Raw genomic sequence first — 144179 nt, forward strand, 5'->3', positions numbered from 1 at the left:
CTTGTGTATATTTCCGGAATCTTAAAGTAAGCATTACTCTCGATATCATTGGAAAGCAAGCGTTCTGAATATATACGGTGATAATGAAGATATTACATTTCATCTTCCTGACACGATTAAACCATTCTCCAAAATAGCAAACACGGTTTGTTAACTGAAAACCATACAAGTTCCAATGTCCTATTTGTAACAGGTATCTTGAACAACATACTACCAAAATCAAGTGCTTCAAATGAAACATACCACCACAAACACAAGAAGACCAATGAAGACGATTACATTTTATCACACTCGGGAATGAATTACAGCATTCAACATGTTGGCTTGGCTCACACCGAACAGCAAGGTAAAAAGGGTCTTAAAAAAGACCAGTGTATAACCATTCATACAGGAAAATCAACGATCTAATCTATAACGAAAAAATGAAAAACACTTATGAAGCACATCGAAAAACGACAATCACGGTACCAGATACCTGACTTAGGACAGGTGCAAACAAATGCAGTGTGTTTACACGTTTTAATAGGCACCAACCTTTACCTTTATCAACTTGAAACAATAGTTTAATATCACAACGTAGGAAGACACACTTTAAAATATCAACTGAAATGGCTTTACTCAATCAAATGACATTTAACCAAACTAGTGAAGATACACTGAACGAATAAATTTGTTCTATGACTCAATGTAAATACAAAATAAAACAATGGGTTTAGAGTCGAACAATATCAGAAAGACACTCATGACCTTGAACAAAATTCAGGACTGATAACGGACAGAAAAACGGACCGAGAGAGAGACAGTCTTTTTCAGCTTTACAGGAAGGGTATTAATAATAGCGCGACAGTCTTTTTTAGCTTTACAGGAAGGGTATTAATAATAGCGCGACAGTCTTTTTTAGCTTTACAGGAAGGGTATTAATAATAGCGCGACAGTCTTTTTTAGCTTTACAGGAAGGGTATTAATAATAGCGCCCAATTTAGGGAGGGGGGGGGGGGATAAATAGTCTGTTTTCCGAACATGCCATATTACAGAACAACACAGTATTTAGAGGTAAACATGTCGAAAATGAATGATGATTGCGTGGCGGAAAAAAAAGACTTATCGTCGTGTCATATGTTTTCGTATGTCATATGTTTTCGTATCAACCACATTTCGTCGGTTTCGACTGCATACGCGTACATTGTGGCATGTTTTTCTGTTTCTATATTTAGAACAACAACACCACTACAACTTGATATATTTAAAACATATTCAACGTCGCTTTTTAAAGACGTTAGAACAAATTAAATAAAACTGACCTATTTAGCCATTTTTATTTAATGTCAAAAATACGCATCACTAGAATAGTTGTGGAAAAAAATTCTGAAGGGTTAAAATAAAGTCCAGATATGTTTTTTGCAAGTCAGACACCGGATCTTCAAGACATATGACTGTCATGTGTTTTTTTAGCCGTTTTAATTACAAACCATCGAGTTAAAATTAGCAGGGTTCTTATATAAAATGGTTGTTCAAAATCCAACTATTCAATATTTCATTGACAATTTTTTTTTATACATCCTTGATACATGAAGATGAAAACAGTCTTAACTTTTTATATTTAATCATAAATTTTGAAAACTGCATTTTATTTTAGAAAAAATAATGTATTTTGTACAAACCAGGTGCCAATCTGAAAATTAATCAAAATCTAAAAATTTCATCACACGAAACACCAACCTTACACTATTTACTAGTAATTTTTAGTACTGAAAAGTATTTAATAACTTTTTTTATGATTCAAGCGATCACCAGAACCACGACTTTAGAAAAAAATTATTTCCGGATTTTGTAGTCATTTCCTGTCCGTGTACTGATCCAATTTTGATTTCATACGAAAACATATGACGCCGTTTTTTTGACATACAAAAATCGCAAAGTAATCGGAAACAGTAAAAAATCGTAGAAATCATTGACAAAAAAACTAGATACCTAAAATCAATCTACAGGACATGCTTTTTAAATCTGAGTAAACACCTAAATAAAAACTCAACAGTAAAAACCGTAAGCAGTGAAAATTGTTATTAGTACGAAAACACATTACACGATGATAGTAAGTAGTAAAAATAAAGAATAACATCCTCCTTCCCCAATGGGTATCAAATGGTCATCCTCTTACTTTTGGCACATATTCATTACCTTATTGGACCTGGTTTACTAGATGCTCGATGCATGCTCTTAAGAGCCTCTTGTTTTAAACATGTTCACAATTCACACACGATTGCTAGCTGATAAATTCATATACATACCAGGATTGAAATTTTGTATTTGAGCCAGACGAACGTTTCGTCTACATAAGACTCATCAATGACGCTCATCAATGACGCCAGAATAAAAAAAAAAGCCTCGGTTATCTGACAGGCATCCGTGTAACAATATCCGATTGTAATGTTTAACTGAGGTATGGTTGATAGATATAGTAAAGATATGTCATGTTTTCACCATCTGCAGAAAAGGAATTCACTTGTAGAGACTTATGCAAGCATACGCCAAACTACCATTTATGGTAAACCCTAATGTCAGATATATACATCAAAAGATGCAAAAAAGACCAAGTAAAGTATCTGAAAAACCTGACATATAAACAAAATTTATTCAAGACGAAGTGTAAAGACAGGTTGACAAATGTTAAATCTAGATGGCCTTTTATAAACATGATCAGTCCATATATATACATATGAAAAGTAAGCTTAAATTAAATTAAACGTTGCTTTAAACACGTTACACTAGCTTTTAACGCTGTAAAATAGCAGGTAACGAGTTAAAGATTCATTTGACGCGTTTAAGTTGCATTTAACGCGTTAATGTTGCATTTAACGCGTTAAAGTTGCATTTAACGCGTTAAAGTTGCATTTAACGCGTTAAAGTTGCATTAAACGCGTTAAAGATGCATTTAACGCGTTAAAGTTGCTTTTAACGCGTTAAAGTTGCATTTAACGCGTAAAAGTTGCATTTAACGCGTTAAAGTTGCATTTAACGCGTTAAAGTTGCATTAAACGCGTTAAAGATGCATTTAACGCGTTAAAGTTGCTTTTAACGCGTTAAAGTTGCATTTAACGCGTTAAAGTTGCATTTAACGCGTAAAAGTTGCATTTAACGCGTTAAAGTTGCATTTAACGCGTTAAAGTTGCTTTTAACGCGTTAAAGTTGCATTTAACGCGTTAAAGTTGCTTTTAACGCGTAAAAGTTGTATTTAACGCGTTAAAGTTGCATTTAACGCGTTAAAGTTGCATTTAACGCGTTAAAGTTGCATTTAACGCGTTAAAGTTGCATTTAACGCGTTAAAGTTGCATTTAACGCGTTAAAGTTGCATTTAACGCATTAAAGTTGCATTTAACGAGTAAAAGTTGCATTAACCTTCTTTTAACGCGTTAAACCCTCTTTTAACACGTTAACCCTTCATTTAACGCGTTAATTCTTATTTTTACGCGATAAGTAATTTATGACGATTATATTAAAAATGTGCTGAAAATCAATAAACTTTATCGCGTTAATTGACAAAGTTATGACACATGTGGCCATTTCATTTAGTAAGTTTCGAGTAAAATCTGACGTCTTAAATCGTTGTTATGGCGAAAGATGAAAGTATTTTCGGTAATTTTTTGTAGTTTTGTGCTTAACGCGTTAAATAATTAAATAACGCGTTAAAAAATATTTAAACGCGTTAAAACTGTATTTATCGTGTTAAATGTGATTTTATCGCGTTAAATGTTAACGCGTTACTTTATCGGGTTTTTGACATAAACGGCCTTTCATATATGTTTTTCGTTCATCATTTTGTTAATAAATTAGGTCGTTTGTTTTCTTGTCTGAATTCTTTTTATTTGTCATTTCGGGGACTTTTAAAGTTGTCTATGCAGTATGGGTTTTGCTCATTGTTAGAGGTCGAACAGTGACTTATAGTTTTTAACTACTGTGTTATTTGGTCTCTTGGGGATAATTGTCTCTTTACGAATCATATCACATCTTCTTATTTCTATATACAATTATTGGCATAAGGAAAACATAAAAAAAATCAAAAAATATGTTTATACAATCACATTTATACAACATACAGTCAACACAATGCTTACACGAGGGTCTGGTGGGGTGCATAGTTAGACAATATATGTATAGTGTCTTGAAATATGAAATTTATTTGTATGAGGCTTAGAAACGGGAAAATGCGAGGTTCTACCGAGTATTTTCCCCGTTTCGTGTCGAATACAAATAAACTTCATATTTCAAGACACTATACGTATATTGTTTTTATACTGAAATCGATAAAAAAATAAAAAAAATATGAAAAATATGAAAAAAAAAGTGTTTGGAATTTCCCCCTTGGGGTACCATTTTGGGGGTATTTCCCTATGAGCGTAGTCTAGGCGGTAAGCATTGACAATTTAAGGAATTAGAAAGGGAAAATGAATTTAATTAATAACATTTGATAAACATGGTATATAAATTACCAATTTGAAGACATAACAGGTTTAAATTCATGAAAGTTTGACCATTGTTACTACACGTTGTCATGGTTGTGACGTGACGTTGTAAGTAGGCGGGGCTTATAGGTTAGTTGAGGTCATTGACGTATAAAGCTAACGTTTATACGTATAGCTTTATCTGTATAGTAAAATAGCTGATTGCAGTATAAAATAGATTAATAGACAAAAAAATGCAGAACAAAGGCCAAAACATATAAAGAAAAGACGAAAAAGGCAAAAAAGAATTAAGATAACAGAATGGTGTGCTGAAACATAACGAATAGAGAACAAATGGCAAAAAAAAAAAAAAATAAGAATAAAGAAAATAGCTAAACAAATAAAAGAAATCAGAAATGAGGACCCCATCCCGACCCTCAATGTCAAACAAAAAAAAATCATACAAACAAGATTCAGTTTTACAAATCATTCATTAACTATTCAAGTGTTCACATACAAACACAAATAAAAATGAAACGTATACAACTTCATTCACAACAATCATGCAACCATACAAACACACACACACACACACACACACACACAAAAACACACAAAACCGTACATTCATGCATATATACAAAAATAATATATAATGTATGAAATTCGCAGCCAAATGAAATAAAGACCTTATCCTTATAATGAATTTGTATCATGATCAATGACTATAAATTTTATATACTTACCTTTATCCAAAAATCACAGTGAAACCATTATAAAAGCCAAAGTAAATGTTATAAAAATAGAAAAAAAATACACAATATATGTTATAAAACTACCCGTATTGTCAAATTAATTAATCACAGTTAAGCTTAGAATTGTCATATAAAGTCATTTGTTCTCGATCATTGATGTCTGTATGTTACTGACGATTTATTTGCAGATGAAACACAAACGGTCTGGTTATACTTGGATGGAATAAAAAGTGGTGTAGCAAAAAGGTCATTACATGATGATGATGCGGCTTGCTTCATTCGAGATGCCGCTTGAGATTTTTTATTACCGCTATTTTGGCGTTTTGCAGCTGGTTGGTTAGTGCATGTTGTTGAAGCCTTTCTTTTGCGGTTTTCGGTGACTACCGCTGTTGGTACAGTTGCCAATGGCGTGGACGTAAATACTGTTACTTCCCTTGTTAATCGTCTATTCTCATAGGCAGAGCAAACGACAAAACACTGATGCATACTGTCCCAGATGTTGCTGAAATTCACCTCACAGTCTGATTTTGATCGAACAAGTGGAGTGGAAGGATCTGCTTTCTGCTTTGTTGACAAGAAGTTCAGTTTGACGTTTGACCTTTGAAGTAGCGAGTTTGTAGAAATCGGAATCTGATTAAAGGCGTTTTGTCGATGAACTGGTAAAAATGGTGTATGACATGGCGTCTTGGTGTTGGAAATCGGTTTCTTGTGAAGCATTGGATGGGTCTTCTCGATAAGGTTGACGAGAATTTCAGAGCAATCGTTTAATTTCAAGGTTCTTGTTTTGGCAGGCTGACTTTGAAAATCAGTTTTACTGAAACTAATTTTGCTTTTCCAGTCGTCGTTGGCAGCCATTTTGTCTACGACATCAAGAACAGAATCTCCTTGCATCAACTGAGCAGCAATATCTGCTATATCGCTATCTATTCCAGAAGCGAGATTTAGCTTCGAAATATCGGACTTCCGGTTATGTTCTCTGATTTCCTGTGCAGACCGGTAATATGATTCTTCTTTCCAGTAAAGGTCCTCTTGATTTGATTGGTCGTCCTCGAGGGAGACATCTTTGCAATGAGAGGCAAGATATTCTGAATAGTCGGTGTATGAAGTGCAGCAGCCAGTATACGTTGGCATCTGAAATTAAAAATGTCTCTTATTGTTGGTGCTTTTTTATGTGAAATAAACTTCTTCAGAACACTTTGATATTTATAAAATTCCGAAGCACCTGAGTGCAACCGGTTTTTTGTGGTGTCGTTTTGCCTAATCTTCTTTTCTGGACTATTGTTTGACCTTTCGTTAGGTTATTTGCCTTGTTTTGCCAATGTGGCTTTTTTCTTTCGATTGATGACTTTGGTATCAACCTACCCTTATTAACTTTTAACCGTTATTTTTAAAAGGAGACGGATTTGTAAAAGCAAATAGCTTGTTTCTGAATCCTTAATATTATTTCATTATTGTATAATATCGTTTAATGTTGATTTATCTGAATAAATATTGTTTAAACTAACTTATTTTCAAGTTCTATATGTCTAAGAATTATAAACTACGAATGTTGAACATTATATAATTTTAATACACAGATTCTGGTCACAATTTCATCTTCAGTATACATTATACTACTATATATATTGGGGCCTATATATTACGCTTTTGATAAAAATTATGACTGAATACAATAGGAACAGCAAAAAAAAATCACTATATTGAAACAAATGGAAAATCATGTCCGACTCCGTAATAAGAGGTTTTGTATGAGATTTTGGATTGGATGCCCTTCATTTCTGTATACTTTAGGCCAATTTTCTATTCTTTTTTTTATTTCCCTATATAAAACCTCAAATCTCCAAAGTTGCGTAAAAGAGGGTCAGGATTGGATAACAGAAAAGAGGGCATAAAAATATAATGAATGGAGAAAAAATATGCCGAAAAATAAAGAATAGAGAATATTGGGCAAATGTGCAGAATAGAGGACAAAAATAATAAAGAATGGAGAAAAAAATAGGCAAAATTAAAAAGAATAGAGAATAAATAGCCAAATAAAAATCAAGATAAGAGAGTCGTGGTCTCAAAATTAAAGAACAAAGAAACAAAATAACATCTGACCGTCATAGCAGCCAAGAAAAACACTTTATTTGAGGCTCGAACATATAGATTAGAATGGGCAATATCCAGTCTATGTTTTTGCGATATTTTTTTATTCAAAGTAAATGACATTTCTATTCAAATACCTGCATTCTCCTTTCAAAAGTTTCTCTCCAATTTTGGATATTGAAGAAGCCTGGAGCAACATTGTCACTAGTCTGAAACAAAAATATCTTGTTTGTAATGCTATGTGTAGACCGTAAAAAGATGGATTTTTAAAAATTTATATTTTGAATCGTTGACAGAAACTAAATGGTCGTTTTATACATGTGTAAAAATGTAACAAAGAAGTCGCGGTTCCAGGAAATTAAAAATTGGGAACCGGTCGTCAAAAATCAGGAAAACACATTTTTTTGCCAAGAGTATCGGGTTTACTACCTCACGAATGGACACCTTTTGGAGGTATACAAAAAGAGGAAACAACTTGTTCAAAGTTTACTGGTTCTTCACAATTTTATTACATATACTTTTACATATACATATAAGCAAAATTTTACCTACCTCGTTAGTATTTGATTGTTGACCATGAGAAGTATTGGGAAGTTTCTTGAAATCAGCATCCTAAAAAAATAAGTGAATCAATCAACATGCTAACAAAGTTACATAAAATGACTGTTTCGATACCACTTTTGTCTATTGTTATTAATGTAGCCTTTTTTTTTGGCCATATATAGATGCACAAACCTTCGTCTTTTTGTCTCTGGTATAAATATTGGCTGTATAGCCAATCATATCAATTTTTTTTTATGTTTGTAAGTGTGTTTTTTTTCAAAACAAATAGGAAGTACCGTTTCAAATGAGGTAAGAAAGTTTACAGTTTTTACATAGTGGTGAAAGCCTCAAATTGTTTTTAGGATAAAGAACAGCAATTAAGCGACATTGTAATTGCTTTGAATTTAATTAAGTTGGGTGAAAGATTTTTTTATCATAATTGTACCCTTATGCATATGCGATGTACAGACAGTTTATTTTTTTAAACAAAGATCCTTACCAAAGCTTTATGGATGTCTTTCACAGGCTCTCCCGCCCCACCAGCGAATCTAACTGAATCTTGATGTTTTATTGTCCCTTTCAGCCATTCTACCGGTGTTGGTTTATCAGAAGAGGAATCTTGGACTTTTCGTAACGGACCAAATCTTGGTCTCTTTTCTTTGTTCTGAAACAAAAAGACAGAATTATGCGATAAATAAATAGTCTTAGAGTCATTGTTATTGAAATATATGATAATGTAGCTTTATTGGAGCATGGTAAAAATGTAGCATGTCCAACTAGATTGTGAAGTTGGTGGGTTTTCGAATCCATCTGGGACAATTAAAGACTTTAAAATTGTCCATCAAACACGCGACATGAAAGAATAAAAGACTTCTCGGTTTAAAGTTAGAATGATGTGTCGAGGCAAGATGACATGTCTTCCTGTATAGACAGTAACTCGTTTTGTGCTGTCAAATTAAAATTCCGACTTAAAATGTCGATTTAGTACACTGCAGAGTTGATATTTATGTAAGATTAAAACATGCATTTAATTTGCCACTGGACGTTCAGCAGCCATTTATCATGCTACTTTGGGAAACTTAACACAAATGTTTTGATTTGTTCATATAAGGAAACCATATTTTATTTGGGTAACCCACTATGATAAAGATAAATTTAGCGAGGTGCTATATACTGTAGTCGTCCTATGTCCCCCTTGGGACGAAGTGGATTAGGTCAAGTAAGTCATATGTTAAAGCTATAATTGGACGATGGGCGAGGCAGATATCACTCAAACAGGTCTACAAATCAAATTTAAGTAATTTGTCAATAAAATGTTTCTTTTTCTAATTTCAAGCTATATACTTACTTGCAAAACTTCCCAATCTTTATAAGTCCAGAAATCTGCAAGCTTTTGCAACATTTTCAAGGTTTAGAAGAAATATTTAGCAGTGAAAATTTGGAGCGACTTTATGCACGATCTTTTAGCGTAACTATGTAGCTACGGGTGGACAATAGTTGTGACGTTCCCGGTATTCGACGTTATTTCAACGGTACCAACGTACGAACGGGAGTACGATTTTTATTATTATTATTATTTTTGCACCTAGTTCCTATGTATATTCATTTTGTTTACCAGGCTTTTTGATTTGCTTTATATATTTATAAGAAGTGTTGGTAAAATAAGATTTACAGCAGTTGTAAGTTATATACAGTTTCTTGTCAGATATATAAAAAATCAAGAGCAAAATAAAAAAGAAAAAATAAATTTCATTCTAATATGACGTGCTTCTTTCGCTTTGTAAACAACACCGTGATAAAATTCTCGATATATCTATACTTAGCGCAGACTCCAAGATGTACACAAATGGCTGTTTAAATATGCCTCCCACGTAAATCCACATGTATCGTTACCTATGTGTAAACGGTTGTGGATTTCGTTGTATTAACAGTTACAATTGAATAAAACCCTACAGAACATTTATTCTGATTCTGACGCATAACAAAAAGAATTTACACATTAGAGAACGGAAAAATGGACAAAAACAAAATAAATTAAAATTCCGCGAAATTCCAGTAATGATTTTGGCGCATTAACGTCATTTCAAAACATGACGTCATACGTATGAAAACGTCAAAGCTGTAGGTTTTTCTATTGCGTTTACCTTCTAAACTCGGATACAATTGCATTAAAATAAATTATTGAGGTAGGTGTTGCTTGTTTTCTGTTCTATTGCATTATTCGCACATTTACTGATTTCAGCAAGTCAACATGGCGGATCCTTGGTTACAACATGTCAACAGTGAATTTGACGGTAGCTTACGATAAAAAATGTAAATTTAAAATTGCAAATGTTGGGTTTACTGAGAAGTAACAAAAGGAATCACATTTTTTTTCTAGCGGTTAGTTAAGAAATCATTCATGCAGGTTTATTAAATTTGTTTTACATTTATCGAACAGTGGGTAAAATAGAACAGCCACACACACGGTGTATACCCATCATCGCTTCAGTTTTTTAATGATCGTATTTGTCCTATTAGAATCGAAATAATTCATGGAAGCCATAGATTTGTTGTAAATTTACACATGGCCTGGGCCGTGATATTCGTTAATTTTATCCCTCGCTAACGCTCAGGATAAAATTCGAATATCACGGCCCAGGCCATGTGTAAATTTCCAACAAATCTATGGCTTCCATGAATTATTTCTTAAATATACCTTATGTAATTTGCCCCTAGTCTCGTCGAGCAGGAGCAAATCCTGGATATTCTGTTAGTAAAAATCCTCTTGTCCATATTGACTTTGTCCATGAACATGGATCACGATAAGAATTTAACGTTGAGATTCAGGGTGTACGTTACAGATGTGATTTTATTCCTTCTACTTGCTTTAACATACTTTCCCAGGCTTTTTGGAATGGCCAGGAGACTTGTGATCAGTCATGTGGACTGTAGAACTGTTGCCTTGGAGATTGGATTATTAACCTAATACTCGGTACAAATTGGAAAGGTTGGATAAATCACTTTATAAAGTTTTAAATTCTGGTTAATAGATATAGGAAGGTGTGGTATGAGTGCAATGAAACAACTCTCCATTCAAATAACACATTATCAAAGTAAACCATTATACGTCAAGGTACGGCTTACCACACGAAGCATTGGCTCACACCGAACATCAAACTATAAAAGGCCCCAAAAATTACAAGTGTAAATCAAAAACCATTCAAACGGGAATAAACAACGGTCTAATCTGTATACAAAAACTATTACAGTTAAACTTTCAACACTTTTTTCGAGGCAATATACATTTTCTTTAGAGAGTATCATCTATTTCAGACGAACGTGAGGTACATGTAAAAGAAAATGCTATCTTCTTTTCATCGCTCAGAAAATAAATGTTCAATGTGTCCATGGGACACAGATGATGCTCCCGCTTGCATATCAAATAAAACTATAAAGGGACATTTATAACTGCAGAACGATAAAAGTGACGCTACCCTAATTTGTACTTGATCTGAGTTTTATGGTAATAGGTATTGTGTATGAGTCTCATTTGGTTGAAGCTAACTAAAGTTAGTGAACAGAAACGAAAATTTCAGCAATTTTCTATTTGTAAACCACCACCAAAATTCAAACTTGATCTGTACTTTGCGGTTATAAGCATTGTGTATGAGGTTCAAACTAAAGTTAGAGAATGGAAAAGAAAAATTATAGAATATTAATGGGGCATGATTCAAGAACAGTAGAAGTGACACCACCCAATTTCATACTTGATCTGTATTATGTGGTAATTAGCATTGTGTTTAAGTGTCAAACCATTTGGCTGAGGCAAACTAAAGTTAGAGAATGGAAACCAAAATGGGACATACAGACGGAAGGACGGACGCACGTACAGACGGACAAGGGTAAAACTTAATGCTCCCCCGCTACTGCAGTGGCTAACAGCTTTGAGAAGAAGGAGTTTTTCCTTTTAAAAAGGTACATAGCTCTTATAACGGTTATAGTGATGCCTCCAAACTCCATACTTGATCTGTGTTTTGTGTTAATAAGCGTTGTGTATAAGTTTCATAACATTTGGTTGAGGCAAACTTATATTTAGAGAACAGAAACCAACAATGGGACATACAGACGGACGGACGGATAAACTGTTAAACTTTATGCTTCCTCCGCTACTGCAGAGGTCTACAGCTTTGAGAAGAAGAAGTTAACTAAAGATCTCTATATTTATAGCTAACAGTTGATATAACTGTAAACTTTTCTCTTTTGAATAATTCATTGTGACTTGCACTCATACCACATCTTCTTTTTTTATATTAGCCATAGACACATTTATCTTAAAAATTATACTTTTAAAAATCTTCAGCATGATAAGTTGCATGAATTTTATCTTTCCCATGCTATAATAAAAACTATCTTAGTGTGTACTTTAAAACACACAGGCATTTTTTTTAAACAACAAAACTATGAAAATTCCAAGAAGGGCACCCAAAGGTTAGATAGAAGTATTGAATATCAATAATGGGAAACTTGCGTGTCTCTGCAGAGGTTTCATATTACATGGCACCATATAAAATTACCAGAAAATGTAAGAATGAACAACACAATTTTAAAACCTGAACTGACACTCAAAGAAACTATGAGGTAAGAATAAAATTTTGGAAATTTATAAAATAATTATACAATTAATGGTAGTAGTCATCAATAGATATAAGAAGATGTGGTATGAGTGCCCAGGAGACCAATAGATATAAAAAGATGTGATATGAGTGCCAAGGGGACAACTCTCCATCCAAGTCACAATTTGTAAAAGTAAACCATGATAGGTCAATATACGACCTTCACCACGAAGCCTTGTCTCACACATAGCAGCAATCTATAAAGGGCCCCAAAAATGACTAATGTAAAACCATTTAAACTGGAAAACCAACGGTCTAATGTATAAAAAAAAACCCGAGAAACGAGAAACACTTATGAACCACATCGACACACGACATGCAGCCACTAACATCATGTTCCTGAATTAGGACAGACGCAAACAAATGCAGCGGAATCAAATGTTTTAATAGGTATCAACCTTCACCCTTACCTGAAACAATAGGTCCATGGACACAGTTATCGTCCTTTGGTTATATAGTCAAATATAGTCCTCAGTGTTAACAGCGTATAACCTGCATTTTTTTGGTAACACTTTCCAAATATATTTCTTGATATTTAATGCATGAAATATTAAGTTAGGGGATGAAATTACATGTTAAAAAAATGTGGGTGCTGAATTTTTGTTAAGTAGTGATTTGGTCCAGTTAAAAAAGGTCAAACATTAGAACGTCTGAAGCACAGGCACTTGTCTCAGAAAAAAATTCCTATATACCTTTGTGTTATATTAAGGTATATAGGAGAGAAATAAAATTGAGACAAGTGCCTGTGGACTGAAGCTGTCAAACTGAATTTTATATCCCCTTAACACAGAACTGTCAATATTTTGAGTTAGAACTGGTAAACGTATCTATAATTTTTATATTATTTCATTTTGTCCCATTAGTACTACACTACACTGTAAAAATCTTTTTGAGATAGAGCAGGTGCGATTTGAATTTATTGTCTTAAAGAAATGCACTACGAAATAACTGTGTTCTCCGGCCAATTGTATAACACCACAACATAGAAATGTACGTTGTTTCCCTTTATTCATGTCAATTATGAATACTTCATATTCCTTTAAATTATTTCATGCGATTGTTAGATAGCGAGTTTGGCAGTTATTATTTTCCTTGTCCTTAAATTATTATAAATTATAATGTACTTTATAAATATAATCATAATGTCATGACTGTGTCATTTTTAACCCTGAGAGTGCAGATTTAGTTAAAGTTATTTCGAAATAACTCGATTTGAGTTAGACTTATTTCTACGTCCTCATATTGAAGGGTATTCTAAACTGTTTCATTTTCTTATTTGACCATTCAAATTGAAACAAGCAAATTTGCTAAAAATATTATATTGCAGATGAAATATTTTCAAGGCTTAAAGGGGCACTTGCTGCCAAATTTATGTTCACCGATTTGACTCAAATTCTCATATTTTATTTATAACAATGTAAAACATTTTTCCAAACTGTCAAAAGTAAAAAATAAACAATTTACAGGACATGTCCTCAAAAAGATGTAGCTTCGTTTCGTGTGAATTTTACCAAGACGCCATCTAATTAACTATCGAGTTGACCTTCTATGACCATACAAGTAATGTAAACACTTGTATTTTGGTCCATCTGATGAGTTAAGCCTTTTTCAACTGATTTTTATAGTTCGTTCTTATGTTGTACTGTTATACCACTGTCCCAGGTTAGGGGGAGGGTTGGGATCCCGCTAACATGTTTAACCCCGCCACATTATTTATGTATGTGCCTGTCCCAAGTCAGGAGCCTGTAATTCAGTGGTTGTCGTTTGTTCATGTGTTACATATTTGTTTTTCGTTCATTATTTTTACATAAATAAGGCCGTTAGTTTTCTCGTTTGAATTGTTTTACATTGTCTTATCGGGGCCTTTCATAGCTGACTATGCGGTATGGGCTTTGCTCATTGTTGAAGGCCGTACTGTGACCTATAGTTGTTAATGTCTGTGTCATTTTGGTTTTTTGTGGATAGTTGTCTCATTGGCAGTCATACCACATCTTCTTTTTTTTATATAAACATATATATTAATATACCTGGGATCCGCTAACATGTTTAACCCCGCCACATTATTTATGAATGTGCCTGTCCCAAGTCAGGATCGAGCCTGTAATTCAGTGGTTGTCCTTTGTTTATGTGTAACATATTTTTTCGTTCATTTTATATATAAATAAGGCCGTTGGTTTTCCCGTTTGAATTTGTTTTACATTGTCATATCGGGGCCTTTTATAGCTGACTATGCGGTATGGGCTTTGCTCATTGTTGAAGGCCGTACGGTGACCTATAGTTGTTAATGTCTGTGTCATTTTTGTCTATTGTGGACAGTTGTCTCATTTACAATCATACCACATCTTCTTTTTTATAAACAAATTAAGATTGTTCATAAAACTTTTTTCTCAAGTCTAGTAGTTATCGAATTTGGTTACTTTATTAGAAACTTGTTTATATCATGAATACAGAGCTGACTCATTTTTAACGTAACATTTTAACGTAAAATAAAGTTGTCTTTTTTTGTTTTCAGTCTACTCAAAATAATTGCATGGATAGGCCTTTTGGCAATGGTCATTGCACACAAACAATGTTCTAAAAATGCCAACCTTTGGAAAAGTATCCAATATCAATTAAAGTTGGTTGAGAGTTCTGATTGTAGATGTGACTGTGGATCAAAGGACCTAAGTAAGTAAATATATGTCTACCACAATGCAATCAACACATGTAAAATGTTCATCCATATTTTCTCTACCTTTTCCCAAATAAAAGAAATGACAAGACAATGCCATTAGTTATATACCATTATTACTAAGTACAGAGTCAATTGTACAAAGACCATACTATCAAATTAAAAATAAAATTCTTTGATGTAAACATTTGAATTTTGAATTTTCATCTCAGAAATAAGGATCAATTTCCATGAACATTCTCACAAAACAATTATTATATTTTATTTTTCAGACTATAACAAAATGGTTGGATTTCTAGCTAAGAGTTCCAAAGCACTACACAATTTAAAAGGAGTAGTGGTCTTTGATTCAGTTGTCACTAATACTGGCAGTGCATATGATCCTTCAAACGGACATTTTGTTGCCCCATATGAAGGTCTATATTACTTTTCCTGGACAATACTAGCTTATAAAGGCACTAACTTCGTTACAGAAATTATACACAATGGCAAAGTAATTTTAGGCAACCATGCAGAAGCTGCCGCCATATCAGAGCAGATGTCAGCTACGAATAGTCTTGTATTGCAACTGGCATCAAAGGATAAAGTGTATATTAAAACTCAAGGAACAGGAACATCCATGTATGGTGGTATATGGTCTTCTTTTACTGGTTTCAAAATCTAACAATTTTAAACACATGTTGAATAGATATACACATGCTAACTTGTATTTCTTTTATGGTTAATTTCACATACAAATAAACCATGTAAACAGAATATAACAATATGGAGATATGATATTACTGAAAATGAAAACAATTCATTAGAGTCAGTGCAGAGGCGGATCCAAAAAGGGGGATGTCCAACCCCCCTTTTTGGACGATCAATGCATTTGATTGGGGACATGTAGTTGGAACCTCCCATTTGTCCTATGTTAGGTACCCCCCTTTTCAAATGGCTTGATGCGACCCCGAGAGTACAAAGTGACATTGATGTAAGCATATATAAACCACCTTATGACCTTTCGAAATGAGCAAACCAAATAACATATACACAAAATTATTCAAACAGGAAAACCAACAGCCTGATTTATGACAAAGCAACAGTGAGATAGTGGCCGAATGTGTTCATAGGGACACAGATGATGCAAACGCTATCATATCATGTTATAAGAGAACATTTTCATCCTCTCTGTGGAGACACTCCACTTCCTGGCTGGTGCATTGTCGGGCAGGCAGGTTCTTCCTCACACTGAAGGTTGCCCAGACAGGAACTCAAAATCTTATTTTGTATACTGAGTGTTTCTCAAGGACCAAAACTGTTTTAATTGTTTTTAATAAAATTATGTTATAAGAGAACATTTTCATCCTCTCTGTGGAGACACTCCACTTCCTGGCTGGTGCATTGTCGGGCAGGCAGGTTCTTCCTCACACTGAAGGTTGCCCAGACAGGAACTCAAAATCTTATTTTGTATACTGAGTGTTTCTCAAGGACCAAAACTGTTTTAATTGTTTTTAATAAAATTATTATTCTAACATATCTTCCTGCTTTAAGCCAGTGTGACTTGCAAGGATTATGTTTGGTTAACACACAGATATCCCTTATGTAAAATTTGGTTTAGTTGTTTTTTGAGCTGGTGTACTATGCTCAAATATGTGGGTTGCTGTCTTGATTTTAATTGAGATTTGCTCTGTCAGGACAGTTTACTTGAACTAATTATTGAACTTCAGGACTTCTCATCAATACACACAGAAAATAATTTACCTAAATTTCAGCTGTAAAATACAGGTTGATGCATGTGATCGTTAAACTTTTCTTTTCATCAATGGAAGGCTAACATTATAAAACTTTGCTCTTTGGGATAGGTAAATGAATATAACTAAAAATATTTAGTATGCCTGCCATTGGTGACCTACATTGTTTTGTTCACTGACACTATACATTTATAAAAGAAGTTTTTGCATACCACTGGACAACAAAATAATAAACAACCACCTTATTAAACTACAGGAAATATGTACACCTACGAGATTTCAGAAAAGATTTTAGAGACTACAAGAAAATTACAATATAAGACAATTATACAGACTGACTGCATACAACAAGTTTGTATAAAATCATGTTATAAGAGAACGGAAGAGAAAATTTTAGCTATTTTTCCATTTGTAAAGGGGCATATCAACCATAAAACAGTAAAAATGATGCCAACAACGTGAATTCATGCTTGATCTGTGTTTTGCGGAAATAAGCATTGCGTATGAGTTTCATAACATTTGGTTGAAGCAACTTTTTCCTTTACTAAAGGGGCATTACTTTTAAAAGTGATGCCACCAAAATTCAAACTCAGTGGTAATCAGCATTGTGTATAAGTTTCATGACATGTGGTTGAAGCAAGTAACAACTATAGAATTAAAATGAAAAAATCAGCAATTTTTTCCGTTTGTAAAGGGGTATTAATTACTCTAGAAAGGCAAAATTGACATCACCAAAATTGATAATTGTTTTGTGTTTTGGGTAATGAGCATTGTGTATAAGTTTCATATCATTTGGTTGAGACAAACTCAAGTTAGAGAACGGAAACGAAAATTTTAGCAATGTTTCCATTTGAAAAGGGTCATAACTCTAGAATAGTAAAAGTGACGCCATCACAATTCAAACTCGACCTGTGTGTTGTGGTAATACGCATTGTGTATAAATTTAATAACATTTGGTTGAGGCAAACTTAAGTTAGAGAATGTAAACCAATTTTGGGACACGTACATACGTCTGTAAAGAATGTCAATTGTCTTTTGAAAAAACACGTTCCAATAACTAAATACATGTCGAGCAATTAGGAGTGTATGCATGCATAGTATGTCTATTTAGAAAACAGTTATAACTTTTAATATTGTGGTTCAAAAAAGTTATACAGTGTACCTTTCTATCAGGGTACGATTTCGATTGATACGTGGCAAAACAGAGACGTGTTAGAAACTTGTTTTAGCTGTGCCAGTAACTGTGTTAGCAATGCCATCAGACAAACACTTCGGATGCAACTGATTTATAAAGTGTTTTACATGTATATATTTTTATTCACATTGGATTGTACAGATTGCTTATGTGTCTATTATTTTCTGGTAATCTGACATAATTTTATTTTATTTTGTAAACTATCAAATATTGGAATGAACAAGTGAATCTGATTTTAAAATGCTGTTCCTTTTTTACCAATTAAAAACCTGTTTCTATCTGTAAGTTTTGAAATGTGAATAGAAAGTTGAAACCACCCGTCAAGGGCAATAACTGTCTAATTGTGCTAACGATCTTTTGATTTTAACAGGTTCTCTCCATGCTTTTTGTAAGTTCTATTACAAGCGAAAAAAAGTTTTTTTTCAGGAACTTTAACTTCTTTCAAGCGATAGTTATTGATAATGGGCCTTGTATAGCTGACTATGCGGTATGGGCTTTGCTCATTGTTGAAGGCCGTACGGTGACTTATAGTTGTTAATGTCTGTGTCATTTTGGTCTCTTGTGGACAGTTGTCTCATTGGCAATCATACCACATCTTCTTTTTATGTATACAAAAGTGTTTGCGTTTACAGGTTTTCTCGATAGATTTGTCTTACAAAAACTCGGGTGGGTAAAATAATCTTTCAAAGGTAATAACTCCTGCAGATTATTTACAAGTTTTGTCATTTGTTGATATAATTTTGTTCAACATTTTTGATTGTTACAGTTTCTCTCTATATCTTATGGTCTCTACCAAATAATGCAAATAGCTAACATGTATTTCAAGGTCAACAATTCGATTAGGTCTTAATTGACTATTTTAGCCATGGATACTCTATTATTCTGTTTGTATAAAATCAAAGTTTTGCTCTAATGTAAGCCGTTTCTCTAAAGAGCACAAACTTAACAAAACATAAATAGGAAATTCTTTAAAGGGCAATAACCTCTATACAGTACATGTATAAATTGACGATTTCTGTCATGTTGATTAAATAATTTGAAGATGAAGTAATGTTAGCTGTTTTCGGTTTCATTCTATCATAGTTTCTGCAAATCGCAAAGATTGGTAAAAATGGTATTACCAGGACATATTTCGTATAAATCATAAATTCACAAATGTAGCCATGTTAACTTATTTGTAGATCTTATTGTGACGAACATTTATTTGTTCTCATTACAGTTTGTTTTTTTACTTATAACGTCTAACAAAAAAGCAGAAAAAAGTAAATAAAATTGTCTTTCAAGGACATTTATAACTCCTATAAGAGAGACATATATATTCAAATATATGTGTAAAAGTCTGCCTATAAGGAGTAACTTGATGATATACGCTTATTTTTAGTTTTTATTGTGCTGAACATTTTTGCTGTTTGGTTTCTCATAATCATCAGTTTTTAGAGAAGAGAAAGAAAAGACAATTCCTATAAGGGGTCAATTCGGTCATGATGACTTATCTAGAGATCTTATTGTGCGAATTAGTTTTTCTCCTTCATAGTTATTGCAAAACAAGTCCATTACTCCTAGAAGGGGTCAATTGACAAGTTGGAAATCTTGACTGGTATCAATGTTCTAAAAACTATGCAGTTTTATTCTATCGATAAAAGTTATCAAGACAATGAACAGACAATATCAGGGGCAATATCTCCAAAATGGGGCCGTTTATAGCTTGCAGCTCTGTGTTGAAAGACAGTACTTTGACCTATAATGGTTTACTTTTACAAATTGTGACTTTGACGGAGAGTTGTCTCATTGGCACTCATACCACATCCTCTTATATCTATTGTCCAATTTTCCTTAAAATGTAATAGAAATTGTTTTTAGCAAAATGAGTTTCCTCAGGAATATTGAAAATATTTGGGCAAGTTAAGTCTCGGAAGATTCTATGACTAATGACAATGGGCATCTTATGATGGCAAGAGACCAAACAGACCATGGTTCTTTCTGAAACTTCACAGACTAAGTATTTTTATGATACTTTGTGTCCAGCTCATGAGCCGATCCATTTCCAAATCATATTTGGAGTTTGTTCTATAATGCTGTGCCGTAAATACTTTCCGTGGTAAGTGGAAAGGTTCGAAGCAGACTGTCATGTTTAACCCTGCCACATTCTGTCACGTATCCCAAAATCATGAGCCTGTAATTGTGTGGATTTCTGCTTTGTATCGATTTGTCAAGTTAAGCCCTTTACAACTGATTTTTTTTATATTTTGTTCTTATATGTTTTATGGTTGAACCACTAAATCAGGTTAGTGGCCAAGGGTTTGGCACTAGCAAACTAATCTTATCTCTCTACTTTATGTGTGTGTCTGTCCCAAGTCAGGAGCCTATAACAACTCTCTACTTTATCATGTTTATGTGTGTGTCTCTCCCAAGTCAGGAGCCTATAATACCTCTCTACTTTATGTATGTGTCTCTCCCAAGTCAGGAGTCTATAATACCTCTCTACTTTATGTGTGTGTCTCTCCCAAGTCAGGAGCCTATAATACCTCTCTACTTTATGTATGTGTCTCTCCCAAGTCAGGAGCCTATAATACCTCTCTACTTTATGTGTGTGTCTCTCCCAAGTCAGGAGCCTATAATACCTCTCTACTTTATGTATGTGTCTCTCCCAAGTCAGGAGCCTATAATACCTCTCTACTTTATGTGTGTGTCTCTCCCAAGTCAGGAGCCTATAATACCTCTCTACTTTATGTATGTGCCTGTCCCAAGTCAGGAGCCTATAATACCTCTCTACTTTATGTATGAGCCTGTCCCAAGTCAGGAGCCTATAATTCAGTGGTTGTCCTTGGTTTATGTTTTGTCATACTCCATGTGTTATAAAATAGGCTGTTAGTTTTGTTCAATTGTCTTGATTATATATTAAATTTAATGTCAGTGCCCATCATAGCAGACTAAAGGGTACGACTTATTCTCATTGTAAAAGGTATACCGGGGTAATTGCCTATGAATGTTTACATCTACTTCATTTGAACTTTGTTGGATAGTAGTCTCATTGGGTCAATGACCAGGGATTCATACCACCAAAGTGTAAGAAAAACAAGTGAATCTGTGAGCCACTAATCAAATATGATACCCCTTCCTGCTAAAAGCATAAAGTAAACATTACTTTGTTGAGTGATGAATCTAATCATGCATCACACAGTAAAGCTGTCAGAGCCCGACTCATATAAACCCCGAAACAAAATCCTTGTTATATACGTGTAAATTGGACGAGAAATATTCATGGGATGGCTGGACAAACAGGAGGAACAGACAGAGGTAAAATTGTATACCCTCACTTTTTTAAAGAAGGGGCATAAAAAAACAAACAAATATACCATATAATACTTTTTTACATTGAAACTTGAACAACTAAAAAAAATACAACTAGGAAACTGAAAAATTGATACAGTTACTGAATACTTATTTCCTTGCATAAATATATAAGCTTTTTAATTCATTTTTTGATTACATTCCTGATGTAATATATATTTCATAAATGCAACAGATACCATTGTACCTGAAAATATTATCTTTCCAAATCCATGTGCTTTCTGAAAGTGACAACAGTCTATTCAGTTGTATAATTTGCTCTCTGAAAGTGACAACATGTGGCAACAGTCCATTCTGTAGTATAATGTGCTCTCTGAAAGTGACAACATGTGGCAACAGTCTATTCTGTAGTATAATGTGCTCTCTGAAAGTGACAACATGTGGCAACAGTATATTCTGTAGTATAATGTGCTCTCTGAAAGTGACAACATGTGGCAAAAGTCTATTCTGAAGTATAATGTGCTTTCTGAAAGTGACAACATGTGGCAACAGTCTATTCTGTAGTATAATGTGCTTTCTGAAAGTGACAACATGTGGCAACAGTCTATTCTGTAGTATAATGTGCTTTCTGAAAGTGACAACATGTGGCAACAGTCTATTCTGTAGTATAATGTGCTTTCTGAAAGTGACAACATGTGGCAACAGTCTATTCTGTAGTATAATGTGCTCTCTGAAAGTGACAACATGTGGCAACAGTCTATTCTGTAGTATAATGTGCTCTCTGAAAGTGACAACATGTGGCTAGTCTATTCTGTAGTATAATGTGCTTTCTGAAAGTGACAACATGTGGCAACAGTCTATTCTGTAGTATAATGTGCTCTCTGAAAGTGACAACATGTGGCTAGTCTATTCTGTAGTATAATGTGCTTTCTGAAAGTGACAACATGTGGCAACAGTCTATTCTGTAGTATAATGTGCTCTCTGAAAGTGACAACATGTGGCAAAAGTCTATTCTGAAGTATAATGTGCTTTCTGAAAGTGACAACATGTGGCAACAGTCTATTCTGTAGTATAATGTGCTTTCTGAAAGTGACAACATGTGGCAACAGTCTATTCTGTAGTATAATGTGCTTTCTGAAAGTGACAACATGTGGCAAGTCTATTCTGTAGTATAATGTGCTTTCTGAAAGTGACAACATGTGGCAACAGTCTATTCTGTAGTATAATGTGCTTTCTGAAAGTGACAACATGTGGCAACAGTCTATTCTGTAGTATAATGTGCTTTCTGAAAGTGACAACATGTGGCAACAGTCTATTCTGTAGTATAATGTGCTTTCTGAAAGTGACAACATGTGGCAACAGTCTATTCTGTAGTATAATGTGCTCTCTGAAAGTGACAACATGTGGCAACAGTCTATTCTGTAGTATAATGTGCTCTCTGAAAGTGACAACATGTGGCAACAGTCTATTCTGTAGTATAATGTGCTCTCTGAAAGTGACAACATGTGGCAATGGTCTATTCTGTAGTATAATGTGCTCTCTGAAAGTGACAACATGTGGCAATGGTCTATTCTGTAGTATAATGTGCTCTCTGAAAGTGACAACATGTGGCAATGGTCTATTCTGTAGTATAATGTGCTCTCTGAAAGTGACAACATGTGGCAATGGTCTATTCTGTAGTATAATGTGCTCTCTGAAAGTGACAACATGTGGCAATGGTCTATTCTGTAGTATAATGTGCTCTCTGAAAGTGACAACATGTGGCAATGGTCTATTCTGTAGTATAATGTGCTCTCTGAAAGTGACAACATGTGGCAATGGTCTATTCTGTAGTATAATGTGCTCTCTGAAAGTGACAACATGTGGCAATGGTCTATTCTGTAGTATAATGTGCTCTCTGAAAGTGACAACATGTGGCAATGGTCTATTCTGTAGTATAATGTGCTCTCTGAAAGTGACAACATGTGGCAATGGTCTATTCTGTAGTATAATGTGCTCTCTGAAAGTGACAACATGTGGCAATGGTCTATTCTGTAGTATAATGTGCTCTCTGAAAGTGACAACATGTGGCAACAGTCTATTCTGTAGTATAATGTGCTCTCTGAAAGTGACAACATGTGGCAACAGTCTATTCTGTAGTATAATGTGCTCTCTGAAAGTGACAACATGTGGCAATGGTCTATTCTGTAGTATAAAACAACATTCATTCCAATCATACAATCAAAACACACTAATATCAGATTACTATTGTACATGTTTTATGAAAAAGTTACAAACCAATATACTGCTCTTTTGAAATGTTTAAATTATCTGAATATATTTTGGCAACTTAGTATATCATGTATATTAATTTCTTTTCTCATCTTTTTAAATCAAAGGCTTTGATAGTTAACTAATTTTGAAGTTATAATCAAGGACTCCAAGTGGTATACAGGGAGATAACTCTGTAAGAATCAACTGCATGTTAAATCATGTTCTATTGTTTAAGGAAATATTAAGCTTTCCACACTAGATCAGATTACCACAGAAAAATTCATACAGAAAAGATGACTACCAATTGTACTGAACAAGCTGGTCAGCCATTTACTTTAGGCTGCAGTTGCTCTTGTCACAAAAAAATGATCAAAATTTATGTTTGTCTAATTGTTATATATTCAATGATTTTTTCCAGTAAAATTTGTGGTTCAAATTTTTAGAAATTTAAATATTTTTGTCTAAGGGTCAAGGTAACCATATTATGAATATTAAATGAGCCCAATTAATTCTAGTAAAGGTGTTAAGTACCACCTAAATGCATATCCTACAACTTATTGGTCATTATTTTGGAACATGAAGACTACTAATCTGGTGTTCCAGTGAGTATTTGAAGAAAATGTTTGCCATCAATTTATTCCATACATGCATGTAAATTAGATGAGGAATATTTGCCCAATAATTATATGGTTCCATCTCCGATATGAATATGAAACCTGCATACTAAATACCAGCAATGAGTTTCAAAAAGTGACAACAGAAATTAATTCCAAGCATTTTTGTGAAACTTATTCCAGCCAGGCTGAAAAAAAAATTAACCACCACAAACTTTAAGTTGGACATCAGAAACCAAAACTATACTCAAAATTGGTGGACCTGCTTGAATTTCTAAAGTTGGCTAGTTAGAGTGTGCATATGGTGTATAAATCAAGGTACATGTATGTTGTGTCAAAAAAATCAACCTACAATAATTTATTAACATTCATTGAATTGTAAAAAATAAATAACAGTTAAAAAAGATTTCTTACACCTAGACAAAAATCTAGAAATTATCTCCCCTTTTCTTCTGCAAGAATTAATTGTAGACATGGTAGAGGAAATCCTTTAACAAAGATTCAGAATCAGAGTTAACTTCTTTGATTAAATTTTTTCTTCAATAGAAAATTATTCTCATTACATAAATACAAAACATGTACACAATGGTATATGCACAGCTTTCTGATTGATACATGTATCATATGTATTAGAAAGGATTATATACACTACAATACAAATCCTTAGTATTAATACAAAATCATGGAATAACTGAGTTATAAAAAGTCACATGGACCTCTAGAATCCTTGTCTCCTTACACTTGGAAAATATAGTATCAATTCAGTTTTCCATGATTTAACTGGTGATCAATATATCCATTGCAGCTAAATATATAAGTATTGTGACAATATAAACACAAGATAATCATTTATATAGTTGTTGAAAACCATGTCCAGTCAGGTCAAATAAATTAATTAATACTGTAAATTCAGAAATTATTGCGTGCATCTATTTATATTGTGATTTTAATTTTTACAATTTTGGGAAAAGTCATGCTTTATTCAGTTAAAATATTACAAAATGTGAGTTTTAATTATTGCGTTTACAAACCTTGCAATAATTTCTGAATTTACAGTACATGAACAACATGTCAATAATACACACAAAAACTATTAACTAAATAAATTTTAACATTTTTAGATTAGGTCAAATCTTACATCTATATATATATATCTAAAGGAATCCAACAAAGGAATTCAGCATCCTAATTTTCTTTTCAGGTACTTTTGGCACAGGATCAATCGCTCTTTTCAACCCTTGATTTACAGTTGAAGTTTCAGCAACTCTTTTGGTGATCAACACTTTCTTTTCATCCTTCCCAGAAATTTTATTCCCGTTTTGGACCTTTGGCATATTTTCTTTATTCTTGACATTCCCATTATTGTCATTTCCTGGTGTTTTATTCCCATTTTGGTTGTTTGGCAATTTTGTTTTGTTTATGACATTCCCATTATTGTCATTTCCTGGTGTTTTATTCCCATTTTGGTTAACGTTGTTTGGCAAATTTTCTTTGTTTATGACATTCCCATTATTATCATTTCCTGGTGTTTTATTCCCATTTTGGTTGTTTGGTACATTTTCTTTGTTTTCGTTATTCCCATTCCCGTTATTTCCCGATGTTTCAGCCTGATTTTCAACTTCTGTCGCAACCGAATTGCCATAATCTTCATCCTCATCCTCATCCCCGCCGTAAAAAGCTTTACAAATATCAATCCATTCTTCAAGAGATTCAACTGCCTTTTGCTGATCATCCTCGCTTATAGACCTGTAGCCGTCCATTAAATCCTCAATATCAACACCTATCACTTTACCTCTATTATTCTTGTAAAATTCTTCAAAGTCATCTCCCCAAAAACAGTCAAAATGGAACCATTGGGTCCAAGGCCAAGTATCATGAACTACACCAATTCTAAGGTCACCTATGAAAAGAAAAAATTTGTTATATCAACTAATGAAAGTTATTTTAGTTTGATTTATTCAGATTGGTCCACTTCATCTTTCAAGTCAAAGTATGAAAAAAAGTATAAATGTGAAACTGAGAATTTTTCCAAGTTTATAGATCAAAATCATGAAAATAGGTAATAATTGAAAAAAAGAGGTTTTCAAGAGCCTGTGTCGCTCACCTGTATTTACTGATGCTTTGGAAATCATGTAAAATAAGGTGAACATCATAATTATAAGTATTAGATATCTAAGATAATAAAAAAACTGCAAAAGACTTTAAATTTCAAAAAAAAAATTACTAACTCAGGGGCAGCAACCACACAACAGAGTGTTTGGATTCGTCTGAAAATTTCAGGGCAAATAAATCTAAATCTGATAATTTTGGTCATGCCTACTTATTTGTAGATCTTACTTTGCCTAACATTATTGCTGTTTACAGTTTATTTCTATCTATAATTATATTCAAGATAACCAAAAACTGCAAAATTTCCTTAAAATTGCCAATTTTACTAGTCTTAAAATTTCAGGGCGGATAGATCTTCACCTAATGAACATTTTTATCCCTTTGACAGATTTGCTCTAAATGCTTTAGTTTCAGAGATATAAGTCAAACACTGCATTTTACCCCTTAGGCCTATATGTTCTATTTTTAAGCCATGTCGGCCATGTTGGTTGGCAGGCGGGGTCATCGGACACACTATATAAACTAAATACCCTAGTGATAATTGTGGCAAAGTTTGGTTAAATTAGGGCCATCAGATTCAGAGAAAAAGATTTTTGTAAAAGTTAACAGAAGACAGACGATGGACGACAGTGATAAAGATCTATGCTTACCTAACCTTTTGTTGCAAAAAAAGAAGTGCACCAAACATCATTTTCTCTTCACTAATCCTTTTTTTTGTCATATTAACCCAAAAATCAGGTAAAGATAAAAGTTAAATCCCAGAAATATTTGGCTCCTCAGAGGTGTGCATCCTTAGACATGTCCCCCTTTATTATATTTCTATTATTATGATTATCGTTTAAAAAAAATTGTGTTCCAGGTGGAAAATATCCATATTGCTGAGTTTTATTCGCCAGTTTTGAATACAGTTCTTTTCCCTTATAAATGTATATACATGTGTATGTTCAATGTTTTAAAAAACTCAATGATTCAAATCATGTTAAGTCTTATGTTTTGTCTTGTAGTCATACAAATTAAACTGTAATTATTCTGTAATTATTCTGCCCTAGTATGGGCACTGTGATTAGTAAATAAAATAATTTGTATGCATTTTTTTCAAAATTTGTTTTCACATATTTTTTTCAACCTATTTGCACCTCCATTGATTATTAAAATCTGCACCCCCTGTTTTATATGGCTAAAATTACTGAGAACAAATGGAGAAAGGGCCATCTTTAATTTACGGTACAGTATATAGTGTCAATGAGTGTTCATTGAATTATGCATACTTTGAAATTTTCACTCTCACAGTTACCGTTAATGAGGTTGTTGGTTTAAAATTTTTCAACCAATAACATGGTCCCAATTTTATGTGACAGCGACTACAGGACTGTAACTGTTTATAGTACTAATGAATAAGGTATTAATCATGTAATTAAATGATGAGGGTTTTCTCAAGATTTCAAGTTGTTGAGCCAAAGGTACAGGCAGTTCCAGGGAGGAAAAATTTTGATGATTATATAGGGAATCCCTGAAACATGACTTGAGTGCCAACGACCCCCTCATAAAAAGTTCTGGATCCGCCACTGAAACTTTGAAAGGCCAATCAATAGGTTTATATCATACAGGCTCTTAGTCACCAGTGTACTCATGTAGCAGTTACAAATTCTGATATGTTGATTTTAGGAGACATTCCTAGACATATACATGATATATGTTCTCCTGGGTTAATACCCCCCCCCCACTTTTTTTTTTTATATAAATGACTATCCACGCCTGGCCTGCAATTTTTTAAAAGAAGAATCGAATATGACCTAACTGTTTGTGTGGGTTGGCCGAAACGACATGTGCCTGTGGTCAAACTGGTTGTGTGACCGAAAGGCGAAACGTCTCTCAAGACATGATATTAGAGAACTGCTATAATCTTTTAGTTATAAAAAGTACCTTCAGCTATTTTATCACAACCTAATAACCATTTACACTGCGATCTACTTGATCGGGCATACTCTATCTTCAACAAATGTGGTTTTCTATTGACATGCATCATATGCATAAACCAAAATGCAGCCATGGTGTCAAAATATTATCTGCAGAAGATGTGAAACAGATGGTTGGCGGGAAATGTGCTAACCTCCCCTGAAAAAAAACCCAAGTGTGTTCGAGTTCGAGTTAGAAATTGAGTCCAAGTAAATGTTTGAAACAAGTTTGTTTTAGAGTTTAGATCTACAGTTTGCTATATTATATTGTATATAAAATTATTTTTTTCAAAACATATTTTGGGGTCATTTCATTTTTTGTTTGATTTTTATCAATTTGGTACCAGAAGCAGAATTATCACAGGTTTAATTGTTTATTTGGTTCTATTTTTATTGTGGATAATTTAATTTTTTTCACAAGATAAACACAAATATAATTTTCTATTAAGAAGAAGGAGAAGGAGAAGGACAAAAGAAGAAGAAGAAGAAGAAGAAGAAGAAGAAGAAGAAGAAGAAGAAGAAGAAGAAGAAGAAGAAGAAGAAGAAGAAGAAGAAGAAGAAGAAGAAGAAGAAGAAGAAGAAGAAGAAGAAGAAGAAGAAGAAGAAGAAGAAGAAGAAGAAGAAGAAGAAGAAGAAGAAGAAGAAGAAGAAGAAGAAGAAGAAAGAAGAAGAAGAAGAAGAAGAAGAAGACACAGGCACACCTCTAGAAAGTAACAAAAAAGAATACTGTGAGTAGGCTGAATATATCTAGCTGAACTGCAGGAGGCACCAAGGGACGGTGCTATATGGCATGGTGGGTGCATATTAAAATGTGTATCGGGACATTAATGATATGGTAAGATATATTGTAACTAAGAAGTTGCACATAACTGAGGTATGTTTTGTCACATGATTTTATAGAACTGAGCATGCCCAGTTTTACAATTGTCTGTTGAACTGGACATGCATTGTTTTACAATTTTCATATGATCTGTACATTATGCACAATTCTTCAGGAAATTGTACAAACGAGCAGTTCATATATATATATGCACGTAAAACAATGAAGTTTATTATTATGGAATTCGCAGTTTAACCAAAGTTTGTTGAACTGGGCATGCATTGGTTTACAATTTTCATATGATCTATATACATCATGCACAATTCCCCAGGAAATTGTACAAGTGAGGACAGTATCCGACAATCGATTGATTCGACATATTTTATTTTGTAGTATGATTATCTTGTCAACTGTACTCGATGGGAGTGAGCAGTTCATACATGCATATAAAACAAGGAAGCCTAGATCATAAAACAATTGTTAAACTGCGCAGTTTTACCAAAGTTTATTGAACTGAGCATGCAATGAATCTTTTTGAATTATTGAATCTAGACATTCACGATTTACTATACCCACTGCAGCATGGTTTTAGATCAAAAGCTGTGAAACACAACTTTTAACTTTTACACAGCAACTACTTGATTACATGGCAAACGGTAAACAAACTGACGTAGCTGTCATGGATTTTTCAAAAGCGTTTGATAAGGTGGACCACCAAAGACTTATCCTAAAACTGAAACGCATGGGAATAAATAACAAAACAACAAATTGGATAGAGGCATAGTTATCACATAGATCCCAAAAAGTGGTGGTTGACAGTCGCACATCAAATAGTTGTCCTGTATTGTCGCAGGCGTCCCCCAAGGCTCTGTTCTCGGGCCATGTCTGTTCTTAATTTACATCAATGACATGCCAGACAACCTCAAAAGTAATGTTCGCCTCTTTGCAGATGACACTATTGTGTATCTAACAATTTCATCATTAGATGACTGTCACACCCTTCAATCAGACCTACATAAACTGGAACAATGGGAGCAAGAATGGCTTATGTCCTTTAACCCAGACAAATGTGAAATCATCCACATAACAAGAAAACATAAACCTATCACCTATAAATACACATTACATAATCATATTCTAAAATCAACAAACAAAGCAAAATATCTTGGCGTTTCCATCACAAAAGACCTGACATGGAACTCTCATATAAAAGACATCACAAACAAAGCAAACGCATCACTGAGATTTATTAAAAGAAATGTAAAAACAAACAGCATAAAAACAAAACAACTGGCTTACAAAACATACGTAAGACCAAAAATAGAATACTGTAGTGTCGTCTGGGACCCGTGGCAGAAACAACAAATACATAAAATTGAAATGGTACAGAGAAGAGCTGCCAGGTATACACTCAACCAATACAGCTATCAAAGCAGTGTAACAGCCATGCTTGAACATCTAAGATGGCCAACATTACAACAAAGAAGAAATCTTGCATCCGTCACCATGCTATATAAAATCAAACACCAATTAGTCTCCATCCCAGTAAATACATACCTAATACCATCTAAGGAACATAAATTTATACAGCCATTCTCTCCCACAAGCTATCATTTATATTCATTTTTTCCTAGAACAATAAGGTTGTGGAATTCCCTACCATACCAAGTAGCCTGTAGCCCAGACTTAGAAGCTTTTAAGTCTGGTGCAAAACCACATATGTACTGCTAAACCAAACCATGTTTTTATCTATATACAAAAAATTAAAAAAAAAAATGTTTTTTTGAAATTAATGTAAATATGTTTAGTTAATTTGTTTCCCTAGTATGTGCCTTCTTGTAATCTTCAACATATTGAAGTTAAGAAGTATTATGTAGATGTAGATGTAGATGTTTTACAACTTTCATATGATCTGTACATCATGCACAATTCCCCTGGAAATTGTAATAGTGAGCAGTTCATACATGCATATTTAACAATGACGCCTAGATCATCAAACAATTGTAAAACTGTGCATTTGTTTATAACTATAATTATGGAATGCACAGTTTTACCAAAGTTTGTTGAAATGGGCCATGCACAGCCATCTGGAAATCTGCAAATACTTCCCGACAAGGGTTAGAATCCCGACTCAAAATCGAAACAGGTCATTTTATTATTTCCTTCGTCATTTTTTGGTACATTTACATGAAGCCGACTCTACGTGGCTGAAATTATTCACGGGTGTGGAATCTTTTCCGAGTGCATTTTTTAATATACTATAATCGGTTATGCGTAGCGCCGTCGTTTGTTTGAAGTTTCAATGATCATTTTCATTTAAAAAAAGAATGTAAAACTGTGCACTTGAAATTAGGCCATGCGTAATCATGTAAGAAGTTGTAAAACTGTGCACTTGAATTTAAGCCATGAAATCATGCAAGAAGTTGTAAAACTGTGCACTTGAATTAAAGTCAGGCATAATCATGCACGAAGTTGTAAAACTGTGCACTTGAATTAAAGCCATGCATAATCATGCAAGAAGTTGTAAAATAATGCATTTGCAATTATTTTGCCGTGTTTGCTAAAATTAATCTTGTAAAACGATGCATGCAGCATTTTGCTAATAGTGCTCGGAACTTATAAAACTGGCTGAATTGTGCATGCCAGATTAATCCGATCTTTGTCTTTTTGGACATGCCCAGTTCTACAATTATCTGTACCCATTCATAAGTTCTACAATTATCTGTACCCATTCATATCTGCATAACTGGTATATATATATGTCATCCTCGTGCCTGGTGCAGAGGAGTCAGTACTATTTAAAGTGACACAACTGCAAGAGGCACCAAGGGACAATGCTAATTGACATGCCAAAGTGCACATATTACGAAAAAGATAAAATATTACCAGTTTAATAAAAAATATCACAAACAGAAAGGTAATAGAACTTATACGATGGGTCCTATACCCCACCATGCTCACCTCGTGCCTAGTGCAGAAAGCCTGATTTAAATATTTATCTTTCGAGTTATATATTTTGTCTTCATCAACTAACTCACAGACAGATATTAATATATCAAGATTCTCTACATTAAGAAGCCATATCAGTTTTTGGATAGGAATCAAATGCATAAAGTTTGGGCATAGTGAGTTAATAGTGGAATTTAAACAATTTCTCTTATCTTGAGATGATGTGCACGAGAATAAGGCCATAAAAAAGAATAGGTTTGTTTGCCCGAACCCTACCTACCCAGAAAAAATCTGCCTACTCAAATTCTTTAATTTGTCCTGATTTGAAGAAGTTTTTTTTTTAATCAGATAGGCATGAAGATTAATAAACACCTGATACTTCAATTTCTTTTTTTGAAAAAAAAAAGAAAATGCCTACCTACCTACCCACTGTCTCAACCTTTGGGTAGGGTTTGGGCAAATCAAAATATTTTTTTTAATTGTGGCCTAAAAAATGGTTATCATCATAAACTTCATTTGAGGTGCACCTGAGACATATCCTGTCTTGTCGGAGAGTACCCTGATAGCGACCTTGTTCAATTCTTAGTCTGTGAGAAGAAATACGCAATCGAGTGAAATTTCTCCTCTGCTCAGGCGATTGTAATATAGTAAGATATCTTTCAAGACCAAAATGAGTCTTAAAAGTGCTATAGCTACAAAGCTTCCCATCAGCACAATTGTGCATTTGGTTTCTCCACTGTATTGCATAGTGCTGATACAAAAACTTTTTAATTTAAATTTTGAATCTAAAGTTGCTTGCAAAGGTTAGACTGTCAACCCCATTAATTTTTTTTTTGCAAATAGTTTAATGATCCATACCAAGAGGGAATTTTTGATTTAGATAATAGCTTTGACTCTAAATATGCATCTTATAGTAAGGGAAAGGATGAACCCAAATTATCAAGCCTGTGCCAGTATCTGATCATAGATTTGGTAATATCAAAATGTAAAGGAAATCTCCCAAGTTGAGAGTGGCAAGGTTAGTTGCTCTTTTCCCCACACCTAGTAATAATTTACAAAATTTCATATGTAATCTTATTGAAAGAAGTTTAGGATAGGCTTCATCAACTGTAGAAGTCTTAGATTTTTTTTTTGGAGGGATTAAAAAAGCCCTAAATTTCCGAACTATATCAGCAACAATCGATTAAGAGCTCTACATAGCTCATGTTTACCTTGTTGAATTGTACATGCAGATCATGCCCGACCGTAAATTAAATTTACTTACTAACAACCGTGCATTGAATCATTTAAATTATGTGAATTACAGGCTCCTGACTTGCGATAGGCACATCACAGAATGTTGCAGTGTTAAATGTGTTTCCTAGCCATTTTTGTCATATATATATAACCTCGATTTGTATTATATAGATCTATGTATAAACTGGTCCGATGTCACGAACAGTACAAAATAAGTACAAACTTTAAAAATCAAGCTTCATCTCATAAGATTGATTCTTGAACATTTTTTTCTTAAACTAACAAAAATACAATATCTGAATCTGAGCGACCTGGTACAGTTAATACATTATTTCCCAGGAGAAACTCCTCATAGGCGGGTCATGGGGGGTGGGGGGGGGGTGGCTCCCGGGGGGGCGGTTCTCCCTTTCGTGGGAAAAATTTGGTTGCTTATATAGGGAATCGCTGAAGGGACCCCCCCCCCCCTTTTTTTTTTTAGGTCAGTCAGAGCCCGTATGAAAAGTTCTGGATCCGCCACTACACCTGCGGCAGTATTCGCATTTCGCATTCCCCCCAATGTAACCTACCGAATTAGATTTTAATAGCTGGAATTGACATGACTGAAACTGAGGACTGAAAAGTTCTGAACCAAAACTGAGAACTTCGAAACCAGCATTGTTCATAATAACTTGATATAAATTTCAGGTAAACGGACAGAAAGTCACAGGACAAAAAGTTACAGAACATAAAGTCACAAATTTGGTAGGACCAAAAGGCACAGGACAAAAATTCTCAAATAATTTAATGACATTTGCCAAGTTGAATATATACGAGAGAATGATCTTGAAATATTTTCTGTTTGTAGTATATTATCAGATTATTACATGGAATTTTTCATATCGCATGTATTATCAGCCCTATGGCTCGAGGGCTGATATTGACCGAGGGTTGATAATACATGTGATATGAAAAATGACATGTTACGATCTTTTTATCATATGCGTCAACAGTAGAGAAAAATAACAGATTCATATATTGATCCTCTACGTGGTTCCCGAAAAGAAGTTGAAAGAGTAAAAAGTTCACGGACGTCGGACCCAAAATTTGATACATTCAATATATGAAATCTTTTTATCAGAGAAAAAAAACACACTTTAAAATGACGAATCGACACAAAAATAACTCAACAATATACATAATGAACATTGTTTGGAAAAGTCAACATTATTAAAGTAACTTTCTAAATTATGTTTCAGAAAAACTTAAAAAATGCATTTATTTAATATATTTTTTTTAATTATAGTATAACTAATCGCCGTATTTGAATATCAAAAATAAGACAACGCGTGACCGAACGACGCATGGATTAAACGAGTGCGCAGCACGAGTTTAATCCATAGCGGCGTTCGGTCACAAGTTGTCTTATTTTTGATATTCAAATACGGCGATTAGTTATTCTTTTTATTACATTGGCAAATGGCTTTTTTTATGAAATTAATGTAGAAAATGTAAGGAACTATATCTTTTTCCTACGCATTGACAATTTGTTTTGATCCGACGTTATCGACGTCTTGACAACGCCTATTGTTGTATGACGTCAGAGAGTGAAATAACCACGTTTATTTCACATGTGAAATTATCGGTTTTTATCTAACTGGGAAATCAATGTAATTCATTGCAACCAATGTAATAAATTAAATTTAATTATTTTACACAATATACTTCCAGTATTCAAATAATTGTTTTGTACACTACTTTTTAATGTTTTTCACCGAAAACGTAGCATTGCTGTGTATTTTCCGGAATGCCATGTGATAACGTTACAGAAAGGCATGTGATAACAATCAAAGCATGTGATAAACTTTTCATATCAGCCCGCTAAGCACCAATTCGAAAAATATGGAAAATACTTTAATTTAATGTACTATTATCATACGGTAAAAATCATATGTTATTGAGTATAAGTATATGATAATTTATGTTATCTTAATGTTAGGTAATTGTTCATAAGCCTTGATAAATGAAAATTTATGATGAAAATTTAATCATGAAAAGATATATTTCTTGGCAGAATGAAGCCACTTTAGTATCAAGTCACTTTGACATTTTGTTTTCATAACAATAATTTGATCATTATTGATATTTATTGAATAAATTTTCAGATATATATAATAGTTCAAGAACAAATAAAAAAACAATTTGTAAAATTAGTGTTTTCTTGTTAAAAAAAATAATCTCAAAACTGAATTTGGACTTTTGTCCTGTGTCTTTTTGTCTGTGACTTTCTGTCCTACATTCTATTTCACCAGATACATATTATATGGATCTATATATGAGGGGGAGGACAGGGGGTTACCCTTCTCCCACCCCTTTTCTCCTTTCTCCCATTAGAATAAAACATCTCCTTTTGAGATATTTTTTCTTGAAATATTAGAATTTTTTTTTAAAGGAGAGATATTTTATTTTTTCTCCTTTCTCCAACTTTTTCTCCTACCCCCTTTCTCCTTTCTCCTACCCCCTTTCTCCCTGTCTCCCTTACCCCTGTCCTCCCCCTCATATATATGTATTTTATGTCTCTTGTGAAATGTTGTTTTATATACACATTTTCCATAGACGAGGAACATATTTTATGATAAATAGATTAGTCAACAATATTTCATAGGACAATATGTTGCTTTACACAGAGACGTCACATGTATAATGATATTATGAACAAAGCGAGACGTGGGTGTGACAATTTTGTATTTCCCGCGCAAACCGGCTTATACCGGAATAGTACAGATTTTCGGAATAGTTCTTGAGTCATCAATAGTCAGTCATCTAGAAATTATGAAGCTGGAAGTCTGTGTTCTATGGAAACGTATTTAATCTTAATTTTATATCAGCTTTAACAATGGCAGGATCCATGCTTTGCAGATTAAACAACATTAACGGTTTGGTTTTGAACAGGTAAACACATTTGGTATTTGCTTTTTAATATTTGTGGAAAATCGACTCATTTGCATTTGACCGCTATGCCCCCTACACAAATGAGAGTCTGTAGCAGCTAAAAGAGATGACAAATACCATATATTATACTGCTGAAGAATAATAATGCTTATAATTTATGCACACGTTAATTGTTTTTCCATGCTTAAATCTGCACGTTCACTCCAGCTGATCAGTGGAGGTGTGTCTAAATATTTTAAGAAGACTGGTTGACACGAAATGTGACCATGACAGTTAGCCGGTTAGCTATATAAGGCTTTCACTGACTGGTAAAAAATATTAATCCTTCACATTGAATGTTTAATGTGTGTAAATCCAGACTACAATTTCCTGATTTAAAAACTAATTTAAAACTTAAATTTCCATTTCTAACAAATGTCTAATATTAATATCTGTTGTCAGTGTTGAAACCTGTCACATTATTGTATGCACATAAATGTATTTGCATATAATTTTAAAATAAGTAATATATTTAGTTTTTTATATTATTGAACTCATTTGGCTCTTGCACTAGTCAGGGGCGTAGCTAGGTATTCAGTCAACTGTAGGCACCAATCGGCAGGGGGTCTGAAGGCCCCCAGCAGGTCCAGGGAAAACGGTTTTCAGCGTTTTAGCTGCAAAATTTTATGTACAAAAATATCAAATATACTAGTTATTTAATCATGATAATTATAATATGCAAGATGAAAAGTACGAAGAATTATGAATTATGTACCATAACATCAGACTGGTGAATTAAATAACGCAGTACAATTGGAAATATAATTTTTTTTTTTACAATATTCATTGCCCAGCGTAGATCAGCGTATGGACTAAACCTTTAATTAAGCAGTACACCCTGTTTGGTATTATCATATCTAATTCCGTTCTGATTGATATATACGTTTAACTTAATTTATAGTACATATTGACGATCCTTCTTTAAAAAAAAATAGGCACGTAAACACTGATCTTACTATATATAATAAAACTATCCTTTTGCCTAGACATCAACCATCAATCTTTTGAATCTTAGACCTTCACCCTAGCCACATAAACACATGGATAGGAGGCGAAATTTTGCCTTTCAGTAGACCAACTACGAACTCCTCAAAGAGTTGCATTCTCTCTACAACTAGGCATCGGATTTAATGTCCCCATTCTGACCAGACGTAATTGCGAATTTATACATCCTGCACAGCCAAACGGACGACCAACATTGGCAAGTCGGGTGAAGACATAGTGGAAAGCTAGTTGAAAACTAACAGCAACTAATTAAAAAACTCATGTGTCTAAGTTGAGGTTCATTCAGGTTTTTATTGATAGAAGTGAAATGATCTGAACCAAAATTCTAGTTTATAGTTTCTATATAGGGTAAAATAGTAAAAACATGCAATTCTATTCAATATTCCAACTACTAAGGACGAGAGACTAGTGTACACATGACATTCGATAATTAAAGTTTTTTAACAACTTCACTGGCTTTCATCTACAGATAGCGTTGTTTATTATTCTTTTTAACAAAAAAAAAATATTTGTGAAAAAATTATGTGTAGGCACGTGCCTAAAGTGCCTAACGGCAGCTACGCCCCTGCTAGTCATACTAGTTATCACATTGATATGAAAGTGATTTTAATATATAAAACGTGTATAATTGTTGGGCAAAACATTGCCAAAATTGATATAACTTCCGTTGTACATGTATAGGATAAATATGTGTCACTGCTCATAGGTTAAGGGTTGGTTTCCTCAAGAAAATAATACTAGTGTTTTGATGGAGTGGAATGTCTTTTATTTTACTTATTCTTCAAAGTTTTCTTCTCTAAATTCTTAATTTTTTTTTTGCCTATTTTTCACTTAACCTTTCCCCTCCCCCCTTTATTTGGCACTTTTTATTTACATATTGTATTCTTTTCTAGTAACCCCATCCAGACCCTTCTAAGGTGGGGGTGCGTAAAACTATCTTTCAGAAGTGAGCTAAGTCACATTATTAAAATATGAATAAAGTTTAAATAAACTCATCATACAGTAGATAGATGGATTCAAATTTTATATATATGCCAGACATGCGTTTCGTCTACAAAAGACTCATCAGTGACGCTCAAATCAAAAATGTTCAAAAGGCCAAATAAAGTCCGAAGTTAAAGAGCATTGAGGACCGAAAATTCCTAAAAGTTTTGCCAAATACCGCTAAGGTAAATAATCCTGAGGTAGAAAAGCCTTATTATTTCAAAATTCGAAGTTTTGTTAACAGTTAATTTATAATTATGAACATATCAATGATAACTCAAGTCAACACAGATGTGCTGACTACTGGGCTGGTGATATCCTCGGTGAAAGAAATCTCCACCAGCAGTTGCATCGATCCAGTGTTTGCAATACACTGTACATGTTGTATGAATACAAGTCAATGAAGTGTGCTTACTCCATTTGTACTTATTTGATACAATTTTAGCTGCACTGCTACCATACACATATAAACATGAATCACAGGGCTCACACTACTTCAGAATTATAGGGAGAAGTGAATTCTCTTTTTGAAACTGATAGGGAGAAGTGGTGAGATTTGAAAGAGAAGTGCTCATTCGCGCGGTGCGCTACAATGTTTGGATTTTACAATAGTATAAAGGGCCATATGTAAATAATGTTCTTTTTATATTGTTCAATTCATATCTGAGTAAAAAAAATACAATTAAAGTAACATTTGAAATTAAAAGTTGTTAACTTAAACTAAGGTTCTTGTGAGAAACTACCAACTAAATATCTAACACTAAAAAACAAAAAAAATATTTTAAAAAATGTAAAGAAATTATAATATATATCAATTACAATTTAATCAAAAATTATCTTGTGTATGAAATTCAGTGTTTCTCATAAAAAAAATTAAAAGTTATTAAGCTGGGCCATAATATATTGATATTAGTATGATAGTCTCAGAGTTAAGCAACTTTAATCAATAGTTTGAAACAATCCATAAAAAATATAGGGAATTATATACACCAATCAATTAGATGTAACCAAAAGTCTCTTAATGCGTATGGAATGCGTAATTTTCCCTTTGGGATCAATATTCTTCTGTCAGCTGTTCCATCCGTGCGTCCGTAGTAATTATTGTAAAAGTACGGATTTCGGTCATAGCTGGTCCGGTTCAGATCCATAGTTTAGAAATCGGTCAATGGCGGACGAATGCAAGAAAATTTACATAAATAAACGATGTTTGACAAGTTATTTGGAAAGGAACATGACGTTTTTAATGCAATAAATGGATTAAACATTTACTGGAGGCAACTTTTATCACGTTTTAATGAAGTAACAAACTTATTTTTCCGCCGAAATTTAGGTTGATGTACGTTTTCGAGTACCAAGCACCGGAACTTGCGGAAATGCACGAAGTGATAAAAAGTTGTATTTTTATCAAATAACTTGCTACACACTGCGAAAACAATACTTCAACCTCTTTTCTAAAGATAATGAATCGTTTATGTCTGAATTTCTTTAATTATCAATAAAAAAAATGATGTTTCATCAATTTGGTAAAAATTGAAAATGTCCAATGACAGAAGCGACTGAAAGCGAGTATCGTCAAGAACAGGGCGACTTGTTTTCGCTTTTGGGGGTTGGGGAAAGCGAAGTGACAGTCAGGAAGGCGACTTCTTCGCCCAAGTCGCCTGGTATCCTGAGCACTGTGAATCATGATAAATAAAAGCTTATCTGGAAACAACATTTATTGTAACAAATCCTTTCTTCATTTGTTCTTATATAAACTTCTCATGATCACAATTGTTGTTCTAACAATACAACGAAAAAAAAGTTACTTTAATGTACATTTTGTATTGTGACTTCTGACGATGTCTGAGATATATAATCTATTCTACATTAATGAAAATATGTACATGTACCATCATGACCATTGTGTACAGGAATCATTAAAATAGAAAGAAAAAAAGGTGTATAAGTGTGATAAGTTCATCATCATATACATAATATACATGAAGTAACATGATACTAGTATAAGAAAAATGAAATAAAATTTGACTAAAAGTTAATACATGTATACATCATACATGTATATGTTGTAGCTGCAAACAACAAAATGCAATGTACCAGATATATAATTATGATAATGAAGTAGATACTATTTTTTCTTTTTTTTTTATAATCAAGGCGGCTATTAGGGCCAGTATAATCATGATAAGTATGCATGTTCATGGTACAGAAGCATGACAATGTACAAACCCTGAAATTGGCTGAAAAAATGAAAACTTTTGAAAATAAGACTGTTGGTTGAACTTTTGAAAATAAGACTGTTGGTTGCCTCATTTCCATTTAACCTGTCAACTGCAGACTGTAAATGGAATTTCTATATCTGTAGAGTTTCTGTTCAGATCAGGTTAATTAACAGCCCAGTCAATTACTGAATCTGTAGTATTACTCTTTTCTATACATAATTTAAAAGGAAATAAGAGTTATCTCCCATTTGGTACTTCAAATAAATTACATTTAATGCGGAAAACCAGTACATGTATGTCTTGGGTTTGTTTTGGGTACAGTATCAATGAAAATTGCTTCATATGTTTAACTTTGATATGTACGTTAATATTGTATTTTTATTGACAGATTTTCGGCACCTACAGTTGCAGCCTTTTCAACCAGCCATAATGTATTTGGGAAATATAAGATTCCAAAAGAAAAGAGAGAACTTATCAATCATTCAAGAGTTAGAGGGATTGAAATATTAAGGAACCCAAAACTTAATAAGGTAGAGTTTTATGGAAACCTGCAATTTCCTATTTTTCTTGCATAACAGATGTACAATACTCAGTCTTCTTATTTCCCTTTTTATGCAGCTCTTTCTTAGTAATAAATTAATCATAATACTGTGAATTCATTATTTATAAATAATGTTTGTTGGATACCAACATAACCAAGTTTTGTTGATTTTGTGCGTACTGCCACTAGTGAACCTCAAATTTAGAATTTCAATGAATTGTTTTAAGGCTGTGTAAAATGTACATGGTGTATGAAGAGATTGACAAAATCAGGAAATCAAACATCCCGAAAAATGCAAGGTTTCTTCAATCCATCATGTCCATGGAAATTTATAGCATTGCTGATGAATAAATCCACAGTAGCATTTTAGAAATAAGTCTTGAAAAGTTAGAGAAGATATTAAACAAATGATTAAAGGGAGTATCAAAAGTCAAATATTAATAACCTGACAAAATCATGAAAAAAATTAACAAACAATAGTCAGACACACACGACATAAGTCTAAGTAGTAGAATAAAACATCAAAAAGGGGAGGCGAATTCTGGTACTTCATTAAACATGTCTTTTTCATTGTAACTTTATTCAGTCAGAGGTACTCAGGTACTTCTTGTACGCGTAATTGATATTTACTTGAAGAAGTAATATTAATATACTTATATTAGTAAATTTGTAGGATACTTATACAAGTATGTTTTATTTACTGGTATAGGTAAACAGATTTTTGGCTTAGTTACAATGTATGTCCCTAATAGACATTCAGATTTTTTTACTTATATAAGTTAAAAAGTCATCCTTTCCTATTAAGAGGCTGTCCAAGTAAATATCAGGCAAATCCTGTGATATGGGTGGCACAACATAATTTTTTTCCCACTGAATTTTTGGTTCCAATGCAATGTTTATATCATACAAAGGATATATATGTCAAAGATATTTTTGAATCAACAGTGGATGGATCAGAAAATGATTTTAAAGTTCACTAACAATGCAACAAAGTTTTGTACAAAATGAAGAGTTATCTCCCCTTTTCAATGAATTTTCAGTGCTTTCTATGTATTTTTTCCCTCTTTATTTGTTGCAGTTAAAAAAACAAAATTTAACTTTGAGAAAGAATGAATTTGTGATATGAAATAGATGAAATTTTTTTTAAAACAAAATATGTCATGTGCCATCCACTGCCTGGTTTTTCCATGGACACCCTCTTAATCTTTTCTTCATTTCTTTGGATCTCTTTGCTATAATACCAGTAATATAATTTTTGAGAAATTTAAGGGGAGATTATTCAAACATTATTAACTTGTATAAGTATTTTATTTTTTATTAGCTCACCTGGCCCGAAGGGCCAAGTGAGCTTTTCCCATCACTTGGCGTCCGGCGTCCGTCGTTGTCGTCCGTCGTCGTTAACTTTTACAAAAATCTTCTCCTCTGAAACTACTGGGCCAAATTAAACCAAACTTGGCCACAATCATCATTGGGGTATCTAGTTTAAAAAATGTGTGGCGTGACCCGGCCAACCAACCAAGATGGCCGCCATGGCTAAAAATAGAACATAGGGGTAAAATGCAGTTTTTGGCTTATAACTCAAAAACCAAAGCATTTAGAGCAAATCTGACAAGGTAAAATTGTTTATCAGGTCAAGATCTATCTGCCCTCAAATTTTCAGATAAATCCAACAACCCGTTATTGGGTTGCTGCCCTGAACTGGTAATTTTAGGGAATTTTTGCTGTTTTGGGCTATTTTCTTGAATATTATTATAGATAGAGATAAACTGTAAACAGCAATAATGTTCAGCAAAGTAAGATTTACAAATAAGTGAACTTGACCAAAATGGTCAGTTGACCCCTTTAGGAGTTATTGACCTTTATAGTCAATTTTTAACCATTTTTCGTAAATCTTAGTAATCTTTTACAAAAATCTTCTCCTCTGAAACAACTGGACCAAATTAATCCAAACTTGGCCACAATCATCTTTGGGATATGTAATTTAAAAAATGTGTGGCAAGACCCGGCCAACCAACCAAGATGGCCGCCATGGCTAAAAATAGAACATAGGGGTAAAATGCAGTTTTTGGCTTATAACTCAAAAACCAAAGCATTTAGAGCAAATCTGACATGTGGTAAAAGTGTTTATCAGGTCAAGATCTATCTGTTCTGAAATTTTCAGATGAATCAGACAACCTGTTGTTGGGTTGCTGCCCCTGAATTGGTGATTTTAAGGAAATTTTGCTGTTTTTGGTTATTATCTTGAATATTATTATAGATAGAGATAAACTGTAAATAGCAATAATGTTCAGCAAAGTAAGATTTACAAATAAGTCAAAACGACCAAAATGGTCAGTTGACCCCTGAAGGAGTTATTGCCCTTTATAGTCAATTTTTAACAATTTTTTCGTAAATCTTAGTAATCTTTTACAAAAATCTTCTTCTCTGAAACTACTTGGCCAAATTAAACTAAACTTGGCCACAATCATCATAGGGGTAACTTGTTTAAAAAATGTGTGGCGTGACCCGGCCAACCAACCAAGATAGCCGCCATGGCTAAAAATAGAACATAGGGGTAAAATGCAGTTTTTGGCTTATAACTCAAAAACCAAAGCATTTAGAGCAAATCTGACAGAGTGTAAAATTGTTTATCAGGTCAAGATCTATCTGCCCTCAAATTTTCAGATGAATCCGACAACCCGTTGTTGGGTTGCTGCCCCTAAATTGGTAATTTTAAGGAAATTTTACTGTTTTTGGTTATTATCTTGAATATTATTATAGAAAGAGATAAACTGTGAACAGCAATAATGTTCAGCAAAGTAAGATTTACAAATAAGTGAACTTGACCGAAATGGTCAGTTGACCCCTTTAGGAGTTATTGCCCTTTACAGTCAATTTTTAACCATTTTTCGTAAATCTTAGTAATCTTTTACTAAAATCTTCTTCTCTAAAACTACTGGGCCAAATTAATCCAAACTTGGCCACAATCATCTTTGGGGTATCTAGTTTAAAAAATGTGTCCGGTGAACCGGCCATCCAACCAAGATGGCTGTCATGGCTAAAAATAAAACATAGGGGTAAAATGCAGTTTTTGGCTTATAACTCAAAAACCAAAGCATTTAGAGCAAATCTGACATGGATTAAATTGTTTATCAGGTCAAAATCTATCTGCCCTGAAATTTTAGGATGAATCGGACAACCCGTTGTTGGGTTGCTGCCCCTAGGTAATTTTAAGGAAATTTTACTGTTTTGGGTTATTATCTTGAATATTATTATAGATAGAGATAAACTTTAAACAGCAGTAATGTACAGCAAAGTAAGATTTACAAATAAGTCAACATGACTGAAATGGTCAATTGACCCCCTAAGGAGTTATTGTCCTTTAAAGTCAATTTTTAACAATTTTCATAAAATTTGTAAATTTTTACAAACATTTTTTACTGAAACTACTGGGCCAAGTTCATTATAGATAGAGATAATTGTAAACAGCAAGAATGTTCAGTAAAGTAAGATGTACAAACACATTATCATCACCAAAACACAATTTTGTCATGAATTCATCTTCTTCCTTTGTTTAATATTCACATAGAACAAGGTGAGCGACACAGGCTCTTTAAAGCCTCTAGTTTTTTAAGTGAATGAAGAAACTACTTGAACAAGTAGTACCCCTGACTAATGTGTTTACTTTTATGTTTCAATGGGAACTGGGTGGGACCTCTTAGATTACTTGCTACATCTCTCCCAGCATAAATAAATTGTCTCAATCATGTTAATCCTTCTTTTCTAATCTGACACACGACAGTCAGGTTATTTGAAAATTATTGTGTAATAAACAATTGTACATGTATTTCTTAGGTCAAAGAAATTCTCGGAAGTGAAGTAAAAAAAAATTCTCACCAAAATGTAAACAACAAATTCAGTTTTAAAATCTTAAGCAATTAATTTGTACATTTGTATTTTATAGGGTCATGCTTTTACGTTGAAAGAGAGGCAGTTAATGGGAATACATGGATTACTCCCTGCTGCCGTGGTAACACAAGATCAACAGATGAACAGGGTGTTGAAAAATTTCGAAGAGAGGCCAACAGATGTTGACAAGTACACCTATTTGATGTCTTTGTCCGACAGAAATGAGAAATTGTTCTATAGATGTCTGACCCAATACACAGAGAAAATGATGCCAATTGTTTACACACCTACTGTTGGAAAAGCTTGTCAGCAGTATGGTGTATTATATAGGAAACCTAGGTTTGTTAATCATGTTAATAACTAATGTAAAATACATGTAACAAGTGATTTAGTGTATTAGACATCAACACAAAATTTCTTAAAAAAAAAAGACCACTAATGATAAAAAAAATGTTGTGTGTCCATACTCTGGAAAGGCTACCATTTCAACCCCACCTCATGTATGTCTATATGCTTATATCGTAGACAATGGTTGGGGTTAAAAAGGAAGTTTTTCCAACTTTGTATTAAGTTCTTTATCTACCAATGTTTCAAGAATTTATGAATGAATCAACAATGACTACAAACATTCTGATGTCCACACTTAATTTTTTAAAAAGACTTAAAAAAAACTGAACCAAGTCATGCCTAAACATGTAAAATGGACTTGGTAAAATTAAAATCACTTGGAATTGAAAATTGAACATATAAAATCTTAAAACGTGTACCACACATGACACATTATCATTGAAATTCAAAAAAATAAACACCTATCAGAATGAGTCTTTTAGACATAAAGTTAAAGAAAATCATCAATTTAATTTTGATTAATTCTGTAGCATAAAAATTAAAGATGTGCAGAAATGGTGTGAACTATTGGAGAGTTTAAAGGACTATATACGAGGGGGAGGACAGGGGTAAGGGAGACAGGGAGAAAGGGGGTAGGAGAAAGGAGAAAAAAATAAAATATGAAAAAATAAAATATCTCTTTTTTCCGGTAAATTAAAAAAAAAATTAAGGAGAAGAGGGGTAGAAGAAAGGAGAAGAGGGATGGGAGAAGGGAGAAGGTACCCCCTGTCCTCCCCCTCATATACAGCATCACAAACACTTGCATTTTGTATGTCTTGAATCCAAATGGAAAAAGATGAACAACTACAACACATAAAAAAGATTGGATGAAACTTATATAATTTACATCATCAATTCTAAGTGTTTATAAAATTGCATCTTGTTTCACTCTATATACTTCATAGTTGTTAATTTCTGTGTCATTTGGTCTCTTGTGAAGAGTTGTCTCATTGACAATCATACCACATCTTCATATTGTTAAATATATATTTCAGGGGACTTTTCTTGTCTATACATGATGCAGGACATCTTTATGACATGATCTGTAACTGGCCCGAAGAGAATGTAGAGGTAAAAAACAAAATTCATAGATATACAACTCATAAGCGAGAGCTTTTGAAAACTGCAAATGGGGAAAAATGCTCTCCTTCAATTATATTTTTTTGGTGAAAATTAATAAACTTAAACTTGGAGAATAAAAATGTGTTGGTTTGCTCTATGCAATCTGTCCATTGTTAAATCTTCACTGAGTAAGTTCATGTATTGTTTACATGTTCCTCATCATGTTAATCTTCACAGTAATTTTTCACCATCTTTAGATACTGGCTTTGAAATTTAAATCATGTACAATGTATGACATATTCTTTCAGCATATGGCTTTACCAAAGGTAACGAACAAGTTAAAAAAAATGGGCATGCTTTTTGAACCATTTGAACACATTTAGATCAAATACAAAATATTTCTGATTCATTCGTTCAAGTTTTATTTAGAAAAAAGTGATGATTTTTGTGTTGCATGATAGCAATGCTGTAGTCACACATAGAAGTCACTTCTGTTGACATGGGCTGTAGTCATCAGTATCAAGCATTGTTAATCGGCATTCAACCATACTTACACAAATTTTTGTTCATGAAGATGCCCACATGCCAGTTTTAGCTTCGATCAGAGTGATTTTTGTGATTTTTTAAATACAAAAATATGAACCTCACCATTTTTACTTTTCAATTTGAAATAAGAAAGTGGTATTATTGCCAATGAAACAATTATTCATCAATGACCAATGTGCAGGGATATGAACAAACCACTTTGCTTTTTGTTACATATATAATTTGGAGTTGGCAGGCTTCATATGTCTTCTTTGGAAGACTTACTTATTTTTAAATGTTTTAGTTTTATATTCCATTCTCTATTTTATGGAAAGAAAAACATTGATAAGTTAAATTTTATCACTCCCATACCTAAACTTTATGTATGTTATGATGAAATGTATCTTTTACACTTGATTACTTGTTCCATTATGACCTGATTTATAGTGACCATTTGCCGTCACATTTGCAGTTTGATTGGTGTAGCGTATTGGACACCAGTGGCGTAGCTTGCATGTATGCTTGGTTGGATGCTCAAGCATCCACATCATTTTGACAAAAATAAAATAAAAATAGCAGCAGTTTAACTCGGAAGTATCCAAATGTAACAAGGCTGAGGATATGAGGATAACGTCCAGTCATTTTCGAAGCAGTATGCCTGGTCTTACATTTAGGATAATTTAGTTTATGTAAATAAGATAGTTGAATCGCAGAATAGTGTTCCAAGTTAACTTTTGTTCGTAAAAATGTCTACGTCATCGGCTATGGTAAGGGTAAAGGACTGATACACAGACCTGTGGACATGTTTCATCTAAAATCATGAACCTAGTGGAGTGATGGCTTCTCATTTGACTATAGCAACTAACAACTAAAACACCATATCATATCGTGTTTCTTGCGACATGGTAAACGACGTGATAAAAATAAAATCAATTTGTAATAGATCGTGATGAGTCAGAGGCTTATGAATTCCAGTTTCTATCTAGGTTCAAATACCAATTTTATTTTCAATCAGTAAATAACAAAGATCCAATGTTCCCCGCCATGCACATTATAGTCATATTTTATCCATCGAAGGGCAAGGAACAAGGTATAACTAAAAAAGCACTTTTTTAGCTCACCTGGCCCGAAGGGCCAAGTGAGCTTTTCTCATCACTTGGCGTCCGGCGTCCGGCGTCCGGCGTCCGTCGTCCGTCGTCCGTCGTCGTCCGTCGTCGTCGTCCGTCGTCGTTAACTTTTACAAAAATCTTCTCCTCTGAAACTACTGGGCCAAATCAAACCAAACTTGGCCACAATCATCATTGGGGTATCTAGTTTAAAAAATGTGTGGCGTGACCCGGTCAACCAACCAAGATGGCCGCCACGGCTAAAAATAGAACATAGGGGTAAAATGCAGTTTTTGGCTTATAACTCAAAAACCAAAGCATTTAGAGCAAATCTGACATGGGGTAAAAATGTTTATCAGGTCAAGATCTATCTGCCCTGAAATTTTCAGATGAATCGGTCAATCGGTTGTTGGGTTGCTGCCCCTGAATTGGTAATTTTGAGGAAATTTTGCTGTTTTTGGTTATTATCTTGAATATTATTATAGATAAACTGTAAACAGCAATAATGTTCAGCAAAGTAAGATCTACAAATAAGTCAACATGACCAAAATGGTCAGTTGACCCGTTTAGGAGTTATTGCCCTTTATAGTCAATTTTTAACCATTTTTCGTTAATTAAAGTAATCTTTTACAAAAATCTTCTCCTCTGAAACTACTGGGCCAAATTAATCCAAACTTGGCCACAATCATCTTTGGGGTATCTAGTTTAAAAAATGTGTGGCGTGACCTGGTCAACCAACCAAGATGGCCGCCACGGCTAAAAATAGAACAAAGGGGTAAAATGCAGTTTTTGGCTTATAACTCAAAAACCAAATCTTTTGGGGAAATCTGACGGGATAAAAATGTTTATCAGGTCAAGATCTATCTGCCCTGAAATTTTCAGATGAATCAGTCAATCGGTTGTTGGGTTGCTGCCCCTGAATTGGTAATTTTGAGGAAATTTTGCTGTTTTTGGTTATTATCTTGAATATTATTATAGATAGAGATAAACTGTAAACAGCAATAATGTTCAGCAAAGTAAGATCTACAAATAAGTCAACATGACCAAAATGGTCAGTTGACCCGTTTAGGAGTTATTGCCCTTTATAGTCAATTTTAACCATTTTTCATAAATTAAATTAATCTTTTACAAAAATCTTCTCCTCTGAAACTACTGGGCCAAATTAATCCAAACTTGGCCACAATCATCTTTGGGGTATCTAGTTTAAAAAATGTGTGGCGTGACCTGGTTAACCAACCAAGATGGCCGCCACCGCTAAAAATAGAACATAGGGGTAAAATGCAGTTTTTGGCTTATAACTCAAAAACCAAAGCATTTTGAGGAAATCTAAATGGGATAAAAATGTTTATCAGGTCAAGATCTATCTGCCCTGAAATTTTCAGATGAATCGGTCAATCGGTTGTTGGGTTGCTGCCCCTGAATTGGTAATTTTGAGGAAATTTTGCTGTTTTTGGTTATTATCTTGAATATTATTATAGATAGAGATAAATTGTAAACAGCAATAATGTTCAGCAAAGTAAGATCTACAAATAAGTCAACATGACCAAAATGGTCAGTTGACCCCTTTAGGAGTTATTGCCCTTTATAGTCAATTTTTAACCATTTTTCATAAATCTAAGTAATCTTTTACAAAATCTCCACTGAAACTACTAGGCCACAATCATCTTTGGGGTATCTAGTTTGAAAAATGTGTCCGATGACCTGGCCATTCAACCAAGATGGCCGCCACGGCTAAAAATAGAACATAGGGGTAAAATGCAGTTTTTGGCTTATAACTATGAATTCAAAGCATCTAGAGCAAATCTGACAAGAAGTTAAATTGTTAATCAAGTCAATATCTATCTGCCCTGAATTTTTCAGATGAATTGGACAACTGGTTGTTGGGTTGCTGCCCTCCAATTGGTAATTTTTAAAGAAATTTTGCCGTTTTTGGTTATCTTGAATACTATTATAGATAGCGATAAACTGTAAACAGCAATAATGTTCAGCAAAGTAAGATCTACAAATAAGTCAACATGACCTAAATGGTCAATTGACCCCTTAAGGAGTTTTTGCCCTTTATAGTCAATTTTTAACAATTTTCATTAATTTGGTAAATATATGTAAATTTTTACCAAATATAGTTCTCTGTTACTAATGGGCAAAGTTCATTATAGATATAATTGTAAGAAGCAAAATCGTTCAGTAAAGTAAGAACTTCAAACACATCACCATCACCAAAATGCAATTTTGTCATGAATCCATTTGTGTCCTTTGTTTAATATGCACATAGACCAAGGTGAGCGACACAGGCTCTTTAGAGCCTCTAGTTTCTTTTTCTTTTCTCTTTTCAGTATCTTAAGAGAAATAAAAGCTTCACAGCAAATGAAATGTTTCCATTACAATTTATATTTCAAAGGGTCATAACTGGTTAAAAATATTTGATTACGACTTATTTTCCTAATTGTCAAAGACATTGCTTAAGATATGAGTTTCACTTAATCTAACAAGAATTGTACAAATGAGAGTGCTATCAAGACCAGACAATCGGACGTGCCCGGTATTTTTATGTCTCCTGCAACGCGTTAAGCTCAGTAATCAAAAATCAAAAACCTAAGGTTGTAGACTCAAATTCCTGGAAAGAGAAGTCACTTCAGTTCCTATATTCCGAAGTTCCTAAATTATACAGAAGTGCCGCTGTAATGGGGTCCATTTTTAGCTCACCTGGCCCGAAGGGCCAAGTGAGCTTTTCTCATCACTTGGCGTCCGTCGTCGTCCGTCGTCCGTCGTCGTCGTCCGTCGTCGTTAACTTTTACAAAAATCTTCTCCTCTGAAACTACTGGGCCAAATCAAACCAAACTTGGCCACAATCATCATTGGGGTATCTAGTTTAAAAAATGTGTGGCGTGACCCGGTCAACCAACCAAGATGGCCGCCACGGCTAAAAATAGAACATAGGGGTAAAATGCAGTTTTTGGCTTATAACTCAAAAACCAAAGCATTTAGAGCAAATCTGACAAGGGGTAAAAATGTTTATCAGGTCAAGATCTATCTGCCCTGAAATTTTCAGATGAATCGGTCAATCGGTTGTTGGGTTGCTGCCCCTGAATTGGTAATTTTGAAGAAATTTTGGTGTTTTTGGTTATTATCTTGAATATTATTATAGTTAGAGATAAACTGTAACCAGCAATAATGTTCAGCAAAGTAAGATCTACAAATAAGTCAACATGACCAAAATGGTCAGTTGACCCATTTAGGAGTTATTGCCCTTTATAGTCAATTTTTAACCATTTTTCGTTAATTAAAGTAATCTTTTACAAAAATCTTCTCCTCTGAAACTACTTGGCCAAATTAATCCAAACTTGGCCACAATCATCTTTGGGGTATCTAGTTTAAAAAATGTGTGGCGTGACCTGGTCAACCAACCAAGATGGCCGCCACGGCTAAAAATAGAACAAAGGGGTAAAATGCAGTTTTTGGCTTATAACTCAAAAACCAAAGCATTTTGAGGAAATCTGACATGGATAAAAATGTTTATCAGGTCAAGATCTATCTGCCCTAAAATTTTCAGATGAATCGGTCAATCGGTTGTTGGGTTGCTGCCCCTGAATTGGTAATTTTGAGGAAATTTTGCTGTTTTTGGTTATTATCTTGAATATTATTATAGATAGAGATAAACTGTAAACAGCAATAATGTTCAGCAAAGTAAGATCTACAAATAAGTCAAAGTGACCAAAATGGTCAGTTGACCCGTTTAGGAGTTATTGCCCTTTATAGTCAATTTTTAACCATTTTTCAAAAATTAAAGTAATCTTTTACAAAAATCTTCTCCTCTGAAACTACTTGGCCAAATTAATCCAAACTTGGCCACAATCATCTTTGGGGTATCTAGTTTAAAAAATGTGTGGCGTGACCTGGTTAACCAACCAAGATGGCCGCCACCGCTAAAAATAGAACATAGGGGTAAAATGCAGTTTTTGGCTTATAACTCAAAAACCAAAGCATTTTGAGGAAATCTAAATGGGATAAAAATGTTTATCAGGTCAAGATCTATCTGCCCTGAAATTTTCAGATGAATCGGTCAATCGGTTGTTGGGTTGCTGCCCCTGAATTGGTAATTTTGAGGAAATTTTGCTGTTTTTGGTTATTATCTTGAATATTATTATAGATAGAGATAAATTGTAAACAGCAATAATGTTCAGCAAAGTAAGATCTACAAATAAGTCAACATGACCAAAATGGTCAGTTGACCCCTTTAGGAGTTATTGCCCTTTATAGTCAATTTTTAACCATTTTTCATAAATCTAAGTAATCTTTTACAAAATCTCCACTGAAACTACTAGGCCACAATCATCTTTGGGGTATCTAGTTTGAAAAATGTGTCCGATGACCTGGCCATTCAACCAAGATGGCCGCCACGGCTAAAAATAGAACATAGGGGTAAAATGCAGTTTTTGGCTTATAACTATGAATTCAAAGCATCTAGAGCAAATCTGACAAGAAGTTAAATTGTTAATCAAGTCAATATCTATCTGCCCTGAATTTTTCAGATGAATTGGACAACTGGTTGTTGGGTTGCTGCCCTCCAATTGGTAATTTTTAAAGAAATTTTGCCGTTTTTGGTTATCTTGAATACTATTATAGATAGCGATAAACTGTAAACAGCAATAATGTTCAGCAAAGTAAGATCTACAAATAAGTCAACATGACCTAAATGGTCAATTGACCCCTTAAGGAGTTTTTGCCCTTTATAGTCAATTTTTAACAATTTTCATTAATTTGGTAAATATATGTAAATTTTTACCAAATATAGTTCTCTGTTACTAATGGGCAAAGTTCATTATAGATATAATTGTAAGAAGCAAAATCGTTCAGTAAAGTAAGAACTTCAAACACATCACCATCACCAAAATGCAATTTTGTCATGAATCCATTTGTGTCCTTTGTTTAATATGCACATAGACCAAGGTGAGCGACACAGGCTCTTTAGAGCCTCTAGTTTCTTTTTCTTTTCTCTTTTCAGTATCTTAAGAGAAATAAAAGCTTCACAGCAAATGAAATGTTTCCATTACAATTTATATTTCAAAGGGTCATAACTGGTTAAAAATATTTGATTACGACTTATTTTCCTAATTGTCAAAGACATTGCTTAAGATATGAGTTTCACTTAATCTAACAAGAATTGTACAAATGAGAGTGCTATCAAGACCAGACAATCGGACGTGCCCGGTATTTTTATGTCTCCTGCAACGCGTTAAGCTCAGTAATCAAAAATCAAAAACCTAAGGTTGTAGACTCAAATTCCTGGAAAGAGAAGTCACTTCAGTTCCTATATTCCAAAGTTCCTAAATTATACAGAAGTGCCGCTGTAATGGGGTCCATTTTTAGCTCACCTGGCCCGAAGGGCCAAGTGAGCTTTTCTCATCACTTGGCGTCCGTCGTCGTCCGTCGTCCGTCGTCGTCGTCCGTCGTCGTTAACTTTTACAAAAATCTTCTCCTCTGAAACTACTGGGCCAAATCAAACCAAACTTGGCCACAATCATCATTGGGGTATCTAGTTTAAAAAATGTGTGGCGTGACCCGGTCAACCAACCAAGATGGCCGCCACGGCTAAAAATAGAACATAGGGGTAAAATGCAGTTTTTGGCTTATAACTCAAAAACCAAAGCATTTAGAGCAAATCTGACAAGGGGTAAAAATGTTTATCAGGTCAAGATCTATCTGCCCTGAAATTTTCAGATGAATCGGTCAATCGGTTGTTGGGTTGCTGCCCCTGAATTGGTAATTTTGAAGAAATTTTGGTGTTTTTGGTTATTATCTTGAATATTATTATAGTTAGAGATAAACTGTAACCAGCAATAATGTTCAGCAAAGTAAGATCTACAAATAAGTCAACATGACCAAAATGGTCAGTTGACCCATTTAGGAGTTATTGCCCTTTATAGTCAATTTTTAACCATTTTTCGTTAATTAAAGTAATCTTTTACAAAAATCTTCTCCTCTGAAACTACTTGGCCAAATTAATCCAAACTTGGCCACAATCATCTTTGGGGTATCTAGTTTAAAAAATGTGTGGCGTGACCTGGTCAACCAACCAAGATGGCCGCCACGGCTAAAAATAGAACAAAGGGGTAAAATGCAGTTTTTGGCTTATAACTCAAAAACCAAAGCATTTTGAGGAAATCTGACATGGATAAAAATGTTTATCAGGTCAAGATCTATCTGCCCTAAAATTTTCAGATGAATCGGTCAATCGGTTGTTGGGTTGCTGCCCCTGAATTGGTAATTTTGAGGAAATTTTGCTGTTTTTGGTTATTATCTTGAATATTATTATAGATAGAGATAAACTGTAAACAGCAATAATGTTCAGCAAAGTAAGATCTACAAATAAGTCAAAATGACCAAAATGGTCAGTTGACCCGTTTAGGAGTTATTGCCCTTTATAGTCAATTTTTAACCATTTTTCAAAAATTAAAGTAATCTTTTACAAAAATCTTCTCCTCTGAAACTACTTGGCCAAATTAATCCAAACTTGGCCACAATCATCTTTGGGGTATCTAGTTTAAAAAATGTGTGGCGTGACCTGGTCAACCAACCAAGATGGCCGCCACCGCTAAAAATAGAACATAGGGGTAAAATGCAGTTTTTGGCTTATAACTCAAAAACCAAAGCATTTTGAGGAAATCTGACATGGGATAAAAATGTTTATCAGGTCAAGAACTATCTGCCCTGAAATTTTCAGATGAATCGGTCAATCGGTTGTTGGGTTGCTGCCCCTGAATTGGTAATTTTGAGGAAATTTTGCTGTTTCTGGTTATTATCTTGAATATTATTATAGATAGAGATAAATTGTAAACAGCAATAATGTTCAGCAAAGTAAGATCTACAAATAAGTCAACATGACCAAAATGGTCAGTTGACCCCTTTAGGAGTTATTGCCCTTTATAGTCAATCTTTAACCATTTTTCATAAATCTAAGTAATCTTTTACAAAATCTCCACTGAAACTACTAGGCCACAATCATCTTTGGGGTATCTAGTTTGAAAAATGTGTCCGATGACCTGGCCATTCAACCAAGATGGCCGCCACGGCTAAAAATAGAACATAGGGGTAAAATGCAGTTTTTTGCTTATAACTATGAAACCAAAGCATCTAGAGCAAATCTGACAAGAAGTTAAATTGTTAATCAAGTCAATATCTATCTGCCCTGAATTTTTCAGATGAATTGGACAACTGGTTGTTGGGTTGCTGCCCTCCAATTGGTAATTTTTAAAGAAATTTTGCCGTTTTTGGTTATCTTGAATACTATTATAGATAGCGATAAACTGTAAACAGCAATAATGTTCAGCAAAGTAAGATCTACAAATAAGTCAACATGACCTAAATGGTCAATTGACCCCTTAAGGAGTTATTGCCCTTTATAGTCAATTTTTAACAATTTTCATTAATTTGGTAAATTTATGTAAATTTTTACCAAATATAGTTCTCTGTTACTAATGGGCAAAGTTCATGATAGATTTAATTGTAAGAAGCAAAATCGTTCAGTAAAGTAAGAACTTCAAACACATCACCATCACCAAAATACAATTTTGTCATGAATCCATTTGTGTCCTTTGTTTAATATGCACATAGACCAAGGTGAGCGACACAGGCTCTTTAGAGCCTCTAGTTTATGTCAAATATAAGATTGGGTGGGAAACTTTACATCAAATATTTATGAATTGAATGATGGTAGTTTCGAGGAAACAATAAAATTTGGTTAAAAATATAAATATATGAATTGGTGGTTATTTTGAATTTAAACAAAAATCTAACTAGTCATGCTAGTGTCGGATTCTGGGGGAGTACATGTGCTTAAATAAAAAATATTTTTCTGTATAAAAAGATCCAAAAAAATTTTCGCCTAGCTCCGCTCCCCGAAACATCGACATCATTTCAAGCCTGGCTACGCCACTGGACACTTAAATAGTAACTTAGCTTTTTAACACATTTGTAGGACCATGATGAAATTCTATCAAAATACAACTTCATCGCCAAATTTGATTATAGTTGTGTCCTTGCCCTTTGACCTCAAACTTTTTTCCTACATTTTATTCAATGCGGAGAGTCCTTATGGGGTTTATACATATGGGAATTTTGTTGAGACTTGATAACAGCATCCTGTAACAATCATTTCTTGTTATTCTTGGGTTACTAATCACATTTACACAAAGATAGACTATTAGTTTCTGAGATTTAATCTTTCCCATTGAGTTCATCCTGGTATTTTCAATTGTAGGCTGTAGTTGCAACAGATGGAGAAAGGATATTAGGACTAGGAGATTTGGGAGCCTATGGGATGGGAATACCTGTAGGAAAACTAGCTCTGTATACAGCCTTGGGAGGAATTCCACCAGAACATACACTTCCAGTCATGTTGGATGTAGGAACTAATAATAAGGTATGATATGAATTTGTTTGTATACAAAACTAAAATTTGACCAAGATATCTGTTTAAAACAGATTGCAACAATTATAAACTTTAATGGCCATTTGTATTTTTACCAATAAATAGCTGGTAAAATGTAGAAATTTCAATTCTATAAATGCCTTTAATGACAAAAAAGGGCAAACTAATTTTATATGTCTGTCTCATTTGAATTGAACAAAACCATCTGGCATGTCCTAAAAATATTACCATTTTGTAAGCCATGATTCTGAGATACAATAGGGCAGAAACCTTATGAGATACTGTTTTCCAAGTTTGTAGAAAAGAGGTGTTGTAAGAGTTATACTGTCATGTGGTTCTGTTCAATACTCACATTACCTGAAATGGTAAGGATACCTTGGAAATTTACTTCAAGCTGTATAAAAAAAGTTCCCAGATCCTTCAGTTGTTTTCCTTTTTTGAACCCCATTTTTTTTTTAATTTGTTTACTCGTGTATGATTTTTATACGACCGCAAAAATTTTAATTTTTTGGTCGTATATTGCTATCACGTTGGCGTCGTCGTCGTCGTCGTCGTCCGAATACTTTTAGTTTTCACACTCTAACTTTAGTAAAAGTGAATAGAAATCAATGAAATTTTAACACAAGGTTTATGACCACAAAAGGAAGGTTGGGATTGATTTTGGGAGTTTTGGTCCCAACATTTTAGGAATTAGGGGCCAAAAAGGGCCCAAATAAGCATTTTCTTGGTTTTCGCACTATAACTTTAGTTTAAGTGAATAGAAATCTATGAAATTTTGATACAAGGTTTATGACCACAAAAGGAAGGTTGGGATTGATTTTGGGAGTTTTGGTTCCAACAGTTTAGGAATTAAGGGCCAAAAAAGGGCCCAAATAAGCATTATTCTTGGTTTTTGCACCATAACTTTAGTATAAGTAAATAGAAATCTATGAAATTTAAACACAAGGTTTATGACCATAAAAGGAAGGTTGGGTTTGATTTTGGGAGTTTTGGTCCTAACAGTTTAGGAATAAGAGGCCCAAAGGGTCCAAAATTGAACTTTGTGTGATTTCATCAAAAATTGAATAATTGGGGTTCTTTGATATGCCGAATCTAACTATGTATGTAGATTCTTAATTTTTGGTCCCGTTTTCAAATTGGTCTACATTAAGGTCCAAAGGGTCCAAAATTAAACTTAGTTTGATTTTAACAAAAATTAAATCCTTGGGGTTCTTTGATATGCTGAATTTAAAAATGTACTTAGATTTTTAATTATTGGCCTAGTTTTCAAGTTAGTCCAAATTGGGGTCCAAAATTAAACTTTGTTTGTTTTCATCAAAAATTGAATAATTGGGGTTCTTTGATATGCCAAATCTAACTGTGTATGTAGATTCTTAATTTTTGGTCCAGTTTTCAAATTGGTCTACATTAAGGTCCAAAGGGTCCAAAATTAAACTAAGTTTGATTTTAACAAAAATTAAATTCTTGGGCTTATTTGATATGCTTTATCTAAATATGTACTTTGATTTTTGATTATGGGCCCAGTTTTCAAGTTGGTCCTAATCAGGATTCCATATCAAGTATTGTGCAATAGCAAGAAATTTTCAATTGCACAGTATTGCACAATAGCAAGAAATATCTAATTGCACAATATTGTGCAATAGCAATTAATTTTCAATTGGAGTTATCTTTCTTTGTATAGAATAGTAGTTGATAATATATGTTGGAAATTTGCCAGACATGACTATGATGTCATTTTCTATTTTTATTTGCCAATAACTTTATGTAAATAACTTCATTGGAAATTTGCCAATATAAAATGTTGCTGATGAAGTTTTTTTTTATTGTTTTATACAATAAACAATGTATATTCACTTTTACTACCAACCAATCTTTACCATTCAGTGATAACAAACACTTTATTTTACATTTTAATATTTTATGATGTATTTAAAAGAGTAGTTATTGTTGCAAACTCCATTAGAAATTTGAATTGATATCAGTTTTGAAAAAAAAGGGAAGCGGGGATGTGAAAAAAAGGGGGGGGGGGTTAAATTTTTCTCATTTCAGATTTCATAAATAAAAAGAAAATTTCTTCAAACATTTTTTTGAGAGGATTAATATTCAACAGCATAGTGAATTGCTCAAAGGCAAAAAAAAAACTTTTATGTTCATTAGACCACATTCATTCTGTGTCAGAAACCTATGCTGTGTCAACTATTTAATTTTAGATTTAAAAAGTTTGAAGAAGAAATCTTTAATTGATTTGTAAAATCTTGACATTTGTTTTGTGTAAAGAAAAACCATGTAATGTCAAAAATTTGATCACAATCCAAATTCAGAGCTGTATCACGCTTGCGGAGCACCTGGTTTTATTCTAAAGTACCAATTGCTGTCAACACTGTCTGTTTAATTTTCAGATTTATTTTTTATGACAGTCATAAGAGTGTTGGCTTCTTGGGCTGTTGTTTTTCCAATGTGAGAATTTTTTTGTGAATTTTTTCAGAAACTTCAAGAGGATCCATTATATATAGGTAACAGAAATCCCAGAGTAACAGGGAAACAGTATGATGACTTTATTGATGAATTTATGCAAGCTCTCATTAAAAGGTAATTCAAACCAATAAAAATTAGAACTCATGCCACATTTTTTATTGTTATCTTTTAATTTATCAGCTGAATGTAAGTGGCTCTCTTCAGGTATTTCTCTTCTGTCCCACAATAAAAACTGGTTGCCATGAATTTTGATGTCCATGGTTCTCTGCATGTACTGCCTTTTTCATGTTTTTGTCCACCAATAAAAACTGGTTGCCATGATTTAATGAAGTCTGGGGTTTCCCAATTAGACTTACTTGTTTGTAACCTTCATGCAAGTCTTTTTATGCCCCACCTACGATAGTAGAGGGGCATTATGTTTTCTGGTCTGTGCCTCCGTTCGTCCGTCTGTGCGTCCGTTCGCTTCAGGTTAAAGTTTTTGGTCAAGGTAGTTTTTGAAGAAGTTGAAGTCTAATCAACTTGAAACTTAGTACACATGTTCCCTATGATATGATCTTTCTAATTTTAATTCCAAATTAAAGTTTTGACCCAATTTCACAGTCCACTGAACATAGAAAATGATAGTGCGAGTGGGGCATCCGTGTACTTGGGACACATTCTTGTTTAAACTTGTTTCATTATTACATGTATTAAAAACATCCAGTCTTAAAGCTTTTAACTATTTTCAAACTCAGGTCTGTTGTGATTTATTAAATATGAAATCCACTTTGTACTTTAGAAGGAGTGTTCCACTAAATTGAATGTTGGAGGTTGAGAAAGAACTTTGGTTGATTTCCAGAATAGGATTCTGTGTCTTAAAAGCATTAAAACAGCAAAATACAGATATTAAGGTCTTTGAACTCTCAAAGGATTATACTCATACATTTTTACATTTAAAACTTATAGGTTGTAGATACAGGTCTGATTTTGGTTTTAAAATTTGATGATCACAATTACATGTTCAAAGTGAATGTTACTACAAACTAATTTGCCTACTTTTGTTGAATTATATTCTCAGAGTTATATATATGTCAGGCAATCTTTTAAATTAAGTAAAAAAGTAAACTGTTAGTAAACATTGGATGTGTATAAATGTTTGAACATGCCATTAGTTAGTCTTTTTCTCTTTTCAGATATGGTATTGACACATTGATTCAGTTTGAGGATTTTGCCAACAACAATGCATTTAGATTTTTGGAGAAATATAGAGACAACTATTGTATGTTTAATGATGACATACAAGGTAAGTCTGAAATGTTCTTATTGTAAATAGCCTGCTTATAATCTTGGTGCCTTTTGTTTTTCATTTCCCTTTCATAGACCAACTGTATAAGGGTACCCCTCTGTTAGTCCGTCTCTCTGTATGTTTATCTGAATGTACCAAAGCCAGAAATGTTACTTTTTCAGGCACTTGCTAAGATAAAATTGTAATATTTACTGTGTTTTATGCATATTTCACCTCTTCATTGATGAATAACCACACTTTAAAAAAATATATGTATATGAAAGCCTAGAATTTGCTTATAGTTAAAAGTTTGAAATGTTTTTATATTTACAGGCACAGCATCAGTAGCTGCTGCTGGTATCATTGCCTCTATGAGGATCACAGGGAAAAAGTTGTCTGAAAACACTTACTTGTTCCAAGGAGCTGGAGAGGTAATTTCTTTGTAAATATTTTCTCATTTATCATAATTTACAAAAATTTCAAACCATTAAATTCTATCATTTTATCAGTTTGAAGCACTGATCAAGTAATAAACAAAGGATACAATTATGGTGATGCAAAGATACAATGCATTCATGAGTAAAAACTAATATTGTTCAGATCAGTAGATATTAATTTCATTTTTGTTTCATTTTATTTTTTATTGTGATAACATTTAACTAGCTTTAGGATCCTCAATAACTTAGATATCATAGTCACAAAAACATTATCATACAACTTAATTTTTTAAATGAACTATTTTGAATTTTTATTTTTTAGGCCAATATAGGCATAGCTCATCTTATTTCTTTAGCAATGGAAGATGAGGGTGTCTCCCACGAAGAGGCCATCAGCAGAATATGGATGGTAGATTCAAGAGGACTACTTGTTAAGGTAACATATGTTTCAGTTACTGTAGAAAGTAATTGTGTATGGCAACATATCAATTGATTAGGCAGGGACTGTTTAAAAAGGCTGTTCTGGGATAAAATATGTAGGGGATCAAAAGACACATTTAATTTTACCTTGCCATGCATTTACATTTAAATTTATTTCGTTTGATTATTCAGGCTGTCTTTCTTAAATGGTACAGACATTTTTTTTTTTATGTACAAAATAGTAGATTTAACCTGGTTTTATAGCTAGCTAAACCTCTCACTTGAATAAGAGTAGGTTAAAAAAGCATGGTTGATTTTCAATTCATAACAACATGTTCTATTATAAATCTGGATATGCATGTAAACCATTTGAACCCTTATTATACCCCACACAACGAAGTTGCGGAGGGTATAATGTTTTTGACCCGTCCGTCCGTCCGTCCGTCAGTCCGTCAGTCCTGTTTCTTGTCATCGCAACTCCTCTCAAACCACACAACAGAATTTCACGAAACCTTTTCAGATAATAAGGACATACTATGTAGTTGTACATATCGACGGGAAATTGCGATTCAATTTTTTTTCTAGGAGTTACGCCCCTTTGAACTTATTTACTTTAATGTATTACTGCAACAGTTTGTCATCGCAACTCCTCTCAAACCACACAACAGAATTTCACGAAACCTTTTCAGATAATAAGGACATACTATGTAGTTGTGCATATCAACGGGAAATTGCGATTCAATTTTTTTTCTAGGAGTTACGCCCCTTTGAACTTATTTACTTTAATGTACTACTGCAACAGTTTGTCATCGCAACTACTCTCAAACCACACAACAGAATTTCACGAAACCTTTTCAGATAGTAAGGACATACTATGTAGTTGTGCATATCGACGGGAAATTGCGATTCAATTTTTTTTCTAGGAGTTACGCCCCTTTGAACTTATTTACTTTAATGTATTACTGCAACAGTTTGTCATCGCAACTCCTCTCAAACCACACAACAGAATTTCACGAAACCTTATCAGATAATAAGGACATACTATGTAGTTGTGCATATCGACGGGAAATTGTGATTCAATTTTTTTTCTAGGAGTTACGCCCCTTTGAACTTATTTACTTTAATGTACTACTGCAACAGTTTGTCATCGCCACTCCTCTCAAACCACACAACAGAATTTCATGAAACTTTGTAGATAATAAGGACATACTATGTAGATGTGCATATCAACAGGAAATTACGGTTCAATTTTTTTCTAGGAGTTATGCCCCTTTGAACTTATTTGCTTCAATGTACTTCTGCAACAGTTTGTCATCTCAACTCCTCTGAAAACACACAACAGAATTTCATGAAATTTTGTAGATAATAAGGACATACTATGTATATTGACAGGAAATTATTATTCAATATTTTTTCTTATACTTGGGGTATGTGAGCGTGCTCACTAAGGTTCTTTAATTCATTCATTCATCAAGCCCTTTTGTTATATTGTATACAGGATAGACCAGCAGGGGGAATAACAGGACATAAGGAACTTTTCTGTAAAGAACACAAACCCATCGATACATTAGGCGAGGTTGTCAAGGAGATTAAACCATCAGCTATTATTGGTATGTTTACAGTCAAACAAATAAACTACAAATCAAAGAATCAGTCATAAAACAAAATGTTTGTTCATGGCTGTTTTATTCGTTGATTTACTGAGTCAGAATATACATGTGCTTATAGATAATTCGTACTCTGTTGGAACATATGAATTTGTGGTTCACTTTTATGAAATCCATGAAATGAGTATCTAATGTAAATAATGAACCCACAGTATCAATTGACATGTTTCTAATGTTTTTCTGAGCTCCTACAAAATTGTTTATGTTTGTAGTTTATTTGTATTATTTAGTGTAGAAAATGTTGATTTACTTAAAGGGAAATTCCGCGATTTTTTACTTATCATCTAATTATGTTCATCTTAACATAAAAAACACATTTGCAAATTTTTAAATTTATATTCCTTCTAATAACGGAGAAAATCAAGTATTTGTAACTTTTTTGGTTGAATTCTCGAGTGGGTCGTGACGTATTAGCCCGATTTATTGAATTCTGGGAAAAAATAAAATCTGTTTAACTCTTATAGCTTATCGACAATATACGTAATTAAAAGCGCACAGCTGACGAATGGTCGAAGTTATAAACCACAATATAAGAATGAACGAAAGTGAATATGCATATATATACCGTTTTGTATTGATTGAATTAAACTCCTATAAAATTATCTCTAGTAAATGTTTTTGAATAAATTTAATTAATTATTGTTGAGATTTTTTTCATAAAATATTTATTGAACATTTTTACTGATATTGAACTGAAAATATTTCAGTTCTATTTACCGTTATTGTTTTGATAATCATTTCAATGCAACTAATGTGTGAGCAGAGTGTGTATATTATTTTGTAAAGGTCACTGTATATTTCTCGGCTTGAGGTCAATTCGTTTACCTTGTAGCTGGCCGCAGGTGTGAGTTCAAGCGTACACAGGTATAAATGTTGTTATTTGGAAAGGATAAATAGAAAGGATTAGAGTATATGCTGTCATGATGTTAATACACTAAGATTAAATACACGATGAGAATAAAGATACAATAATTAAATTGTGTAAATTAATTGAAAATAAAATTCAGATTCGTAATTCCGAAAGTGTATAAAAATAAAAGGAAACAATTTTTGATTACTTTCTTAGCGGCAATTGGCGTAAAGATTCAAATATGAAGCAAAAAATAGTAGTTTTAATCTTTAATAAAAACTAAATGCAATATTACCCAATTTGATATACCATTGTACATCTGTTTGATATCATTGACTTTACCGGAATTTCTTAACTTGTATTCAAATCTGGCTGTGTTTAAATGCTAATAAAACTATTGCAATTTTAAAGTTTTTAATTGACAAAAAAATACAACATACAACATGCATAATTTTTTTTTAGTTTCTTTTTAACATTTTATTCTTACATAATTAAATTCATTTGACAATCATTTACACGAACTTTTTGTGAAAAGAATACTAATTATCTAAGCTAAGGCATTATATCTTTTGAGGATTTTTGAGGATTTTTTTAAAAATTCTATGATAATAGTTGTGCAATGTTGAACATGATAGCCGTCATTAATCCAAATAAGTAATACAGTAGTTGTAATAAAAGTTATACTTTAGTCATGCATTACAGATATTGACGAATTTATAATAGTTCGTTCATACATCGTTGTTCATGAAACAATCATTATTAGTATACATGTAAGTTTCCTGACGTATAAGAGCCATTGAGGATGAGCTCCAGAGAAATCAGACTAGTTGCGTTTCGTTCGTTTGTTTGTTGGGAAAGGAGAGGAAATGCAACCGCTTGTACAGATAAACGACAGAATTACCATACAAGCATTTATAGTCAACACAATCAGAAAGAGTTCCCATCGTTAGACGGGGAATATGAAGGCTTCCAAGAATGAACAAGTGACATGTCTAACTCTGAACAGTTAGAGAACAGACTATCGACATCGAACGCTTGTTCTTGATATTTGAAACTGTATGCATATATATACGTATACGTTTATGATATAGTGATGAGTTCTGACAAAAACTAAATTCCTTCATGGTTATATCTTGCCATACGTTTATATTGGTTTGTAAGGTGATTACTCAAAATCGTTATTTGAAAATCCTGTTTGTGAGATGTAGATTCATTTCAATACAGAAATTTCGTCTATATATTTCACAAGTGTATAACACGGAGAAGCTCTGAAGGTTCATTACTCCCATTTTGTTTGGGTGTGAACCATCGATGTTTACAGCAATATCAAGGAATAAGGTGATGATGGTAGAAAGAACTATGGGCGTCATGTGGCAAATATTACATGCATATCGGACAATGAGTTGTCAATCTGTATGAAAAGTTTTCCAATACAACCATATTATTGAGAAGGAATGTTTACATGCTATACTCTCGTACTAGTATTACAGGGTTCTTGTGGCGTTCACCTTAGACACACATCGTTTTAACGATGTTTAACAAAAGACAGAACCAATTTAATGTCATATTTCCCTATTTTTAGCTCACCAAGTGAGCTTTTCTCATCACTTGGCGTCCGGCGTCCGTCGTCCGTCGTCCGTCGTCCGTCGTCCGTCGTCCGTCGTCGTCGTCGTCGTTAACTTTTACAAAAATCTTCTCCTCTGAAACTACTGGGCCAAATCAAACCAAACTTGGCCACAATCATCATTGGGGTATCTAGTTTAAAAAATGTGTGGCGTGACCCGGTCAACCAACCAAGATGGCCGCCACGGCTAAAAATAGAACATAGGGGTAAAATGCAGTTTTTGGCTTATAACTCAAAAACCAAAGCATTTAGAGCAAATCTGACATGGGGTAAAAATGTTTATCAGGTCAAGATCTATCTTCCCTGAAATTTTCAGATGAATCGGTCAATCGGTTGTTGGGTTGCTGCCCCTGAATTGGTAATTTTGAGGAAATTTTGCTGTTTTTGGTTATTATCTTGAATATTATTATAGATAGAGATAAACTGTAAACAGCAATAATGTTCAGCAAAGTAAGATCTACAAATAAGTCAACATGACCAAAATGGTCAGTTGACCCGTTTAGGAGTTATTGCCCTTTATAGTCAATTTTTAACCATTTTTCGTAAATTAAAGTAATCTTTTACAAAAATCTTCTCCTCTGAAACTACTGGGCCAAATTAAACCAAACTTGGCCACAATCATCTTTGGGGTATCTAGTTTAAAAAATGTGTGGCGTGACCTGGTCAACCAACCAAGATGGCCGCCACCGCTAAAAATAGAACATAGGGGTAAAATGCAGTTTTTGGCTTATAACTCAAAAACCAAAGCATTTTGAGGAAATCTGACATGGGATAAAAATGTTTATCAGGTCAAGATCTATCTGCCCTGAAATTTTCAGATGAATCGGTCAATGGGTTGTTGGGTTGCTGCCCCTGAATTGGTAATTTTGAGGAAATTTTGCTGTTTTTGGTTATTATCTTGAATATTATTATAGATAGAGATTAAACTGTAAACAGCAATAATGTTCAGCAAAGTAAGATCTACAAATAAGTCAACATGACCAAAATGGTCAGTTGACCCGTTTAGGAGTTATTGCCCTTTATAGTCAATTTTTAACCATTTTTCGTAAATTGAAGTAATCTTTTACAAAAAGCTTCTCTGAAACTACTGGGCCAAATTAATTCAAACTTGGCCACAATCATCTTTGGGGTATCTTGTTTAAAAAATGTGTGGCGTGACCTGGTCAACCAACCAAGATGGCCGCCACCGCTAAAAATAGAACATAGGGGTAAAATGCAGTTTTTGGCTTATAACTCAAAAATCAAAGCATTTTGAGGAAATCTGACATGGGGATATAAATGTTTATCAGGTCAAGATCTATCTGCCCTGAAATTTTCAGATGAATCGGTAAATCGGTTGTTGGGTTGCTGCCCCTGAATTGGTAATTTTGAGGAAATTTTGCTGTTTTTTGTTATTATCTTGAATATTATTATAGATAGAGATAAATTGTAAACAGCAATAATGTTCAGCAAAGTAAGATCTACAAATAAGTCAACATGACCAAAATGGTCAGTTGACCCCTTTAGGAGTTATTGCCCTTTATAGTCAATTTTTAACCATTTTTCATAAATCTAAGTAATCTTTTACAAAATCTCCACTGAAACTACTAGGCCACAATCATCTTTGGGGTATCTAGTTTGAAAAATGTGTCCGATGACCTGGCCATTCAACCAAGATGGCTGCAACGGCTAAAAATAGAACATAGGGGTAAAATGCAGTTTCTGGCTTATAACTATGAAACCAAAGCATCTAGAGCAAATCTGACAAGAAGTTAAATTGTTAATCAAGTCAATATCTATCTGCCCTGAATTTTTCAGATGAATTGGACAACTGGTTGGTGGGTTGCTGCCCTCCAATTGGTAATTTTTAAAGAAATTTTGCCGTTTTTGGTTATCTTGAATACTATTATAGATAGCAATAAACTGTAAACAGCTATAATGTTCAGCAAAGTAAGATCTACAAATAAGTCAACATGACCTAAATGGTCAATTGACCCCTTAAGGAGTTATTGCCCTTTATAGTCAATTTTTAACAATTTTCATTAATTTGGTAAATTTATGTAAATTTTTACCAAATATAGTTCTCTGTTACTAATGGGCAAAGTTCATTATAGATATAATTGTAAGAAGCAAAATCATTCAGTAAAGTAAGAACTTCAAACACATCACCATCACCAAAATACAATTTTGTCATGAATCCATTTGTGTCCTTTGTTTAATATGCACATAGACCAAGGTGAGCGACACAGGCTCTTTAGAGCCTCTAGTTTAAATATAACTAAAATTCTTTTATCTGACAAGAATATCCCTATTTCATTGTATTTAGCGAACAAGTAATTTATTCTTTTTTCGGTTATTGAATACCAAGAAAGAAAATAAATCCCGAAATTAATTTGAAACTTTGATACTCAAAAGTTTCCCAGCAAAATATTCACATCCCCTGGGGATAATTAGTGTTCGTCCAGTGGCATATATAACAATTGTGATGACGAATTCCTTCCTTTGTTTGAGAACAATCTTATTGAAATATAAATCTGTGATTTTCCTAGGTCCACAGCTTCAATGAACCAAAGCAAAAGTTATACATCGACCTGTATTTAAATCAAATTGGTTCTCTTCTTCTTTTGGTATACAACTGTAGTCTATCGACATTCGATGATTACATACTGTTGGCATACGTTGGCTAGTCTATTTACAACACTTTTACCCCTATTTATTCAAAATATATGTTTTTTTCTTATGTTCAATGTATACACGTATATATATTAAATTGCGCTATAGTTCCGTAACTTTATATCCAGTCGTATAAACGAATCGTCGGCAAGTGCGTACATTTTTTTAAATCAATATTTCTGGTCTGTTCCAATCTGTCCTTCACTATTGACAATGACTATATATTACATTTTCCCAAATTCACCCTTGGAAAAAATATTTAAATAGATTTTAATTTCATCAAATCTTATTTTTTGGGTATTATTTATATATTATGAATTATATTCTTTACACCAGAAATGTTATTTATAAACAAGCGTTTGAGTTTAGTAATGACAAGTAAGACAGAGTTGTATATTATACATCTGATAGTTCAAAATGGAAAGTTATAAGTTATAAGTTATCAGCCGTGTACACTGATCAATACCTGCAGAAGTGAAACGATGCATGAACTTGCAAGCCCGACAGGAAATCGCTTGAATACCTGGACGTGTCACCTCACACCCCTCACAATACCTTTGGAAGTAATACCTTTAGCCATGCTGGTGATCAGATAAGGGAAGATCAAAATATATTTGAAAAAAGTTTATTACTTTAAAGAATTATGAACAAATTAGATTTTCGAAAACAATTTTCACGGAACACTTATTTATGATTTCAACTTTGACTTTTCACCTAATTCCAATATCAACAGTTTAAAAACAACAGACCATGGTAATTTAAAAAAAGTAAGAATATTTTCCGTATCAAGTTAGTTAGTCGTATTAAACAACCGTACGATTGACAAGATATCGACACGCAATTACGACTACATCGGTTACTGTAGTTTTGTTTCTTTGTGGTTTATAGACATATCGTTTTTATTCATCGGGAAAGAAGACAAGATGGCGGATCTCGGAGAATTGATACTCTAAATTTAAAATCGATGGTGATCGCTTATCTAGCGGAATAAAACTTTAATATCTATGAATTTGAACATTTTTATACAGAATGAACATAATATCAATTTTTGATTTTTTTGCGAAGTTTCCCTTTAAAATAATGTGTAATTTTATATACAATAATATTTAGAATTGATATGGGGAATGTGTCAAAGAGACAACAACCCGACCATAGAAAAAACAACAGCAGAAGGTCACCACCAGGTCTTCAATGTATATGTGGCGAGAAATTCCTGCACCCGGAGGCGTCCTTCAGCTGGTCCCTAAACAAATATATACTAGTTATTCCTAAAGAAATGAACTAGAGCAGTTCTCGCTCGGACACGCACTCCATAATCTAGTATATTATAAGAGCATAAACCTGAAGCACTGGGAGGTACTCTACTGTCTCCACACGGCACTAAAGACAAACATCTTCTTTAGTGAAGATTAGTTTAAGGAAATCTATGTGTGTATATGCCATGTATTCATTTGATCTGACATAGAAAAATATATTCATCTGAATATCACAAATATACTAGCCGGTTAAAAGAAAAACATAATTAATTGTTATTATATATTATTTATTCAAATATTCTCTTATATCCTTGAGGCATTGTCCCCTGGTATCAACTGCGTATGATGCTTCCTTGTTTGCTTTTGATACAGGTAAGAAAGGGACATTTACACACATTTTACATGCGGATGCCTATATAGTCCATAAGGTATCGCCCCCTGGTGTCATCTGCCTTTAGGAAACCATAATGCTTTCCTATTTGCTGCTGACACAGGATGAGTCATAGAAATGCTTAACTTCTACTTTCTTTTTGGCTAGTTATTATATGTATAATTGATCCGACTTATTGTGTACTATACATAAATGGATATCTATTTTTCTTTTTGGGCTTGTTTGTTATCTATATCATGTATATCAACCACACATATTATAGAATCTTTATCGACATATTCTTTAAGAACTTAAATAGTTCTCAATAATCTTTTCTTTTTATATCATTGTTTGTTTTGTATTATGAAAATTATTGATGTTGTAATGTTTATGCCCTTTGGGGCCCATAATTTGAAATAAAATATCTTCTTCTGTTTTGGGAATTGTGTGACCTCTAGCTGAATGGTCTAAGAAGTAGACTGTTTCACTACCCTGTCAATGCTAAGGTTGTGAGTTTCAATCTTGTCTGTAGCATATGAGCTTAACTCCATCTTGATTGACTAGGATTGTCAGTTTTGCTACCGCAGGTCTGTTCTTCCTTTAGGAACTCTGGTTTCCTCTGCCACAAAATAGAATTAAAGTGATTAAAGTGGCATTAAACTCCAATCAATCTATCATTCCGATCAATCATGAATTGGGAATTGAATTGCAGAAGGCATGTGCATTCATCTAGATCTATGGGTGGATGTTTTTGTACTGTAAAAGTGTAAGAGAAATTTTAAAATTTATTGTATAGATGGTTACCCATATTTTCAAAGTGTCTTCACGTGATCACATTTGTGGTTTAATGGAACATCCCTTACCAATTTCAACTAACCATTGTTTATTTAGTTTTATTTATATTTTAAATATAGGTGCTGCAGCAGTTCCACATGCATTTACTGAAGAAATTGTACGAGATATGGCCAAATTTAATGAACGACCAATCATCTTTGCTCTCAGTAATCCAACAAGTATGGCGGAATGTACTGCTGAAGAAGCTTATCAATGGACAGATGTAAGACTTCTGATGATTAATGTTTACTTATTTGTTTTCATTGAGTACTTATTTTACTTTTATTCCAGATTTTTTTTTATTGTGTATCAAATTAGCACAATCATGAAATTTTTTCAAGTGCTAATAACTTGATGTTAAGAATGATAAAGCAGTATAGTAAAAAAGACAGAAGCTGGAATCTTTAAATGTAGTTTCTAGTGCACGATTATTGAATTGTAGAATAAATGTAGCAGGAAACAATCAGTTTAGATCTTTTAGGAAATGTGCAAATGTTGAGACAGAAATGTTTTTCATTTGTAAAAGACTCTTCATTTAATTGGAGAAAATTATATGATGTATCTTTTTATTCTGATATTTAAAAAAAACACAAAATAATTCCCTTTCATATTAATTTTTGCCATTAAATGGGAGATAACTCAAATTTAATATGATAAAAGATTGGAGATTTAATTTGCCTATTATGTTTTGTAGCAAGGAAACAAGTAAGACTCATATGTTTCTCTTTTTTTCTCTGAAAGCACACAGAGAGCTATCTTTCAATTTATTATTTTTAGATTCTATTGTTTACTGTTCTTTCTATTCCATGTATGCACCCAAAATAAGTTTTTATACCCCCGCTTTGAAAAAAAGGGGGGTATACTGTTTTACCTCTGTCTGTCCTTCCGTCAGTCCATCAGTCCGTCAGTCTGTCAGTCAGTCAGTCCGTCCGTCCCATGAATATTTTCGTCGCATTTATCTCAGGAACTACTTGACAAGGATTTCTAAAATTTGGTTTCAGGGTTTACAAAAAGTCAGTTATACCGTGTGATGCGTTTTCAGATTCATCACTCAACAACTTCCTGTTTACTGAACACTTGTATCATTTTACACATAATAGCCAAGTTGAAAATTTTCGTCGCATTTTTCTCAGGAACTACTTGACAAGGAATTCTGAAATTTGGTTTAAGGGTTTATATAAGTCAGTTATACAGTGTAATGCATTTTCAGATTCATCACACGACAACTTCCTGTTTGCTGAACACTTGTATCATTTTACACATAATAGCCAAGTTGAAAATTTAGCATTTTTCTCAGGAACTACTTGACAAGGAATTCTGAAATTTGGTTTCAGGGTTTATATAAGTCATGATCAGTTATACCATGTGATGCGTTTTCAGATTCATCACTCGACAACTTCCTGTTTACCGAAATATTTCGGCGGGGTATCATCAATGAGCAGTAGCTCACAGTTTTACTTGTTTATCATGTTTTTGGTTTTCTTTCTCTTCACACAAAACATTTGTTTTGCCATGTATCCTTTTAACACAATCTGGTAGTTTGGCAAAAACTTGTTGCTAGAAATAAAGCTCAGTGACCCATACTTTTCTTTTTTCCCCTTAGAAACATGATATGAAATCTGTTAAGCAAAGAATTAAAAAACTCAATTTTTGGGGGGTAAAATTGTAATATAGATTAAGCTCTCTTCAGTCCTAATTTTTTTTTGAAATATAACAGATGAATTATATACCCATATCTTCCGAAAGATTTATCATTAGAAATTATAATTACAACTTAAGGTGGTACCCAACACTTTCACTAAAATTAATTTGGCTCGTTTTATTTTCATAAAATTTTGTCAAAGTATTTACTTTGACCCTTTAACAAAAATATAAAAATTTCAAAAATTTTGAACCAACCGTTTTGTCAGAAAAATTACACTGGTTATATAGCAGTTTGACAAACACCAATTTTGATCATTGAGAAGCTTAATATTCCCTTTACAACACAACATAATTAAAACGTTAAACTGACTTTACAGAGTTATCTCCCTGTAGTATCTCCCTGTAGTGTACCACCTTAAAGAAGTATACAAATGTTGATTTGAATTTCATATCTTATTTCATATTTCAGGGAAGGTGTGTATTTGCAAGTGGTAGTCCTTTCGATCCAGTCACAATAAATGGTAAAACATTGATCCCTGGACAAGGAAACAATGCATACATCTTTCCTGGCGTAGCACTGGCTGTGATCAGCTGTAAAATTAAACATATTGACGAGCCTATGTTTTTGAAAGCCTCACAGGTTTGTATAAAATATCTCATAAAACATTTCTATATTTTCTTTTGTGGAAAAAAAAGTTTACCTTGAAAAGCTAGTATTTTAAGTTATTTGAAGGATGTTTTCTTTGGACAGTTGCTGTTTATTCCACAAATGCAAGTACTGTGGATTCTTATATTTTTGTTTGTACCGATTATCATGGATACTTGATTTCGTGTTTTTTCCAATCTGTGCATACAATACGTACAAAGCCTATAAAAAATTTGTAATTCGTTGAATTTGTGGTTAACCTTAACCCACAAAAATAGTATCCAACGAAAAACAATGAATCCACAGTATTTTAGACCTGTCGTAAGATTTTATGCCCTCAAGAATCCACAAAATGATGCTGCAAGTTCTTGCATAAAAGAGTTGTTTTAAACATTGAAATTAATTGATAATCAGAGATTTGTATCTATGTTCCCCATGTACCTTACAAATGGAAAGATACATAGCTAAATATTTTACATGTTTAATGACCTCAGGTCTTCTCACAGTTTATCTTTGTGCCCCATTTATGGGCATTATGTTTTCTGGTAAATGCGTCCCTTCGTCCATCTGTTAGTCTGTCTTTGCCCGTCTGTCCTGCTTCAGGTTAAAGTTTTTGGTCAAGGTAGTTTTTGATGATGTTGAAGTCCAATCAACTTGAAACTTAGTACACCAGTTCTGTATGATATGACCTTTCAAATTTTAAAGCCAAATAAGAGTTGTTAACCTAGTTTATCCACTGAACATAGAAAATGATAGTGCAAGTGGGACATCCTTGTACTATGGACACATTATTGTTATATAATGTTTTAGAATCTTGACAAGAACAACAATAAGTAAAATAACAAAAATACCTTTCTCTGAAAATAATTCAAAACAGAAAGTCCCTTGTCAAATGGTAAATCAAAAGCTCAAACACATCAAACAAATGGAAAACACTAGTACTTGATTTCATAGTCCTGACTTGGTTTTGGCATTTCCTTATGTAGAAAATAAATTATTAGACTTGTTTCAAATTATGTATTTTATAGTTGTGGTTTAATTTCTTTTTCAGACATTATCTGGATTAGTTACTCAACAAAACTTAGATGAAGGCAGAGTATACCCACCGCTTAGTGATATACGAGAAGTATCCGTTAGAATAGCTACGTCTTTGGCAGAATATGCCTACAGTACAGGTGCAGCAGCGGCCTACCCTGAACCAGAAAATAAAGAAGCATTCATTAGAAACTATCTTTATCACACTGAATATGAATCTTTTATTCCTGAAACTTGGACCTGGCCTGAAAGTTGTCCTCAGTAAGTTTTGTAGTCAAGAAAAATCAGTCTTTGATTTTTTTCAGCAGAATGGGGGAGAATTTATGTTGCCTAATGTTTTTAGGTGATGGATATTGTTTTCTAGATACTCAAAATACTGTATCTTGATTTTTCTTTTTTTGACTGTTATACTTAGTGTAGGTTCGGAAGACACCTTAGAAATATGACATAATTTGATGAATGCAAAATTGAATTTGGAAAAATCAAGAGAAAAAAAAAAACACCCAAAAAAACCCTAAAAACCCTAAAAAAAACTCCTTCAGAATTTCTTTGTCTCACTTTTGTTTAAAGTTATGCAGTTTTTATGTAGTTGCGCTGCATAAAATGTTAACAAAAATGTGCTGTTTTTTATTTGTTTTAAATGTTAAGGAATTTTTGCATAATAATAGTTATTATTTAATTACATTTTTAGCTCACCTGGCCCAAAGGGCCAAGTGAGCTTTTCTCATCACTTGGCGTCCGGCGTCCGGCGTCCGTCGTCCGTCGTCCGTCGTCCGTCGTCGTCGTCGTCCGTCGTTAACTTTTACAAAAATCTTCTCCTCTGAAACTACTGGGCCAATTTTTACCAAACTTGGCCACAATCATTATTAGGGTATCTAGTTTAAAAATTGTGTCCGGTGACCCGGCCAACCAACCAAGATGGCCGCCATGGCTAAAAATAGAACATAGGGGTAAAATGCAGTTTTTGGCTTATAACTCAAAAACCAAAGCATTTAGAGCAAATCTGACATGGGGTAAAATTGTTAATCAGGTCAAGATCTATCTGCCCTGAAATTTTGAGATGAATCGGACAACCCGTTGATAGGTTGCTGCCCCTGAATTGGTAATTTTAAGGAAATTTTGCTGTTTTTGGTTATTATCTTGAATATTATCATAGATAGAGATAAACTGTACACAGCAAAAATGTTCAGTAAAGTAAGATCTACAAATAAGTCAACATGACCAAAATGGTCTGTTGACCCCTTTAGGAGTTATTGCCCTTTATAGTCAATTTTTAACCATTTTTCGTAAATCTTAGTTATCTTTTACAAAAATCTTCTCCTCTGAAACTACTGGGCCAAATTAAACCAAACTTAGCCTCAATCATCATTGGGGTATCTAGTTTAAAAATTGTGTCCCGTGACCTGGCTAACCAACCAAGATGGCCGCCATTGCTAAAAATAGAACATAGGGGTGAAATGTAGATTTTGGCTTAAAACTCTGAAACCGCAGCCTTTAGAGCAAATCTGACATGGGGTAAAATTGTTTATCAGGTCAACATCTATCTGCCTTGAAATTTTCAGATGAATCTGACAACCTGTTGTTGGGTTGCTGCCCCTGAATTGGTAATTTTAAGGAAATTTTGCTGTTTTTGGTTATTATCTTGAATATTATTATAGATAGAGATAAACTGTAAACATCAATAATGTTAAGCAAAGTAAGATTTACAAATAAGTCAACATGACGGAAATGGTCAATTGACCCCTAAGGAGTTATTGTCCTTTATAGTCAATTTTTAACAATTTTCATAAAATTTGTAAATTTTAACTAACATTTTCCACTGAAACTACTGGGCCAAGTTCATTATAGATAGAGATAATTGTAAGTAGCAAGAATGTTCAGTAAAGTAAGATGTACAAACACATCACCATCACCAAAACACAATTTTGTCATGAATCCATCTGCTTCCTTTGTTTAATATTCACATAGACCAAGGTGAGCGACACAGGCTCTTTAGAGCCTCTAGTTTTTATAAATCATATAATTATATTTGAATTATGGAACTGTCATGACTGTTAGAGGAATTTGAAGTTCAATGCATCATCATGTGTATTTTCTGTCAATAAGCTCTTTGCTTTAGATTTGAATATTATTTCTATTATGATGGCCAGTATTAGAAAAAATATGAACAAAACTTCTTTTAAAAAAAATCCATTGTGAAGTGCCATGACCATATTTTTGTTTTGATATTTTTACTCCCTCTTTAGCATGTTTATTTAACAACTGTCTCATTTGTTGTTTCTGTGCTCAGGGTAATTTTATCAGAGTAACAGCATTAAAAATTCAAGATCTTTGTAGTTCTTATATATGGGTCACCACAAAACTTAAATGTTTTTTTAAATATTCTGTTGATTCTATATTATGTACCAGGCCAAATACTGCACTCATATAAGAAGAAAAACCCAGTTAAGCGAATTTATTTACAATTAAGGAACTTGGGTCTGTATAAGACCAGTATTTAATTGGTAAAGTTGGTGAGTTTTGACTTTAATTTAAAGGGGAGGTTACTCTTGATAATTTTACACATAAGACTAATTCAAAAGTACAGAATTGTGAAATACATTGGGTATATCCTCAGATAATATATAAAACTTATGAATATTTGTATAGCATAAATTACCTTATTGTTTATCATTGCTTTGCCAGTAATTAATTTTATTCAAATATTACAAATATTAAACAGTATTATATTTCCTTACCAAAAGTCATTATTATTATAACAGTCCTTATTTTTCGAGTAGCATAATTATGTATATTTTTTACTTGGTTTCAATAAGACGTCATCAACGTTTTTTTTCAAGGTTTTCTACGGTTTAAAGTGGAATTTAGAATTAAATTATAAAAAATAACTGTAATATTTTTTCTGTCTATTCGAAATAACATAAAAAATGTGGTGCACACTGTTAAATTACCCGCTACGCGCGTTATTCAGTGTGCACCAATTTTTTATGTTATTTCTTCATAGACAAAAAATATTACAGTCATTCCTTAAATAATGAAGGAAATGTAAGATTTATAGTTGAGATTTTATAAAGAACTGCTATCAAATAGAAGTTGTAGTGTGAGTTTTAATTAATGTAATACACATTCAACCAAAACTTTAGTATTTGTATAAATAAAAACATTGCAATAATTAGTATTTTGTTGTTTTGCAAAATATTCACTGTTTTACCAACATTTGAAAAGCTGCAGAAATTTGGTAATTATCATGTGTCAGTATTTGAAAATAAAACTTTAAATTTTAAAGGTCTACTAGAAACGTGCACAACTCTTTTCTAGGTAGCCTGATCAGATCAATAGTATGTAATAATCAATGACAATGACATGACATTGTTGTTTATTCAGATGAACTGACAACATGATGGCGTCAGTAAGCCATTAAATGTATCATATATCACACCGACATATTTGGAAGAACTGGGTATTTAATTCTACGACTTGTTTTGCATCTTAGGGACATGATCAGTGTTAAAATTTCCTTTCGAACTTAGTTCTTAAAAAAATTAATAATATATAGCAAGATTAACAACAGTATCCATAACTTTCCTTTATTAGTACCCAGAAGCGATAAGGAAAGACGTCAATACTTTCTGACTTCTGTCTATAAACCAATTGCATCACAGGTACGGATGATGACAAGGAGGAAACCAGATTAATCTGGATTTATTATTATTTGTGGGTTGCACATTTTAAGGGATTCATTGGTTAGTTAAACCAGGAATTTAAATGTTAAACAAATTTTCTACATTTATCAGATTGCAATCCTATATCTAGTAAAATACTATGTTACCTCAAACCATGAAAATTGATGTGTGTCTTCTAAAAATAAGTGAATCTACAGTATGTATACAATAAGTGGTTAATCTTATTATTTCTTTATTAAGACGCAAGTAATGATACAGGTGAGGTTTTCTTGATGTGTATAATGAGTGATCCCTAGTGTTGTTCTAGAAATATATGTATAAAGGGAGGTTAGAACAGGATGACATTTTTATTTTGTGCGAACTGCATAAATTTTCAGAATTCATATTTGAATTTTGTTGTAGTAAAAAATAGATTTATCATACCTCTATATACAACTATTTCTGGAAATCCCTTAGTTTCAAAGAGTTGTTAAAATAAATATCCTAATTTTTAAGATTTTTTGCTGATTGCTGTGTTATAACATTAATCCATATACAAGTAGATGTATAACAACGTCTTCAAACCTTATTAAATGAGGACCCTTTTATATCTTTAGAAATATTTAGATCTCACTTAATTGTTCCAGCTTTTGCACATTTTTGTTAAATGTTAAAAATATAATATATCTTAGAGTAAAGTAGAGTTTAGTACATGTATTTTTGTTATTTTTAATTCCTATACACTATCAAAATCTCCAAATCCCCATATTCAATAATCATTTCAGTAATTTTTGTGATGATTGTAATTTTTATGCCCCATTTATGGGCATTATGTTTTCTGGTTTGTCCATTCGTTCATTTGTCTGTCAGTCTGTCCCGCTTCAGGTTAAAGTTTTTGGTCAAGGCAGTTTTTGATGAAGTTGAAGTCCAATCAACTTGAAACTTAGTAAACATGTTCCCTATGTTTATGATGTTATGATCTTTCTAATTTTTTATGTCAAAATAGAGATTTTACCCCATTTTCATAGTCCACTGAACATGCAAAATGATAGTGCCGATTGGGCATTCGTGTACTCGGGACACATTCTTGTTTAATTATTTGTAACAGATAAATAATGAAGGAGGAAAAACTTCATCAATTTTATTCTTCACTTCTCTGGATTGAAATTCATCAGGAAGGCACATAGCTGAATATTTAATACTTAGGATGTGTAAGAACTGAAATAGTTGAAGAACTTTATGACCAAAAGGGACCATAAAAACTGTTTTAATGATCATATTGAAACAATTTTACTTCAGGAGGGTTTTGGTCTTGAGTGCTGTGTTGGATCCCAAGGCATACCATATGTTATGAAATTAGTATTAGCTGTTTTTACCTTCTGAATAGAATTCAACATTTAAAATTATAACACGAGGCAAACTGACATAAAATCAAAATAATGTTTCAATGCAGGGTTACATAACTGAAAGTGACCTGCTGATTAGACTATTTACTGGTTTTGTAATAACATAAGCAACACGACGGGTGTCACATGTGAAGCAGGATCTGCTTACCCTTCCCGAGCACCTGAGATCACTCCCATTTTTGAGTGAGGTTCCTGTCGCTTAGGTTTTAGTTTTCTGTGTTGTCTATTATATGTCTGTTTTTCTTTTTCTTTTTTAGCCATGGCGTTGTCAATTTTATTTTATATCTATGAAATTGAATGTCCCTCTGGTATTTTTCGCCCCTCTTTTACATCAATTACATAACTCAGGTGTGCCAGAATGTTTAAAAAAAACCAAACATCTTGAAATGTTTGTGGTATAAGGAATATTGTAAATATTTCATAATTCATATCATATGAATTTCTTAATGATACTTAGAATATTATGGTAAAGAAAATACAGTTTCATACAGATTGCCATGCTATTTGTCATTAATATATATAAACCACCTTTATAGCCTAGTGACTGTGACAAAAATGGGAAAAAGTGATAGAAAACTTAGAAATTGAATATTAATCATGCTTATAAACTTAAAATAAAATAAAGTATATTAAAACAAAATATTTCATAAAAAAAAATATTTTTAAACAACATATTTCATCATTTAAAGAATGTTAAAACAACATATTTCAGCATAAAGTATGTTGAAACAAATGTTTCAGCAAATAAATATGTTAAAACAAAATATTTCAGCAAATAAAGTATGTTTATACAAAATATTTCAGCAAATAAAGTATGTTGAGTCATCATATTTCAGCAAAAATATATGTTGAAACAAAACATTTCAGCAAATGAAGTACTTTGAAACAAACCTATGATACCTTCAGTTGCGAACGACTGCAATGAAGTGGATAGACTTATACCAAGCCTTCTGCAATTAAATATGAAGCAAAAACTAAACAGAGCAATAAAAATGTACTTTGCTTTGTTGTACTACTGGTGTAATATCTCTTGCTTTGGACATCTTCTGTCCTGTATACAGCCGTTGTTTAAGAATTGACCATTATTTCATTTAATACTACAGCTTTTACAATGGTTTTGCAAGATCTATGATCACAATATCATCACTCAAAATTTCCTTTGAATGTTTTCCTATTTTCTGCTTCTATATAATTTAAGTTTTATCACATTTGGCTGCTAAAGGCTTTGAGTGTAATCCATAAATGTTACTGGAACACAACACATATGTTTGGTGCTTTATACTGCATATCTTAATAATGCTTTTGCTTATTATTCACAGGAGTTACTGAGGTGCACAATATTGGTAATAGTATGGTTAGAGGCAAGATCAGATAGTGATGAATTTTGTAATACTCTCAAGTGTAATAAATGCTAAATTCTGTGATTTATTTTGAAACAACAAACTTGAAAATATAAAATATTTTGTTATTTAATTTACTTGACATAGAAGAATTACTTCAAAAGAGATTAAAACATCATTTTTGTACAAGTGTTAATCATTTAGATTAGTGTATTTTAAATAGCGAAGTGACTTTTAGTTTTTGGTGATGTATTTATTTATTTATTATTTATTTGTTTTTATATCAGAATGTTCATGTTTATCATTACAAAATTGTGTCTCAATAATACTCTATCAGTACCTTTGTATTGGAGCATTTATTTCAATGATAAAGTATAACTGATAAATCTGTTAATTTTCATGATAGTTCAAATATATCAACATATTACATAACTACTTTTGTATAAAATTATACAAGTTAAAAATTTAAATTTCATAATTTTTTTTTTCAAATTGATTTACATCAAAAGAACAGATTTTTGTTACTGTTTACAAAATAATAATCATTATTCAATCATCAAAAATGTTGTTTTTTAGATAGAGATATTGTCCAAAATTGTTGTATATTACACATTAAAGGTTTAATTATTGGCTAGATTTTGTCCTTGTCTCCTAAATTGATTTTTTTTCAATTATCACTGGTGTTGTTTTAAAGGGGCACATTTTGATTAAAGTTAATATGGCAGGATAAAATTCATGTACTTATTTCCATTTATTTTATATTCATTTTTTGGTATTCAAGTGTATATATTTTCACCAAAATACACCCACCACCAAAAACATAAAAACTAATACACAGGGATAATTTACATGTTATACAGTACTGAAACGTTGTGCATAATAATGTGCTATTTATTTTTTAAAGAAGTTGACTTGATACAAATTAAATGTGTTCTTCAGTTCATTAGTATCTGAATTTGCCAGATCTGAAATAAGTTTATAATACTAATAATCAAGATTATTCTTATATACCATGCATGTATACTTTAAATTCGGAAATTATGTGTGAAATTTTTTGGTTGAGATTCAAATTGCAAGACCATTTTTATTTCAGGAAAAGTTGTATACTGGTTTAGCTGTTAAAAGGAGTGATGTTTTGATTTTGTGTGAACCAAATCACTTTGAACTTTTTGCAACAACAGCACAAATAATTTCTGAATTGGCAAATAATAATGTCTGAAACAAATATGGGAGACTTTTGTTTAAACTCTGTTTCTTCCTATTCTTGATCTTAATTTTCTGCTTGCTTTATGTCTACTACTAGTAATGCTTGTTTCTGCAAGAATTGTTCTGTTTTTGGGACATATTGATATAGAATGAACATTGTGTGGTTTTTATTTTGTAAGCTAAAGTTTTGTGGATCTAATTCAATTCATAAACATGAAGCTAAAAGGCATCAAGATAGACCAGTTAAAACTGACCAATTAAGAAAAATCTTGCTCTTTTACTTTCATTAATTTATAGTTGCTAGTTTCATTTTATATTTACAGTTAATAAGTTTTTGAGAAGTGCCATTTCTTTTAGCCAGTTGAATTTTATTAAGGTGGTACCCAACACTTTCACTGAAATTAATTTGACTCGTTTAATTTTCTTAAAATTTTGACAAAGTATTTACTTTGACCCTTTTACAAAAATATAAAAATTTCAAAAAATTTGAACCAACCGTTTTATCAGAAAAATTACACTGGTTATATAGCAGTTTGACAAACACCAATTTTGATCATTGAGAAGCTTAATATTCCTTTTACAACACTACGTAATTAAAACGTTTAGCTGATTTTACAGAGTTATCTCCCTGTAGTGTTAGGTACCACCTTAATTTTTGAAAAGTACATGTCACAAATAAAGATCTGATGTATCCGTCCTTTTATTGCAGATAAAATATTGACATATAATGGTGCTTAACACAAACTTTACAAATATTTTTAAAGATTTCTACTTATCTTAAAATTATGGAAATGATATTAGTTATCAAAAGTACCAGGATTATAATTTTATACGCCAGACGCGCGTTTCGTCTACATAAGACTCATCAGTGACGCTCAGATCAAAATAGTTAAAAAGCCAAACAAATACAAAGTTGAAGAGCATTGAGGACCCAAAATTCCAAAAAGTTGTGCCAAATACGGCTAAGGTAATCTACTCCTGGGGTAAGAAAATCCTTAGTTTTTCGAATAATTCAAAGTTTTGTAAACAGAAAATTTATAAAAATGACCATATAATTGATATTCATGTCAACACAGAAGTGCTGACTACTGGGCTGGTGATACCCTCGGGGACGAAACGTCCACCAGCAGTGGCATCGACCCAGTGGTGTAAATAGTTATCAAAAGTACCAGGATTATAATTTTATACGCCAGACGCGCGTTTCGTCTACATAAGACTCATCAGTGACGCTCAGATCAAAATAGTTAAAAAGCCAAACAAATACAAAGTTGAAGAGCATTGAGGACCCAAAATTCCAAAAAGTTGTGCCAAATACGGCTAAGGTAATCTACTCCTGGGGTAAGAAAATCCTTAGTTTTTCGAATAATTCAAAGTTTTGTAAACAGAAAATTTATAAAAATGACCATATAATTGATATTCATGTCAACACAGAAGTGCTGACTACTGGGCTGGTGATACCCTCGGGGACGAAACGTCCACCAGCAGTGGCATCGACCCAGTGGTGTAAATAGTTATCAAAAGTACCAGGATTATAATTTTATACGCCAGACGCGCGTTTCGTCTACATAAGACTCATCAGTGACGCTCATTTGAAAAATAATTATTGTTGCTTGAAATTTAATCGCATACTATTAAGGTAGCACAATACAAAGATTTTATAACTCCAACTCCCAAGTTTTAAAATGCTGTAACTTTCTTAAAAATACTTGAAAATTTATAAAAGTGGTAGTTTTGGATAGCTAACAGATTACTCTTTCAAATAAATGCAATGTTAGTATTATGCAACAATTATGTAACCAATTAAAATGTTAACTGTGTCTAAAATATTTTTCACCAAATTTCCACTTTCAAATGAAATTAGCTTCTGCATAGGTATCCCTAGAGGGTTGATTTTATTATATGTTGTTCCTATGGCCATTATCTACAAAAGGGTGTCTCATATTTCGGATAGAATGTATAGAACAAATTTTACACCTAATTGAACATTATCTTCTTTTATGTGTTTAGGATGTTTACACTAATTAGAGATTTATGAGCGAATGGAACACCATAGAGACAATTTGAGACACCCTTTTGAAGCCCATGATGTGTTGATTAAGATTCCGTTAAAATTTTCTGTATAGTTTAAGAGATGATAGAGCTAATTTCATTCAAGTGAACTTACCCAGATTTTGCCACTAATTACATAACAATTGATTACATAATGATTGCATAATAAAAATATTGCATTCATTTAAAAGATTAATCTTGTATCTATCTATATATACCTCTTTTATTATTTTCTATGCATTCATAAGAAAGTTACAGCATTTCAAAGGTTAGTGATTGGAATTAAAAAAATCTTTGTATTGTGCTACCTTAATTCACAATTTAGAGTAAATTTATCTACCAATTTTTGTATTGGTAAATAGCTAGTACATGTATTCATTTAAAACTTGATTTTGATAACAAAATTCTTTCTCACATTAACTGCCCATAGTATATTGTGTTCAATGTTGTTCGTTTTAAATTGTTGTATTTTATAGATGTTGTACAAATTTAGATTTGACAAATGCATTTTTCCTATCATGAAAATGCTTCATACAGAAATTAATCTGAAGGTAAATTTGAAAATATGATTTTGAATATTGGATATATCAAAGATTTTTCTTAATCGTAATTGCATATATATTTCAGGTGTCATTTTTGTTGCAAGTAAAATAAAAGAGCCCAAAGTATATTCCAGGGTTTAAATTGTTGAAAAGTGTCATTGGAATTAGTTTAGATTGTTCTTCATATTAACTGTTGGATATATATTTTCAATATACTGAATCATAAATCAGTTTTCGACAAAAAGGCATCTTGAAACATATATAAATGGATACACAAGTTTAGAATTATGACACAATGCTGTTGCAATACAAAACAATAATGTGAATTTGAGTAAAAATCATGTCCTTTGTAACGTACTGATAGCAAAATAATTTATGGGGAAGGGACATTCCTATTCATGTAAAACTAGCTTTATCTTTTACTTAATTGAGCCATTTGAACTTAACGTGACATATTTCTTGTATTTTTTTTCTTTGCTATTGTTAAGTGCTAGTCTGTGACTGTTCACCTTTTTTTCATTTTTATTTGTTAATAAGTTTTGTAAGTGTCAGATGAACTATGTGTTATATGTCTTTAATTTTATTGAGCCATTTGATTTTGAAATAACTTCCAAACAGCATATTAATGGCAATTCTTGCTTATTTCTCTCTTCACTTTTGTTTAATAAGTGCTTGTCTCTGACTGTTTGCATTTTCATTGTTATTATTTATTATTTAACAAAATTTAGTGCTGACTGAACTATATGTTTTTATCTTCAATTAAAAGTAAATACATTTGTTTATGCAACTTATATTTTATTTTGCTAGTGCTATGTATAAAAAAATTAAAAGAGGTTGTAGTTTATATTTTATTTCAGGCCATGTTCAGTCATAATTGTGATAATCTCTCTACCCAAATTCCATATAAGTATAGTTTTCACCTATCAAGCTTTGTTCTATTAATGTAAGAAATATATTTTAAAGCATGTGTCATAAGAATTCTGATAACATTAGAGCCATATATCCAGAGATATATAATTTCTACCTATTTGCCACATGTGCAATCTTTCAATCGGTCCTTAGTTGCTATCTGCCATATTCGGTCTCGTTTAATGTATTATACAAGTTGAAACGTTTAACTTATTTGATTTGTTTTATTTTATGTTATGCTGTGGCCATATATAGCTTACATTAGTATGTGTCTTGCTCATATGAACCTAGTTTCTAATGTAAATGATGTGCATCTTGTTATGTGCGGAAAGAATTAAAAACTCCACCAATCATATGCCATTAGTGTATGATACTCAATGGCCATCTATAGCTTACATTAGTATGTGTCTTGCTTATATGAACCAAGTTTCTAATGTAAATGATGTGCATCTTGTTATGTGCCGAAAGAATTAAAAACTCCACCATTCATATGCCATAAGTGTATGATACTCAATAACTTATTTCAAAAGTGTATGAATACTAGTAACCTCTTAAATTATTCCATGAGAGTTACAAAACGTACCATGATAACAGATGTATAATTTTCATTCAGACTTCAAAATAATCATCAGTGGTGCTCCAAGCAAAATGATTTGACAGCACAACCAAGTACGAATTTGAAGGGAACCAAAAGTACCTCAACGTGCCAAATATCGATAAATGTCATCTATGCTTGAGGTAGAAATCAGAAGTGTTGTGTGCAATAAGTATGATTATTATTATCTATCAACTGTCAAAGTTATAAACTAAATAAATGTGAAATGTGGACCAAGACGATTTCCACGCTTGCATATAACGTTTAAAAGAGACATAACTCAAGAACGCTAAAAGTGACACCAATTTGTATTGATTCTAAGTTTGGTGATATTTAGCATTATATACAAGTTTCATAATATTTGGTTCTGGCAAACTAATTTAGAGAACAGAAACATATCTCGGAATGGACCTACAGACGGACCAGGGTAAATCGTAATGACCCTCTGATACGGCAGGGGCATACAAAATGAATATCTACCAATAATCTCGTAGATCGTATGCCATATGTATATAATTTGCCACTTACATCCCTGCAATTTGTTTGACCTCTGATGCAAAACGCTAAAAGGACACGAATAATCTCCAAGACAATGGGCATACAAACCCTATCTTATTTACAGGGATAAAACTGTAAAATGGACTTTGGTGGTTGTAATATTTCTGAACTTTAGAATTATTTATGAAACTCATATTTCCCCAAAAATATAGTATACCCTGGCATTCTATTCTGTAGGGTATGTTGTACTTTTTGTAAAGTGTAATTTAGAGTTAATGATATAAGTTTAGGTAATGCAAGAGTCTATTTGGTAATGTTGCAAGTCGAGAGCTATTTTATCTGCTGCATAACTTTTTTAGATGATGGTTTTGCGTTGATTTCAAGGACTTTAACGCTTCAACAATGAATTTCGAGTTTCCTTTACCACAACATTAATGTATTTTCTCTTACATCTAACACTTTACTTTGAAAATACAAAAGTTGAAATTGTAATGGTTTCATCTGTTTGTCCTATAGTAATTGCTAAAAAAATTTCAAGTAAAAACAAACCAAGAGGGTGCATTCGACATACACAACTCAAGATTTTGCTGAATAGGACATTTGTTCGACCCTCATTCGTACATCTTTATGTAATGAGCAAAGAACAACATCTTATAAAATATTTTAATTATTCTTTTTTTTTATATATTTTTTATCTTCTTGGAATTGTCTGAATTATGTTTGTCGATAATGGCTTATGAAATTAACATAAAATAGTAGAATCATTTCACGGAATGTCAAATTTTATCCAAAAAATTCGTTAAAGCTGGTATAACTAGGTTCATTCCTTTTCTCTTCCTGACTTCACCCACTACAGTTGTTGCTCTTGATTCTGTTTGGGAATCTAGCGGTTCTCCAGGTAAATATTGCCAATGATCAAACACACACTGTGGGAAAGCTTGTCCTCCTGTCTGGCCTCGAAGATCTTCTGTGAAACCTAGAATATATTTGTAAACAGTAAATATTTGTTTAAACTATGGTCTTCGTAATTTGTTTGGTTTATTGTTTTTCTCCCCGATTTAACTAGATATAAAATGTGTAATGAATTGGGATTGCAATCTGGTGAATGTTGGAAACTAAGGTCTTTTGAGGAACTTTACTGTTGTATTTCACAAAACAGTGTATTGGATTCCATTTTTATAATTTTTCGTATCATTTTGGGAAAAAACATATATTTAAGAAATATTATACAAAACCAGGGCCAATATTGAAATTATATATGCATAAGACAAGACTTCGGATATTTGAATATGAAGCATATAATGGACTTTGAATAACTATATTATTATTCTTACCAAATGATTCGTTAACTGGTAGATAAGCTTTTATTTGATGTAAGGGAACACCTTCCTGTTGAACTGCATCAATAACATGTCCTCGTCTCTTCGAAAGTACATTGTAGACTCCTCCCATTTCTGTTGAGGGAACCTGTATTAAGAGGAAAAGCTTAGATATAACTAAAGTTGTATAGTAGATAATATGATGTATAAAATTTATTATGTTGTCAGGTATGTAAAAAACTATCATTATAATGCAACGAATGCAAATAAGGACCGGCTAAATAGGACTGCTTAAATTGTCACTATTGCCTGAAACCTTATCACATCTAAATTACTAGTACGAATTTAAATAAAGTAATTATTGAAGTGCACTCAAATCCAATTGTACATTTGAAATTAAACAAAAACATTAAAGAAGGCAGAGGAGAATAGAGAAAGGAAATTCAACTAACCTGGATTTCGACGAGGTACACAGGTTCCATAATTCTTGGTTTGGCTGTTAGCATTGATGCAATCATAGCTCTTCTTACAGCTGGCATAAACTGACCACCCCCTCTATGACTTGGGTCACCATGGATCTTCATGTCATGTATATCGAAACGGACACCACGTAAACTCTCTTCACATAAAATGCCCTGAAAATTAATAGTATCACAAGTTAACAAACTTTTCGTGCTGGTTAACATTTGTCAATTTCCTTGAAATTTTAACCAAAGGTATGGCATTTTTAAGACTTAAGTTAATGCAAACAATTATTTGTCCATATTTTCTGTTAAAGAGGTTAACAAATGTCTATATATTATTTTTAGAAAATATTTTATATTAGTGATATATTATAATTCGTCTTATTTATAACTTCAGTTCTTCATTCATAACTTAACTGCCATCACTCACAATGGGGGGGGGGGGGCTGGGGTATGGTACGGAAACACTTTTGAATAGAATTAATAAATGTTTACTAAGCAGACGATTGTGGTTCTCTTTTAATCATAATAAAAATATATGAACTAAATTACTAACCTCCCCAGACGCCCACTGGAAGCCTGCTACTATAACGTCCTTGATGTCATGAAGATTCTGGACTCCTTTGGTGCAGTCTACCAGCATATTAGGACCAGAATTGGATGGTCCAAAACACCAGATTTTCTTGGCCTGCATTGGATCAAAGTCATACTTGTCGACCAGATACCTTGTTCTTTCTTTAACATCTTGTGTGGCTGTTACTTTGCCCTGTAATCATAAATATTAAACATGATTAAGACTTTGACCGGCTATGATGATATTTAATATACTTCATTATAAGTCCTTTAAAATTATGCAAGATAATAAATACTACTACTAGGAAAGATGTGATTTTGGTTTATTAATTTATGACAAAATCCTTCAAAAAAATGGCCCTTTCATTGCCATTATTTATCTCCAGCGAAGTATTAACTGGGCAACACACTAATGTGGAGAAAAGCTAACCCCACCGTCACTCCAAAAATTAACAGCTGGCCTAAGGGTGTGAAATTGTTTTATATATGTTCATTGCTCACATCTGAATTAAATTTAACTATTGCACAATAATACGTTATCAAATAAACACTTACACTTTCAATATCAATAACGAGACCATCAGGTAGAGGTGATGCTGTCATGTATATCCTGTTGAGTTTGTTTGCTGTCTTTGCCAGACATATCTGTTCAGATGTTGTGCTTACTGTCTCTCTGTAAGTGACTACAGGTTGAGATACCTATATTCAGAAAACAATATGTTATTTAATATATATATAACCAATAGTACATGTAGAAATCACGATCTTAACTGAATGGAAATTAATGTACACTATTGTAAATATGTGGCCTGAAATTTCAAAATCGTATTTTTCGTTTTATTTTCGGTAATGAATGAGACCATGGCTGTTAAGAGATTATCGGAATTAATAGTTAACAACAGTAACTTGTTGCAAAAGATTATATAGCAAGCATAAAATGCAATAACTACCTTTAGTGGAACACATGCATGTTCAGTTTCAAGATCTTTCAGACATATTTCCAGGTGTAATTCTCCAGCTCCAGATACAATGTGTTGTCCACCCTCCAGACCACACTGGACCAAAGGGTCAGACTTGGCAAGTCGCTTCATGCCTTCTACAAGTTTAGGTAAATCTGCTGCATTTTTAACCTCTACTGCTACTCTTACGACTGGACTAACTGAAAACTTCATTACCTGTTGAAACAATTTATTTTATAAAAAGAGTGTTAAAACTCTGTAACCGTTCTTTGATGGTATTAGCTGTGGACGGTTTTTTTTTTGGTATTATCTGTTACTGTTCTAATAAGTATTAACTGTTGCAGTTCGTAAAAACAGTTTTGTTGTGATATACTAGAGTAATCCCAATCCAATGTTATTCCACAACAAAAACATGGGGTCAACTTACAAAACGGACACTTAACATGCTTAATTTGGTATCAAAGTTTGCAAAATGTGAAATGCAAGATTATCGTTTTATTTCAGTTAATATATCGCAGAGAATTTTCCAACTTTATATTAAAATATGAGTACTGCAATAACTAAAACTTTTAACCCAACTTCCAAATTTAAATTGTGAGGATTTGAATTACTTATTATATTCGTATCATACCTTCATATTGTGGGCATGCTCATAGGTTGATATGGTTCCTGATCGTAGAAGGAATTTATCAATGCCAGACAGACCGACAACATTACCACAAGGTACGTCATGGATACCACCTGAGACACCGAAACCCATCATAATCACGGTGCTGAAAAATAAAATAAAAATATATAAAAATAAATACTGTAGGTTGTTATCAGGGAACCAACTATTGCCCAAAATTTCGTCCCGTTAATGGTTCCTTTTAAAGCTCACTTTACTCTTCGATATGGGTTTATTCAAATTGTTAACTTGCGACCGTATTCATCTGTTTTGTTAAATAATGTTTCAATCTTCGTGCAAATAATAATTTGGAGAGTCACTTATTTGATTAAAGCCTGGTTTTGGAACATTGAACTCCGTTGTTTTACCTAGTGAGTACCTAGTGAGTTTGATTGTCCATAAAAAAAAATTCAGGAAAAATCAAAAAAGACCTCATGACTGAGCAACTAGAACATCACACAAACCTGGTGTGAAATAAGATTTATTTGCTCAACTAAAAAACTTAGCTCTGATGATTGAAGTAAATCTATCCAGACAGTGCTTCAAATTAGAAATCAAACTTGTGTTTCATTTGATTTGTAAAATTATAAAACCATTACCTTGGTATCTTCTTGACATACAGATCCCGTGTTGTGCCAGGTGTGTAGTCTGGGCCCATGATTCGTACCATTTGACCTGTACTAACTGTGCCAGAGAAAACTCTACCAAAAGCATAAAAGCGTCCTTTGTTCAATGCTGGTACCATCTTCGAAATATACAACATCAAAGGTCCTTCGGGATCACATGTTTTCATTGCTAAAATAGAATTTTGACATTGCCGTAAGAGAAGATGATTCAAAGCCCTTATAAGTTGTTTTTTTCTTTCTAAATAAAACAAAAGAGTTAACGTTGCAATGCCTCGGGTTGAGAACACAAAATAAAAACATCATTTATCTATTTTTAAATGCGATTTTGAATTATTATAGTATTACACTATCTGTTTTGAAATTGAGTACATATATGGTTGACCAAGAAACACTGTACCTACCTACTGCTGCTTCGTCGTCTTGTGGGCCTTCATATAACAATTCTGTTCGGTACCTTTGGGCAGTTATTGGAGAAGGCAAATGAACTACGAACATTTCCAACAAAGCATCATCAACAGGCAGCCATTTCTTCATGACGGTTCTCATTAGGGTCTTGCCTTCGGTTTCTTTTTCCTCTGTTGATAATTTAACACCTATTTTGTCTACCAGTGTTAACAACTCCGCTTTATCCTGAGCTTTTGTCGAATGAAGAACCTATAAATAAATACAAATATAAACGTATTGTCACGTTAAAGAAAAATGATGACATATTTTAAAATTTTTCAACAATGTACATTTAAATGAATTCGAAGATGTTCAATGAAAATATGATCACCCTGTTGAGAATATAAATCAGGGCCAATTGGCTGAGTTCTCCAATATTACACATCTTTCATGCATGGTACATAATTATAACTTAATAACTTCACTTGATAGTGTCCTGGTGTCCTCGAGTACAATTTAAACTTAGCGTCGAATCTAAGGAACTTTGATGTAGCAGATTCAGAAATTTTCATAAGGAGGCGCTAGGGGGTGGGGGTCCTTATTTATAGGAAGCCGCTCCAGTCATGCTTTTGGGATTCCCTGAAATAATCAACGAAATGTTTCAAACAAAAGATGGCCCGAGATCCCTGTTCCCTTAAATCCGCCTCTGCGTATTTCTGGTGTTTAAATTAATATTAAGAATAATAAATTCACACAGTTTTGCTTACCTTGTATAAAGGTTCCACAACAAACTTGTTAAAACCGCGGACACAATTTTCCTCTTGCGTTTTGTGCCATTTTTTCGTCTCTGGGTTGTAAAAATTATTTCCCCATAACTTCGCCAACATCTTGTCTTCACTGACACCAAACTTTTCAGCGTACATTTTTGCAAACCGTCGGAGGGTGAAACCCCAACGGTGCAAACCAGATCCAAAAGCAACATTACATAGTGTTGGATCGACCTATAACAAGAATTAAACAATTTAAAAGACGAGTATAACACGGATTGATTGATTGATTGAGCAAAGTGACTGTTTTTGACTGATTGATGTGACTTATTCATTAATACGAATCATTTTGTTTTTTTCATTATTAAAAAAAAGGTTATCAGAAAGAAAACAAAAACTTCTAAGACTCCAAGATGTCAAAAAACAACGCGCGCTTTTTCCCTTGTTTCAGTCATTTAAATTTATTTTAAATAAGTACATGTTTATGAATTATTATCATTATTTACCATGATGTCTCCCATAGCGTCATCTGAGTATGTGGCCACCAAAACATTAAATCTCTCGACAACGCTCCTTAAACTTTGATAAAGTTCCTCTGGCTGCAACTGTGTTTCAAATACACATCTGTCTATCTTGTTAATCATCAAAACTGGTTTGATTCGCTCGCCTAAAGCTTGCCTCAACACTGTCTCCGTCTGCACACAGACACCTAAAAGTACAAAATGTATTAAATGTTTGAATGTTGTTTACTTAACGTCCAGTGGCAAATGTTTCAAGTATTATTAAGGAACTCGTATATAAAATTTTACGAAGTGACAAACAGATTTTCTAATAGACATGTTGGAAATGAATTCTGCGTTTATTCTTAACATTCAGTGTCTAATATCAGAGTTACAGTAAAAACCACCAGTGACAACTATTAGAGGTAAGTAAACAGTACTTTATCGTTAAAATGTTACAATTTTTTGTAATAATAGGAAGTTAAATCAATTATCGGAGCATATTGTGAACTCACCACTAACACTGTCTACTACTACCAGTGCCCCGTCAGCTACTCTCAACGCCGCCGTCACTTCAGAGGAGAAATCCACGTGACCAGGAGAATCAATCAAATTGACGATGTATTCGTGAGACTCCTCCTTCTGGTGACTGGCGGGGAGGATCTTTGGATCGACTTCGTACAGTAAAGATACAGCACTGAAAATTGAAAAAAAGTTACCAGTTATTTATAAGAATAAATTGGTACAGAAATTCGGGGAGAGTGAAGGTGGAAATAACATTTCCAAAACGTTCAATTAACAATAGGTTTATGATTGTTTTTGCATAAATGCTTTTTGCATTTCCCCTAGCTTCAAACCAATACATTTCAACATCTTTGACCTCTTTAAATTTAAGACTGATCCTTTTTCACAATCCCGAATCATCCCCCTCCCCCCTAAAAAAAAATGAAAAGAAAAGATATAAGAAATTATATTTATAAAAAAACAGCAACAACCAAACACACACATTTTGTAGAACATACGTTATTAATAACAATATAACATAATTCAGTATTCATTTTCAACCAGTGGCTGTGTCTGTTGATTTAGACAATCCCCCCTTTTTCGTCCGGTAAAAGTATTCTAATATGTTTTAAAATTGTAAAAAAACAAGACTCAACCATTTAACATGCATAGGCTTTTAGAATCCCGTAATAAAGATAGTGACTTATAGCTGTTACAGTAGCTATTTTGTTATTTTCGTAATTTTATATATATATCTTCAGTCTAAGAAAAAAAATATTTGCTAGACAGCTTTTTTTTCTTCGTCTCTCGATATATAAATATCAGGGGCGGATACAGACATTTTAAAAATAGGGTTCCCAGTCTAGGAAAAAAGTGGGTTCAAACCATTTATCCCCATTCAAACGCATTGTTCGTTTAAAAAAAGGGGGTTCCAATCCCCAGACCCCCCTTTTGAATCCTCCACTGGGTATGTAAACTAACAACTTACGTCGATTTGATTGTAATTCCCTTCTCCTGTTCATCTTTCCTGGTATCCATGGCACACTTGTCCCCTGCCTGGTGGGCTGCAATAAAGCCCGCTCGGGCAAGGAGGGAATCAGTGAGAGTGGTCTTGCCATGGTCAACATGGGCAATGACTGCCATGTTGCGGACATTGTTTGGGCAGTCCATGGCCCCTCTTAATTGTTCTATGGTGAAGTTTACCTGTAAAAGGGCGAAGTGTTGCATTTCAAGTATATATATTAAACTAATTTGACATTAACTTTTCAAATTTGCTTAATGTTAAAGTTCAAAATTTTAATATTAAAGTTAAAGGATATTTCCTATTCTGTAAATTTGAAATTGAGAAAGAATTTTCTGTAATGAAAGCTTCTTAGAAATTAATTTAAACGACTTACGGTATTATAGATTGAAATTAAAAATTGAAAAAAAAAAAAAAAAAAAGCAAAAACAAAATTGTTCCATCCTAAGTAAAGCCCGATATCCCTACCTTTTTCTGTTCTTGAGACCTACTTTCTTATATACTTCGTTATTTTCTTTATTGAATAAATCATTAACAATCAGTGTTGAAAAAATAAATGTATTTATCTTTGAAATCATTAAACTGTTGTTTTTTAATTCAATTATTGCATCTTGAAATATTTATGCTATTGAAAAATCTATCATTCAATTTAAAAGTATATTCTCTTACCATTTTTCTTTTTTTCTATTCTCCTCTGAACTAGGCAACTAGGCCCTGTATGGGCTAAAATTTACTTTTCTCTCTTCAACGATAAGCTAAACGCTCACATTTCTATAATGACATAAACCCGCCAAACGGTAGCTATTTATACCGTGTGTATTTCGCAATAAAATGAAATTGCACCATCAGTAGACATAGGTATTTCCCCAATTCAGAAACTTAATTCATTCGAAATACTTCTAGAATGTTCTTTCGTGGTAACGTAAATTATTTCGGAACGTATCTGTGGTTTACTTCAATTGACTCGTATCGTCTGCTTCTAAATTTAAAGAATGCGGCAATTATTGATTTCAAGTCTGTTTATTATTTTGTTGTATTCGTGAATTTAAAGTACAACGTAGTATCAATCCTTATGGGTGTTGTGTTAATGCAATAAATAGATGAAAATATGTAAACATTATATACGTACTAATCTAGTCGCTTTATAAAAATAAATATACATTGTACTTAAAATATAGGTATTTTTTGGTTCAGAGACACTCTGAGAGAGACAAGTTCTTGTGTCGTGTCTGCAAAATAACCTATGTATATTTTTATGAACTTCGCATTAGGGGTCGCTTGAAGATATAGAATATCGGTTACCTTAGTGGATAAATTAACTATGATATGGACCAATACAGCCATTTTAATAAGAGGGGTTCCCAACCCCGGATCAAAAAGGGAGGTCCAACTATATGCCCCATTTATGCATTTATCGTCTAAAAGGGGTTTACAACCCCGGACCCCCCCCCCCCCCCCCCCCACTCGGTCCGCCACTGTAGTACATTTCTTTTTCAAATAGACTGAAAGGTTTTTTCTTTAATTTTCAGCCTGTTACTTTTGTAAATGCCATTATGGTGTGTGAGACACGAACTCTCGTGTGTAATGTGCAGTCCAAAGCCAATATGTTGGTTTGTGAGTTTGAAATGAACACAATTTTTTCAGAGCATCCAGCTGTGAAATAGATTTGAATGTTCAGCAAAAAATATCACAGGCAAATATTTTAGACTCGGATCGACGTTCGACCTCTTATCGACGTCCGATCCTCAAATCGACGTCCAAATCGGATGTCACATTCACAAATCGACGTCCAATATTTTGATACTCTAATCAGACGTCATCATCATGCATTGCTAAAATGGCGTCCGATTGATTGTAGTCTCCTTTAACCCGTACGTGTTCAATATCAAGATATCAGAATAAATTACTGGACTTAATTTACACTTATACATTTTTCTCCATTTGAATAATGCCTGCACCAAGTCAGGAATAAGTCAGATGTTGTTCATTCGGTTGATGTGTTTTATCAGTTGATTTTGCCATTTGATTCGGAACTTTCCGTTTTGAAATTAATTTTTTTTCCTCGGAGTTCAGTATTTATTTTGTGATTTTAATTTTTATTATAATTGCTCACATCCACTTTATTTGAACTCTGGTGTATATTTTGTCGCATTGGAAATAATTCCACATCTCTTTATTTTCATGTAAATTAAAAAATTGATATTACAACCTGTTTACATACTAATATCAGATAAATTTAAAAAAAACAAACATTTATTTTTAAATATTCGATCTTAAATCACAAATATGTTTAAAGGTCTAAGGTTTCAGTTGCTATCGGTTCGGTTCAATTTTGTATTCTGTGTCCAAAACAGACGTCAAATAGAGAGGCTAAAAAGAGGACGTCGATTGAGAATGCCAAAATATGGACGTCGATTAGATAAGCCTAAAATTGGCCGTCGATTTGTAATGTTATTTTATTGTGACGTCAATTTGGGGAACGGACGTCGATTAGAGACTGGACGTCGATCTGAGTCTTACATATATGTTATAGATTTAGTAAAATTGAATAGTCTTAACTAAAAAGAAAAATGTCTCTCTTTATCTCGTGCAAATTCGATTCGTACACAATGAAATATTTTAGAATACACTGATTAATTTTATGCACTTTGCAATAATTTGCAGTGCTTTAAATTCACAGTTTTTAGTGAAATTATCTCCAAGTTATCAATTGTCCTCGGTGATTAACTCAGGGGTCTAAGTACATAAACTTTAGTTAACTCTGGGAACAGTATATCTGACATATATATGTTCCTGGTTAACTGTAATTGTTGAAGAATACAACAAATCACTTCTGAGAATTGTAATGATCTACCAGCTAGCTGATTGTCAAATAGTTTCAAGCTATTTGAAACGAAATGGACTTACACACAATTCTCTTGTCGGAAACTTCAGACATATTAAATCTGCTCAGACTATCGTTTTTAGTTCATGATTTGTATTTCAAAATTACTGTTAATTGGGCCAATACTGCAGAAAAACGGACCAAACTTGAAAAAAAGAATATAGAGAATAATGGTTTCTGTGTAATCATGATAATCATTATATTTTATAATATGCATAACAAACAGAGAATACGATAATATAAAATAGTAGTTAAAATATATGTATCATTTATTTTGTATCATTACGGCCACAGGTATTTGGGGAATGGACCCCCCCTTTTTTTTTGACCTCACTAAAATAAAATTTTGGCGTTTTTTTTATTCATTTACAATTTTCTACAATGTATAAACACATATCAAGTCTCAACAATCCATTGCTAGTCGATTACAATAATTTTTTTACTATCCATACGAGCCCCAAGTGAAAAAAGCTTCTTTTTTCACTTGGGGCTCGTATGGATAGTAAAAAAAATATTGTAATCGACTAGCAATGGATTGTTGAGACTTGATATGTGTTTATACATTGTAGAAAATTGTAAATGAATAAAAAAAACGCCAAAATTTTATTTTAGTGAGGTCAAAAAAAAAAGGGGGGTCCATTCCCCAAATACCTGTGATTACGGCGATGATTTATGTTTTCGCTAATAATCGGTAATCTAGCTGAACCGGGATGAAACAAAACAAGGTAACTCAATTATGGTGCACATGTTGTGCCTTATATGGATGAAAGTACGTTGAAGTTTAACTTTTCACTACTATTCATGATCCAAAATTCTTGAATTGAAAATGCAAGTTCTGACTGATGTTATCTAACGGAAAAGACCGAATGCACACGGACATCGATCGTGCAAACTGGGTCATCAAGCCGGTAAACAGGATACACAGGTAAGCTGCAGTCATTTCAGGAGACAGATTGTCAGGTTCGTATGGAACATGTAGAGTATTTCTTATTTCTTTTGTGACACAATGTTCGCGATTTAAACACTTTAATAGTAGTCTGATCTTTTAGGCGAACTTGTCTTTTAAATGTCCTAAATTATGAACCAGGTCATGGCCATCATTTTTTTTATTGACTAATGTTTTGCGAAAGGACGAGATATTATTAAGATATTGTCACTTTCTCCTATTTCGAAGTTATGAAGCGTTGTAAAGTGGCAAATATTGAAAGATGACTTCTCAAGAAATGAATTAAATCTCGGAGTTTTTTTGTTCTTTAAAAAGGGGGGGGGGGGGGGGTGCATAAAAAAGGAGTGGATCACTGATCATCACTCAGTATGTAAAAATGTACATGTCATGAGCAAAATTTATAAAGAATAGAGAAAAAAGGCTCAAAACCCCAACGTGTCATGTACAAATTGAAGGACCCCCCCCCTCTCCTTTAAAAAAAATTCCAGATCATCATGAGATGATCATAATATTTTATAAACCATTTATGAGGGTCTGGATGGGGGGTGGTCTGTTATTCTGTAAACATTTAATTTTCACCCCTTTTTTCTCTAATATGCTAATCTTCAAAAAATTAACCCCTTTTTTCTCTAATCTTCAAAAAATTAGACCATGCATTTCTCTAATCTTCATTTTTTTGCCCGTTATTCTCTAACCTTCATTTTTTAAGGGCATTATTCTTTAATCATTTAACCCCATCCAAACCCTCATTTATCATGTTTATAAATGGAACTGATTTTTTTCTTCAAAGAAGCATGTTAATAACCTGAATGTTAAACTAACGTGAAAGGAGGTTTGAAGGGGACAAAGTTGGCAATGACCCCACCCCCTAAAAAATCTCCAAAACTTTTCAAAAATACTTTTTGGCATGAAAAAAATAAAGTGGAAACTGACTTACTTCCTTGCTCCATCTACATGATCTAGTTGTATCCTTCACTACTTGTACTAGGATATAAAAATATTTCTATGTAATAATCTGGACATAGCTTACAGCAAATAATTCATGTTCTATACATGTATATCTTTACATTTTAGATACACAATAACTATCAAAGATGCCAACACTAGTATACTTTCCAGTTAGAGGTAGGTATATATAATTATTTAACTATGGTTTCCTTTTTTAATATTAAGGTTATTAAAATAACAATTGATTTTCTCATTCCAGTGTATGTTCATTTCTTTTTGTTGTTTTTTTAAGCCTTAAATCCACTCAAATTAATGTTTTGTTTTTGTTTTATGATATTCTACATGTACACTCAAATGTTTTTTTTCTGAATTATTTTAGGTATCTTCTATAATAGGAATACTTTCAATTCTTTTAATTTTATACATGTAACTACTTCATTAATTGATTTCTGCTTTCTTTTCCTTCTTACTCAAAACATTTTTATGCAAAATTGATGGTTAAGATTGTAGTTCTCAGGTAATATTGATAATTTGATCTACAATATCATTTATCAAGCTTTAATATTTTGTTATTCAGGCCGAGCTGAAGCTATGCGCACATTGTTGACTGATCAAAACATAACATATGAAGAAGTAAATGCAGGACCCAGAGAAAATTGGGTAGAAAACTGGAAACCAAAGATGGTAAGCATAAAAAAATGACATTTGACTTTTTAAAATCTGTTTTTGTACATGCTGTATAAACAAATTAAAGGAACACAATTTGTTTAATTTTTTTTTCTTCAATCATAAAACTCTACACATTAAACTGAACAATGAGCAACCAAAACCCCAACAAAAAACTAGAGATGAATATGCTTGATTTAAATCTTTCTGTCCAAGTGTTCGCTTATAGAATACATTATACATTTCGTTATTTGTGCATTTGATTGACATACAAATCTACAACAGTACAAATGTATGTTTAGCATAGATCCCAATAGGGGCAATATGCATATCTTAGCTTAAATAATTCTGTATATTAAAAAAAACCTCATAAAAGATACCAGGCTTATGATTATGTACACCAGACACATGTTTGGTCTACAAAAAACTCAAATTCATATTCAAATTATTTATTCAAGAAAACTCACAAAGAGCATAAAATGAACAATATAAATGCATATGTACATAAATATTGAGAAAGAGTTATAGCTGACAAAGAGATCTAATACACACATAAAAAAAAAGGAAATATTATATTATATGGTATGATAAATATCAAGGGAGACAACCCTGTTCATAATCTTACTAAACAATACATTGTAGTTCTAATTGGCTTTAAAAACCTTTGAACATGGAAGCTTGAGCACTCTGTATTTTGTCAAATGACATTTCTTTAAACATGTTAAAAAGAAGACAAAAATAGAGATTTTTTTCCTTTAAAGTAGGACATTTCATCTCTCTATCATATGATTGGTCTTGATAATTACTTGAGTAATCCAGTTTAAAAAAAGATCATTTTAGTTGACATCTTAACCATGCTTAAGATTATACAATCTGCAAATAAAAGCCCAATAAAGCATGTTAAGTGTCAGATTTCAATTTATGGTTGGTAAATGAGGGCCCTCATGGGGTTTTTGATTATGTGATTACTTGGCCGTTTTTTTAATGATTATTTGATTATTAAGCCAAATATTTCATGATTATTTGATTACCTAGGACTGTATTTTTAGTTTATGATTATTTGATTACTAAAGATAAGCAAATATTTAATGATTATGTGATTATATTGGCAAAAAAATGGTGATTATGTGATTACTAGGACACCCCCCCCCCCCCCCCCCCCCCCACCCCCCCATGAGGGGCCTCGTAAATCAAATCAAACAAACAAGATTGACCTTTGAAACAAACTCTGCAAGAATAGATTTGATTACCCTGCTGTTTGAGAGTCATTTAATAATTCAGGATGTATCTGATTTCAGCAATTTGGCCAGTGTCCATGTTACACAGATGATGACGGTTTCCAACTGGTGCAGTCTAATGCAATACTGGCATATCTTGGCAGAAAATATGGTAAACTTATAATTATCTACATGTTTTGATGCCTGCAAATAGTAGAAGAGACGGGGCATTAAGGTTTTTATGCTCCATCTGAACAATATTAAAGAGGGCATACTGTTTTTGTTTCTAACCATAGCTGTAGTGGAGGGGCATTATGCCCCACCTAAATGAGTAGAGAGACAATTTATTTTCTTTCTGGTCAATCTTTCATGTACATTTTGTATCGTGTTAAAGTTCTTGGTTATTGTAGTTTACAATGAAATTGTGGTCGATTGACTGGAAATGACTGGATCAACTTGAAAACAAAATCACCTTTATATTTTTATTCGAACTGTTTATTTATTAGGTGGTTCTGTTGTAATTCACTCTTGCTGGTGTTAAAATAAATCAGAGTTAAACAGGGTGCATGAATGCAAGTAATTTTAAGTATGAATGTTCTGATTTATGACCTGTAAAATCACCAAATGAATATATCCCTACATGTCCTTTTATTGAATTTGAAATACTAATGATATTTTTCATTTTCAGATCTTTATGGGTCAGACATTAAACAGGCATCAATATTAGACATGATGAATTCTGCTGTAGAAGATCTCAGAGGAGCTTACGTTAGAATGATTTATCAAAACTATGTAAGTAAATCCTATCAATAAAAGGAGATGTGTGTTCATCTTCACTACCAAAAAGGGGAAAGTACATGAAAAATACTACACTTGAAAAATAATTGGATAAAAGAATTTTTTTTTTATAAAAACAAAACCAATATCCTACATTCTCTTGTTTTTACCATGTCAAACAAGATGTGGAAAGCAGATTTGACATGACTTGATGGAGTTGAATGCAAAATACATATAGCATAATAAATGAGAACAGACTTCAAGTGGTTCATCAAAGAACAGTTGGATTCATATGATCAGAGAAAAAAATCAGTTTGACCAAACAATTATTGGTTCATGGTAGATGTGCTGTTCTAGAGTTAAGTACAAAATGTATATTATTTGCGTGTAATATACATAAATGTATATTGTAGGAAGCAGGAAAAGAGCCATTCATTAAAGAACTACCTGAAAAATTTCAACCATTTGAGGTATGTACTTCTAATACAAGTAACTTACAATCAAGGGGATTCAGTTAAAATCCCTGTCACTGGTGACAGTTGAATTACTGTCATGACTGTAAAGTGTGATTTCAGGTCAAAATACAGTAAGATATTTGAGAGTGAATCTCAACTTGAGATTCACCACCAAAAGTGATTTAGAATTACCATGTAAGAACTTTTTGCCATTTGCTTGTGCCTACCAGGTAAACAAGCATTATAATGCAGCTATTTTGTATCAATGGTTCTGATTGAATGACAGTAAGCGTAAAATTCTCTATCTCCTTGTGGTTCCAGTCATTTTGAATTGCTTAATGTATTGACATGTAATTTCTACAATAGTAAGCCAAAAACTCACATGTTGCACCTAAAAATCTTCTTTTTATCAAATTTTATTACATTCTGAAGCGACACAGAAGCCAGAAAACGCCCTGTGTTTATGTTTGACGCCGGAAGCATACCTATGACCTCATCTAGTGTAGGGACCAAAGAAGATAACATCTTTTGGGGAATTTTCTTTAATGAAGATTTTAAACTGAAATAATGATTGTAATTTAATTATGAACTTGTTTTGCATTAGAATAGAGATAACTGTATTTTATTTGAAGCTTTTCGGACGTCCATCGGTAGTTTTACTGTCGCAAATACCTGTTTACCTGTCTCCGCTACACGTCGCCAGGTAAACTAAATTTGCTACAGTAAAACTACTGATGGACGTCCTTAAAGCTTCAAATACAAATCAGTTATCTCTTAATTATCTGCCAACTACTAGTTTTAAAAAAAATATGAAAGTGTTTTCATTTAATAGAATGAAATATTTGTGAAGAAATCAACAATCAGTCAATCCATGGGCAATTTTGCATATTTTCCCTGTATCCCTGCAAATCATTTTCTTGTAATGAATATGTATGAAATATTTTTCACTGGACATAAAGAAATGAATCTCTCAATTAGTAAATCAATTATGCTTTTATACCTATTTAAGCAGGTATTTTGCAACTAAGAACATAGAATCTGAGTTTGACATACTCAGTACGACACCATTAGATTGCTATTAACAATTGTTGATCTTTTATTGATAATTAATTATTACCTGTATTTATTTCTTTTCAGAATCTCCTGAAACCAACCAAGGGTTACATTCTTGGAGAAAAGGTATGTGTTAATACACTCTCATAAAAAAAGTGTCTTAAAATTAAAATAATCAGTGGCTCAGTGGTCTAAGTAGTCAAAATACTATATCACAAGCCAGTCAACACTGAGGTTTTGAGTTCAAATCCTTCACAGGACCGTTGAACTAGACTCTTGATTATAATTGGCTAGGATTGTGAGTTTTCCTACCAAAGGTTGTGGTAATATCTCTACTCTCTGGCTTCAACCACCCATAAAAACGTATGATGGGACCACCGCTAAATAACACAATAGTTTTGAATGAGGCGTTAAACACCAATCAATCAGTCTATCTTAAAATGAAAATAACTCTGCCTTGTGTTCTATATTCACCTTCATCATGAACAGTCAAGTTTAACCCTTTGAAAGCCAGTGATGCATAAACATGTAGAAATTGAAGAAGTAATATGACAAAATGGCACATAAAAAAAGAATAACTATTAAACTTCAACTTACTGGTAATATTTTTTAGAAAAAAAACCAGTTAAATGTGTTACTGTAAATTCAGAAATTATTGCGATGTTTTTATTATTGCAAAAAATGTAACAGGGTTATAATTGCAATAATTTAAATTCGCATTTTGAAATATTTTGTTTAAATTAAATAGGATTTTTCTCAATATTGCAAAAATTACAATAGCATTTTAGTCTAAAATGACAAAACACAATAATAAATGCATGCAAAAATTTCTGAATTTACAGTACTAAGTAACAATTGTATTGCTTGGATTTTATATTCATGCAATATCTTACAAGTGTATATCTTACATATCTTATCTTGCAAAAATTGCTTTATTGATATTTTGACTGATATTAGTTCTTTTCTTACCGTCAGATATCCTGGGTAGATTACAATTTATTTGATCTGTTGGACATCCTAATCATTCTCTCACCTGGATGTCTTGATGCTTTCCCAGCTGTCAAAGCTTTCTATGAACGAGTGTTGGCTAGACCAGGAGTCCAGAAAAGAAGACAAACTGACCACTTCAAGAATATGCCTGTAAATGGCAATGGAAAACAATAAATCCCTATAGAGGGAGTGGTGAACATTCCACTTGTTTGGGGACACAGGCTTGCAGCTTTGTAAATGGCAGAACTTCTTGTACGCTTTGTAGATGGCCTGAACAATTAACTTTTATAATGATTGATGAATATTGCAATCATGTGGAGGAGAAATTAAAATATGATTAATTTTCAGTGTGTTCTTGACCTTTTTCTTAATTTTATAAGTTTTTGAAGCTTGATGAAGGCAGATTTTCATGCCTTCATAATATTCAACAAAAAAAATCATATTTGATATATTTTTACCAGAGGATGTTTATTTTACATGCGCTCATGGTAGTATTCAGAATATCTACAAATGTATATAACCATGGGAGACTTCTATGTAATTAACTAGGAAAATTTACTGTAATACACTCAACAAACAGAACAAAGAGATATAATTTAACTGTATGTATAGTGAGATGTACAGTATTATTCAGAAATTCAGAGCATTAGAGTTATGAGATATCTGGATTTTTACATTTTTTGTTTTAAACAACCGGTGTTTATATATTTAAAATAAGAGATTATCTCTAATGAATATTTGGTGTGAACTTTAAAACTATGTGAAAACAGTTTTACCATTGCTTTATATAGTCATGGTCATAGATGATGACAGTTTGGTGTTTAGTTGAAATAAGAAGATGTGGTATAAGTGCCAAAGAGACAACTCTCCATTCAAGTCACAATGTGTAAAAAGTAAACAAGTATAGTCTTCAGCAACGAGTCTTGTCTCGCATCTAACAGTGGTCAGTTGCAAATATTACATGAACCCTGCTTTGTAATAGACCTACACTCTGAGACATATTTTTAATGAAAGAGTTCAAAAGATAAATTCAGCAGGAAGCCAGACATTAGACTGGTACCTGACTGTTTTTTAACAAGTTTGGCAATATTGTTACCATAATACAGGTATAGATATAAGAAGATGTGGTATGAGTGCCTTTGAGACAACTTTACATCCAAGTCGCAATTTGTAAAATGACAACATATGATTGAAAGCCCCTCGTTCTAAAAGTGACTTAAGCCACCGCAGAAATGTAATGGCAGTGGCTATTTGACTGGCACCGGCTAAATAGCAAATTTGCTATTTGACCGGCACCGGCAAAATAGCAAATTTGCTATTTAGCCGGCACTGAATAATTTGTATCTCAATGGAATTAAAATGTAAGAATAATAATTAAATATCAAAATTATATATTTAAAAACTTTTGTAACTGTTACTCATATAAACACTTAAACTTTTAACTATCAAATTAAATATATTTTAAAAATTAAAATACAAATACATCCGAGGAACAAGTTGAAGCAAGATCTGATCTTTTAACTGCCTCTTGTTTGGACTCAATATTGTAAACATTGATTTATTCAAAAAGTATTGTCACAAAGATGCATGGGGAAGCTATTAAGAGCGTAAAACTATATAAAAAGAAGAAAAATAACCCTATCTTCATATGCAACATATGCACACATGGTACAGATTCAAAGGAAGCCAGTGTTATGTGTAGTTCCTGTTTGGAGTGGCAAAATTTATCTTGTGCTAGATTAAAACAACTTCTAAAAGGCAAAGATTTGGTTTAATTTGTAACAATTGCAAATGTTAAATCATGTATCCTTTTGAAATTCGTAGCAAACAACTTTTAATATTGTCTTTTTTATGATGTGCGTAGTTTTACATAACACTATTTTTATCGCATGGCAGGATATTTAAATCATAGATTTTACACAGATTTGGACAACTACTTTTTATCTTACCTGACCTGAAAGGTCAAGTGAGCTTTTCTCATTACTTGGCGTCTGTCGTCCGTCTACTGGACCAATTTAACAGAACTTTGCCACAATCATCATTATGGTATCTAGGTTTAAAAATGTGTCTGATGATCCGGCCAACCAACCAAGATGGCGGCCATGGCTTAACATACATGTAGTAAGTTTGGATGTTATTGTAAGATCAGCTGACTTTTTATGTTTTTTGTACAATCTGTCACGGCGTTTTATTAGTTTGCGTACTGATGGTGTGAGCCAAGACGGGCTGTCTTTTTGTTTTGCGGTTTTGTGCGGGGTGTGATTTGCCACACTCTGGTTTAAGTTGGTCTTAAAGACTAACCAGAGCTCCTCGGTTGAACTGCAGTTTGCAGCTAGTTCTTTGATCTTTTGATGGTGTTTTCATGCTTTTAATTAATATTATTAAGTTATAAATTATTTATTTATATGAACAATTAAAAATAAAATATTAAAGATGTTCATCTTTAATATTTTATTTATATGAACATCTTTAGTATTTTATTTTTTATTGTACTGTATTTTAATGCTTGATATTGTGATAAAATGATTTTAAATTATTATTAAGCTTTTTTATTTTCTACTAACATGACTAATCACATCAATGAACAATTTTATTCAGTGCCGGCTAAATAGCAAATTTGCTATTTTGCCGGTGCCGGTCAAATAGCAAATTTGCTATTTAGCCGGTGCTGGTCAAATAGCCAAATGTAATACAATGTAATAAGAGAATTTTATGCTCAGTGAAAACAGCCTCAAATATTAGTCCCTGAGCAAAGATGACCTGCAAAATCTGGATGTCAAATTCTTGTGCTCTGGACGGGTAAGCAGTTCCTGCACCAAAACGAAATGGAATATGGTATCAGCTAAGAGATGTATATCCTATATGCAGATTCTGGTAACATTTACTTTGATTACTGATCACATCGATGTAATAAATAAATTTGAAAGATGTTTCTTGGAGCACTTGAATTGGTGGACTTAGCTCTACAAAGTTGCGTGTATGAAACATTTCTAACTTTCCTGTCCATCTACAGCAACTGGAATAATATTAATCAAGTACTAGACTAAATATTCCCAAAACCATGACACTGGAAATCATTCCTCCCCCCTAAAAAATAATAATAATGAGTGCATATAAATTAAAAGGGGTAGCCAGATAAACATAGGATGGTAATAATGTGGCTACAAAAAAAACCCACCGAAAAACAAACTACCTTTAAGGATCAGCATCCTTGTTGTACTTTAAAATATTTTTGAGTTCCAATAGAAAATCAACACCTTAAATGATGTAATTTAAAAAAAATCTTAACAATAGATCTTCTTCGAAAGTTTAACAAAAATCGTTGTAAGATGAAATGTTTTCAATGAAAGCAACAAGTAATCAATCAACATTTTGATGAAAATTTTAAGATTTGCTTTAATTTTTTTTTATGGTTGTAAAAGCGTCGAGCTTGCGGACATTTTTAGATACAAAATGTACTTCGGGCCAACGCTTTTACGCCCTCATGCCCTCAATAAATTTACAAAAGTCATTCAATTCTTAAATAAAATCAATACTTTTCCCCTCTAGATTTTTGAATAAAATATCAATGTTAATATTTAAGAAAAAGTTTTGCATCGATCACTCTCGCAAAATTCTTACTAAGCATGCTCCATAAATATAAAAGACGTCCATTGTCATTAAGGGTGAGTTTCAGTATTTTCAACCAATCATACATTGAAATATATATTTAGTATATGTCGTGAATTTTTTTCTCTGCTTATTTTTGTTTATTTCCATTGGTATAGTTTAATATAGGACATAATGCAAGTGCCTGTCCCCCAAGTCAGAAATTTTCATTTCGAGTATTTATGTTGTTCGGTTGCTGTCTAGTTGATGTTCATTATAACTCACACTTTTAAGGGTGATCATTACCCATGGTTGCTTGTACTGTTGTATTTTATAACTACTACTAACAAAAATTTGACAGAATTGCATCCAGTCTTCACTTGTGTAGAACCTGAGCAGGGTCTTCAAGATGTTTCCTGAATTTGGGGTCGCCACGATATTCCGACACCCCGTTAGTCCGACACCCCATTGGTCTGACACCCCAATAGTCCGACACCCCATTAGTCCGACACCCCACTAGTCCGACACCCCGTTAGTCCGACACTTTTACCATAGATTATGACATTATATATAACTATGCAAATGCTTGAAATACTGAAAGACATAATTGCAAACTGCATTCGTCGTACATTAAAAGATATATAAAATTTACACGCTAAAAAATCTGTTCCTAGTGTCTATTTCTTGTTGGGATGTACAAGTACCCGGCCACGTCTACTTGTATTTTTGTCCATTTGATGAGTTAAGTCATTTTTAACTGATTTGTATAGTTCGTTCTTATGTTGTACTGTTATACATTTGTACCACTGTCCCAGGTTAGGGGGATGGTTGGGATTTTGCTAACATGTTTAATCCCGCCACATCATGTATGTATGTGCCTGTCAGTAGCCTAGAATGCAGTGGTTATCGTTTGTTTATGTGTTACCTATTTGTTTTTCGTTCATTTTTTTTAAGGATAAGGCCGTTAGTTTTCTCGTTTGAATTGTTTTACATTGTCATTTCGGGGCCTTTTTTAAAATTAAAAGCTGACTATGCGGTATGAACTTTGCTCATTGTTGAAGACCGTACGATGACCTATAGTTGTAAATTTCTGTGTCATGTTGGTCTCTTGTGGAGATTTGTTTCATTTGCAATCATACCACATCTTCTATTAAAACAACGTCATTACACAATTTTAGGGGAAACAACTTCCATTTGATTTCAGGGATCGCAATTGACTTATAAATTCCTAAAAGGTGTTTCATATATCCACTTGTTGATGCCTTCTTAAAATTAGCAAAATCATAAAAACTTTAATTGAGGAACGTCGATTTTGTTACAGTACTATCTTCTGATTTCTTAACTTTTACTTCAAATTATTATTTATGTTATCAACTACTCCTTAATTATATTCAATGATAATCAAGCTGTTCATTAGACTCCGTGTAATATGACTATCATATGCTAATAAATAGGTACAGTTTTAGCTCACCTGACTTGAAAGGTCAAGTAAGCTTTTCTCATCACTTGGCGTGCGGCGTCCGTCGCCTTTTTTCGTCGTCGTCTGTTCACTTTAACAAAAAGATTCTCTGAATTTAATGGCCAAATTTTAACCAAACTTGGCCACAATCATCACTAGGGTATCTAGTTTAAAACATGTGTCCAATCGATGACCACGCCTGCCAACCAACATGGCCGACATGGCTAAACATAGAACACAGGGATAAAATGCAGTTTTTGGCTTATATCTATGAAACTATTTGCATTTAGAGCAAATCTGACATGTGCCAAAAAGGTTTATTGGATTTAGATTTATCTGCCTTGACACTTTCAGACGAATCCGACAACCCTCTAGTTGAATTATATAATGTACAGTCATGAGATGACAGTATATATTGCCTATGTATGTTATAAAACTACTAGGTAAAAAACAACTGGTGATAGTTTTCAAAAGGAAAATGCCTGTATAAGTATGTCCGTAATATTATGTTATTAAGGAGAATGCATACAATTCTTCTAATGCATTCGCGTGCATTATGGCAAATAAGACGACCCATGTATCTAGGTACCTGCGAACGCTATTATGGGTTATATTATCATGACTATGATACGCATGCTTTTTACTGATATATATTTCTCAAGAAGTTTGAACATTTTGACAAAGAAATGCTGTTATGCTCTTTGATTGGGTGGTTGTCTCTTTGACATATTCCCCATTTCCATTCTCAATTTTATTAAAACAAATATACTCTTGAAATTTCATTGGTTATATTAATATACCATGTATACCGTATAGCGGGTTATTTTCGCGGGTGTAACAATTCACGATTTTCATTGAAAATGAATATACATGCGAAATATTTTGGAAGTTATTATTTTGGCGGATTCATAACTTTTATCATACCTTTGCATAATCACTTGCGGAATTTGATTTGGAGATTTTATTCTATTCGCGAAAATTTACACCCCGCAAAAACAACCCGGTATACGGTATATGAAGCGATAAAGAACTCCATTTTGCATTCGATGACATCAGCGTATGTAGATATATGCGCAGCAATACTTGTTTAATGAACAGCTGCGCCATTAACGCATGATACGTCCGTCGTCTTGTGTGTGAACTTTTATGCAATAATCATAAATTATAGTTTCATACCTATGGGGTGACATGTGAGAACCCCCCTTTTTTATAAAAAAAAATCAATTACTCTAAAATAAAGTTTGAATCATCACCAAAAAGTATACAGATCTTAACATTAATATAACTAAGAATTGTATAAAGTTGTAAGCAAAAATCATAAATTGTTTTTGAGATACGGCGCGACATGTGACCCCCCCCCCCCCTTTTATTTTTACAAAAAAAAAACATAAAAATAAAATTTTCAATCAAAACCAAAAAGTATATAGATCTTTAGAATAATAAAACTAAGAAGTATGTTAAGTTTTAAGCAATAATCATCAATGGCTTTTGAGATACGGCACGACATGTGAAAAAATAACACCCCTGTTTTAGTTACAAAGTCCCGTAACTCAAAAAGTTTTAATCTTATTGTCATCAAAAAGTATACAGATCTTTTGATTATCATAAAAAAACAACTATGTTAAGTTTCATGAAATTTGGATGAGTCGTTCTCAAGTTACGATGCGACATGTTTACGCCGGACAGACAGACGGACATTTGTATACCATAATACGTCCAGTCAAAATTTTGACGGGCGTAAAAAAACAAACACAGAACTGCCATAACATTACATTCAATATTTGAACCTGCATTTATTTTGTTGATATTTTGATACCTTGCCTAGCTAGATGATTTTGTAACAATATACATGTACGTGGTTTTTTTTTTTCTTGGTTCCACACAATCGAATACCGGTAACAAGTAGAATATAACGATCTTCTGATGAGACTTTCTTTGTAGTGTTGTTAATATCCTTCCAGATCACTTAGTTACATTTCAGTTTGTGAGTGCGAGTTTTTGTTTTGAACAACTTTTATCTAATAGTGCAATTGAGCATGGAAATGGGAAATGTGTCAAAGAAACAACAATCAGACCAAAGAACAGACAACAGCCGAAAGCCACTTATGGGTCTTCAATGAAGCGAAAAACTCCCGCACTCGGAGTCGTGTTTCAATTGGCCCCTAAACAATACTGTTTAGGGATTGTTTTAATTGAACATTTGTATTGCCCTATTTTCTTATATACTTATAGGTCGATTTTTTTGTTGCCTTTTATATAGATATTCTAGGGGTACCCTGGATCTAAGTCGCAAAATTCCTGAATTTGTGTTCACTTTTATTTCAAATACAATAGATCTGATAGGACAAACAATAAACAATCAAATAAATACGGAAAGAACTCATGTAGTTTTCGGTTTCGGTCAAACTAACCAATGAATGCATATATCTTTAATCAACAATATTGAATCAATTCATTTACGAATAAAAGAGTTGAAGTTGAAGATTGTTGTTTGCATCTCCCGCAATGGAGGGGTGAGGGGTAATTAAGCAAATCCGTTCGGATAGCGGGTTAATTGACAAGTTCATTGATGTGGAAAGTGTGTGTTTACAGTTTCGGTATGCAAGTTATCTTATGTTGTTCCTCGTAAAGATAAACATTTACATAATAGTCAGGGCCGTAACTACCTTAAACTGGTCCGCCGTTCTATCTATAGCTTCGCACCGAAGGAACGGGTTGGAGCTATTGTCACATTGGCATTAATTGGATGAGTCTTACAAATTCAACGATTCGCTAATAAAATTGGCCAATTAAAGTGATAAGAAATTGACCTCAAATGTTAATACTGCGATGCCGCAAAATAAACAAGTATCTGTTAATTGACCCGATGGTAGTAGAGCAGATAAATGACCAACGAGCGTGTTAACATGTTCTCGACAAACTGAGCCGGTATCTTTTATTCCCTTAAGAACTCAGTAGGGTAATAAATGTGCTAATTTTTCTTTGATTTGCTATCAGTTTAATACATAATCAAACATAGCCCATGATGTACTAGTCTCGTCGAATTATTAAATCCCGTGGTCAGAATTCTGACCACGGGATTTAGGCCATACCTGTTGTCAGTGTAGCGATATGTGAACACAACAGGAGTCCAGTTTATAACTACCTATGAGGCAGGGGAGGCAGTCAGGGGAGGCAACCCTGAATTTTCTACACCAATTTTTTTTTTGAAGTAAAAGAATAAAATATTGACAATATGTATACATGAAGAACTTGAATTTATATTATAAACAACACAAGTTAACAGTTTTAACAGTGTTATCATGATACGTGATATGTCTGTCATTTTTCGGATTTTTGATCGAAAGTAAACCGTTTTAGTATTTGGTTTTTTTTTTCGTGTGGCCGTCCGTCTGTTATTTAGTATTGAGGGGGGTCAGTATTCGTATGAAAACACATATGAAACTTTGATTTCGATAATTTTGAATAAAAACTTAACTATTCACATTTATTTGGGGGCTCATTTATTTAAGCAGAGGAAGTTCCTTTTGTGTTGTGAATCTTTTAAGATATCGGAAATTCGTTACCGGCTGAATCAGCTGTTGGATCGTTTTTTTTAAGTTTCCCGATCGTACGAGAACATTATGGTCAATGCCTTAGTAGGTAAACATTCCCATTCGTTGTAGCAGGGACTTTCTATACTAAGTATATACTAGACTAGTATAGAAAGTCCCTGGTTGTAGTTATATACATGTCTGTTCAGCTTTCAACAATATTGAAATTCAAGATCCTTGATAAAAAAAAAATATCTTGCGTTTTAAAATCGTGCTTTATATGTTTTTTAAACTTACCAGTTTCTAAAAAAAAATATCTTTAAATACAGAAAATACAGATAATAATTGTTTGCATGAAAATTGCTCCAAGGATCCAGCAAAACTGATCTTTCTGAAGGAAAACGGGTAATTTCGGGCCATATCATTTGAGAAAAAAATCCACGGTCACAATGTATTTAATGTTAACAATTGTAGGTCAAAGTACAGCCTTCAAGACGGAGCCTTGGCTAATCGCGAACAGCAATCTCAGCTTGTTTTTGCATAAAAGTTGCTTCCAGGTTCAAGCAATACTGATGTTTCTTAAAGTAAGGAAATCGAGGGGAAACGGGAAATTTTTGCAAATGACTGAGAGAAAAAAAATCGGTGGGGGGGGGGGGGGGGGGGCTGCGCCCCCTACCCTTGACTCAATCGGCGGCCCCCAAACCCCTGCCTCCCCTGAATTTAGACCCTAGTTACGGCCCTGATAGTACTATCGATGTGTCCCTGATTGCTCTCTAAAAACTGGTCTAACACTAGGTTCACAAATTAGTAAGTTTCTGTGTATCAGCTTACTACTGTTGGTCGGGATTAATTGTATTGTCGGACTATTGGTGTGTCGGATCAATGGGGTGTCGGACCAATGGGGTGTCGGACTAGTGGGGTGTCGGACTAATGGGGTGTCGGAACATCGGGGCTGCCCCCCTGAATTTCAGCTTGAAACTGTAACGGTTACTAAGGCGCAGAAAGGAGACGACAATACAAACTTTACATGTGTATCTTTAAGTCTATGGCTCTAAATCGGCCGTAGTTAAAAATAATAAGTTGTGCAGTAGTCTAGCGTTAACCTTATAAACAGGTTATTATATATATATGTTAGCGGCAATAAGTGAAATCAGGCATTAAGCTTAAATCCTAGGCAATAAGCTAACGCCTAGGCATTAAGTTATTGCCTGAAATTTTCAGGCATTAAGCTTATTTCCTGAAATCTGATGATGATTATTCAACCTATTGCCGAACACAGTTTTAGGCAATAAGGGAACTCTGGAATTTATGTATATTCTGTGATTTATTCTTTATATAAAATAGTTTCTTCATTATACTCCTAATATTACATGTATTACTATACATTCATTAGACAGATCTTCAAATTTTATTTAGTAATTTTAATAGTTTAAAAAAAACAGAATTAAGAATGTATTCTTCTGACGTTTTAGTCACGTTGAAACCTCGTAATGAAATTATTTCCAAAACATGTGATACTAGTGGAAAATATCAATTAATTTAAAAAAAAAAATGTAATAATCAAACTTAATTCTGTGAAAAATTGTGTATTTATAATAAGATGTTTTTGAGTAATACATTTTCAAATTTCATTATCAATCAAGTCAGTATGTTTAGCCAAAATTTTGAGAAAACGGGTAAGGGGTACAAACAATAATTCTACCAGAAACATGAACAAAAGTACATCCCATATCACTTTTTTCTTTTCAAAATTCTTAGATATGTAATTCTTCAATCATTTATAACAAAGAAGTTGAAACTATATGCATTTAGTGCTAAAAAAATCTCTAATTTACAAAATTTATTGACAGCATGGGAAATTTGACACGAAAAGCCTCAAAATATGATAAAACTTTCTTATATTAACACATATAGTTTTCTTAAATGTATTCAGATTGTTCCACTTCATTTTCATTGAAAAAATGAAGAAAAAAATGTTGGACTGTGAATATTTCACGTAATTAGACCAAAAATAGGTAAAAATTGAAGAAAAATGGGAAAATCATCCAAATTGGGTACTTTCAAAGGGCCGTAGCATAAAAAAGGAGTGCACCACCATAAGATTTTTTCTTCATCCATTATTGTTTACAGTCATATAAATCCCCAAATCAGGTTAAGAAAAAAGTTTAATTCTAGAAGTGTTTGGCTAAAATAAAAAAGTTTTAAAAAAAGTGATTGTATCAAAAAAAAGGGGTGGGTGGGGGAGATTCTGTAAAATAGCTAATATATTTTTTTGAAATGTTCTACCCTTCACTAGTCGAGCTGCTTTGAATTGATAAAAAGTAAACATTATTAAGATATGGTTTTTTGCTCACACCATTTTCCAATTTTTATAATTGGATAAGTAAATTTTCTATGTTAACAGTTCCACAACTTGTGATAACAAATGATTTTAACACAAATTTGTATCTAGTTTTCATTTTTTCTGCAGTTTTATTTGATGAGTTTTGATATAAATAACATATTTTAAAAGTGATTTTAATCCAGTAGATTACATTTTAAACTTAATCAGTTCTTATAATGTTATTTAAATGAATAAATTTCTTTTATTTACTCGCATTTTTATTTTAGGCATTAAGCTTAATGCCTGCACACAATTTTCAGGATTTAAGCTTAAATCCTAGGATTTAAGACTAATTCCTAACATTATTTAGGCAATAGACTTACTGCCTAGGCGTTAGCTTATTGCCTAGGATTTAAGCTTAATGCCTAATTTCACTTATTGCCGCTAACATATATATATATATAAAATAGGAAGATGATTCGGTGGCGGATGTTTTTTGGAAGGGGTCCGTTTGTTGCAATCTAACCTTTTTATATGACTTGTTTGTGTTGGAATCCCATTTTATAGATGACTGGAGCCGTGCCTTGATCTTGTGTTCTATGATTTCCAATTTAGAAAACACTCCAAGAGAGACCATGCAAAATGACATACAAGTTTACAACTATGAGCTGGGACTATTATACTAGTCCCAGCTATAAGTCACCGTTAATAATGAGAAAACCCATACCGCATAGCATGTTTTAGGTGTCAGACCACCAATTACTCCCTCCAATTTAGAACGTAGAAGTAGCCCTACTCTGACACAAAATAGTGCTTTTGGTGTCCTTGTTTTCTTAAACTAACCAACAAATTTGCAGAAATGAAACTTTTGGTGAAAGAGAAATATATGTAGATCATTTTGAGCCAAAATTTACTTGTCTATGAGTTTGCATTAAAAATTGAGGATTAATGCGCTCCATAGTATACTAAGTTTAGATTTCCAGAAAACCAGGTTTTTGTTTTGGAGTACTTCTGTTTAATGGTCAGTTATTTTGTTAGAAGGCTTTAAAGGTATGGTGAAAATTGGCATGTAGAAAGCTGATACATGTACAATTAAGGATATACCTAGTTTCTATGAAGTTAAACTTAAGGTAAAATATTTAGAAAGCTGTGAAAATTGCAAAATTTGGTTGAACAGATAGGGATTTTTAATTGGTGGTCTGACACCTTATAACAGGTCCAAAATAGACCAGTCATTTGACATGTTCCTGACTTGGAAATAGTTGGTGAACATGTGACTGACTTATATAATAATGTTTTCTCTGTTTACTTCTAAACTCAATCAGTGAAATAACAAAAGGAATCCGACCGTGCAAGACCATCGTGGGAAGTCAAAGTAGTTAAACCTCCCTCGTTTTCGTCGACAAAAAATACCTTCTAGAGCGTATGCTCAAATTAATCCAGGAAAATAATATGAACGCAATAATAACGGTACGTATGTGTCTATCCTTTTTTATTTGCACGTCGTGTTAATCTCAAAACAGACGCTAATACATTATATAGCTATCTATAAATCATATGGCATTATTGATAGTAAGTTGCAGAATGCACGATAATCATGAAACAAAGATTCTAATTATCACAATCCCAATTTTGATATTCATAATTGTATTTAGAGTTGTACACAGCAAAACCAGTGATGTCCAGTTCCTTTCCAAGTTGATTATTGTTGTAGTCCGAACTTTTTGCAGCATCAGGGACTGCTGTTTTTGTCCCGATTGCTCTCCAAGCTTCTTTCACTTTTCCAATAACTTGTTTTGCAAGATAGACAGTCGCCAACTGAAACATGGAATCCTGAAAGCACAAACAATCATGAATGGTATATCTTCAATGTTCATATTCCATTTTTTTTGTCTAAAAATTATCAACAAGGATTTTTGACCTCCTTTTGTAAGCATTAAGTTTGAATTCATTTTAATCTCGTCAACAAATGATAAAGCCGCAATAAAACCGATTGAAATATTTTATTTGTGTGCTATAATTTTTTTTAACGTCCAGTGGCAAATATTACATGCTAATTCCGTCTGTAAACCAAACAGCAATAACTGTTACTTCAATAATTTGTGTGGCCGGAATGAAGGACAGGTTGCGTTTTACCAGCGGAACCCGATTTGAAAGAAAGAGAGCATTTAGCTTTGCACCAGGCATATCAAGAACTCCTTAAATAGTTGTGACAAGGTTACTTATTGCAGTCACAAGTCATAATATAAAAGACAGGACTAAAAAGGTGAAGCCAGGCATTCTTTGCTCTTACTTTTAAATGATAGAACAGCAAGCTATAGAGGACACAAAAACGATTAATCTGTGAATATTATATGTCACTGATAGTGAATACATGGTCTATATACCATGATACAAAGTTACTAGCTTACCGTTTCAAAGCCATAAAGTGAAAGACTCTTCTGCATTTTACTTAAGTCAAGGGACTTTTCTAATTCATCAAGACCCTGTGTAACACTTTCATTGAGATTATCTCGTCTAAAACTTGTAAACGAAGTTTCTCGACTGTAACTGTATAAACCTCCAAACCACGTGACGCTAGTATCCAGATATTTTTGGAACTGAGATACGTTTGGTGAACTTGTTTCATCTAATGAACTGAATGGATCAAAATGGTTATTTGATAAATTGGAAGCATCTTGTTCTCCTGGAATACTCATTGAACTTGTATTGCTGATGAAACTTGAACTTGCACATGGTGGCCCTAATTCATTGCAGTGGTTATCGTCATCTTGCATTAAATTATCGCCTGCTTCTGCGTTACTATAGCCACCATCGTGGTAAAGGTTTTCCACGTCAGCATCATCATCTTTACCCACCTGCAAACATTGAAAGTTGTCGTCCAAGTGCTCAAGACCAAACGCGTCTGCATCACAAACAAGCTTTGGTCCATATTTCTGGATACTCTGATGAGGATGTTCCGTACATTGCGGTCTAACACAAAGCAAGGTACTCATAACATTGTCTGGAACATCGCCACGAGCTCTTAAGTCAAACACGCGGAGGGATTTGGATGGTATTCCGGATCTTACTGATACAAGTTTGCAGCTCTCTTCGGTTAAAACATTAAAACATCCATCTCCCGACGAATGATGCATCTTCTTTAAGACGAGCATTCCTTGTTTTGAAATAATATGTTTTTGTGGTTTCTTTATCTTTCTGAGTTTATCCATCCAATCTATATCTTTTGGCTGTTTTTGTGAGAGGATTGACTTTTCGGTGTTTGAGCTAGACCCGATGTGTCTTCTGTTTTTATGCTTTTCAGGAACATGCTGTCTGCCTGTCGGTACGACAAGAAAATGATAAAAAAATAAATATTGTTAAATTTTGAAATCGAAATTTATAACATATATAATAACTAATTGGGCTACACATGGCTTTTTCCTAAAAAGTTTGAAACAGTGAACTAGCATGATTCCTTCGTGCGAAACGGGTAAAGATATTGCTTACAATCCGTTACAAAATTTTAATTTATTGCTTCAAGGGTTCGGAACCCTCCACAGTTTCGGTTATGGGTACGCGTAGTGATCCTTTTTATTCACTACTGCAGGTTTAATAGCTTATGTGATTGTATGACAAGAATGCCCACGCATGCAGTGTTATTAAGAAACTCAGCTGTAATTCTTGACAGAAACATAGGTCGAAGATGCATTACAATTAAAAGCAGACATTGTCATCTGTTCTTCAGACTTTTTATGACGTGTTTATGCTAACGGATAATCTCTTATAATATATTAGTGTTTTACTATTGTTTTTATGTAAGTTTTTTTTATGCTTCGTGCCGATTTTATGAGTAAACCCATTTCCAAATTTTTTAATTTCCCAATTTGTTCTTATGTTGTGCTGTTCCACTAATGTCCCAGATCAGGCGGAAGCTGAGCGCTCACGAAAACATGATTCACCATGCCAGGATTGCTTCAGGAAGTTTTAAAGATAACGGTTTGTGTTTTTATGCCCCACCTACGATAGTAGAGGGGCATTATGTTTTCTGGTCTGCCTCCGTCAGTTCGTCCGTCCGTGCGTCCGTTCGCTTCAGGTTAAAGTTTTTGGTCAAGGTAGATTTTTTCTTATTGTTGAGAACCGATCGGAGACAAATATTTGCTTATATCTACGTCATTTGAATATGTTCATTGCCATTAAATCACATCTGCTTACTTTGGTTGTTGATAATACACCCAATATTTAAACACATACACGAAAAAAAGCCAGATGATGGAATTTCAGTTGAACGACAAAACATAAAATATACCAATTTCTTAGTGGCTGACATACACAAATTTAATATGCAGATTGACTTGACTTGCAAAACATAAAACATTTTCTGTATTACTTTTCTTTGTACGTATAAATGAATGAGCTGTTGTGACGAAAAACCGTTTATATTAAGAGAACAGTAGGGAACGTAGGTAAAATGTCTACCACCGGAAAAAAACATTTGGTATGCGCGAAAATTTCCAAATATTCAGAAAGTGTATTATATGATATTGATTACCTTTAGAGGACATATTTTTGGCAGTTTTTCTAATTACAAAAACCAGTATAAAGACTGCAAAAGATACAGTGAGATAGAATCCATAACTTTCTTCCTGTAGCGTCCATTCACTTATTGGTGCAAGCTTGTCTGAAACTAAAGATATAAATAAATTTGTAAGTGTGAAAACTAATGGTTTGATTTTATTAATGGATATGATGCTCAGACATGATGGAGCTTTTCCAAAGTTCGAATAACTATACATGATGTATATCCAAATCACTAACTACCCCCCCCCTTTTTTCCCCCAGAAAAAAATTTGACGGTCTTGTCCAAAATAAAAATTTCGTCATGATATGAATGTTATGTTTGACAATGCACGCTGTAAACACTAATTACCTTGAGGCTTCAAAAAATAAGTTGATACATAAATAAATAATAAATACAAGTATACTTTTATGTAGGTATTCTGCTATCGTATGCAAATAGATTTGGGTGTCTGACAACTGCTGATCGATTTCATGTGATTCTCTCAACCAATCGTCGCAAAGTTTGCACGTAGACGTTGGCTCCACATTGTTGCACAGTTTACATCCTGGCATGGAATCCAAACCAAATATCGACAGGAATAAATTTTCTCCCAATGTGTCATCTTCTGAGCTAAAAAAAATAATGGTTGTCAATATAAGATAGAGAGATAAATTAATGTTTGCGACAGTTATGGACCGTTCAATATTTATCAAATGGATGGGCCGGTGCAAAATGGGGCGGGGCAAGCACTTTTTTGGTGGAAATATTTGGATGGGCGGGAACTTTTTTTAATATATATAGTGGATGGGCTAGAACTTATTTTATTTGAAAAAAATTTGCTTTCAATTTTATCGGTGTGTAGGAAATTCCTTTTGCAGGCACAAAAAACATAAGGGAGATGGTCTCTACAATAATTTTCAGTTTAGGCCAAATCCAGATAGTCATCTTTAAATTTTTTTATAACTTTTTCAAATCAACATGGATTTTCAAAAAACTCTACAATTATTTCATTTATATATTGATCTTATAGAATACCAGGTTGTTTGGTAGTTTGGTGTATTGCTGTCATTCTATGGATTTAATATTAGGTTAAAAAAAGCTAAAGTTTTCAGTTTTGGCTAAATCCAGATAGTCATTCTTAATTTTTTCATAACTTTTTCAAATCAACTGGCATTTTCATAAAACTCTACAATTATTTCATTTATATATTGATCTTACAGAATACCAGGTTGTTTGGTAGTTTGGTGAATTGCTGTCAATCTATGGATTTAATAGAAAGGTTAAAAAAGCTAAAATTTTCAGTCTAGGCTAAATCCAGAAAGTCATCTTTAATTTTTTTTATAACTTTTTCAAATTAACATGAATTTCCATAAAACTCTATAGCTATTTCATATATATACTGATCTTACAGAATACCAGGTTGTTTGGTAGTTTGGTGTCATTCTAATGGATTTAATAAAAAGGTTAAAAAAAGCTTAAATTTTCAGTTTAGGCCAAATCATTGAATAGTCATCTTTAAACTTTTTTATAACTTTTTCAAATCAATTTAGATCTTCATATAACTCTACAGCTATCTCATTTATATATTAATCTTACAGAATGCAAGGTTGTTTGGTGTTTTACTGTCAAATGTGCGGAATTAATTAATACATGTAGGTGAAATATGGTGCATCAAAGTCAAAAATATGTCTGCCTAAATTGCTTAAAAAGACCATAATTTCTTTTTTGAAAAGATTAGATAAAGGGACATTGGTATTTGAACATTTAACATGCTGTGTTATTAAGACAATAATTAGTAATTCGGCATATGATATTATTTTTACTAGTCCAAGAGTTATTGTCCCTTAGTTTAAATTATTTCCTTTATTTTAAATCAATATTGTATCTGAGGCTGCAAATGTAAAATCAAATATATACATGCATATATATTCATACTGGTTTTAAAAACAATAAAATGTATGGTTCTGATACACACATACATATTTATAAAATGGAATTTACAAGCACATTTTAAATTTTGTATTTACACCAAAGTCTATTCTTTGATTGTAAAACATAAACTTGCAAACTTTCAAATAGAAAAAGAAATTTAATATATTTTGATTGTCTTAAGCTTTAGAGGGGCAAGGACTTTTTTTTATAGATTTTTTTAGATGGGCGAGGACTTTTTTTCAGAATTTAAAAGGATGGGCATTAACTTTTTTAATGAATCAATATTAAGAATGCACCGGCCCATCCATCTGATAAATATTGAACGGTCCCTTATGCTAATTATTATACATGAATGTCGATGAAGATTTTCAACGTTTCTGAAATTGAAACCCCTCTGAGCTGTTAAATATTCGAATACTATTACAATCTGTCGTATGATTTGGAAGCAAAATTAACAAATTAATTGTGCAGTGGATATAATTCTGCAACTGGGTTGATACCATTGCTTAGTGTTTATTGTTGACAATACATGTACTGCCGTAATGTTGTGCTATTTTGACCCAAAAATATATAAGCGTATCATAAGCGAGTAGATTCGTGAGTTAACACCCTTCTTTATTTTTAGGGTCCTTGCACTTTTAGAACTATCGTAATTAAACTCTGACCCTACATAAGAAGGACCCCTTTTTAAGGTTAGTAAAGAGATTAGGATTGATGGCCTGAATTTCCGATTTAGGTCAAAAACCGACATTTTTTCTGCTCTTTTGTCGGGCTGTTGTCTCCTTACACATTCCCCATTTCCATTCTCAATTTTATTCACAATTTAATTTAAAGTTTACTAACCCTAGTCAATGCATGATCAACTTAAACCTCTTTATAGGGCTATACGCAATGGGTTGGTACCCTTGAAATATAAGCGCTTACATAAATATTTACATATATCTTAAACATAACCCACACTTAAACAGCGAAATACATTTTGTGTCCCCACACCCTTTTACCAACAATCAGTACTGAAAATGTAATATGTATCACATGTACAGATAAAGTCTGCTGTACATGATTGCACAATTGGTAATCGCAAAGGCAGACAAAAATGTTCTGTATATGATATCCAAAACAAACGTTTTTAATGGTAACCGGGAAAACAAATTAAAATATATTTGTCGTGCTGATAAACGGTATAAGATGTGCGGGAAAACAAATTTAAATATATTTGTCGTGCCGATAAACGGTATTAGATGTGCGGGAAACAAATTCAAATGTATTTGTCGTGCCGATAAACGAATAGGTGTATTTGGGCAAAATATATTGGGCCTTCTTTTACTTTAAGGGTCCCAATACTTTATAGAGTTAAGGTTCATTCATGGTTACGGTTATGTTAGGGGATGTTTTTAGGTTAGTGTTAGGTTTTATGGTAAGCGCTAGTGTTAGGTTTTATGGTAAGCGCTAGTGTTAGGTTTTATGGTAAGCGCTAGTGTTAGGTTTAGGTATGGGTTAGGGTAAGGTTTGGGGTGAAGCATAGTTTAGTATAGCTCTTTTCTGGGTTGGAACCCCTAAAGTAAAAGAAGACAACGTCGGAATTGAATGAACGATTTTCTCGCTTACAATCTAATTTGTACTTATAACAAAAGATGTGAGTTAGATTTGCTCCGTCGTTTTTTCTTCGATTTTTGGTACGTTTCTTACCTGTAACCGGTAAATAGTCCTAGTAATAATATAAAGGTATACAGAGAAAACTGCAAATTCATTTTCGTGTTTTCTTCTTGAGCAGTCTATCCTTCATGATCTAAAACGTCGTCTTCCATCTTGCTTTTTCCATGACGAAGTAGGAAAGCAAGTCCTTGGAAACGTTCGTTGTGGTCTAATCCCTATAGAACTTTTTGTGACGTTGTCGTGATTGTTTTCAAAGCGACGTTTGTCAGAGCATTATTTTCTTTTTATCACGTTAGACAATAATTATAATAAAAGTAAAAATAAAAAAAGCAATGATAAAAATGATAAATAATAAATAATAATATTAACAAAAATAATAAAATCAGAAGCCCTTGCGTGCATAAATTTCGATTTATGATGAATAGACAAAAATGCGAGATTAATTATGACGATACCAAAAAAATCTGCTAACAGATATATATTCTGACGTCGGGCTCGGCCTTCTTTTAAACTGAGCTTTACTGTGCGTATTATTGTGTGTTTGTTTTTTTCTACCTTGGCCAGAGATTTTGGGGGCGTATTGTCTGAGATATAAACAAGAATGTGTCCAAAGTACACGGATGCCCCACTCCCACTATCATTTTCCATGTTCAATGGACCGTGAAATTGTATAAAAAATATAATTAGGCATTAAAATTAGAAAGATAATATCATAGGGAACATGTGTACTAAGTTTCAAGTTGATTGGACTTCAACTTCATCAAAAACTACCTTGACCAAAAACTTTAACCTGAAACATGCACTTTCATTTTCTATGTTCAGTGGACCGTGAAATTGGGGTCAAAAGTTTAATTTGGCTTTAAAATTAGAAAGATCATATCATAAGGAACATGTGTACTAAGTTTCAAGTTGATTGGACTTCAACTTCATCAAAAACTACCTTGACCAAAAACTTTAACCTGAAGCGGGACAGACGGACGAACGGACGAACGAACAGACGGACGGACGAACGGACGCACAGACCAGAAAACATAATGCCCCGCTACTATCGTAGGTGGGGCATAAAAAAGCACGTTTAACTCCGCCACATTCTTCTTTTTCTTCTTAGATATAGAAGTTAAACTCAATAATGAGTACTCAAAACTTGTGCGTTACGTAGGTGTTGGTAATGTCTATTTACAATAAAAGATCAAAGATAAAAAAAGAAAAGAAAATACGGTGCATGCTGAACAGTTGGTGCAGGATAAAAACATTCCATCATCTAGGTAACCAGTGTCTTGAAAGCTTCGATAGTGGGAGCTTTCACTGTCGGTTTCGGTTATTTTTTTCCAGGCTATTACTGTTCTTGGAAAGAATGAGCATTTGTAGTAATCATGTCTTGGGCTGAAGATGGTGTATGCCACGGTATTGTAGTGTCTTGATGTTCTATTTAGTGGAATGAGGTAAGTATCTGTTGGAATTGCTACCAGTCCATTTACAATTTTGTAAAATATGCATAATCTGATGTTCACTCTTCGTTGGTAGAGAGGTATCCAGTTAAGCTTGCTTATCATGCTTGTGACACTCGATTCGTTACTGTAGTCGTTGAATATATAGCAAGCTGCTCTTTTTTACCCGCTCTATTTTGTCAATATTTTCTTGCGTATAGGGATCCCATATGGCTGCGCTATATTTTTGCGCCTGTCCCAAGTTAGGAGCCTTTGGCCGTTGTTAGACTTGTATGATTTTTAATTTTAGTTTCATTTATATAATTCGGAGTTTAGTATGGCGTCCATTATCACTGAATTAGTATACATTTTTGTTTAGGGACCAGCTGAAGCACTCCTCCGGGTGCGGGATTTTCTCGCTGCAATGAAGACCCATTGGTGGCCTTCGGCTGTTATCTGCTCTTTGATCGGGTTGTTGTCTCTTTAACACATTTCCCATTTCCATTCTCAATTCTATATATGGATTAAATCAGAATGAGAGTTCTTATTATTTCGATACTGCACCCAGGCGTATTATTTGCAATAATAAAATCCTCGCATCAGTTGGTAGAAATACGTCTAATATTTCTACTATTGGCGACTTAGAATGAACATCATGTTTGAATAAGCAGCGATTTACTTGTGTTGGGCTTTTGTTTAAACTAACACGAACTGTTGATATGATATTTGGAGTTGGATATCATGTCGACGGAACGGCTGGAATACGGAAGTGAACAAGATGGTCAACTTGTTGGAAATTAAGAACATTTTTAGTGATGTGTCATTAAGTACAAAAGTAGCCATGAAAAAAGTCACTAAACATGTTAACATCCTAAATAATCTAGAATGTTAACGATTACGGAAAAGACAATGCAAATACCTTTTGAAGACCGTTTATGTGTTTATTGCTCTGACAATAGTGTTGAAACTGAGAAACATTTTTTATTGAACTGTTGTCTATATAATGACTTAAGATTTGACCTTTACTTAGAATGTTTACAACATATTTATAGTTTGGAGAATTTGAATGACGATTTAAAATCTATACAAAGCATGAATTGCTCCGAGATTCAGCCAATTTTATGTAAAAGTATACATAAGTTTTTTTTATGCGACGTAAATTATTTACATAATTTTTATTGTTTTTCATGCGACATAAATTGTTTGCTTAAGTATTTTGCTGGTTTTATTTGCCATGTCAAAAATGTATTTCATTTTTCATTTTATATAATTTTGTAGTGTTTTATCTGTGTGAATTTTCTTTACGCTGTTTTAAGAAATGATTAATGTCCTCTTTTCTTGTATACGAATTACAAACTAATTTGCACTTATAACAGCAACACGACGGGTACAAAATATCGACTATGAACTCCCCTCTCCCCATCCCCACTTTGGTGGTGTTAGTGATGCTAAATCGTCAGTTATCAGTGTAATGTCGTGTTGCTGTTGTAAGTCTTCTCGTTGTTTTCGTTGTTTTGTTTTTGAGGTCATGTTGATGTCGTTTATATAGGTTTTGAAAATTTCGATTGCCTCCTTGGCATCTTCCCTGTCTCTTTAAAAGACTGTGGCACTTCTTGAATATTTTTGCAATGCATTTACTTGTTTTTAATATATATTGTATGTGACTGTCCCAAGTCAGGAGGATGTAATCCAGTGCATGGTGGTGTTGGTTGCTGTCTGTCTGTCATGTTTGGTTTTTGGTTTTCTTTTTTTGTTTCGTGAACTTCATGCTATGTAGTTTTTCTCATTTCAGGCCGTACGTTGACATGCTCTCCGCTTCATTTGAACTCTAGAAGACAGTTGTCTCATTGGCAATCATATTTCCACATCTCCTTATTTTTATAAAAGTCACTGGACATTTTGTTTTCGACCTCATCGACACAACGACATGAGGACATTTATACTGCAACTACGTTATTTGCGCGATTTAGGTGGTATTTGAGTTTAAATCAAAAATGTTAGAATTTGTTCATACTTTGCAAAAACGTAGATATATATTCAGAAAAATAATAAAAATGATAGGTCACAGCGCATGTTTCAAGTTACATGCAGGTTGTGACAAAATGACAAAAAAACCCCATCATTATGTGATTAGAAGCTAAACTGAACGATAGAATTGAAAATCAAATACGAGAAGATAGCTTTTAGAAAATGCTTTGAGAAATTCAAAAGAAAATATAGGGTAACCGTGCGTTTTTCCCGGCCAAAATACAAAACAGCAAAATTCCATGTATATACAAATGTAGTATATTGTGTTGCATTGTAAAAATTACAAAAACGAATAAATGCCACCAGACGCTTGGACTTGGTAGTTCTCTTATTGATGATACTAGCCAAGACAATTTTATCACTTCGAAATAAAAATATTAACGGAGTACTACGCGATAGCATTTTTAAGTGTACGCCCGAACCTCGTACAGGAGTCTGGGGACCATCACCAAGTTCAGGTCATAGATCTTTGAAATAGATCGAGAGGACGAAGCACCAGAAGCTTACGAGTTATCAAGAATGAGATATCCTTTTTGTAATAAATAGCATTAACACATTTAACTCATCAATAGAAAGATACTTGACTGTCTTATTTGTGTATTTTATGTTATTTTTTTCATTGTGTTGATTTGGAATCTAATGGGCCTTGGTTTTGGAGAAAAATGTCCAAACCAGTCGTGAGATATTGTAAAATATGTTCAAAAGCAGACGTTTGATAAAAAGAAATCGACAGAAAACCCAAAACTTCAGAAATAGGAAAAAGCAAGTCCACATTTCAATGTTAATATTTTTTTTTTTTTTTTTTACTATTTGTCTAGTTTTCACCTCATTTTTTTGGTTCAAATTTCGTTAATGATCGGAAACATGAAACAACTAAATTTTATGGATGTTCAGGTGTAATATGAACATTCATAAAGGGTTCCCTGGAACGTATAGTCCCGCCTGGGATTGCCATAATGATTGTAAAAGTGTATTGTTGACAGAAAAAAAAAAGCCAAACATCTTAATATGTAGATATTATTTTTGATCTTACGTATTTATGAGCTTCTGTCCAAGTTTCATGACAATCTATACACTGTCAGGTTGATATAAAAAAATATTTGCAAAGAGGTAAGTCCGTTTATAAGTATTATATTCTTAAAAAAAGAAAGAAATATACTTTTAAAATTTTGCCTCAGATATTATTCATAAAAAAACTTCTATTAAAGTTTCATAAATTCGATGAAAGTTTTGACAAAGTAATTGATGCTTAAAAACTTATACGCCAAACTGTAGTCTCGCCAACCGCAAAACCAGTTTTCTTTATTAGTAAGTACGGGAAAATTATAAACACGTATTCCCCATTTAACTCTGGATTCTTTTTATCATACACAGTTTTTACTCAATTTCCGTGAAATTTCTGGAAGCTTTGCAAACGGTATCGAACCTGAATGTCAAACGGAATATATGATTGATATGTCCCACTTTTGAACCGGGAAAACCAACGGTCTAATCTATTATAATAAACGCGAAACGAGAAACACTTATGAACCACACCAACAAACGACACAAAAAGAACATCAGGTTCCTGAAAGATACAACCTTGGCAGAAAATGAACATAATATGTAATATGATACAAGTTGATTGAAAACAACTACAAGCCAGGGAAAGAATTGCAAAGTTGTTCCTATTTAATTTACTTTGATGAGAATAATTTTCTTTAAATCATTGTCTCTATTTCTCAATGGAATCTACATATTAGTTGAAACGCGGACCGCGAAGATGACCCATAAATGAACTGGTTAGGAAACTGACGTATACATATTACCGCTTGCTCAACATGGAACTGAGGTAACATGATACTTTATTTGCACAAGTACACATAAAGCAAAAAAACTATTTGTATACCTGTTATTTGTACAATAGTTGGCTAATTGCAGGATAGATAATTAGGTATGATAATCCGAAATCAATTCTTAAAGAAGTATGATATATCAAAAATGTAATGAATTACAGAAACAATGAAAATGATATGGCAGATTAATTTATTTTGGCCGAACAGCAATTTCTGATGTGCTGCCGTGCTACTCCACTGCTCTACGACAATGTTTATGTCACTGAAAAATTAGTAACACATTAAAGATATTCATTTGAAGGTGTACCGTCTTAGATTTAAATTGATTAAGTTAAAACAATTGCAGAATTTAAATATGTTCATAAAGTGGCTGCACAAACTAAATGGAATGATATTAAACCTGTCAATCGGTTATTATCCATAATAGATTCGTGATAGATCGTTGTGATACTGATAGTTTGGATAGAAATATACATAATTTACATGTACATACCAAGTAGGGGTTTGCCAGGGAAATGGTGGATACAACATATATATTTTTAATTCATCGCAGAATAGAGTGAGTTGAATACTGAGATATAAGTCGAACTTTGCGACACATAGTTTAAATATGTAATACTATTATATGATTTCTGTGCGTACAAATACATGTAGTGTTTTCATGTTGAACAAATAAATGGAATGCATTTTGTGTTACAGACAATTTATATAAAGATGATTTAGCATATAAAACACCAACCGTGATAGAAACTTAGCAGTACGATGCTAACAATTTTAATATAAGGGTTTTCAACTGCCAGTGGATAAACAAGCATGCACGTAAGTAATTTCAAGCAATTTTCCCTCTGTTAGATAAAGTATGAACATATATATATATAAGAAATAGAAAATGAACAACTGCAGAATCAACACAGATTTGATTTATAGCAGTTCCCGAGTTTAAGGCTGATACAATAATTCCCTTTGTTAAATATCTAGAGTTAATAAAAGAAACAAAATGTTTTCTAGCTTATATCAAATATCGTGTTCAACCTTGGCATACACTAATAATAATGATATGGTAAAAACACATGAAACTGGCCGAATTTCATGACCTTATACATGTTCTATTTGAGCGATACCGGTTAAGCGTCTCCTACTTTTTATGCGCTTACGGCCATGCAAATTAATTTCAGTCAAAATGTCAAAATCTGTAATAGGACTCATGGTGAATTTATATTTGATTGATTGTTGGTTGCTTAACGTCCATGGTGCACTTATAATTGATGGATTGTTGGTTGCTTAATGTCCATGGTGAATTTATAATTGATTGATTGTTGATTGCTTAACGTCCATGGTGAATTCATAGACCTGCCGACCATTCTGCTACGATTAAGCGTTTTGATTTAAATATTGAATAGAAATATATTTGGAATTCCCCTTTACTATTTATGTTCATAACTTTATAAGTGATAAGTATTTTATGGTCAACCAATGTAACGTTCATGGTGAATTTATAGACCTGCCGACCATTCTGCTACGATTAAGCGTTTGGATTGAAATATTGAATAGAAATATATTTGGAATTCCCCTTTACTATTTATGTTCATAACTTTACAAGTGATAAGTATTTTATGGTCAACCAATGTATTTACAATGTATCATAGACCAGTCCAATTAACATAAACTTTTAAAAAAATATTGTGCAATTGTTATTTCGTTTTGCAATTCAGAGATTTCCACTCGCAAAACATTAGTTTTTTTCAATATTTACTCTTCATCTTCTACATGTAACCTTTTTATACAACATTGGTCGACTTCATCTCAGTGTCATTCTGAATTTGAATAAAATATTTGCACCCTGAATGGTACACATACATTTACATCAACAACCGATCATTTTTTTCATTTTTTTTCTCCTATTTTTTTTTCGCAATTTAGTTTCTTACCTCTAATAGTACTTTTGATTGAAAAGGTGTTTGAGTGTTTCTGCAATATACAGTTTTGTGTCAACAGAAAATGATGATGAGTTTTTGTAAGTTTTTTTATTACAATTTCTTATGTTTATTTCTGTCTCGTACAATAATAATTTATTACTTCGTAGGTATGAAATTATTCTCGGAGTATACAGATCGGAAGATGTTTTATAAAATTGTTTTTACCACAATACTAGGAATAGCAGTAGTTCGTTTATATATATGGAAGTTTAGAGGTAAGACATATTAGTATATACATAATATGCACTTTGTTTTTTTGCACCTGCATGATCTGTTTATCATTATAGATTACAAATTAGTTAAAATTCGTTCTTATAACAATATGGTATACTATACATGTATGTATCATAACGAGTGAAAATGGGATATTGCTTGATATCAACTCGCATTTTTTTTATTTCAATATAATAATTAACGAGCCTAAGGCGAGTTAACTATTACTTTTCATATCAAATAACGTGAGTATCAAGCGATATCCAATTTTCACTTGTCTCAACCCTATTTTACTTACTTGTAAAATTAATATTCCGCGAAATGTTGCACATGTAGTATGACGTCAATTCCATTGCAACTGTCGACCCTTTACTATAGGAAATATTCGTGTCAGATTCATCAAATGAATTATGTTAACGTCCCAACAGAAATGGGATGCAATGTTTAAATGTATACCGTTTTTAATCACTTAAAATATTTAAGATACTAAGTTTCTTAAAAACATTTTGATTTCATTTTGTCATTGTTTTCGGTAAATGAAAATGTTACCAATTAGGAAATGTCTACATCCTTATGATACAACAAAAACACAAATGATAAGAAATTCAGGAATACAAGGAAAACCCTTAAATGAACTAATTATATAATGACTGTACACAGAGTTTTGTGAAATTTGATCTTCTTATATTAAAAAAAACTATTATTAATATACATTTCAGACCTATTGGCGACCTTCTGCTGTTGTCTGTTCTATGGTCGGGTTGTTGTCTCTCTGACACATTCCCCATTTTATTTCAAAATTTTGGGGCTTCCATCAAGTTAGTTTGTAAATGCAAGTGGTTTTATTGCTCAATAAAGGCAACAGTATTACTACCGGTGTTCAAAAGGCATAAATCGATTGAGAGAAAGAAGTTAAATCTGTCTCATTTCGTGGCATCCAATTATTATTTAAATTCATTGCTGCTTGTCTGCTAGAACTGAAATGAAACATTAATTTGAAATGACTGAACTTACATTATTTTGAATAATATTTTTAATCATAAAACGCAATTGAAACTTTCAAATCCCGTAATTGCACTATGTGACGAATAATTGATATATATATATATATACTGCAGCTGTGCTATTTGAGCAGTCAAATTGCATCATGACCGTATATTCATATGTGATATACAGTCACTGACCGTATATCGCCTTGTTTATGACGTTGACAATGCGTTTCCGTAGAGTTTAATTTATGATGTTGACAATGCGTTGTCGTAGAGTTTAATTTATGACGTCAGTAAAACATACAGGTTCGTGGAAATTTTACGTCTTCCGCTCAAAATTAAAAATGATGGCTTTTACCAAAAAACTTCATTTAGAACAGTTATAAGAGTTGCAGTATATAAAGAATAACCATACATTGTCTCGAAATATCAATATTATTTGTACTCGGCTCGAAACAGGTAGAAATGCTCGGCTTTCTATCTGTTTCTAAGCCTTGTACAAATAACCTTAATATTTCGAGACAATGTATGGTTATTCTATATATAGGAAGTTGCTGAACGTCAAGCAGTACATACTAGTATTACATATTGCATATTGATATTCAGGACGAAAACATGTCCATGTGATATGGTGTGTACCTGACTTTGGACTAGACTTATACACTACATCCGTCAAGTAACAGTACAAAAAATACTTTTCATTTCAATCACATAAAATATTCAGACTCTGAGCTGTCACGTCTTCGCATGATGCTTCTCCTTACCACTGCGTGCCACAGGAAGCGTTCACTTTTATATGCTTAGAAAATTTGCTTAAGACGATTTGATAAAGGTTCCTTTCAACTTTTTAAATAGACTGAAAATAATGTGCTCAAATTGTACACCCTTTAAATATAATCTGCATATGAAACTTGAGCATTTTTGCTGTATAAAGTATGCTTGAGAAGTTGATGAACTACCTGACAGCACTACAAGCTATTAACGATGCGATGCAGTGAATTATTTGAAATGATTTAAAAAGGACAGCAGTGTACAGAAATGAGAACATATATGAATGATTTGTTGAGGTCGATGGCTGTATGTATTGATTATTAATTGACTACACTTTTATTGGACTTAATATAATGAAAACTGTCTATGCAATATAAGGTGTCAACTCGGCCGGATCAGAACTCGGCCAATATAGATTTTTTTCTGTATTGGCCGAGTTCTGATCCGGCCAATACAGGATTTCGGAACGTCTCTTGATTTTAGATCGAAAATCACGATAAACACAAACTGAAAGTAAACAGTTGTTTGGAAGACGCAGTTTTCATAAACTCACCATAAACACACCTCAGGCCAATACAGCAAGCCTCGAACCAACAACAAGGACAATACAGAAATACTTACGTAATACTATCATATTATAACATGCCCTTTTCGATTATGACCCTGGAACAGGGGTCGAATTTAAGGTTCATGTGGACCCTATGGCTAAAATGGCCGTATTTTCACCTCAAATTTTACTCTGAGTACAGGCAAACCTGTGCATCTGGAAAAGTTTCCCTAGATAAATAGAAATCAAATGCATTGTATGATTTAGAAAATTCATAACTTAACTGGATTTTGCCGTACACTTTTTTTCGTCCCTGCAGAAGATGATTAAATTGACAAACAGTTGAGTTTACCTTGATATGGTCCACTCAGGTACACAGTTTAAATAACCAATTATTGTCATGTATCTATTGTCCATCTCATGTCCATGTCAAGCAATACAGCTCACTTCAATTATTACCTGTGGGGAAGTTCTCAAACCTGTTTCCCAACTTAGTTTATTTTGGCACCTTCTGGAGGAATGAAAAAAAGTGTACGGCAAAATCCTGGTAAGTTTTTATTTTTCTAAAACATAAAACATATTTGAAATTTATTTATCTAGGGCATGCTATGCCTGAATTTTTTTACAGGTGCGCAGGTTTGTCTGTACTCAGAGTAAATTTTGAGGTGAAAATACGGCCATTTTAGCCATAGGGTCCACATGAACCTTAAGCTTTTTTGCGTACTGGCCAGCCGGACCAGTGGACTGAAAACTCTACTGGTCCGGCTCCAAATCTACTGGTCCTGCAAAAATGACATTAATTTGACAAACACTAATATAAATTTTTCACATATTGTACAGTTCATTAAATTCCGATCTACTATATAATGCAACCATTCACGATCTTTTTCCCATGATTTTTGGTATTTGCGTTTCCTTTTGTCACTTTCGTATACTTTATTTCGATCTTCCTTTTGATTTTCAGTTATCTTAATTTTTTTGTCCGACGGTTTAACTCCTTTCAAAAATTTCCACATTTTATATTGTTGTGAAGGACGCTCACCCGAGATATTAATTAACTTGATCAATTGTAATACCCCCAGTACCGTGTAATTGATTTCACAGGTAAATTGTTTTGTAAACAAACGGAGATTGCGATGCAATCAGTGATTTTTATCGACAAATTTCTACTGGTCCGCCGGACCACTAGCTGACAAAATCTACTGGTCCGACGCAAATTTTACTAGTCCCGGACTACCGGACTAGCGCTAATTTCGACCACTGCCCTGGAATCATCCCTCCACCCTTATCAGCCCTCGGCTAAACTTTAAGGCCGATATTGGAGTCTCGGGATGATACCAGGGCAAACACGGAAAAGACATTTTTTAATCTACTTATCACATATCTAAGTTCTGCAGAAAAGAGAAAAAAAGTTAAATTATAACAATTTAATGAAACATAACAGGTAAAATCTTAAATTTCTTATCACAAAAGTGTTATCAATTGTCGTTAAGGATGCATTACCGTCACGTCATTCGAAATCAGGGCACAATAACCTAAAACCTTTTTTTTTCACCGGACAATTTTGAGGTAACTACATAAAAAAATATGCAAAACCCAACGTATTCGTAACAAATATGTAATAAAAAGTATTATGAACTCATATAAGTCTTCGAACGAGTGATTGTGATCATCTGGTTGGAGACAACTACATAATACCTATTAAAGTATTAAATCATTATTATCTCTTCCAGGAAACGTTTCTAAACTGTTAAATCAAGAAGAAATAAACTTTCTCCGGATTTATTTACTTTGTCAGAAGCATGCGACGGATGCCTTAAGATTTATTTTCGATACGCATGTTCCGAAATCATTACTCACATCGCATCTAAGTAAATGTAGTACCTTTTTTTGGAGAAAAGACGAAAAAATCATTCTTTTTCCAGGTATGTATCAATATATAGACTTGTGTTTTTCTTCCAAATTTTAGTATATGTGTGCAATACTTTATTGCATTCTGTTGATAACGAACACAAATACATTAATTTCTTTCGAGATAAAGCTTTGCTGTATAAACTATTTCATTATTTAGGTTCCTTTTTTATACTTTGTTTTTCACATTTGATTATTGTTGAACGAGCTTTAAGTGCGCATTGAGAAATAATATTGTGTGATCAATTTGTATCATATTTAATATGATTATTTTTTTATATACCAGTTTCAGGTGGCCAAGTTAAAAGTACTGACTTTGACTCGTCATTGCTATATAAACTAATCAGGAATACCCTCAATCACAAAATTGCTCCTCCAACGAGTGGATGGGGAACAGAACCATTACCTGGAGATCGATCCGAAGCAGATGATATTGAAAGAATCCGTTGCTATAGAAACAAAATAGCCCATAACACAGAATTCAAGATATCTAATAAACAATTTTTGAAACAATGGGAAGACCTTTCTAAGGTATTATATTATTTTAGATGTTCAAAAGCATTTGTTCTTAAATAATTGTTGTAAATAAATTGGTATGTCCTCTATTTAAGATAAAGATAGAAGTTCGACCAAGAAGCTGTGGGTCCAATCGTAAGCCTTGTAACCTTGAAAGTTAATAATATGCAAGAAACGGTAAATTGTTTGATGTCACAATACTTTTAAAGATTGTTAAAAAATAACACTTTATCAGTTTCGTATATCAATATATTTGATTTCAATCTTCATACACGTCAAAAGTTCAATATTCAATGCCGAATAGACACGTTTTGAGATTGTGTCATTAAAATATGAGCTTATACCTTGACTAAAATGCATCAAGCTTCAAGGTGTCTTTCACAAGTAAAGTCACTATTCTAATGTGAACCAACTGCAATTTAGGAATTATTTAAATTATAGTTTTTACTTGGGAATATCAGTTCTGATGTCTTTATTGCCGAAAGTTGTTATAAATTTCTTGATCTTCAACTTTTCAATGTTGTTCGTCCAAAGCCTTTCGAGGATATTGAATGGTTTGAACTTTAATATATTAGATATTATGATTGTGTATTAGGCAAGGCCTTGATCAATTATCTATCATAACAAATGTTAAGAAATACGAAAAATTGCTTTGGTCAAATATTTGATAGCTTAGGATTGACAATATCAAAGTTTACAAAAAAAAAATAAAAAAAATAGCCGAACAATGTTTTGCATAATTTAACAAAGACAATTTAATCAATTGCACTTGGGCAGATAATTCTCAATACAACTTGCAAAAAAGGAATATAACAATTTATTGGATTAAAATCTGGATAGGTCTTTTATCGCTGCTCGATTAAAAAGACGAACCGTGGTTAAAAATCAAAAATGACGATATCACAAAGAACAAGACCAGGTGCATGGACAAAGTATGGGCATTTTACCAAGGTACGGGCCTGTACCAAGTCAAGAATATGACAGTTGTTATCCCTTCGTTTGATGTGTTTGAGCTTTCGGGTTTGTCATTCGATTAAGGACTTTCCGTTTTGAATATCCCTCGTTGTTCAGTGTTTTTGTGATTTTACTTTTTACTATAAATGGTTCCCCTGTCAAACTAATTATAAATGTAACATAAAGAATGGGACAAAATCAATAAAATTACATATACGATGACTTATCTGGTATTTCAAGTATTACACAAATGAAGGATTACTAAATCATATCACTGATGAGTCTAGACAGTTTAAAATCGTGTTATGCAAGCAATGTACAAACATATTTAAAATACGCGAACACCAAGTAACATTCTTCGATGGTTTAAATAACAAATGCATGAAAAAAATATATGTACACGAAAATTAACACCACAAAGCAGTGGTAAGTTTAGTTAAGCAACGTCACCATTGTTGCAGAGTTTGTTCCTAGTCGACGCGTCGTTCATACTTCTATAAAACAGCCACACGATTACAAACAGAAACCCTTCTAACCAAACATTGTAAGGAATCCCTAATGAGTTTATTCATGATAACTATTATATATATAAATAGAACGTGTTATTATAGGCTGTTAACAGATTGAACCAAGGAGCTAAGAGAACCGAAATAGAATCACTAAAATGCACTCAGTTCAATGGATCTCAGAAAAATGAAATAGAATGTATGAAAAAGAATATTTTCAGAATGAAAGATGAGATACATGAACTACAAAATGAACTATTTTCCTGTCAGGATGAAATAAAAGATATAAAGGATGCTGTTATTGACTGTAGAAAGGATATAGAAGAAACAAATGAAAAACACATTCCTCATCACATATTTAAGATTAGATAAATCATTCCTTTGCTATATATTTATAAATATGCATCGGTTTGATTTCAAAATCATTAAAAAAATGATAATTCTTGAGCAACAAAATACGTAAAATATAATGAGTCGACATTTCATGACAATCAAACAGAGCGAGTTTATGATGAAAACTGAAATTAAACAATTGTTTGAAATTTAAATTTATTCATCTCGGGTTTTCGAGCGTTGTTCATATGACCCCAATTTTTATGTTTTAACATTTTTATAAACATGTTAACATGTTTCAAACAGAATACATAGACACAATTTAATTAATCTTTAATTCTCAGCAAATCACCTTTCGCATATGCTTCATTTGACACCAGAAATAACATTTTATAATCGTAAGAATCTTATTTCACTTATTTCATTTGTTCAAGCTTAAACTTTACAACACATTTATGACTCAATTTCGCAACACCCGTTTAAATTGTTGAAAGTTGTAAAAGTAGTTACTAAAATGTCCCTTTTTCAAATAAACCTTAATATTTGTTTAATCAGGGTTAGGGTGGCTATCTTCTGACACCGATGTACCGTTTGAGTCCTTCTCCTTAATAGTATTTGTTCATTACAAAATCTGCGGAACGATCTTTATTGCCCTCAGAACATGTGGTCTTTATTCAAATACAAACTATGAAATATACAAATATAAATCACGCATATTTTTTTTTATTATTTAAGAATGTCAACTTAGAGTTTTGGAAGATTGGAAAAGACAGGATATTGTATTCTGTGATGAAACACAGGGATACAGAGAAGCATTTGAAGAGGCTAAAAAACATCACATAGTGACAATTATCGGCGGTCCTGGTTCCGGTAAAACAGCAACAGCAAGACATATAGCACTACTGTTCGAAAGGCTTGGGTGGGAGGTTGTCCCTATATGTAAAGAAGAGGAAATACTACGATATGGAAACTGTCATATTCGACAAGTGTTTCTGTTAGATGATATCCTAGGTTCTTTTGCTGTAGATATGAGCAGATTTAATAATATAGTTTCATGCGAGATAAACATAATAAGATCACTTAATGATAAGTCAAAACTTTTGCTCACATGTCGAAAGTCAGTTTATAACGAGGCTATAATATCAAAACCATTCGTGCTTGAAAATATTGTTGACTTAGAAAGCATGACCAGCGTGTTAAATGAAATAGAAAAAATGAAAATTCTTACAAATCATTGTTCAGCGGCAGACGTCGACAAAAAGTTTTATAATAAGTTATCTTTAAAGAATACAAAAATTATGTTTCCATTTTTGTGTCAATTGTTTGCAGCTAATGTAGAATATCAGATGCTTGGCTCAAATTTTTTTGAAAGGCCATTTGAATATATAATTGAAGAAATGAGTAAACTACAAAAGACAAATACCGCGCAATATGTGTCTTTGGTGTTATGTCTAGTCAACAACAAACAACTATCCAATGAAAATATGCCTTCAAATCATGTAAAGAAAAGGATTTACAACTCTTGTGGATTAGATAGAGGAACAGCAGATAGAAAGATTTTCGATGCTTTGTCTAATATTGAAGGTACTTTTGTAATGGAGATAGGACATGACTATTCGTTTATTCATGATTCAATTTACGAAGCCATTGCTTACCACTATGGGCAGGAATTTCCGGAACAGATACTGGAATTCATGCCAAGTAATTTTATATTAAATAAAGTGATTGTAGTTGGGAGTCCTACGTTTAATGATTTAAACATTAAGATAAAAGAAAGTCATTTTCTAAAACTAGCCGAAAGACTGTATTTGGATCTAGAATCAAACAAACTGTTTGATGTTTTTATGAACAAGGCTTTAACATACCAGCCTTTCCTTGAAGTGTTCATTGAACTGATCAGGAAGAAACCGTACGAGGATTTTAAGTTTACATTTTTAACTCCACGCATTGGTAACAGTGATCATTTAATAAATTATGATGACCTAGGTGAGAGGAAATTTGAAGATATTTACCGTGATGAAACAATAAGAAGAGAACTATTAAACGATAAAAGGGAACGAGAATCACTTGAAGGCAAAATAAGTCAATATGTCACACATTCGATCAGATTGATAAGTTGGGTTGTTTATTACGGGCACACTCGTCTTTTACAAGAAATTGTTAATCATGTTCTTGATCATAACGATTCTACTGACATCGTCTTCGGTTCAAATATAGAAGAACAAGCCAGACTACTATTATTGTCCGTTTACAATGGCGATCTATGCTTAATAGAACTAATTATTAGGTATGTAAATAAAGAGAGCCTAGGCGCTACACCCTTGTATATGTCCGACGGTTGCCTGGAGTCTAATTATCATAGAACTCTTGATCCTCTAAATGCAGCATGTTACTATGGTTTATTACAAGTTGTAGAACTATTAGTACAGTCTGGTATTGACGTCAATTTAGACAACTATCATGAATTTCCAGTGTATGTTGCAACATATAATGGATATTATGAGATCGTAAAATACTTAGCTGAAAACGGAGCAGATGTCAATGCTTTTAAATCCGGATTTACAATCTTAAATCCCAGTGTACCACCCTTATATATAGCATCAATAAAGGGATATTCCGCTATAGCTAAATGTCTCATTCAAAACGGTGCAGACGTGAATATACCTTTACATAGTGAAATGACAGCTTTATTTAGAGCTTCAGTAGGGGGTTACATAGAAATTTTAAAAATGCTTGTAGAAATCGGTGCAGACGTCAACTTTTGCAACTTTCGTAACAAATCACCACTGTGTGCTGCTTCAGAAGAAGGCCATTTAGATATTGTTTTGTATTTGATACAGAGCGGTAGCGATATCAACTTGTGTGACGTGTATGGCAAATCACCACTTTTAGCGTCAATAGAAACTGGTCACTTTGATATAGTAAAGCTTTTGGTGGACTATGGGTGTAAAATAAATTCTCAGTTAACTGGTAACATTTTGCCACTTACCTCTGCATTAATGCAAGGAAATGTCGAAATAGCAACCTATCTTATCCAAACGGGTGCAGATTATAACATGCAAAATGAATATGGAGTGACGTCTATACAACTTGCTCTATGGAAGAATCATACAGAAATACTGCACCATATTATAGCACTTGAAAACAAAAATAAACCGCAAAGTGGCAATCTCAAATTATATCAGCTGTTAGTAAACATGCATAAGTTTGAAATATATCCGGAGACCGTTCCTTGTACAAATGAATGCGTCAAAGCCGAAGGACTGAACTATAACGAGCATCGTCTAGCTCTTCTATCATTCATTTCAAGAGGTTCTAATGGGGATGATTTAAAGCACTTATTAAAGCTTGGACTAGGCAGTAAATTTCATGCTGAAAAGTTAGACTCTCTCCTATATTATATTATAACGGAGGCAGGCGTGACAAAACGTGTTGATAAAGTGCAATCATTACTTGACTTTGGCATACCATCAGATTTTTGGGATTACATATATGTATTTCTTTTAAAACAAGCAACAACAGTTTTTGAACAAAAGAAAACGGTTTGGAATAAAATATCCTTGAAGTGGTTAAACAACACTAAAGAAATGTTGATGACGTTCGTTCTGGATATTTCACGGGGTGGACCAAATTCAATTTCAAGGAAGCATCTACATGACTGCAAAATGTTTGAATTTGATGTCGAAGTATATTCTTCCATAATTTCTTTACTTAAACAACGGACAAGAAGATTATCTATTAAATAATATCTTTTATACGTTGCAATCTACACGATCAAAATTGATCTTCTTCTACTTTCAAGTCTTCGTCTATTTCGGCTACTAGTACAACAAGTTGCTGATAGTTATAATACTACTATGATTACTACTACTTCTGAAACTTATACTAAGCGCAGTGCTACTTCTCCAAATGCCTATACCTACAACAATTAGTACTAATAGAATGGTGGAATGCAGACTATGTAAGCGTTTGAAACCAGTTTGATTCATAACTGTCCAACCAAATCACATTTTTATAATATTTTATCTTTCACGTTGCAAAGATAAAAACACGCCAGCTAGTTCTATATCAACAATATCAGAGGAATTCGAAATTCAGTTCATATTACTTGTAGAATGAATAAAAAACTAAAAAATCAAATATAGAAGATTAATAAAAATTCTTATACCTTACATATATTATAAACAATTCTCTTTGGTTAAAAGTGATCACGTGACATTGAATAAGTCAGTTAAATTTCATTCAATTGCAAGGAAAGTCGAATAACTTAAAAAATTTACACCAGCGATAAATAACCTTATTATTCACCGAATAACCTTTTTCAGTTTTTTGATTTTGTTTTGATGAAAATGACGTCACAGACGCAAATAAACAAAATGGCAACGTTCCAGTTACAGGTTACACATTGATCGAGAGAAAACGAAATATGGGGTTTGACATGCATCTTGTGGCGATGATATCTCTAATTACGGTCCTTTACAGGGTAATCACTATTTTACCAAAACAAATCTACCTTTGCTGTACATACGAGAATTCTAAGACATATTTAAATTACAGGTATTTTTGAGCGTCAACTTATGTTTGTTATAGACTTAAGAAGGGGAAAGTGCTGTTACAATGATTCAAAATACCCTTCCCCTGTCAGTTTAATATAATGAAGAAGTTGTGGTCCCTTAGAAGCGATGACTATCCGAAATTGACAACACTAAGTGAAATAATCTTCTCGAGTTGACAATTTTGGATATTCACCTTTTTAACGGGCTATAAATGTATTAAATTCAAGAATTCAGAATTGTTTGATCACGAGTTAAATACTGATTAATATTCAATTGTTTTGGGGTTATTTTTTCATGATATCGACAATGAAATTTTAAACAGAAATGAACAGGAACATGAAGGAAAATTGTCTCTTTAACAATTTTGATTTGTAGTCATCGACAACTTCATGACAAAAGAAGAGCAAAATTATCGAATTTATTTCACATGTGAAATCATAGGTTTTTGTCGAGCCTGCAACTTTTGTTGCAGAAAGCTCGACATAGGGATAGTGATCCGGCGGCGGCTACGGCGGCTACGGTGGCGGCGTTAGCTAACTTCTTAAAAGGTTTATATTTTAGAAAGTGAAAGACCTGGATGCTTCATACTTTGTATATAGATGCCTCATGTTACGAAGTTTCCGTCAGTCACATGTCCAATGTCCTTGACCTCATTTTCATGGTTCAGTGACCACTTGAAAAAAAAGTTCAGAATTTTTGTAATGTTGAATTCTCTCTTATTATAAGTAATTGGATAACTATATTTGGTATGTGCGTACCTTGCAAGTTCCTCATGCCCGTCAGACAGTTTTCATTTGACCTCGACCTCATTTCATGGATCAGTGAACAAGGTTAAGTTTTGGTGGTCAAGTCCATATCTTAGATACTATGAGCAAAATAGGCTAGTATATTTGGTGTATGGAAGGACTGGAAGGTGTACATGTCCAACTGGCAGGTGTCATCTGACCTTGACCTCATTTTCATGGTTCAGTGGTTATAGTTAAGTTTTGTGTTTTGGTCTGTTTTTCTCATACTTTATGCAATAGGTCTACTATATTTGTTGTATGGAATGATTGTAAGGTGTGCATGTCTAGCGGGCAGATGTCATGTGACCTTGACCTCATTTTCATGGTTCAGTGGTCAAAGTTAAGTTTTTAAGTTTTGGTCTTTTCATCTAATATTATATGCCAAAGGTCAGCTATATTTGGTGTATGGAAATATATTATGATCTATATGTCAGTCCCGCAGGTTTATTTGACCATGACCTCAATTGCACGGTTCATTGCACAGTGTTAAGTTTTTGTGTTTTGGTCTATTTTTCTTAAACTATAAGTAATAGGTCAACTATATTTGTTGTATGGAAGCTTTGTTAGCTGTACATGTCTACCTGGCATGGTTCATCTGATCTTGACCTCATTTTCATGGTTCATTGGTCTTTGTTTAGCTATCTTGGTTAATGTTAAGTTTATGTGACAGTTGTAATAAAGCTTTATACTTAGGACTTTCACTATAATATCAATAATTAGTAAAGAAGGTGTGCACTCTTGTTATTTCACATGTGAAATCATAGGTTCATTGCACATGTGAAATCATAGGTTTTTATTTCACTGGGAAATATCAATTATTCATTACAGACAATGTACTAACAATGGTTAAGTTATCTTTACGATTTATATTGAACATGTAGGCGCCCTTACACATATATTTCTAAATATAATTAGGCGCCATCATTCCTAGATTACTTGTCCGATTTTCATGAAGTTTATACCAAAGAGTTGATTCAGCTATGTATCAAGTGAGTTACAAACTGGACTTCAAAAATATATAGTCTTTTTGAATAGTAAGTTTACTGAAGAATTGCATAGCAAATGATCTTTCACTTATAGTTCTTTTTAGTGTTTTATGTTAGCAAGACCGCACAGAAGCTGGAAATTTAGTATTGATCATCTGTTTTTACAAGAAGTATGTCCGTTGGAATTGTACAATATTACCCAATGTTAGCAAATTTTGACCCAGAATTCATGTTTGATAGTTATGAAATTCATATCAAATATTAGTAATGTCTCAAACGAGTTATCAATAAAGTAATATTGATCCTATCATAATTTCCTTGATAGATGGTAGCTTACAAGGAAGCTATTAAATCAAGAATACCGAATAGTGAAGTAAAAATCATCCCTTCGTAAATTTTACGGACGCTATTAAAAATTGTTTTACCGTTATGAAATAACCGTTTCACAGATATTATCGGATATGTTTTACGTCGTTACTAAACTCCTCTTCCCTTTCCAAGAATGTGACCAACCGAAATAGACTTTTTACCGGGTTTGTAATAATATGAGCAACACGACGTGTTCCACATGTGGAACATGATCCACATACTCTTCTGTAGCACCTGATATCACCCTCAGTCTTTGGTGGGCTCGTGTTGCTTTAGTTTCCTATATTGTGTCATGTTTACTATTATTTGTCTACTTGTCTTTTTTTCATTTTTGGCCATGACGTTGTCAGTTTGTTTTCGATCTGTGAGTTATACTTTTCCTCTTGTATCTTTCGCCCCTCTTTTGGTAGCGACTATTATTAAAAGAGGAATGATGTTTTTTTGGAAATGTAAATTATACATAAAAATTGTAAGTCCTTTAACTTTTTTTTGTATATCAGCAACGTCTTTGAAAAGTTCAATATTTTTACAATCAACTATGTATACCTAGGGGAGTGCTCACTTTAAAAAACTTTTGTATGATCAATGTCTTGCTAACTTGACTCTTTTTGTATTTGAAATAGAAATTTATTTGAGCTTTTTCCAATTGACATTTATAATGATTTATTTTCCTGTTATTATCAAAAACATTTTTATCAAGTTAACAAAAATGAATACTGATCAGGAGCATTAAAAAAAATAGATAGTAAAATTATTGAAAAAAGAGAGATTTTGCTCTGCTTTCTAAAAATACTGATTAAATTGAAACATTATTAATCTGTCGATGACGTTATTGAAATACGGTATCCAAAATCATCATACTGTCAAAAATAGTATGTGAAAAGGAAAAGTGTGTGATGGATACAAATTTGTATTGATGAATATATA

The 144179-nt window shown here is 33.0% G+C and overlaps 8 protein-coding genes across 10 annotated transcripts; 4 read left to right on the forward strand and 4 right to left on the reverse strand.

The window, feature by feature from the left end:
• Nucleotides 1–4675: 4675 nt before the first annotated feature.
• LOC139491592 (uncharacterized) lies at nt 4676–9426 on the reverse strand. Its single transcript, XM_071279351.1, has 5 exons — nt 9174–9426; nt 8325–8489; nt 7835–7894; nt 7420–7491; nt 4676–6325 (listed from the first exon to the last, which is right to left on the reverse strand). Exons 1-5 carry the CDS (start codon nt 9225–9227, stop codon nt 5345–5347), a joined length of 1332 nt encoding a protein of 443 aa, XP_071135452.1. The 5' UTR covers nt 9228–9426; the 3' UTR covers nt 4676–5344.
• A 15841-nt stretch (nt 9427–25267) lies between these two features.
• LOC139491597 (probable serine/threonine-protein kinase DDB_G0282963) lies at nt 25268–28455 on the reverse strand. The gene is made up of 2 exons (XM_071279359.1): nt 28270–28455; nt 25268–26137 (listed from the first exon to the last, which is right to left on the reverse strand). The coding sequence occupies exons 1-2, from the start codon at nt 28394–28396 to the stop codon at nt 25392–25394; spliced, it is 873 nt and encodes a 290-aa protein (XP_071135460.1). The 5' UTR covers nt 28397–28455; the 3' UTR covers nt 25268–25391.
• Nucleotides 28456–36074: 7619 nt separating this feature from the next.
• LOC139491598 (NADP-dependent malic enzyme-like) lies at nt 36075–84641 on the forward strand. Of its 2 annotated transcripts, XM_071279360.1 has the most exons (16): nt 36075–36234; nt 40870–41011; nt 44966–45249; nt 46293–46368; nt 56248–56409; nt 58904–59007; nt 60066–60175; nt 60491–60588; nt 60917–61030; nt 62513–62624; nt 70348–70490; nt 72381–72551; nt 73609–73853; nt 79980–81582; nt 81847–82016; nt 83529–84641. In XM_071279360.1, exons 1-14 carry the CDS (start codon nt 36179–36181, stop codon nt 79987–79989), a joined length of 1827 nt encoding a protein of 608 aa, XP_071135461.1. In that variant the 5' UTR covers nt 36075–36178; the 3' UTR covers nt 79990–81582; nt 81847–82016; nt 83529–84641. The 2 variants fall into 2 exon arrangements, with proteins under 2 accessions (XP_071135461.1, XP_071135462.1); XM_071279361.1 differs by lacking the exons at nt 81847–82016; nt 83529–84641 and adding an exon at nt 77516–77533 and having other exon boundaries at nt 79980–80184.
• A 1814-nt stretch (nt 84642–86455) lies between these two features.
• LOC139491600 (elongation factor 2-like) lies at nt 86456–94499 on the reverse strand. Its single transcript, XM_071279362.1, has 14 exons — nt 94253–94499; nt 93551–93765; nt 92574–92755; nt 92065–92267; nt 91559–91792; nt 90809–91061; nt 90381–90576; nt 89746–89887; nt 89106–89330; nt 88711–88854; nt 88139–88348; nt 87571–87753; nt 87134–87266; nt 86456–86775 (listed from the first exon to the last, which is right to left on the reverse strand). Exons 1-14 carry the CDS (start codon nt 94253–94255, stop codon nt 86576–86578), a joined length of 2523 nt encoding a protein of 840 aa, XP_071135463.1. The 5' UTR covers nt 94256–94499; the 3' UTR covers nt 86456–86575.
• Nucleotides 94500–97129: 2630 nt separating this feature from the next.
• Nucleotides 97130–103866, forward strand: LOC139491601 (glutathione S-transferase P-like). Of its 2 annotated transcripts, none has more exons than XM_071279363.1 (8): nt 97130–97392; nt 98488–98538; nt 98939–99045; nt 100326–100416; nt 100933–101036; nt 101435–101491; nt 102614–102655; nt 103505–103866. In XM_071279363.1, exons 2-8 carry the CDS (start codon nt 98508–98510, stop codon nt 103691–103693), a joined length of 621 nt encoding a protein of 206 aa, XP_071135464.1. In that variant the 5' UTR covers nt 97130–97392; nt 98488–98507; the 3' UTR covers nt 103694–103866. The 2 variants fall into 2 exon arrangements, with proteins under 2 accessions (XP_071135464.1, XP_071135466.1); XM_071279365.1 differs by having other exon boundaries at nt 97327–97427.
• Nucleotides 103867–115897: 12031 nt separating this feature from the next.
• Nucleotides 115898–122757, reverse strand: LOC139491602 (uncharacterized). Its single transcript, XM_071279366.1, has 5 exons — nt 122584–122757; nt 119387–119592; nt 118954–119088; nt 116834–117741; nt 115898–116255 (listed from the first exon to the last, which is right to left on the reverse strand). Exons 1-5 carry the CDS (start codon nt 122643–122645, stop codon nt 116034–116036), a joined length of 1533 nt encoding a protein of 510 aa, XP_071135467.1. The 5' UTR covers nt 122646–122757; the 3' UTR covers nt 115898–116033.
• A 9937-nt stretch (nt 122758–132694) lies between these two features.
• On the forward strand, nt 132695–136595 carry LOC139492876 (uncharacterized). Its single transcript, XM_071281029.1, has 4 exons — nt 132695–132707; nt 134070–134261; nt 134534–134778; nt 136329–136595. Exons 1-4 carry the CDS (start codon nt 132695–132697, stop codon nt 136593–136595), a joined length of 717 nt encoding a protein of 238 aa, XP_071137130.1.
• A 484-nt stretch (nt 136596–137079) lies between these two features.
• LOC139491603 (uncharacterized) lies at nt 137080–140643 on the forward strand. Its single transcript, XM_071279367.1, has one exon. The coding sequence runs from the start codon at nt 137585–137587 to the stop codon at nt 140300–140302; it is 2718 nt and encodes a 905-aa protein (XP_071135468.1). The 5' UTR covers nt 137080–137584; the 3' UTR covers nt 140303–140643.
• Nucleotides 140644–144179: the final 3536 nt, after the last annotated feature.

This window comes from Mytilus edulis, chromosome 10 (genome assembly GCF_963676685.1).
Source record: "Mytilus edulis chromosome 10, xbMytEdul2.2, whole genome shotgun sequence".
Lineage (NCBI taxonomy): Eukaryota > Metazoa > Mollusca > Bivalvia > Mytilida > Mytilidae > Mytilus > Mytilus edulis.

Bases quoted from the DNA above. Each gene is read 5' to 3' on its own strand.
- LOC139491603 (XM_071279367.1), top strand. From the start codon at position 137,585: ATGAGCAGATTTAATAATATAGTTTCATGCGAGATAAACATAATAAGA.
- LOC139491600 (XM_071279362.1), bottom strand. The intron at 92,268-92,573 runs GTGAGTTCACAA...TTGTACTTTTAG, and splicing joins AGTAGTAGACAGTGTTAGTG to GTGTCTGTGTGCAGACGGAG. The intron at 89,331-89,745 runs GTATGATACGAA...TTGTTTCAACAG, and splicing joins AGCATGCCCACAATATGAAG to GTAATGAAGTTTTCAGTTAG.
- LOC139491597 (XM_071279359.1), bottom strand. From the start codon at position 28,396: ATGGCTGCATTTTGGTTTATGCATATGATGCATGTCAATAGAAAACCA. The intron at 26,138-28,269 runs GTACTTTTTATA...TTCTTTTCATAG, and splicing joins TTGTGATAAAATAGCTGAAG to GTGACCTTAGAATTGGTGTA.
- LOC139491592 (XM_071279351.1), bottom strand. From the start codon at position 9,227: ATGTTGCAAAAGCTTGCAGATTTCTGGACTTATAAAGATTGGGAAGTT. The intron at 8,490-9,173 runs GTAAGTATATAG...TTTTTGTTTCAG, and splicing joins AAGATTGGGAAGTTTTGCAA to AACAAAGAAAAGAGACCAAG. The intron at 7,895-8,324 runs GTAAGGATCTTT...TTATTTTTTTAG, and splicing joins AAGACATCCATAAAGCTTTG to GATGCTGATTTCAAGAAACT.
- LOC139491601 (XM_071279363.1), top strand. From the start codon at position 98,508: ATGCCAACACTAGTATACTTTCCAGTTAGAG. The intron at 98,539-98,938 runs GTAGGTATATAT...TTTGTTATTCAG, and splicing joins AGTATACTTTCCAGTTAGAG to GCCGAGCTGAAGCTATGCGC. The intron at 101,037-101,434 runs GTAAGTAAATCC...TGTATATTGTAG, and splicing joins GAATGATTTATCAAAACTAT to GAAGCAGGAAAAGAGCCATT.
- LOC139491602 (XM_071279366.1), bottom strand. From the start codon at position 122,645: ATGAATTTGCAGTTTTCTCTGTATACCTTTATATTATTACTAGGACTA. The intron at 119,593-122,583 runs GTAAGAAACGTA...TATTTTTTTTAG, and splicing joins GGACTATTTACCGGTTACAG to CTCAGAAGATGACACATTGG. The intron at 116,256-116,833 runs GTAAGCTAGTAA...TTGTGCTTTCAG, and splicing joins CACTTTATGGCTTTGAAACG to GATTCCATGTTTCAGTTGGC.
- LOC139491598 (XM_071279360.1), top strand. From the start codon at position 36,179: ATGGCAGGATCCATGCTTTGCAGATTAAACAACATTAACGGTTTGGTT. The intron at 36,235-40,869 runs GTAAACACATTT...TTTTATTGACAG, and splicing joins AACGGTTTGGTTTTGAACAG to ATTTTCGGCACCTACAGTTG. The intron at 72,552-73,608 runs GTTTGTATAAAA...TTTCTTTTTCAG, and splicing joins TGTTTTTGAAAGCCTCACAG to ACATTATCTGGATTAGTTAC.
- LOC139492876 (XM_071281029.1), top strand. The intron at 134,262-134,533 runs GTATGTATCAAT...TTTATATACCAG, and splicing joins AAAAATCATTCTTTTTCCAG to TTTCAGGTGGCCAAGTTAAA. The intron at 134,779-136,328 runs GTATTATATTAT...GTGTTATTATAG, and splicing joins AATGGGAAGACCTTTCTAAG to GCTGTTAACAGATTGAACCA.